Raw genomic sequence first — 144179 nt, 5'->3', positions numbered from 1 at the left:
ACCCAGATACAGAGGTCACAATTGGGAATGGCCCCAGTGGAAACCCAAGGACAGGACGTCTACAACAAACAGATAAAAGGGTGCCCATTGGCTAGGCCCCTCTCCAATATAGGTTCTGAATTAACTTTCACATTTGCTGAGATGCACCAATTAGCTAACTTAATACTGGAGTTCAAATTATACTTATACCAGAGAATCTCACTAAATTTAAACAAGGCAGCCGTTCTAACCTTAGCACTAAACATAAACTACAGGAGAAACAGGTGTGCCTCACCTTAGCCATCAGATCTATTGCTTGGCCCGAATTCCCCAGAGTCAAAACACCCATTGCCCTAAAATATCCTGCAGTGGGCGCGGGCATTCGCACCTGATGAGTAATGAAGTTGTCTCTGGCACTTAATAATCAGCCTGACAAATGGGACCCAGTAGACCTCCCTCTTCCCCTTCATTTAAAATATTAATATGACCTCATACAAATTAAACACAGCTTCCAAGGATTAAAATCCATTATGTGACTCATTTAGAGAAAGGGTGATTATCCATGCTGTTTCTTCATTTAACAACCAGCTCCTAACCCTAGAAAGAATAAATGGTCCCTCACAGGGGATTACCTCAGTCTGAATGCTGCAGTCTCACCCATTAAGAGCCCATCTCCAATATTATTCAAATCACCATCCAACTCAACCATCCACTAGGATATACTTTGTTATTATAGATTTGGCTAATGTGTTCTGTTCAGGGGCTACCTCGACAGCTTCTTCCCTTTCAGAGGGGAGCCATTCACCTTCACGGGGCTCCCCAGGGGGCAGCCTCACCGCTCTGTGGCCACACTCAGTTTTTGTAGGCGAGATCTGAACCACATCCAATGTTCTTTTCCAGGAACATAGGCATGATACAACGCTGATGACACTCTCCTCCTCCAAGGAGGATCATTTGACACACTCACTTGTGACATACAAATACTGATGAAGGAACTCACAACAAAGGCAATAGGCCATTTTCCCACATGTAGTACAGGGCCCACCATCTGAAATTCATGTGGTCAGGGGAGGGTCACTTCATCCCTGACACTATGAAGAAACAGCTATTGATTCTCCAACACGCTCAACATTCAAACAAGCCCAATATCTTTTGTGCCTTTCTGAAAAGTAACCTATTCCTCATTTCCAGATTTTTCCTAAGCCCACATAGACTGTTATTCACAAATCAGCCCACCTTGGATGGGGAAGACTACAGCAAAAGGCTCTAGAATTTGTGCAAATAGCATCACCACAGGCACTGCTCCTAATGCCCAACCCCCACCCCTCACCCCCCAGAGACTCCTTCACTGTGGAGGCTGTCTCTTGACTTTCAAAGCCTCTGGACCTCCCGCGATGGCCATAAGTTGTCCATGGCTTGTGATGCATGCCCTCCCCAGCCTCACACCGTACACCATTAGGATGGCTGCGTACGGAGCTTTTCTGAAAACAGAGGCTCTCACAGGTCCTGAGCCTGGGACCCTCCATACACAGCTGCCCGTTATGCCTCGGGTCATGGAAGCAGTACACCCCAAGCTCAGCACGACCACTGAGGTCTTCTTGCTAAAACGGAAATGACACCTATGGGATAGAGCCAAATCTGGGCCTTCTGGTGAATCCCATTGCCATGGCCCCCCCTGTCCTCAGTCCCTCGCCGTATGCCATGGTGCTGAGTGAGGCCACCCCTCAGCCGCCTGGGGAGCCCCTTGAGATCAACTGAATAAACAGCAAAAGGACTTCATACACCTTAGATACCATCACAACGTTACACATGATAGAGATCAACGGAAAGCTGCTGCTTTTCATACCTCACGTACTTCATACATGATCCTTGATAAAGGACAAGACTCAGACCGGTGTAGTTGGCCAAAGTTCAGGCAGATACCTTAGCAGTGGATGCCCTGGTCAGCAACTGGTCTCACATGTTTTTACAGACTCTAGAACCACTTCCAGTGGTTCTGACCAATGGTCTGACCAATGGCAGTAACAACAATTCTGCATTCAAGGTCACCTCCCTCTGGGGTCAAGAACTCTGGGAATTTGCCTCACAGATACTCAAAATGTAAATCAAGGTCACACATATTTCTCCACATACCAAAACCACAGTTTACGAGGCCTCATCAAAGCATTTCTTATCACCTTTGGAATTCTAAACGTCATTGGTACTTACGAAGACACCCATTTCACTTCTCAGAACACACAATGCTGGGCCTTTTTTAAAAACAGCTTTAAGATATAATTCACATGCCATACATTCTCCCATTTGAGGTATACATGTCAATGGCTTTTTGTATATTCATACATTTGTGTAACCAACACCACAGTCAAATTTAGGGCATTTTTATCCCTCCAAAAATAAATTTTGTATACCTTAGTTATCACCCTTCTCTCTCCGCATCTACCACCCTAGTCCTAGGCAACCACTGATCTACATTCTGTCTCTGTAGGTTAGTCTATTCTGGATACTTATAAACACAGTCATACACTATGAGGTCCTTGGTGTCCTTTTTCTTTCACTTCATGTGTTTTCAAGGTTCATCCATGTCATACGTATCAGCGTTTCATTCCTTTTGTGGCTGAGTAATATTTCACTGTATGGATATATCACGTTTTGTTTATCTTGTCATCAGTGGATGGACATTTGAGTTGTTTCTACTTTTTGGCTATTATGAATGATGCTGCTGTGAACATTAATGTACAAGTCTTCGTGTGGATATGTTTTCATTTCTCTTGGGCATGTACTTAGGAATGGAATTGCTGGGTTGTGTGGTAACTGTATGTTTGAAGAATTGCCAGACTGTTTTCCAAAGTAGCTGCACTATTTTGTGTTCCCACCAGCAGCGTATGAAGGTTCTGATTGCTATACATCTTCACCCATACTTGTTATTGTCTGTCTTTTTTATTACAGCCATTTCTGTGCATGTGAAGTGCTATCTCACTGTGGTTTGATTTGCATTTTCCTAAGGGCTAATGTTGTCGTACATCTTTGCATGTGCGTATGGGCCATTTGTGTATCTTTGGTTAAATGTCTATTCAATTCTTTGCCCTTTTTATTTATCTAATTGTGGTAAAATTTACATAACATGAAATTTACCATTTTAAGCATTTTTAAAGGTGCAGTTCATTGGAATTAAGTATATTCATGATGTTGTACAACCATCACCACTATTTATTTTTAGAACTTTTTCATCATCCCAAATGGAAACTGTGCATCCATTAAGCAATAACTCCTCACTTCCCTCCCATCAGCCCCTGGTAATTTCTAATCTATTCACTGTTCCCTAGAAATTTATGTATTTTAGATATTTTATACAAATGTCATACATTCCTACAATATTGAAATTATGCAATATTATCCTTTTATGTTTGGTCTATTTCACTTAACATAATGTTTTCAAGGTTTATCCATGTTGTAACATGTATCATCAGTGCTTCATTCCTTTTTGTGGCTGAATAATATTCCAATGTATAGATATACCACATTTTGTTTATCCACTGGTCAGCTGATGAACACTTGGGCTGCTTCCACCTTTCAACTATTATGAATAATGCTTATATTAATATTGATATAAAATTACCTGATCGTGTACCTGTTTTTAAGCCTTCTCACTCCATTGGTAGGGTCTATTTTTTAACTGGGTTATTTGTCTGTTGTTAATAGTCCTTTATGTATTCTAACACAAGTCCTTTATATGATTTGCAAAGTTCTGCTCCCGTTGTATGGGTTGTCTTTTCACTTTCTTCCAGGGTCCTTTGAGATAGACATTTTTATTTTATGATGAATACTAGGCTCTTGAACAAGACCTTCAACAGAACTTTCACCTCCCTTGTACTCACACAGAAGGCCTCACAGAACACTATAATGGCTTCACTAAACAAGTTCAAATTCAATCACATGAAACGTGGCACACTGCAGTCATCAAACATCAGGGGTGAGTGGTAATAAAGATTCCTACTCTTCTTTTGATGTTTCGTGGCTGACAACTCTCAAGTCCCATTCCTCCCTGTTTCACCACTTGCCCCACATGTGGACAAGCCAGTAAAGAAGCCCAGATGCTCCCCTCCCTTGCTGCTGGCAGGAAGTTTGATGCGTGCAAGCTACAGCCTCACTTTCAATCACAGACAAAGCCAAGGTAGTCACCACTCCCAGTTCTCTCAAGCCATTTGGTTCTGCTTAGAAACCTGCCCTGCCCTCTCTCGTTGTATGAAGGATAACCCTTTTCACACCTTCTTGATGGGCGTAGCATCATCAGTCTCAACATAAGAACAAAATTGGGGGTGGGCAGGGGGGTGGGGGAGCCCATCCTACATTTGTGGGGTAATCACAACAACATACATCCCCTAAAAGTTGTGACATTCGCCTATATCACCCCAACGCTGATATCGAATCTAAGAAAATGGACAGCAAGCGGTGGCAGTCATCTAGTCTGTACACAAATACCCCCACTCATCCCCAAACATCCTCTCATCTGCATCATGTTTTTAAATCAGAACCCAATTATTGTTTGTATTCAGTTTCTGTGTCCTTAGTCTCCTTAGTCTCTCTAGCACCACCCAATAGAATAGCCTCAAGCCACAAGTGACTACTGAGAACTTGAAATGTGCTTAGTCCAAAGTGTAAAATGCACAATGTCGAAGACTTGGGACAAAAAGAGAGAGAGAATGTAATATATCTCATGAATAAATTTTATATCAGTTACCTGTAAAATTGATAATATTTTGGATATATCAGTTCAGAAGGCAGAATAGTGTCCCCCAAAGATGTCCATGCCCCATTCTCTGGAACTTTACATGGTACAAGAGACCTTGCAAGTGTGATTAAGGTGAAGGATCTGGAGATGGGGACGTTATCCTAGATTATCCAAGTGGGTCCAATTCAATCACATAAGTCCTTACAGGCAAAGAACCTTTCCCAACCGAATCAGGGAGGTTCGACATGAGTAATGATGGCTTCAAGATAAGGGTCCACAAGCTAAGCAGTGCAGCACCTTCTAGCAGCTGAGAATGGCCCACAGTTTATAGCCAGCCAGAAGAACAAAACTAAAACTAAGTCCTTTAGCAATAGGTACTAAATTCTGAAAAAAAAAAATGAGCAAGAAATGAATTCTCCCCTACAACCTCCTGCTGACACCTTAATTTTAGTCCAATGCCACTTGTACTCAGCTTCTGACCTATAGAACTGTAAGACAGTAAATTTGTGTTGTTTTAAGATATTGAATGTGTTACAACAGCAGGAGAAAATTATTGTGTTAGGTTGTATACTAAGTTACTGTTAATTAATACTAATACATTGGTAATAACTAATTATTAAAATTAATTTTATGGGCTTCTGTTTACTTTTTTAGTGTGACTACATAAAAACTTAAAATTATATGTGTGACTCACATTTGTAGTTCAAGTTTATGTCTACTGGGCAGTGCTAATCACACATACACACACCCCACCTTTATTTTAGCCTTGATGCTGACTTTTTGAAGACACCAGTCTAGTTGTCATGCATAGTGTCCCCATTTCAAAATGGTCAGACTGCTTCATCTCAATGTCATTTAACTTATTTCTCTACCCACTAGAGTACCTGTAATCTGAACATTCAGTCAAAGGTGTAATTAGATTTGGATTAAACATTTTTTGACAAAAGCACTTCAGAGGCAGTACTGTGACCTCAAACTGCATCATATCAAGGGGCTCATAGTGTCCCATTATCTGACTTCATTGACAGTAAATTTGATCAATAGTTAAGGTGATATTGGGGGGTCAAACTATGTTCCTCAGAAAGATGTGTTGAAATCCTAACCCCAGCTCCTATAAATGTGACTTTATTTGGAAATGTTTCTACAGATGTAATCAAGGTAAGATAAGGCCATACTGGATTAGGGTGGGCCCTACTCCAATGATTGGTATCCTCATCAGAGGGTCATTTGGACACAAAGATGGAGAGAACACCACACAATGACTGAGGCGTAAGCTGGAGTCATGTGTCTATAAGGCAAGGAACACCAAGGATTGCTGGCAAACAGCCAGAAGCTAGACACCTCGATTCCAGAGGTTCAGCCTCCAGAATTCTAAGAGAACAAATTTCTGTTGTTTCAAGCCATTCAGTTTGTGGTAACTTGTTAGTCAACCCTAGGAAATAAATATAGGTGGTAACCACCAGATATTTCTAATGTACATGTATGCTTGTTGCATAGCAATGAAACAAGTAATGGGGCATTACTTTGGTATCACACGAATTCTCTGTTCCCCTCTGGATCTGCCACCTAAGAGTGCAGAAAGCAAGGAATTGCTCAAAGACCATGGGGTCATGTTGACAGGGTAAAGGGACTAGCTTGAAGGGCTTTCCACTGACCTACTTTAGAACATTTTGAGTATTAAAAAGAATAACTAAAATTGATGATAAAACATTCTTATTTAAAAATCCATGAGTACATAGTGATACTCAAAAAAAATAGAAAGTAGGAAGAAGTAGCAAATAACAATCATTCAACCCTCAATAAAATATTGGGTTGGCCAAAAAGTTCATTTGGTAGGCATGGCTCTAGTAACACTTAGTTGTCTTTAAATTCCTTCAGAACAATTTTGTTAGATTGTATTGTGACAGCTGTCATAACAGCATGCATTTTTTAAAAACTTCTCAAAACTGGTGAATTTTTGTGTAGCCATTTTAGTATTGAAGGTAGAAGAAAATATGCATCATTTTGGGCATATTATGCTTTATTATTTCAAGAAAGGTAAACATGCAACTGAAACGCAAAAAAAAAAGATTTGTGCAGTGTGTGGAGTAGGTGCTGTGATTGATCAAATGTGTCAAAAGTGGTTTGCGAAGTTTTGTGCTGGAGATTTCTCTCTGGATGATGCTCCTTGGTTGGATAGACCGGTTGAAGTTGACAGCAATTAAGTCAAGATATTAACTGATAACAATCAATGTTATACCACATAGGAGACAGCCAACATACTCAAAACATCTAAATCAATCAATTTATTGGTGAAAATGAAAAATGTCTTTTATTAAATGGACTTTTTGGCCAACCCAATGATAGAATAAGGATTATCAATAGATATTCAAACCATGTGAAAGTTTGTTAGGGAACAGGCCCTCAGCTGAGTTTGAACATTTTAACCTGCTTTTTGGGTTCTTTCCTTCTCTGCAATGTGGAGAGCCAATAGTATTTGCTAGATTCCAGAGCCTTCTCTGCTGTTTCTTTCTCTTTCTTCGGCATCCAAGGGTTAGTTCCTCTAACATAACACTCCAGAGTGATGGTCTCAAACATTGTTGTTCCCTTGAGGAGCTGTTAAAAATCCTGATGCCCAGCCTACAGCCCAGACCAATTACATCAGAATCTATGCAGATGGGCCTCAGGTGAAAATATTTTCTAAACATTCTCCGGTAGTTCCAGTGTGCAGCAAGGTTTGGGAATAACCTCTCTGGCTTCGGTCTCGTGAGGTCCTCTTGGTAAGATACATAAAGCCAGAAAGTGAGCAAACCAACCATGCCCATCATCACTTCTGAAAGCACAAACATCTACAATTGGATTTTATCTATTACTGTCCTGCCAAGCTTCCTTTAAGGGCATCATGTCTTCCCTGGACGCTTCCTTTAAAGGCCCACTCTACACATGTCTCAATGCTATTCCTTTAAGCTGCATGTCTTACCTCCTTCTCCATCTGCCATAGCTGTATCACCTTGGAACCCACCCAAAATGCTCTTTTTAATATGGCTTCTTTCACTCAGAATAAATATTCTGAGATTCACCCATGCTGTTGCAGTATCAGTAATTTATTCTCTTATACTCCTGAGCAGCATTTCATTTTATGCCACAATTTGCTGGTCCACCTGTCGGTTGAACAGCCTTTGAGTTGTTCACAATTTGTGACTATTACAAATAGAGCTGCTATAAGCTTTCATGGACAGGTCTTTGTATGAACCTTTTATTTCTTTTGGGTAAATACCTAGGAATGAAATGTCTTGGCCATATGGTAGGTGTGTGTTTAACTTTTTAAGGAACTGACAAATGCTTTTCAAAGTAGTTTTACCATTCTCATTCCCAACCACACTGTATGAGGTTTGATCTTTACTATCAACGAGACTTGTTTTGGTCTTCCTTTTAATTTCAGCCATTCTAATAGGTGTGTGGTGAGATTTCATTGTGGTTTAGTTTGCAGTTTCCTTATGACTAATGAGACTGAATGTTGAACATCTTTTTGTGTTTATTTGCTATCTGCATTTCTTCTTTGGTGAAGTATCCGTTCAAATCTTTTCCCCATGTTTTTGGAAAAAACAAATAGTCTCAGAGGAACCCCATTTGGGAATCACCAAAGTTCTTACCAGATCCACAAGGGGGAAAAGAGAATCAATGTACCTACCGAGATCTTTCCTCTGGCTGCCATTCCAGGGAGGAATTTCAGGGCAGAGATGAGACCCAACTCGGGGCTTGTGTGGGAAGGCAGGATGCTAGGGGAGGAGAGGCCCCAGGAACGTGTCTACTGCTCCCTTGCCTTCACTTCTGCTGTGGGGAAGACCTCTGTGAGCCCCTGCCCCACTAGGAAGAGGTGTGGTTTCAATAGTATTCTAGTGTGAGCCATCAGACTCACCTAGTGGAAGGAGGCAGGGCTTCACGTAGTATTCACCTATTGGCTACAGGCTGCTGGGGGTGGAGCCCATAGCTTATCAATCACAGCCTTTGGGCTGTGCGTAACTCTCCAAAGAAGACAGGCAACCGGGAGTGAGCCAGCGAGCCAGTCCCCGACAGGAAGCACGCACAGCAGTCCTGGGTGGTAAAGGGAGCTGGGCGAGGCACCATCAGTGTCCACTTCAGTCCCCTGTCCAGTTTACTCCTGTCCCCTTCCAGCCTCTCTCCTGCTCTTTCCAGGGTAGGAACCAGATGGCCTATCTTCATGTGAATCCAGACATTAGGAGAGGGTTTTCACAAGGACAAAGTCTGTGCCATTCTCATGTGTGCTGAGGCCCGACCTCCTGCAAACTGGGATCCTCTGGTCGTCTCCTCCTTTCCAGGCCCAGGAGAAGCACTCTTGCACATTTGCCTCATCTCCTATTTCCTGCCTGACTACCGAGGGATTGGGTCATGCTGTTAGCTTTTAACCTATTTCTTTTCCTCTAGAAGACCAGGCTTTGCACAAAAAAAAAAAAAAAAAGCAAAGGTCTCATCCTCACCATTTTATCACTTAAATCACTTAAAAGGGGGTTGTGACTTTTAACTAAAAGAAAACTTATTACAGCAGAAATAGTACATGTCAGCTAAGATACCCACACAGCCCTGGTGGCTCTGAGAGTCCGCTAAGTACTCTATCTGTTAAGAGCAATTGAGTGTCCAGCATCTGAATCCCTCGCCTACAATAACCAAAGTAGGTAGAAAAAAATACCATTTACAATTGTTCAAAATAAATGAGATATTTATACAGGGTCCAGCACAAATAACACCCCTTTTTTATTACAAAATCATAAGCATGTAATTCTGTAAGAGAATATCACACTCAGGCACACTATATGACATTTTAGGTGAAATGTTCAAATTAAAACTATAAATCTTCACTCCCACATTATTACCTTATAAACCACACTCAAGCAGGCCTTACTTCTGCTGGACCCTGTATATAAATTTAACAAAACATGCATAGGACTGATATGCTAAAACTACAAAATACCAGTTAAAGGAAAAAAAATCAAAGAAAATCTAAATCTAAATCTATGTGAAGAGACATAATGTGTTCATAATGTGTTGAAAAGCTCACTAAAGCAGAGAAATCAATTCTCTCCAAATTGATATACAAGTTTAATACAATTCCTATTAAAATATCAGCAAGATTTTTGTATAAACAAGATTGTTTTTCAATCTATATGAAGAAAACTAATAATTTTGAAAAAACAATGATGTGGAAAGAATTAATTCTTGACACTGAGGCCTACTATACAGCTACGGCAATCGAGATGGTGTTATTGGTGGAGAGACAGACCACAGACCAATGGAACAGAACAGAGAACCTAGAAATCAGCTGACACAGGCACAGCCAACCAATCTTCAACAAAGGCACAGTGGCATTCAATGAGGAAGGGTAGTCTTTTCAACAAACAGTGCTAGAGGCATTGGTATCCATGGGCAAATCTATGAACCTCACAACTTACACAAAAAGTAACTCAAATGGGTCACAGATTGAAACACAGAACTATAAAACATTTAGAGGGGAAAATCATTAGGACCTGGGGCTGATGACCTAAGAGTGCTTAGACATAACACCCAAATGATGATCCATAAAAATCAATAAATTGGACTTCATCAAAATGAAAAGCTTTTGCTCAGCAGGGACACTGTGAAAAGGCTGAGAACGCAGGCTACACACACTGGGAGGAAACCTTTGCAGGTCACACGTGGCTGACAGAGGATGCATATCAGAATGCAAAAAGAACTCCCAAATCTCAACAGTTAAAAAAATCCAATTAGAAAACAGGCACAAGACAGGAAGAGACACTTTATCAAAGAGGATATAAAATGGTAAATAAGCATGTGGAAAGATGCTCAAAACCTTAAGCTTTCAGGGAAATGCAAATTAAGACCATGATGAGACACCACTACACGCTGATTAAAACAGCTAACATAAAAAACAGTGACAATACCAACTACTCGAGAGGATGCGGAGAACCTAGATCACTCATAGGTTGCAGGTGGAAATGTAAAATGGAAGAGCCACTCTGGAAAATAGTTTGGCAGTTTCTTTAAAAAGGAAATATACTTTCCATGCAACCCAGCGATTGCACTCCCAGGCATTTGTACCAGAGCTTTGCAGAGTACGCCATCAATTGTTCATGGCAGCTTCATTTATTGAATATAATAGCAAAGACTGGACACAACCAAATATCCTACAAGTGAATGATTAAACAAATATGGTACCTTCACACCATGAATTACAACTTTAAAAAAAGTGAAACTGTGATACCTGCAACAACCTGGATGAATCTCGGGAGCATGATTTTGAGTGGGAAAAAAATTGCAAATCTCATACTGTATGCTTCCACTTATGTAACATTCTCAAAGTGACAAAAATATAACAGCAGAGGACACATTAGTGGTTGCCGGGGTTAAGGATGGTGTAGAGAGAAGTAGGTGTAACTACAAAGGAGTAGCAGGACAGAGATCTTTGTGGTGATGAAATAGTTCTGTATCTTTTTTTAAGATTTTATTAATTTATTTTTAGAGAACGGGGAAGGGAGGGAGAAAGAGAGGTAGAGAAACATCAGTGTGTGAGAGAAACATCAATTGGTTGCCTCCTGCTCACACCCCATCCAGGCACTGAACCCACAACCCAGGCATGTGCCCTGACCAGGAATTGACCCAGAGACCTTTCACTTTGTGGGATTATGGCCAACCAACTGAGCCACACTGGTCAGGGTGGAATAGTTCTGTATCTTGACAGGGTGGTGGTTACACAAATGTACACTAGTGATAAAATAACAGAACTATACATACATCATACCAATGCCAACTTCCCAGTTTTGACACTATGCTATAGTTAAATGAGATGTAACCATTGGGGGGGAACCAAATGAGGGGTACAGGTTATACAGATCTCCTCATGTTATCTTTTCAACTGTGCATATACAATCATTTCAAAATAAAATGGGGTTTTTGAAAATTTATATATGAGAGTTCACAGTGGTGAGCCCCCGGGTGAGACAGGGTTGGGTCTGATGTCCTGGAATGGGAAAGGGCTGAGCATGTATTTTTGGTATATGGGGAGAGCAGGAGAGAAACCAAAACAGACATATTAGTTTCAGCTGTGGCTTATGACACTTTTCCCTGTTGGTGGCAGGAAGTGGCAGTGAGGATGCAAAGACCTGGAAGCTGAAGGCTCCGAGGACTGCTTACACTGTAATTTCTGGACCCTAGCAGGTCACCCACCCCACCATGGGGTCGCTCTTTGTCCAGGACACAGCCAGCCCCTCAGTGCCATCACTCACCAGAAAATAAATGATCTGTGCTGGCCCCAGGCAAGCGTCTGAACCAACTTCTCCTGTGACCAGTGGGGAACTAAGGCTTAGACGGGGCAGCAACCTTCCCAGTGTCACACAGGTACATTATTGCTCAGGGTAGGAACGCAAATATGTAACTCTGACTTCTCAGTAGAGATTGAAGGAGTTAGGGATGCAGGGGTCGGTATGAGAGTGGAAAGAGAGGGTGCTGGGAGACCAGTTAAAGGCCATTAAAATAGTCACGATGTCAGACAAGAAGACAGGACTTAGCGATAGATTGCGTGGGAGTGTGTGAGAGTGAGGGAGGAGGGAGGCGTCCTGGCTGTCCGCAGCCCTCTGGCATGTGCGCTAGTTGGGCGGAGCCACAATTTTCCAGCAATGTGGAGTGGAATTCAGAATATTTGCAAGAACCAGATTTGGAGGACTGTGAGTTTCATCTCAGGTCTGTTCAGCTTGAGGTACCTGGGAGGCACCCGGGGGCGTTGTCTGGGAGACGCTGGGCGACTTCAGTCTGGTGCTCCAGGAAGAGGTCTGCATTGGTCATGGAAGAATAACCTTAGAACCAGGCAAGCACGTTAAAAAAAAAAAAAGTCAAATTTGATCTAGCATGAAAAAATAGCCTAATCAAGGTAGAAGAGAAATACAAAGGGAAGACTGGTTTACAAAATCCCAGATTAGATGATCAGTTAGAGAGAGGCATCCAAAGAACTAGGTGGGGGGGGGGGCAGCCTTCAGGTCCTCTCCACTTGGACCTCCCCATAGGGCTGCTCAGGCGTCCTTCTGACATGGCAGCCAGCTTCCTTCCCCCAGAGCAAGTGAACCAAGAGAGTGAGGCAGAAGCTAGGATGCCTTTTATGACCTAGCCTTGGAAGACAAGTAGCAGATTGACATTTCTGTAATATCCTACTGATTACTTGGCCAGCTCTGTCCAGTGGTGGGGAGACCACCTGAGGGCATGACTCTGGGAGCTGAGGATCATTGGGGGCCAGCTTGGAGGCTGGTGACCACTGTGGTTAATGCCTCCTCTGTTCTACACAGAGCAACACACACATACACCTGTGGCACCTTGAGATTCTAGTGCATCGATCCCTGAGTATCCCTGGGGGGATCTGCGTGGGGGCTTTGGTTGCGGTGGAGCTGTAACAGCAGCAGTGACATCAGAAGACTGCAGTGGTTAGCAAGAGGCTGTGCAGAGGAGCGAAGGCCTGGCTAAAGTGTACGGGTTGCTGAGAGAACATGACCTTGCCCCAGGGGCCAGCCTGGCTGTGCAGTGTGGCTTAGTTCAGGCTAGTTAGATCTAGTGGGAGGGACCAAAAGGGTTATCTGGCCTCCATTTTTAGATACCCTGTAACAAAGGCCCAGGACCCTCGAGGCAGCCTCTTGGGTGGTTTGCCACATTCAAGCAAAGAGTGGTGTAAAAGCACTTTGATGAAGAGGCGTCTCTGATCTCAAAGGCTTCTATTTTCTTCATCCTGGAGTCTCCCTGGCAGGGAAGGGAGTGTATAAGGGGGTCTCCTCTGTGCCACAAAGCCAGGGCAGTGTCAGTCTCCAAATCACAGTCCCATAAAATCCCTCCTGTTTTCCAGGTTAGGGAGCAGTACTCACCCTTCCCTGGTTAAGGACCTTTATTATCCTACCATGTGCTTTAGGTACAGATCACTCCAGCTGAGTTGCAAGGAGTTCTGAGTGCTGGGCTGGGCCCTAGGCTGAGTGTATTATCAGGTCCTCAGACCCCAGTCCTCCTCCTACCCCATCAGCTCAACGTCCAGGCTGGGAGCCTTGTGGGAGATGGGCCATGTCTCCCTCTGCATCTCTATGGCTGTGCCAGCCAGGAGATAGAGGCAGGAGAGCAAGACACAGCCTGCAGTCCTTTAGGGCAGCCCGTGCTTCTGTTATTGAATTTTGGAACCTCAATACATGGATTTTGAACAAATACAGAAGCTTAGGACCTCACAAACAGAGGATCCCTCCTTTTTTTATCACCAAAGTCCACATAGTTAGGGGTATGGTGGAGAGGTGAGATGGTGTGGGAAAGAAAGGCATCAGCCCTTTAAAGAGGACACCAGTGTTTGGAGAGCAGTGTAAATCAGTGCGCAAGTGGCTGTGCGGAAGCAGACTTGGGACCCGGGGCAGTAGACTAGGATGGACCAAAGGCTTTTGGTGTCAGTTTGTCCAGCCTTGAATCATGGTTCCCTGCTGGGGGCTGGGTGCTGGGTGCAGGAAGAGGCATTACAGCTCCAGAATTTCTGTAAAGGAGGCCCTGGGGTGCGGGACGCAATGTAGCCGAGAAGGTGGGAGGCTGCTGAGAGTCGCTGCACTAAGCTGGTAATGACACATTTTTAGTTAATTGTTTATTAGACGGTGGCTTTGACTCTCAGTTTTCTACCTCTGGCCTGTTAATGGGGAAGCAGGAATCGGTGTTACTTTAATACTCTCGTCAGTCAGGACTAGCTTTCCAGGTGAGTGAGCCATCGTGGGCACAATCTTGCAGCTCCATCAGGCCCTCCTCTTGGCCAGCCACCACGGTGACTGTGGCTTTATGAAACACCTCCGGCCAGAACCATTCAGCTAAGCTACTCCTGGGTCCTTGACCCCAGAAACTGGAAAGAGAATAAACATTTATTGTTCCCGTAAGCTGCCAAGTTTTTTGGTGTAATTTAGTACACAATAGTAAATAACTAACACAATATGTTTTCATTTTTCTCGGGTAAATACCTAGGAGTAGAATTGCTGGGTCATATGATGAGTGTATGCTTTACTTCATTAGAAGCTGCCAGACAGATTTCCTGCCCCCACCACAGGCCGGTTGTGGTTTTTTCCCTTAGACCCGCCTCACAAAAGATAAATTACAATGCCTTTGATTATAAGACATGGCAGGACCCCAGTTGCACCAAACTGCCACGTATTCCTTCCTCCCCAGGCCCCTCTTCTTTGTGAACTACCCAACAGGCCATTGCCAGGATGGGGGTAAATCTCTGGTCCCTCCACCGGGTGGGGAACTTCCTCTCCACTGATTACTTACATGGCCTTGGAAACCATCCTGCAGTTCAGAATTGACAAACCTCATTCCCACATATGCCCAGACTTCCTCCGAGCCTCATCAGCCCACGGACACAAATGGGATTGCATTAATAGAAAAAACCACACATGTCTTGAGCTTTCACCCCCATCCACAGACCACAGGTGCTTCAGAGCTCATAACTTGCCCAGCTATTACTGGAAGTCACATGATGGTAGTGCAGGCCCCTCCTAGAAAGCCAAGACCTTAGGAGCCACTTGGGGGCAGCACCTCACCACCGCCCCTGCCAGAGTGCCCTGAAGACCAGCCTCGTGTTCCGTCCTCAATCCCTTCCATTCCTCCCCTGCGCTCCAGAACTTGTCAACCCCGTACTACTAGGTCTGAGTATCATGCAGGAATGGGGGGAGAAGCCTTGTAGTAGATTCTGCAGGTGCCCTGTTTAGATCCCCCTTCCCAAGCCAGTGCGCCCATCCACCATCTGCTGCACAGGCCACCTCTTGCTCCTGAGAATTGCCCTTGGCTGCTGGGTGACCCCGAGAGGTTACACTCCCCCACTGCCTCCTAACATCTGATTGACACAGGGGGACAAAAGCCTGCCCTGCTTACCTCAGGTGGGGATAACTCTCAGGTCCAATCACACCCCAGACCTCCCTGTGGGATCAGGATGAGGCTGGAGTCTGGCTGAGACGAAGCATCTTCCCCTGCCCTGCCCAGCTTTCCTCCCCTTTCATGCTGCTCTGACAGCACACCCACAATAAACCATTTGTTCAGGAATCCCCGTGTTAGCCCTTGCCGATGTGGCTCAGTTGCTTGGAGAGTCACCCCACACATCAAAAGTTTGGGGATTTGATTCCTGGTCAGGGCACACACCAAGGTTTCACGTTCAATCCCGTCAGAGTGCATATTTAAGAAGCTGCCAGATTTCCTGCCTACACCACAGGCCAGTTGTGATTGTTTTTTCCTAAGACCAATGAAGGTTTCTCTCTCATATCAATGTTTCTCTCTCTCCCCCCTCTCTAAAATCTATAAACCTATTTTTTAATTTTTTTAAAAGATCCCCATTTTAGCCTCATACTCTAGGGAGGAAAAAAGAACACATCTCCCAACTTCCATGACACAATCTTACTTAAGCCCCAGAACCTCACAAAGACCTCATGATATCAGCGCCTGCATCTGCCTGTAGCCTCTCTCTGCTAGCTTCAGGAGCAGTCCGTGGGCCAAGTGGGAGTACAGCTCCCACAGCACTCTGCTCCACTCTACTCCTCCTCCTCCCACGCCCTGCCTCCCCCAGGAGCCCTTCTCCCCCATGTGCAGATCATTTCATCAAAGCTGTCTTCCTGCTAGATCCCACCTACTAGGTTGTCCACTGTGGATGGTATATTCATTTGACCTTCAAAACTGTCCTGTTCCATTGCTATTATTAACGCTCCTATTTTGCTGGTGAGGAAGCCAGAAACGATTTACTGCAAAGCTAATGAAGCTTAAGCTCAATTGCCTGGGCCCTTTCCAAAGTCCTGCAATTTTGTAATCATAGTTTTGTATTCTTCTACTTAAAGGAAGCTCCCAAAGTACATCAGCTTCAGATCCCACAAAACTCTGACTGTGGAGAAACAGTCTTTCTGAATGGTGAGGCCACTTGCCCCAGGACACAAACCTGATGAGAAACAAAAGCAGAGCTTGACCCAGGGTTGCTGCCTCCCAAGCGCTTTTCTGTTCTCCGTCCTGCATTGCATCTCTGGGTTCCCCCAGGCATGCAGAGATGGTCTCCGGGACTCAGCCCTTGGACTCCCTTAACCCCCAGCATGTGGCCTTCTGGCTGCCAACTGCCCCTTCTCTGTTCTGACACATTATTGTGGCAGGCTGCCAGGCCAGAGTGTGCTTGAGCAGAGCTATATTTAAATGTTAGGGTGGACGAGGGTCTGCAAGGATGCCATCAATGAATACAAACGCCCACAGGGCCTTCTTATAACCTGAAATAGGCTCTGTGTTCGCCTGTGTCCTCTCCATCAGCTAAGGTAGCAGGCTGATAGGGTACCTGGGGGGCACCACAGAATTCGGACTGTGTATCAGTTAGCTTTTGTCATATAACAAACCACTCCAAAATGTAATGGCCTAAAACAAGAGCTATTTATTTAACTCACAGTTCTGTGGGTCAGCAATTTGGGATGGGCTCTGCTGGGAGTTTAATCTTGGCTGGGATCCCTGTACGTATGCAGTCAGCTGCCAGGGTGGGTGGTAACAGGCATCAGCTGACATGCATCATGTCTGTTCCACATGGTCTCTCATCCTGCATTGGCCAGCACAAGATCGTTCACAAACGGCTGGGAAAAATTCCAAGAAAGTGAGTGGAATTAAGCAAGGTCTCTTGAGGTCTAGGCTCAGGACTCACATACTACTATTCTCACCACATTCCAGGGCCCAGAGCAGGTGATAGGCCAGTTATATGGTTAATTTTTGTGTCAACTTGGCTGGGCCACAGTTCATGGATAGATGGTTAGTTGAGTGTTGGATGTTTCTGTAAAGGTGTTTTTGAAAGATTAAAATTTAAATCATTGGGACTTCGGGCCAAGATGGAGGCATAGGTAGACAGTGTGCCTTCTCGCACAACCAAGATAGGGACAACAACAATTTAGAAACAGAGTAACAACCAGAACTGACAGAAAATTGAACTATATGGAAGTCAGACAACCAAGGAGTTAAAATAGACACATCCATCCAGACTGGTAGGAGGGGAGGAATCAGGCAGCAGGGCACCTGTCACGGTGCAGAGAGCGTTGGGACCTGGCATGTAAGGCATCTGGGGTGCACAAAACTGTAGTGAGCGGACCCTGGGCGCGCAAGTAGCATGTGGCAGACCCTGGCTAAGGGGTGGCAACCGGCAGGCCCAGCGAGATGGCGATTGTGAAACAAAGCACTGAGCGCAACCCAGGATCCCAGTACTGGGAAATAGAGCCTTGGGGCACTGATTAAAAACACCTGTGGGGGTTGAGGCACAGGGAGAGACTCCCAGCCTCACAGGAGAGGTCGTTGGAAAGTCCCACAGGGTGCACAAGCCCACCTACATGGGAATTGGCACCAGAGGGGCCCAGTTTGCTCGGGGGAAGCAGCGGAAGGGACTGAGGTCCGAGGAGAGTGGAGCAAGCATCATTGTTCCCTCTTGCACTCCACCTCCATATACAGCATCACAACCCAGCGCCTAGGGTGCCCCACCTTGCCCCTCATACGTAACAGGTGCAACCAGACCAAAGGAAAAAAAAAAGATGGCTCAAACAGAAGAACAAATGAAAGCTCCAGAATCAGTACTTTTAAGTGACCAAGAGATAGCCAGCCTATCAGATGCACAGTTCAAAGCACTGGAGATCAGGATGCTCACAGAATTGGTTGATTTTGGTTGCAAATTAGATGAAAAAATGAAGGCTACACTAAGTGAAATGAAGAAAAATGCACAGGGAACCAATAGTGATGGAATGAAAGCTGGGTCTCACATCAATGGAATGGACCAGAAGGAAGAAAAAAAATACACAATCAGAAAAGAATGAAGAAATAAGAATTCAAAAAAATGAGGAAAGGCTTAGGAACCTCCAGGACATCTTTAAATGTTCCAACATCCCAATTATAGGAGTACCAGAAGGGGAAAAGGAAGAGCAACAAATGAAAAACTTATTTGAACAAATAATAAAGGAGAACTCCCCCATTCTGGCAAGGGAAATAGACTTCCAGGAAGTCCAGGAAGCTCAGAGAGTCCCAAAGAAGTTGGACCCAAGAAGGAACACACCAAGACACATCATAATTACATTAGCCAAGGTAAAAATGAAGGAGAGAATCCTAGAAGCAGCAAGAGATAAGGGGACAGTAACTTACAAAGGAATTCCCATCAGACTGTCAGCTGATTTCTCAAAAGAGACCTTACAGGCAAGAAGGGGATGGAAAGAAGTATTCCAAGTCATGAAAGGCAAGGACCTACATCCCAGATGGCTCTATCCAGCAGAGCTTCCATTTAGAATGGAAGGGCAGATAAAGTGCTTCTCAGATAAAGTCAAGTTAAAGGAGTTCATAATCACCAGGCCCTTAATATATGAAGTGTTAAAGGGACTTATCTAAGAAAAAGAAGATAAAAAACATGTACAGTAAAATGACAGCACACGTCACAATTATGAACAACCACACCTAAAACTAAAACAAAAACAAGCTAAGCAAACAACTAGAACAGGAACAGAACCACAGAAATGGAGATCACATGGAGGGTTAGCAACAGGGGAGTGGGAGGAGGAGAGAGGGGGAAAAGGTACAGAGAATAAGTAGCATAGATGGTAAGTAGAAAATAGACAGGGGAAGGATAAGAATAGTATGGGAAATGTAGAAGCTAAAGAACTTATGACACATGGACATGAACTAAAGGGGGGAATGTGGGCGGGAGAGGGTGTGCAGGGTGGAGGGGAATGAAGGAGGGAAATGGGACAACTGTAATAGCATAATCAATAAAATATATTTTAAAAATTAAATCATTAGACTTTGAGTAAAGCAGATTGCTCTCCATAATATGGGTGGAACTCATCCAATCAGCTGACTGACTTAATAAGACAAATACTGGCTTCCCTGACTCTCCTAACAGGCCTCCTCCCTGAGCAAGAAGACTGCCTTTAAGTTATACTACAACTCTTCCTTGAGTCTCCAGCCTTCCAACCTCCCCCCATCAGGTTTTGGACTCACCAAATCTCCACAGTAACATAAGCCAATTCCTTAAAATCTCTTTTTATGGATGGATGGATGGATGGATAGATGGATGGGTGGATGGATGATAGATAGATAGATAGATAGATAGATAGATAGATAGATAGATAGATAGACAGACAGACAGACAGATACTCTCTCTGTATATAGACATATATACATATTTTTTTTCTCTTTCCTGTTGATTCTGTTTCTCTGGAGAGTATTGACTAATTTTGAGAACCAACCCAAATGGAAGTGTTGAGGAATAGGCTCCTGATGAGAGGAACTACAAAGTCACATTGCGGAAGACAAGGCACAGAGAGGGAAATGTTACAGGCGTCTGTGCCAATGATCTATCAAGGGCAGGGTTTAGGAATGGGATGGGATTTCATGGTTCTGCAGGGCCAATAAGGTGGAGTTTCTAGTCACACCCACTCCCTGTTGGGTATCAGAGACTTCAGAAACAAAAGTATTTCTAAGTCTCCCTGAGCAGGGAAGAACTCCACTCCAGGATTTGGGAGTATGTCTCCCTCCTTAGACTAGGGGCTTTCTGAGGACCGTACTGCTTCTGCCATTCAACTCAGGACTCAATGCAGAATGGAGAGTTCAGATGGAAGACTGCTGTCCCCCTCCTCCTGTTGGATACAATAGGTCTGAGAGCAGCCAATAGACTGATTTGCCCATATGTTCCCCAAGGTAGCTGGCTGAGATAAGTGCTCCCCCAAAGAACAAACAACTGAGTGTTTGGCTCATGCTCAGTTCTGAACACAGAGTCTTCAGTGCTGAGGTTTGGGCTCTCTACTCCCAGCTACACAAAGGGTCCCCAGTCCCAAGTAATCAAGACAAGGGGCAGGGGCCTCAGACCTGCCCAGCCCACTTCACTGTCCCCTTGAGTGCCCCACATGCTGATCTGTTTTGTTCTATTTCTGCCTCTGCCTGTCCAGTTGGCCACCTCTCAACTCCTGGCCCCATGCTGCCTCCTGCTTACCCTCCTCTCTAGACTCTGCAAGCTCCATGTAGTCACTTGGTAAGGAAGCCAAGCCTTGCCACACATGTATGTCCTCCAGGTTTCCCCTCCCCCCCAGACATGGATCTGGGCTCTGAGTAGACTCAGGAAGTGGGGAGTGCTTGGAGGAGAGAATGCAGTAGGCAGGTCAGTGGGGCAACTAGATTTAGCCTATGAAACTGTAAGGACAGAGCCTCTTCTGCCCAGAAGATCCATAGCAGCATGAGCTGACTAAAAAGTAGTGGAAGGCACTGAATCTATAAGCTCTGAGCTCCAGCCCCTGCTGTGTGATATGGGACTGTCACTTTGCTTCTCAGTTTCCCCATCTGTTGATAAGATGATAACCATGCTTATAGCATGTTCTGCCGGCACCCACCTCATCTCGTTGGGCCCTTACCATTACAGGAATTTTCAGCTGCCTTCACACTGTAAGTCTGCACATCTGCACCTGAGACCTTTCTTTCCTGAGCTACAAAAAGCCATGTAGCAGACTGCAAGTGCCAGGAAATTAATATCCCTTGGAGAAGCACTTTATCTGTAACTCACAGGTTAAGCTCTGGGGCGTGCGTCCTACTGCGAAGTCCAGAGCTCCCCAGGAGGACTAAGTTCCAGTTGCCCACAATGGTAATTGTCTCCCAAATGCGCCCTGTGTTGGGCTGCTTCCCTGCCCTATCTGACTTTCATACTCCCTCTGAGTGCAATGAACTACTTGCACTGGAATCCTTGTCTCTGCTTCTGAGGGAACCCAAATAAGACACCTTCCCAGCCCTGTCTGTGCCACAATTAGCTTGTGATGACAGGGCTGCCCCAGGTGTCTGGGCCCAGGACTAGATGAGGAGGGACTTCTCAGCCCTCATCTGTTCTCTGGACCCAGAGGTCAGAGGGAGGTAGTGGATGTTGGTGGGACATCCTCTACTGTCCTGGAATGGCAGCCATAGCCTGTAACTGAGAACAGATGCTCAGTACTCACATTCTACAATGAGCAACCAGTGAGTCACCAACAGCTGGGCACCCCGACTCCTGGCTGTGTAACCTGCTTCTCCACCAGTCTACCTAAAGGGCGGGGTGGGGGTGGGGCAGGAGGGCTCCTCTGATTGGATGACAGAATCCTCTCACTTCCTCAAGGAAGCGAGGGGGAGGTTCCAAGCTAATCAGTGGAATATTCAGTGTGTCAGTTTGCATGTCCCGCCCTACCCAGCCCAGGCTATCTGTTCAGACCAGCCTTTCCATCCTGTATCCACATCAGTCCACTGCCCATCTATAGCTCATCCCTCTCTCTACCATTTCAATCCCCATTTGGGTCCCCAGTAGCATCTTCAGCAGCCTCCTTTCTGGCCTCTCTGTCTCCTCTCTCAGCCTCCTGTCCACTCCAACCCATCCTTCTAAAAGCGGATCTTTCTATAACAGGCCAGCCAACTACTGTGGGCCAAAGGCTGCCCATGGCCTGTTTTTGTGCCGCCTGTAAGCTAAGAATGGTTTTTACTTTTTTACACTTTGTTTTTAAACAAAACAAAGAAAACCATGTGACAAAGACTTGTGCCAAGTCCTGTTTTAAAGCATAAATTCCATCCTGCTTACGGGAGTGGCCTCCCTGCCAGCCTCATTCCACATACTCACCTCTTCACACCCCGTGCCTGCTGTCTGTGCCTGAAACACCCACCCATCCCTCTCATATACCTGGTCAAGTGCATACACTTCAGGTCTCATTCTAAATACCCCTTTGGCTGGGCCTTGGCCTGTTGGCCTCAGACCATGCTCGACTTCCCCTGCTCAGCTCTATACGATGGGCTGGTCCCTGCAGGCTCCTGAATAGGTTGCATCACAGCTGGGTTTGGCCAATGGGTAGGAGGCAGAAGGGCAAAAAGAAAAAAGATTCCAGGGTATTTCTTTCCAGTGTCTCTGACCACAGCTGGTCTTGTGCATGGTTTGGACTTCTAGTAAGTATACCCACCATAGTTCCAGCTCCTACTGGGTGACCCAAGCCCCAGTAACACCACCTCCTCCTTCCTTCTCTTCCCCTGAGTGGAAACAGCTCCCCACTATTGTTAGTCTCTGGGCCACCCCTGGTTGACTTCTCAGCCCTTCCATTACCTGTGTGACCAATGCCTGCACTTAATTACCTTTATTGAAACCCTGGTTTCTGTTCATGGTAGGACTCTGACCAGACACCTAGGTGAGCTCAGTAGCTATAATTGCTCAAATAGCACCCTTCACTCAGTCGCTTCAACAAGCAGTTTTTTGGCTGCTGATGGTATTGGCCAGGGGTCAGAAAACCATGGCCTGCTGGCCAAACCCCTCCCACTGCCTAGTTTGTAAACAAGTCATTCCTGGAACACAGCCACACCCATTCATTTACCTATTGTCCACGGCTGCTTTCAGAGTCAGACTTAAATAGCTCCAACAGAGACCGTGTGTTCCGCAGAGCCAAAATATTTACCATCTGGTCCTTCACAGGAAAAGTTTGCCAACCTCTTTTCTAGGTAGGTCCTTGCTACTCAAAATAAAATCCCAGGACCAGCTGCCCACTTCACTTGGGAGCTTGTTGCAGCTGCAGAACCTCACACCCTATCGCAGGCCCACTGAATCTGAATCTGCCTTTTAGCTGAGTCCTCGGGTTGATGCCCAAGCACACTGAAGTTTGAGAGGCACTGTCTTAAGAACTCACCGGCATATCACTCTTCATACTCACCAGGAATTACTAATTATGGTTTGTGTTTCTTCCTAGAAGGAAGTATAGAGATTATTTGTTTGTTGTTTTCCTCTGGATCCCTGGCACCTGACAAGGTGGCAGGCAAGAGATGATGGATGATGCTGACAAATAAATAGTTGAATAGAATCCTGGAAGCTAAGGGAGGAGTTTCTCAAAAAGAGCAGTTAACCATTTTTTTTCATCTCAAATTGGCATTGGGAGAATAGGGAAATAGGTCCTCTCTCACATTGTACAACCTCTGTGGGGAGGTCACTTTGACAATATTCATCAAAACTACAAATGCATGTAGGCTTTGACCCTGCGCTTCCACTCGCAGGCCTTTCTCCTTCAGAGACTTACACCTGCAGGCAGTGATAAGATACTAAGGTATTAATTGCACCACTGTCCTCAAGAGCAAGAGATTGGGCATAATCAAGCGTCCCTCAACAAGGGATTTGCTCAGTGAGTTACGGTACATAATGAAACTGTGCAACTTTCAAAGAGAAAGAAGGAACTGGAATGATGGCCAAGGTATGTTGTTAAGTGAAAAAAAAAATACATATCAGATAACATCCAAAACAGGGCAAGGAGGAAGAAGAGAATACCTATATACTTGTTTGTATAGCCATAAAATATCTCTGGGAGGTCATACACAAAAACCAACACTGGTCAGCCATAGGAAGGGATCGCTGGGTTGTGGGGACAAAAATAGGAGATTTTTCACTGTCTACCCTCAGGTACTTTTTGAATTAAAACAAAACAAAACAAAGGAACACAGGAAAACCTGCAGAAAGAAATAGAGAAGTGTCAGAATGTATAGACATGTTTTAGACGTCTGGGCTAGATAGAGCACTGCTACTCAAAATGTGGTCTATAGCCCTGGTTGGTGTAGCTCAGTGGATTGAGCACAGGCTGTGATACCAAAGGGTCACCAGTTCGATTCCCAGTCAGGGTACATGCCTGAGTTGCAGGCCAGGTCCCCAGTGGGGGCCATGTGAGAGGCAATCACACATTGATGTTTCTCTCTCTTTCTCCCTCCTTTCCCCTCTCTCTAAAAATAAATAAATAAAATTATTAAAACAAAATGTGGTCCACAGACAGGCAGCATAGGCATCACCTGAGAGCTAGTGAGAAACACAGGATCCCAGGCCCCACCTCAGATGGACTGAGTCAGAATCTGCATTTTAACAAGAGCCCTAGGGAATTCAAGCACACAGTATACTTTGATGCATGCTGGTCCAGGCAACCAGAGAACTGGCTCCTAGCAGCACCACCTGGTTTCCACAGTCTGCTACTGATAAAACAGCTGCCTTTCCCCCGTAATTGGGACTCCCTCCTGGTGAGACACCAGGACCCAGGCTGTTCCCATTACGGGGGAGGTTTTTCGGCAGCTCCTCCCAGGCCCTGGCTGGCCACGAGCCCAGTGCCCTGGCGGGTCCCCAGCCAAGGAGACAGCTCACTTCCTCCTCCTGGAGCCGCTGGGACTGCTCAGAACGGAAACATTTGAGAGTTCTCCACTGCCCCAGTTATAAGCTCTTTCCAACACGAATAAAGATGCATCTGTCTGCTTCGGGTTTATTCATAACTGGTATTTACTTATTCATCCACCAGTGCCTCTGGGTACCTGGTACACTGACCTAGTGGTGGAGGGAAGGTAGGGAAGGGAAAGCATCAGGCAGACCCCATTGGAGAAGGAGGGAGGAGGAAAAGCCAGGAGTTTGGCTGCTGCCTCTGCATCCTTGATCCACCTGGAACAGCTCCAGGCCACATCTGGAAGCAGTGACGCCACTGGACTTTTTAGAGCAGCAGGGAGGGGAGATGGGCGGAGGGAGCAGTGCTGACTTCAGTCCAGACCACCCAGGATTTTGCAGTTGAAGGACTAAGCAGGGAGACTCACTTCTCCCACCATACTGCCCGCCTCTCCAACTCACAACTCTCTGAGCCCATCACAGCAAGTGCAGAGCAGCCATGAGTGAATGCCCCACACTGTGGCTCTCCTGAGCCTTTCCCCCACCCCACGCTGGCCAAGCCCTCTCCTTTCTGGATCCTTCTGCTCCTCCTACCTCTTAAACAGCATCCCCTTACCTCCAAAGAGAATCCTGAGTCCTCTTCATCCCTCTTCATGCTCCTTGCTAGATTTCTCCTAGCCACCATCCCTAAGAGCTAAGGTCTCTTAAATTAAACACAAAACCAAGCCATAAAACCACTAATAAGTGTTCAGCCCAAAAGAGTTCACAAAATGCATCTACATATTGTGCCTCAGTTTGTCATCTAGCAGCCCTGCAAGGTTAGAATCCCCACCCCTACTCTATTGAGGAGGACACCCCATTTAGGAAATGTTCAGGGGCTTGACAAGACCTCCCAGCCTATGGGAGGCAGAGGCCTGGGGCTCAAAGCTGCCATCTCCCAAGGCCTCAAGGCCCTTCCAGTGCAGGGCTCCAAATCAGACAGCTCCTTCTGCAGTAACCACCTATTGACATCCTAGCTCTGTGAATAGTTATGTCCCTTGCCTGGCTCCAAATTCAGAGATGTGTTTCCTCTCCATTGCCTCTATTGTCCCCAGTCCCAGGTCTATCCATGTTAGAGTCTGGACAAAATACCTTATCCCTCTCTGCCCAGTCACTGCTGTGATTCTTCCATACTAATCTCCCTATCCTCGGGGCCCTACTCTTACTATTCCATGTTCCACCAACTGCCCTCAAATTGTCTGTAGTAGTTTAATTGCAAACCTGACCACAATTATTCCTCTTTCTGTATCCACACTCTTTGAAATGTGACTTCCTATCTCCTCTCATCAAGAGGTGGAATCTAACTCCCCACCCCTTGAATCGGAGCTAACCTCACAAATTGCTTTGGCCAACAGAATACAGTAGAAGTGACAAAATGCCAATTCTGAGCCTAGGTTTCAAGAGGCCATGTGTACATGTATTTCCACTTCTTTTGGAAATCTGTCCATCCACCATGTGAGCAAGCCCAGGCTAGTCTTCTGAGGGATGAGAAACCATGTGGCCTAGGCACCTGCATTGGCCCAGCCAGTAGCCAGCCACATGCCAACTCTGCAAAGGCCATCCTGAATCAACCAGCCTCCAGCCAACCCATCACTGTCTGAAGATGCATGAGGGAACCACCATAATCAGTGAAGCCAGCCCAGACCAAAAGAACCACCCAGCCAACCTCTAGATTAGTGAGAAATAGTAAAAAATTGTGGTGTTAAGTCACTAAATTCTGAGGTGCTTTGTCACACAATGAAAGTGAACTGACTCTCTGGGACTTCTCAGACCAAACTCCTCATCCCAAGTGTTCAATGCCTTCTTTGAAGTTACCACTCCAGCTTCGTTTACGACAGATTCTCCAAATCCTGGTCTCCTTGTTGTCCTCTGATATTTCATGCTGTTTCTATCCTTGGGCCTCTGCTTATACAGTCTTCCTTCCCACCCTTGTCCCATCCTCCCACCCTAAATGCCATTTCACCCTCCTTTGTCCATCTCTTCAAATTATGTCTTCCCTTTAATACCTCACTCTGGAGTCTTCCATGGTAATGTGTCTTGTTGTTCCAACACCTTTGGCATTTTTAGTCTCAAACTTTGCTGTAATTTGATGTGCTGGCCAAAGAAGCACTGACCCGTATCTTTATCCTGCCTTGTTTTACAACGCATTGGTGCATATGATTCATTATCAACCAGGAAGTGCAAAAAATTTGACCTCGTATGTCTACACAGATCAATCAGTAGAAGGTGCCTGGAGAGCATCTGGGATCTGCTGAAAAGACTGACATGATTGATTAGTAATGTCTGCCACTGGTATAGGCAAAGAGATTCCAGCGTATCTGTCAGGATTGGCCATTCCACCTCAGGTACAGGGATTCTTGAAATTTTTGTCTGCTGAACCCTATAGGCCCTTCTTTCCCAGCCACCTCACCTAAGGATATGTTTTACAGAGAGGAAGGGAGAGAGAGACAAAAACATTCCCATGAGAGAAACATCAGTTGGTTGCCTTTCTCATGTACTTGATCCAGGTGTAACCCAAAACCTAGGTATGTGCCCTGACCAGGAATCAAACTCATGATCTTTTGATGTATAGGATGACATTCCAACTAACTGAGTCACTGAGCCAAGGCTAGACCTTTTCTAAAAATACATTTTTAAATGCATAAAATACCATGTATTGCCATGTATAATGCATACCCATGTTTTTAGCCCAAACTTCCAGGAAAAAAATCTTTTGTTTCAGTTTTTTAATTCAATTATTTATTTGTTTGTTTGTTTATATTTAGATACTTTTTTTGTATTATAAAGGAACTTTAGCATTTATTTTTTAACACATTATGGTACAAGAAATTCTTTGTAACAAATAATTACAAAACACAAGAACAGATACAAGGTGTTTCAGGCACTACCCATGTAATGTGCATCCTAATTTTTTCCTCAAAAATTTGGAGAAAAAAATGAGCATTATACATGGCAAAAAACAGTATCCCTGGCCAGGTGGCTCAGTTGGTTAGAGCAACATCCGGAAATGCCAAGGTTGTGGAGAATTGACCAATGCATGCAAAAATTAGTGGCACAACAAATTGATATTTTCCTCTCTCTCCCCCTTCGTCTCTAAAATCAATCAATAAAAATAAATGCATAAAATAAAATACATCAGATTACCAAGGACACCAATTATATTGAAATGCTGTTATGAAAATATTCTTGACAGAAAAATATTAACATTTTATTTTGAACAAATAAAGATACACACAGTTATATTATTATTGTTTCAGTTCAGAGTTTGAGCAGTGACTGTCGCTAAGTTTTTGGCATGACACTCGCTTGTTGTCTGTTCACGACATGGCACAATTTGCAGGGTACCAGTATTCCCAATCTTGCTCCAGTTACTTTCATTTAACTAGGGTAGAAATATACACAGAACTATATCCAAAACTGTCAAAACTCATCAAAGAGTATGGCAATAGCTATTAAGTTATATCTGTTTTCTTTGATTTAGATATCCCTGCTTTTGGGACTCTATCCCAATATTTTTTTAATGTAATAAAACATGTGCTTCTTTCTCGATATACTGCATGACAAGGCCTAGCAGAGAGGAGCTTAGTAACAACAGTAATTTTGAAGTACGTGTGATCTTGCCAAATATTTATAACTGTAATGTGATATGAAAATATTTGTGGCTTTTATTAGGAACAAAGACTCAGCTGTGTAATTTGTTGCTATGTACATAATTGAGGGAAATGTTTGATTTAATTTAGAGCAAATATATAGATGTAATTTCTTCCAACTATGTGTCATGGACCCTTGCATTGTATCCACAAGGTCTTAAATTAAGAACCCTTGGTCTTAATACACATATGAGGGAGGACCCCCCCCCCAAAAAAAAAAACAGAATTATCATCTGGAGGGCGTGTTCAGAATTATCACCTAGGTGAGTGTTCTAGGATCCCATCTGTATCAGTGCACCAGCTGGCGCTGTTACGAGGGGCTACATTCAGCTTCAGTGGATTTTTTTTGTAAGACTCTTTCAACGCATTTCCCCATTTCATGATGGGTGATTTACAAGCACACCTGCCCACACCTTGCTGAGCGTTCAGCAGTTTTTGACTAAAAAAACAGCATGACTCCCATGCCCCACCCTCCCTATTCACTTGATCTTGCCTGAGCAACATTTTTTTGGTTGTTTCCCCGGATGAAAAAAGTCCTTAAAGGGAAACATTTTGCTGATATAGAAAAGGTAACACAAAAAAACAGCAGAAGCACTAAAAAGCATCAAAATCAATGCGTTCAAAAACAGTTTTGAGCAGCGGAAAAAACGTCTCGATAGCTGCTTTGCATAGAAGGGAGAGTACTTTGAAGGTGACTGAAGTTTAAACATGTAAGAATAAATACACAGTTTTTTATAAATAAACTCTGGGTTTTGGGGGGCCCTCTTCATAAAAGGCAGGGGCTGCTATCGAATTGGTTCATATCCCTGAGAGGTACCCAGGCTAGACCCACCGTGGGTGACCAGCAATGGCATGCAGGCACCTGACCGCTGTTACCATGCAGGACCTGCAGGGGCCTGATGTCCCGCAGAGACCAGTGCCGTCCAGATTCCATTACACCTTTTCTGCTCCACCTTCCTGTCCTCCTCAGTCTCCTTTCCCTCACAGGAACAAGGCCTTGGGCACCTACTAGGAGCCCATTTCCTTCACTCCAGGTCCAGAGGATCCCTCCACACCCCTTCCCCTTTGCCTACTAGAACACTTTACCTTCCTTGCTGTCTTGCTTGGGTCTCTCTGACCAGCCCCAGTGGACCAATATGGCGGAGCCCCTTTTCACTTGGCTCCCTTCCAGGCTTACCCTGGGCCTTGGCCATCCCCTCACCCTACACTCTGGGGAGGGGGTGCCAGGTTGGCCATAGCCCTTACCCTGACAGAGGCCTCAGAAACTCAAACCCAGGTTTTCTATTATCTAGGTGTGGAATTCAGCCCAATTGTTGCAGCGTCTCTGTGGAGTGGAGACCTTTCTTTATTTTTTTAAAAGATTTTATTTACTTTTAGAGAGAGGAAGTGGGAGGGAGAAAGAGAGAGAGAGAAACATCAATGTGTGGTTGTCTCTCGCATGCCCCGCCCCCACTGGGGACCTGGCCCACAACCCAGGCATGTGCCCTGACTGGGAATCAAACCAGAAATTCTTTGGTTTGTAGGCCGGCACTCAATCCACTGAGCCACACCAGCCATGACAACACTCTTCTCTTCATCGTAAAGACGAGTATGTTGGACAGTCTTTGGACACTACCTCAAAAATATTTGGCCAAACCTCTTTCTCCAGCCAGTGCTGAGCTGAGCTGTTGTGGGAAGCCTTCAACCTGACCTGGAGCTTCTCCAATACAGCCTGGTGGGACACCCCTCCCCGCAAGGGAGCCTGCCTGGTCCTCATGCAAGAGCAGCCCATGCAAGAGTCTGTGGGGTTTCCCTTGACTGACAGGGGATAAGAACCTTTGTATCTTAGCTAAGTGGCACTACCCCACTCCAGCCCATGCTGTCCTTCAGTAACAGTGGAAAATTGTAACCCACCCCACCATTCTTTTGACATTCTTTCTGTAAGTGCTAACTCTGACTAATATGTAGCTTGTCTATGAATAGCATGTTTGTATAAGAAACCTAGGAACTAACTTCAAAAGATACAGACCCGGGCTTTCAAGCATCCCAGCTCTGGGAGATTTGCTGACCTTCAACCGTGGAGCCAGAATGACATGAAGCCAAGATGACGTGAAGCCAGGATGTACACCAGACCATCACTTGCCTTATCGGCATGGACTGCGCTGGTCTGCACGCAGAGAACTTTTCAAATTCCTCCCCTGATACTTTCGTTCCGTTCCCCTCTCCCTCCTTATAAAAACTGCTTCTCTACTGAGAGGTGGATGGGCTTTGTGAGATGAGACCCGCATCTTCCAGGAGATGGACTTTGAGACGTGAGTGCCCCGTCTTCCAGATGGCCAGCATCTGCAAATAAACTACTTTCCTTTACATCAGCACCTGCCCCTCGAGTACTGACTTTTGCAGCAGCAGGCAGCCAGACCTACATTTCGTTTATACCCAAACTCCACCTACCCTCCCAGACCCAGTTCTGTCTCACCATTTTCCAAGGCCTCTTCCAATGCCCAAGGCTGCACTGGGCTCACATAGGCTGTGAGACTGGGGACTTGAGCCAAAGTGAGCTAAATCTCCCAAGGGGTAGAGAGAGAGCCCCGGGGATGCTCTTCACAGTCTCTTCAAGAATCCAACACCTATTAACCAATGTCTCCCCTAAAAATTTAATTTAATAAATAAATAAATCCAACTCCTAACTAGTGAGCTCAAGACAGAAGACATCAGAATTGATTCTCCCTCTTAGGTATGCTGTAGGCCCCTCTGTGTCTCTTCCTTGGTGTCCATGACATGACCCCTGCTATTCTGGCACTGGGGACACGAGCGCAAACTAACAAAGCTCCTGCCCTCATGGAACTAACATGCTGATAGGGAAGACAGACGCAGCCAACAAACATGTCAACCAGTAAATAGGCTGTGTCAGATGAGGACAAGTCCTAGTAAAGTCCATGAGCCTGAAGGAAAGTGGAGGAAGCCATGTGGATCTCCAGCAGAAGAGTGTTCCATTCATCCTTGGCTTATTAAAGGAACAAGTAGAGTGTGACCAAAGAGGAGAAACAGGAGGGGAATAATAGGAGAGAAGTAACAGGGGAAGATCACGTAAGTCTTCATAGATATTGAGAGGACTGCGGCTTTGGCTTAGAGTGAGGTGGGAGCCTTGGGAGGGTTTCAAGCGGACAGAACACAGTCTCACTTAGCCTCAGAATGGTTACCCTGGCTGGTGCGGTGAAAATCCTGGGGGCGGGGCTGAAAGTGGGGAAGAGGAACTAGAGTGGAAGCAGAGGAGAGGATACTGCAGAGATCCAGGTGGCAGGCGATGGTGGTCCAGACCAGCTGGTAGCCATGGAGGAAATAGGTGTATTTTAAAAGCACGTAGGAGGGGGTTGCTGATGGTTTAGTTGAGGGATGTGACCAAAGGGAGGAGTCAAGTTTTCTGGCCCAAGTAACTAGTCCAGAAACACGATGAGAAGGGGAAGGCTTCAGAAGGAGAAGGTTTAAGGATATAGACGAGGTGTTCTGTCTTGAATATAAATTGTAACTTCATGGAGGAAACTCAGTTCATCTATTTTTCTAGCCAAAGTCTGTGGCTAACTTGGCAGGGAAGTTTTCCAGTGGGGCAAGACAGCAAATCAAAACTCTGGGAACGTCACAGTCCTAATATTTGTTTAAGGTGGTTTAATAATTGTTCTTCTCCTCTAGGACTTTGAGAGAATTAGCTATTCTAATCTTTACCACAGAAGACTTGTACATGAATGTTCATAATTTATTCATAAGAACTGAAAACTAGAGACAAGCCAAATGTCTACCAACAAGGGAATAAGCAAATCTCCATAAGCAAACTATGGTCTATTCATACAATGAAATAATATTCAGCAAGAAAAAGGAACAAACTACTAATACACACAACAACCTGGATGAATCTCAAATGCATTATGCTAAGCAAAGTAACCCTTATACAAAAGAGAACAAAATGTATGATTCTTTTATATGACACTTAAGAACAGAAAGAACTAGGTAACACCAGAACAGTCATTTCCTCTGCGGAGGAGATGGGATTGACCAGAAAGGGCACAAAAGACCAGAACCAAGTTCAGCCTCCGGGGAACACCTCCCAGAGCTGAGTCTGGTGAGGCCACAGAAAACAGAGACAGTGGAGAACATGGCCTCGGTCGAAGACAGTGGTGCCAGCAGCAGCAGTGCCCAGCAGTGCATTCCTCCCATGGTCAGTCCTTATCATCAATCCCATCAGTCACCCTGTAATCTTCTAATAAATCCCTCTTTTGCTTAGGCCTCTCAGAGCCATTTCTGTGGTTGAAACCAAACACCCTGGCTGGTAAATAATGTGTGGAATGAGCCCAGGGCTGAGTGTCAGAGATATCTGGACGGTGTCCTAAGTCACTCTGGTTCATCAAGTCTTGCCATACTGGGTGATCAGACAACCAGAGGGAGTTTGTCCCATGACCAGCCCGGTTCACAACGGAAAGTCATGGGTCAGGAAGAGCCCTCAGAAGGGTAGGGAGAGCTGCTGAGGGCAGCTATGAGCCAAGCCAACCCAGCCAGGGGGTCTAGTTTCAGCTGGGTAGGTGAGGATTATAGTGCACCAGCCTTGCTAGACTTACGAGCAGGGCAGGGAAGTTCGTGGGATTGACCTGAACCCACAAAGCTGGATCCTCACAACCTAGGCTGAGCATTAGGCAGGAGCAGCTTGCAAGGAGTGAGGGGCCAGTTCTCTGTGTAAGGAATGTCTTCTGGGGACAAAGCACATCCGGGGTTTCAGGGAGTCATCACCAGCAGAAGAGACTTCATGAACACAAGGTGTAGAAAGCACCTTAGAGCTCACAGGTGCACACCCACAAGTGCACATGTATGCACACACCACACATATGCCATGCACACACAGATTAGCCCCCTCAAAGAGGAACACAAGAAAAAGATGGGAGAGTGCCAGGGTAGTCCCACTGACAGGGAGTAAGCCAAAGAGAAAGCTGACTGTGGCCACAAGGCAGCTTCTGTGGAAGCCTTGGTTGGGCTGGAGGCTGCTATTATGTTTTGGGCCAGACTGAGTGTCAGGCTGGGGCAAGGGAAGGAGGCTTGACCCCTGGGATTTGGGTATACCAGTTAGCTAGTGCCCTGTAACAGATCCCTCCAAAACTTGGTGGTTGAAGAGAATAAGCATTTATTATTATTCATGAGTCTATGGATCAGCTAGGCAGTCTTGTATTGTCTAGGATCACTCCTGTGTCTACCATCAGTTATGGGTCAAGGAGGTGTCTTTGCTGATCTTGGCTGGGTTGTCTGACACATTCAGGTGTCAGCTAGTGGCTGGTGTAAAATGGTCTCACTACGAAGATCATCTTTGCTCCGTGTGGTCTCTCTTACTCCAGTAGGTTAGTCTGAGCACGTTCACACGGTCATGGCAGCATTCGAGAGAGCAAGCAGAAACAGGCAAGACTTAGAAAATGCTCAACAACTTCGACCACCTCCCATCAGTCAAAGCCAGTCTCAAGCCCAGGCCAGATTCAAAGGGTCAGGAAACAGACTCCACCTTTCAATGGGATGAGCTATGAGATCAGATCAGAAAAGGTGTGGATTCAGGGAGCGGTGGAGGATTAGGGCCATTTTTTTTTTATCGTTCTGCCACCCAAGGCAAAGGTGATCCTGGCACAGGATCTGTCAAACCCCAAGTTTTCAACAAAACCCTCAACTGCTCCCTGGCTGCTTTGAGAACAGTCACCAGCCCTTTTCTCCACAAGGGCCCCTCCCTCACTGGAGTCTAGGCTAGGGAGAAACAAGGGGACAAGCAGCTGGGGGTCCTGGAGGTCAGTCCTTGTCTCTGACGCTGAGTGGGTACTGGAAGCAAAGGTGAGGCAGGAGGAAGGCGAAATGAGCAGGAGGTGTAGGAGGCTGGACACACCCTTCCTGACGTCAAGGACCCACCCACAGAAGACAAGGAACAGGGGACAATTTCAGTACTTCTCACCCCCTCTCCTCCCTCACCAGCTTCTACTGGGCACCTCCTGCTAACATTTTGACTCACATCACCCAGGCCTTCCTCCTGTAGGACCCAGGCTCCAAAACCAAGCCCTCTCAAATTACCCCAACTTCTAGCTCTTCACAGCTCTTTTCCTCCGCTCCCACTCTTTATAGCTGCTGCAGAGAAATGAACCTGACAAAGCCTACCTCTTAGGACCAGAGCAGGTTTGGCCAATGGGTTTCACCTTTCAATGGCAACAGTAATGATACCAACACTTTCCATTTATTGAACACCTACTGTGTGCCAGATCTGAGATTATTCTGGGATTATGTTATGGGCACTAACTAGAGAACTCACTCCCTGGGGAGGGGTTGTAAATCCTTATCTGAAAGAGCCTGGTGATGAATTAGCAAAGTCCGTTATGCTTGTGAGGGAGGGCTTTGACAGCAGGCATGCCCGGGTAGAATCTGCCTTAGTTTCAGCTGCTATAACAACTTATCATAGACAGGATGCTGAACCAACATACATTTACTTCTCATACTTTTGGAGGCTGAGAAGTCCAGGATCCAGGTGCTAGCAGGTCTGGGTCTGTTGAGGACCTAGTTGCTGACTTGCGGATGGCTATCTTTTTGTCATGTCCTCACAAGGTGGACAGCAGAGAGAGAAATCAATTTCTCCTGTGTCTTTTCTTATAAAGTCACCAATCCCATTCATAAGGGCTCCACTTAATGGCCTAATTACCCTCCAAAGACCCCATCACCTAATCCCATCACATAGGGGGTTAGGATTTCATCATATAAACTTTGCAGAGACACAAACAGTTTGTTACATTGTCACTGCGACCTTAGGCAAACAATTTAATCTCTCTGCACCTCGGAGATAATAGTAACACCTGCTTCACAAGGTTGTGAAAATTAATTGAGATCATGCTTACAAAGTAATTACTAGAGTGCCTGGTCTATAGCAAACATGAGATAAGTGTTCCCTGTTTTAATCGTTAGGGTTCCGATCACTCTGTCTAGAACAGGGACTGCACATCTTGTGTCCCGGGGGTGGGGCAGTGAGAGGCTGCTGGCATTGTAAAGAGAAGCCCGCGCTGGGAAAGGTTAGGCTGCCCTGACTTCCCATGAAAAGACTCAGTGTGGGAACCACATGAAGAGCAGAGACTGCTTTTGGCTTTTACTACTTCCAGCTACCAGCATCTGTGATTTTTTTTAACCTGGGAGCTTTCTCTGACCACTTGACCCCAGTCTGTTTATCTGTAACCAGGGAGTTAATAGCCTACCCCAGTAGCCCTCAACTCATGGCTGATGGGAGTTGGCATACAGCCACCCCAGCTCCCTCGCCCCTCAAATGCCATAGCCCAGATGTGTGCTCTGCACTGTCTCCCAGACTTCCTGAGCAGGATGAAGCTCCCGTCAGCCACAGTGGCTGAAATGCACCTTGCATCAGCTTCTTTCTCTTCCCTGTCTCACTTCCTGAAACTCCTGCTGGAGGCCTTGGGACAACTTCACAAGTAAGCTTCTTGCACTTGAGTCCTTGTCTTATGCTGTGCTCCTGTAGACAAGCAGCTTAAGAGCCTACCTCTGATGAGCCAGCCATGCCACACTAGTGGTCATCTGGAAGGGTCACACCAAGCCTGACCTCTGCTCAGGAGCTCAGGCTGCCTGAAAATGATGGAACTTCAGGCCGCTCAATCAGAACGCCAGGTATTCAAGCTAGAGACCTCTTAAAGGCAAATTTTCTCTCCTTTAAATCCCTCTTCACACACTCAGGAACTCCTCCATAATGACTGTCAAAGCCATCGTGACCTGAGGGCAGAGTGACACAAAGGTTCTACCTTGATCGTGCCACCTCTAATCCATTAATAGGAGCTACCTGGAGGCTCTGTCTGGGGCTGGAGTATGCAGATGTAATTTGTGATGTCTACCTTGAGAACTGAATGGGTAAGCAGTGGCCTTATGTCCACCATCCTGGCTCTAGAAGTAAACTAGCTTCTTCGTGGGGAAGCTGGCTGACTTTTCCTTTAACATTCCTACTCCACCAAGGCTCTCTCTGCCTCTTGCTGAGCTACTTCCTTCATGTGACCTGCACCACCCCAGTCAGCAAACCTGTGCACTAACCACGGCCACCCATTTTCTGGATGAGAAAACTGAGGCTCTGAAATATTAAGTGACTTTCTCAGTGACCAGAGGTTTTCCATCAGGTCTCTCTGACACTGAAGTCCCCACACTATGCCCGTTCATAGAGAAGGCAGTAGTCAAGGTTTCTAACCCAAGAGAACAGCCCAACATGCCTCTTTTTGTTAAGAGAGGCCCTCTGTCTCTCATCCTCTGGACTCTCCAGTTGAATGGAGTGGAGGCGCACTGGGGCCCAGTGAGATGCCCTGCCCCCACCCCCAGCCACTCTCAGCCATTCCTCTGCCAGGCTTTGGCTCCACCTTCTCCGGTCCAGACTCTCGCATCTGCACCTGGGAATGCTGGTTCTCACTATCCTCCAGCAGCTGTGTCTCAGAGAGGGCTGGAGGCTCCCTGGAAAAGCCAAGGCAAAATTCGAACTGCAGCAGGCATGACGGGGACCCTTCCAAACCTCCAAGTTATGGAAAAATCCAGCAGAGGCCTTCCCAGGGTGGTGATTCAGCACTCCCACAGGCGGGGGCCTCTGAATGGGGCTTCGGAACATAGTCTAGGCCTGGAGCCTGCTGACCAGGCGGCCTGCCCATGGGTTTGGCTCATGCTCTCTCCCAAGGAGCAGCTCAGGACTTTAAATACATTCCTGTTGCAGCACATCTGGCCTCCTGCTTTGAAAGCCAGCGACTCTCTGCTCTGAGAAGCCTGGGGAATAGGACTCTCAGACCCATGGTCTTTCTACCCACAAGCACAAACTTTAATTTGCCCCTCCCTGTCCCTGTGGAGATACCTAACAGGACAGCTTGTTGCTGGTGCCTGGTTTTGTGGATTGAGACAGAAGCAAGGGGCGCACAAGCAAGGGAGAGAGTAACAAAGCCATCAAGCTATGGATGATGCAGGGGTCATCGGGCTGACCTGGAAGTCAGCTAGACCTGGCTTTGAATTCCTCACTAACCAGTGTCTTCGATCCCATTCTCTAGAATCAGAGATGGGGATCCCTGCGCACATGATTTACCAAGAAAATTATCTCCTGAGAAGGGAGGGAGGGAAGCAGGACAGGGCAGTGGAAGATGCTCTCCAAGGATGCGGTCTCAGTGAAATCTAACCTCAGCCTCACCCCACATGGAGCTCTGGGGGTGAACAGTCCAGAGTTGATCTCCCTTGAGGTAAGCAGGCCAGGCTCTTATCCCCTTGCACCCATCAGTCCTTGTCCACCCCTGGAGAATCGGGGGGAGGGCGGGGAAGAGGGGGGAAGTAAGTTCCCAGCAGGTGCTGGACAAGGGCATCAGCTTTTAACCACCACACTGGCAGCACCTGGGGAAAGAGACCAGGGTAGGCCACCAACATCAGCTATTATACTGGGCAAGATTCAGTTGATTCCTCTGTAAAACAAGCATAGTACTTACCACACTGGCATGTGAGGAAGTGAGCAAAAGGCCCCCAACACAAGGTAAGTCCTCAGTGATGGGAAGCTACCATTCCTGCTGCTTGTTGAAGTTATTTTAGTGAAGAAGTTAATTTTGTGTGTCAACTTGGCTGGACCACGGGTGCCCAGACATTTGGTCAAACATTATTCTGGGTATTGCTGCAAGGGTGTTTTTGAATGAGAGTGCATTCAAATTAGCAGACTTTGAGTAAAGCAGATTGTTCTCTATACTGTGGGTGGGCTCATTTAATCATCTGAAGTCCTGACGAAAGAACCTGACCTTCCCCAAGCAAGAGGAAATTCTGCAGGAAAATGGCCTTTGGACTTGAACTGTAACATAAGCTCTTCCTTGAGTCTCCAGCCTGGTGGCTCACTTTGCAGATTTTGTACTTATCAGTCTCTATAATTATGTGAGTCAATTCCTTAAAATACAATAAATAAATTTCAATTTCTCTTTCTCTTTCTGTCTCTCTGTCTGTCTCTACCTCTCCCTCTCTCTCTCCCTCTCTCTCTCTCTCCCCGACAAATACAGATAGAAAGGAGAGCGGGAGGTGGGAGGACCAGGGCTCAATGCCCCAGAGACATGTCTTTATCACCACCCAATCACATTCTCAAGAATTTTGTGACCCTCCTGAATTCTTAGGAATCAAGATAGAAGTCACTATCCCAGACTTCCTGGCACCCACTGTATCAGCTCCCCAAGCAACTCTCAGGCAGGCTCTAGGCATCTCCCACCAGCCCTGCCTCCAGCTTCTCCCTACCTCACCCCTGCCCTAGAGACATGAGGGAGGGGTGAGTCCTCAGCAAAGGGAGAGGTAGATCCAAATGGAGCAGCACTTTCCAGAGTTCACTGTTCCCACCTGCTCCTGGTGATCTCACCAGAATGCTGAGGCCCAGGGTTTTCTCAAGGGGGCAGGAGGGGATGTGAGGAGCCCCAAATATCCTCTCCAATTAGCTGAGTCTCCGTAATGTTCCCTCCTTTCTCCCTGCAATGAGGACTGGCAAATGCATTATTGTGCCCTGCCCCTGGCCTCTACAGAAAAGTGAGCACCTTAGACAGGGGGCAATGGTGACCTCCAAATAGGAAGACACACCCTTGGAGAGAGCATGGTCCTGTTGACACCTCGATTTCAGACTTCTAGTTTCCAGGATGATGAGAATAACTTCTGCTGTTTTAAGCCACACAATTTCATTATGACTGTCCTAAGAAACAGCTGCAGGAGCTCACTGGGTACTGCCCAATGGTTCACAAAAACACCAACCACTGAATTTCTGAGGGAAACCCAAGGATTAGATTCTGGAAACTGGTGGACATGCCACCTCCAGGATCTGTGAGGGCTGCTGGCTGCACTTCCTCAGGCCAGTCCTCCACCTTGAAACCATCATCATTGCCTTAATGTGAAGGAAGTGAAAGCTCAGGGAAGGTCAGTTACTTGCCCAAGGTCACACAGCTGGCAAAGGGTGGAGGGAAGACTTGAACTCAGACTGACTCTAAAGCAAAGGTTTTTGTGACACTTGAGCCCTAAAGAGCAGCTCCACTGGGCACTGCACAGGCAGGTTCCTCCTCAGAGCTCCAGCCCTGCTGACTCACCTCCTGACACTTCCCGCCATGAGTCAGAGCAGCTGAAGACTTTATGAGCCCTCTAATGGGCTAATACCTGACGACCTGGTTATACAAAAAGCCACATGTGAAACTCTGGCCCTCATAATCACATAATTTATAAGGAAGTGAGTCTACCTTCTCCCAAAGCCTTTGGCTGCCTGCCCTTCATGAAGACTCAAGGGAGCTTTTCAGGACAAAGCAGGGAGCAAAGTGGAGCTCCCTCTGGCCCTGTCCCACTCTGTCGCCAGAACCTCCTCTGTTCCAGTCTGCCTTTCCATCTGGGCCTCCACATGCTCCTCCTTGCAATGGGGACCCAAGGAGAAGGGAGGCTGGAGAGACAGGAGGAGGCAACTGGGGGAAGAAAAAGAGAGATGGGGTGGCCAAATGAAGAGATAGACAGATAAACTGAAGGGGATGGGGCCTTTCAGCTCCTGCTATTCAGAAGCTAGGGATCAGACAAAATCCACCAGATGAAATAAGAGTCTGTTGCCTCTGTCCTGGAATGCCAGACCCAGACAGCAAGGCTGGGTCCAGCGAGGGACAATGGCCGCTGCACCAGTTCACAAGACAGCTGTCCAACCCCATTGCTTCCTCCAGCTTTCTGGGTGAGGGCTCCTTGGTTTTCTCTGATGGTCCTGACCTCTGTCTCTTTCAATGTTTCTCGCCTCCTTCCCCATGCACCTTAGTTCTGAAGCTAGAAGTCCGTACTCAAGCTGTCAGAGGGCCATGCTCTCTCCAAAGGTGTCTTCCTGTGGGGTAACCACTGTCCCCCCCTCTAAGGTGCTAACTTTCCTGTAGAGGCTGGGGACAGAGAACAGGAATGTGCTATTTGTCAGTCTAATGACTGCGGAAGGCCCCAAAGGGTGGAAAGAAAAGACAGAAGCAAGAGAAGGAAGCCACAGTCACGTTCTCCTCCAGCCATGGTCCTCCCAAGTTCCAGGACAAAGGGAAACAGGGGAGAGGGTTTATCAGAAAGGAGCTGGGGAACAGAAAGGGAGGAGAAAAAGAGAGAAGGGCTCCAGGAGGAGAAGAGTGGGGAATACATGCTTTGAAGCTTCTCCCCTGGCCAGGTGGGCTGGCAGTGAGAGCTACACATGCCTCCCTCAGCAGGTGACAAGAATTCTGAAAACCCCACATTACCCTCTGCCGAGAAAAGTCTTTTCTGCCTCATCCACTCACCCACTCGCTCCTTCATATCCCTAGCTTTCTTTTTCTAGCACACCTTATTCCCTGACTCCATTCACTCCCCTCATTTGCCCACTATTTGTAGCTCCAGGGCACAGAACTTTGCCCAATGCCTGGCAGCAACTCAGTGTTTATTACATGAATTTGTGGATGAATCTCATTTGATACACACAGAAGAATTTTAACAGTGGACAAAAGTCTTTACAGAAGTTGCAAATGTATAATTCTTCCCCGACCTGCTACCAAACCCTGTGCTTACACTCATCACACACAGGCATTTCCAAGTATGAAACCATGGCCCCATTTCTCATAACAAACCTAGTTTCTCTTTCTTTTTCCCCTCCCCGGTCTCAGCGCACTGCCTCCTCCTCTCTTCCTGTGATCCTGGACACCATGAGAAAGCTCCACCCACCCTGTAGTTGGCCTGGATCTCCAGGCCACTCTCCCTTCTTCTATTTTTATCTCATGTGCGCATTCTTGGCAGCCTTTAAGAATTCTCTCTGTAAAATCCATGGGCTCCACCCTCACCCTGCCTTTCTGCAGCCCCACTTCAAACAGGGCTGCTTCCTCAGACGTGGACCCACCCTACCTGTCTCCTCGCTGTTCCTCTTGTTCCTTCCAGGGCCCTGTCATTGTTACCCTCATCTCACTTCCTTCACTGTCCCCCAGACACACGCACTCACTCACATACAGGCACACATGAATACGCACATGTGTACACACAAACACATATACTATGCATACACATGTTATCTATAACATGCATTTTATATTTATATTTCCACTGAAACGTGTCTTCGTCCGTGTATTTTTTCATTCTACAGCGTAGGCCCTTTTGCCACCTTCCCCTTCTCGCACAGTGCTGGCTTAGTCTAGGCAGATGTTGCCAAATCACAGCCCCTTTATTCTGGACCCTTAACTGTGGGCACTGTGGTAAGTAGAATAACAGCCCCCCAAGAAATCCACATCCTAATCCTCAGAACCTGTGAATATGTTAGCTTATATGGCACAAGGTGATGTGATGAACTTAAAGTAAGTTGTGATGAAATTAAAGTAAGGCTTTTGAGTTAAAGAGATTATCCTGGATTATCCAGGTTGGTCTGATGTGATCACAAGGGTCCTTATAAAGGAAAGAGGGAGGCAGGAGGGTCAGAAATTATTTAATGATGAAAACAGAGGAGAGAGAGAGAGAGAGAAATGCAAAGGTGTTATACTGCTGACTTTGAAGATGGAGAAAGAGGCCATGAGCCAAGGAATGCAAGAAGCCTCAAGAAGTTGAAAAAGTCAAGGAAGCAGGTCCTCTCCCAGATAGAGCCTCCAGAAGGAACATAGAGCTATCCAACCCCTAGATTTTAGCACAGTGAAACCCATTTTGGACTTCTGACCTCCAAAACTGTAAGGTAACACATTTGTGTGGTTTTAAGTGTGTTTGTTACAGCAGCGAAAAGAAAATACTACAGGCATCAATCTGTGCAACTCAAGTAGTCATGCAGCACTTGCCTGAGTAGCTGCTCCTGGCAACCCTGTTTGGTGCAGCCCATGCATAATGCTTTTGATGGTTGCAGTCTGTCTGTGACTGAAGAATAACAGTGCCATAGTTTAGGTTCCCCCCACCATCCCCAGAAGCAGACTCTGAAATTGGATACAAGTAATTTAACTAGAGGTGATGCCAGGGAACACTGTGAGGAGAGTGGAAAAGTGAGACAAGGAAGGGAAGCCAACCAATAAAAGTCCATTGAAGTTACCAATGCAGGCAACTAGGGCTCAGTCCCTCAAAGGAAGTCTGAGAGCCAACATAGAGCATGCCACAGTGATACCCCTGTCCTCCCCTCCCCCAGGGGAAAGGGAGGTGGAGTTTTATATACCTACTCCCATCAGTCATCGGTCAAGGGCTGCCTGGAGGTGGTGAGAGCACGTTCCAGTTTCTGGCCAGCACAAACAAAATCACTTGCATGCTTTAGAGAAAGCCCTCAGGCAAAAAAGATGTGCATTGTAGCCATAAAACACACTGAAGTAGTGAATCCCAAGCAGCAAGGTAGGTGTCTATCCAGTCAGCAGTGTGTCCCCCGCCTCAACAAGGAAGCACTCCCATGTATGTGGCCCCTATGCCTCCCCTGACTAGAATGTAAAGAGTATAGGCTATGGATTCTAATCCATACAGCTCTGTAGGATTCTTAGACTGTCTCTCAATTTGGAGTTGTCTGGGGTTCTCCATGATCAGATTGATATGAGAAGCAATATTGTGCCCTGCTCAGTGCATCACATCAGGGTGTACACAGTGTCAGCAGAGTTACTACTAGTGATCTTAACCTTGAGCTCTTGGTTAAGGTGGTGTCTACCAGGTTTCTCCACTTTTATAGTTTTCCTTTATAATTAATACTTATGCTGGGGAGATATTTTGAGATTTTGTTTCTCATCAGAGTTTCACTCATTGATTGTAGTAACCATCAGTGCCTCTTGCCTTCAACTGTTATTACTGTAGGGTTTGCCTAATGGTGATTTTCTATTTTCTTCATTTTTAGACCCAGTTTTAAGTTCTTTGCTTTTCAGTTTCTTCATCTGTAAATGGGGACAATAACTTTTCCTGCTAGAGAAAAAGAGCTGTGTTATATAAGGATCAAACCACTCATCCACCAGGAAAGCACAAGAATCCTAAATGTGTACACACCAAGGAGTGTTAAAATATATGAGGCAAAAACTAATAGAGTGGAAAGAAGAAATAGACAAATCCACAATTACAAATGGAGGCTTCCCATTTGCAGCAAATTATAAAACTAGTAGAGAACCAACAAGGATGTAGAACTGAACAACACCATCAACCAAAAGGACATAATTGGTATATAAAAAATACTGTCCCCACAATAGCAGAACACACTTTTTTTCCCCCTAAGAACTCATGGAATGTTCACCATGATAAACCATATTTTGGGCCATGAAACAAACCATATTCTGGGCCATGAAACAAATTTCAACTAATTTAAAATAATTGACACAGAAAACAGTATGGTGATTACAAGAAGAAAAGCAGGGGGAGGTAAAAGAGGGTACAGCAGGAAATAAATGGTAACAAAAAGAGACTTCGGAGGGTGAACACACAATACAATATACAGGTGATATATTATAGAATTGTACACTTAAACCCTACAAATTTTATTAACCAATGCCACCCAATAAATTCAATAAAAATTTTAAAAAATAATTGAAATCATACATAAAAGTATGTTCTCTGACCATAATGGGATAGGATTAGAAATTAATAATGAAAAGACAACATGAAAATCTCTAAAATGTAAAAGCTAAACAAACATCTCAATAATCCATCATCAAATAGGTCTCAAGGAAAACTTTTAAACTATGGTGACCTAAATTAAAATACAACATATCAGACTCTAAGATGGCGTCGGAGTAGGAAGGAGCAGATTCGGCTTCCCTCTGCACAGGGGAGAAAATCCTGGCCGATCTACAGAGTAGAGGAGCAAGCAATCAACATACTTCAGCATATGTGAAAATAGGGGACCAAGGATTGTGGTGGAACCGAAAAATCAGACCCTGAGAGGAGTGCTGCAACACGGTAAGGGTCCCAGGCAGGGCCGACAGCCCCAGGCCCAGTGCCCACTGCTGGGTTTGCCACAGAGTCCTTGGGAGAGAGCCGGGACGACTGCTCCCTCCCAAGCCAAACAAGATCTGAGAGGCACTGGGAGGAACCCAGTTGCTAGCAAACACACTAGGGCTGTGAGCACCCTCGGAGGCTGTAGACACCCTCGGGGTTGGGTCTCGAAGTGGGCCCTGATTCCCACAGTCACTGGTCTGGCTGGAGAGCTGGGCTGCAGGAGAAGCCAGGCCATTGTGTAGAGCAGCAGGCTTGAATAGGAGGAATTTCTCAAGAGGAAGGAGTGAAAAGACAGACACTGTTTGGGGACTTCTCCTAAAGCGATCAATCACTCCAGCCTCCCTGCCACCCAGCCAAGGGCTCATGGGCTAGGGGAGAACATCCCCGCACCCCAGTCCACAGCAGTAACCCTGGGGAAAGGCCTGATTCCCACACCCAGGGTGCAGGGCTGAGGAGCCACGATAGCTTCCCAGACAGTGCATGGCTGACCAAGGAAGAAAAGCCATACGAATCACCCCTCAGCCTGCCACTGCCAGCAAGAGCAGAAAAACCGGTTTGGCAATTTGAAACCAAGAGACTTTTTAATTTTATTCTATTTTTTTAAACAATTCTTAATTTTTTAATTTTTATTATTTTTATTCTCTTTTCATTTCTTTTTCCTCTCTTTCCTGCTTTCTTGTTTTATTCCTTCCTCCTTTCTTTCCTCCAATTTTATCTCTTCTTCCTTCCTTCATCTGCCTTTTTTATTTTTATTTTTTTAAATATTTACAAGTGAGACAAAATCCTGGATCTGTGAAAAGACCAAAGTTGAACCCAAAGAAGGGTCATCACAACAGCTGAGACAGTGAGACAAATTTTACTCTGCTATTACAGAGAACCTGAAAGTTATTGCATATTTGTATTATTATTTTTCCAGTATTTTTACATTTTTAATAGTATTTTTGTATCCCTCTTCTTTTTGTATAGTCTGCTTTGCTAGGCTGGTTATATTGTATGACCTGACAGCTTTCCCCTGATATCTCTTTCATAGTGTATTACTAATATACTGTCCCTTAACTCACCTGTGTCACATGAGCACACTACTCAAGGTTCTGTACTCCCTATTCTTGTTACCTCAATCTCATAGATTCTGTCATATGATTGTTGCCCTAATATTATTGTAAATAATTGCTGTTCCATGCAATTGTAATTACTTCACAACACCCCTCCCAGATCTTACCCATTTCAAAGTTTCCTGAACTCTATTACTATAATGGTTAACTATAGTCTCTCACACACTACACCTATTTACTATCCTTTACTCTCACCTTACCTCAGAATCTGACCTCCCACAACGTCATTGCTTTATAGATCCAACACACAATCCTTCCTTCCCCAACAAGTCTTATCTTCTTTCCATCCTTTCTAAAAATCAGCTAGCTGGGTGGAAGATCACAGTTAACACTATACATACTCAAAGGATCTCCTATCTCTTCTCTACTGGATGCTACTGTAAATATCATAGAATACTCTCTTGCTGTCTTAAACCATTTTGCCTTCCCCCTCCAACTGATCACAAAAAAGAGTAGGTGGAAGCAGTGAACACCAGGATACCCACTGGAAGAGGAACCCCAACAACAAAGGAACCACTAACAGATAACAACAGAAGAAGGTGAAGGAGGGAGTGGTAGCCACACAAACCTCAATCCAACACCTATCTGGAAATACAACTAAACAGTAGAGACAGTACCCAATACAAACAACTGAACAAGAGCAAGAGAGAATCCTTAAAACCTTACACACACAGAAGAACCAGCTTCAACACAACCTGCCCTCACCAGCACAACAAAATACAAGAGGTGGTAGACAGAGTGACCCTCATTTAACCAGCTGGTGGGAAGGAACCACCAAAGAAAGACCCAACAACAATCAAAACCCAAAGGCAAACACAAAGCTAACTTAAATGACAGCCCAAGACCAATGAGCTCGGGAGATCAAGGAAACTGCACCACTGAAACTCACTGCTATTCTACTACAGAAGTTCACACCACAAACCCAGGGAGCCAGAACAGATCAATTTAAGAAGCAGAGGCTAACAAGAAGAGTCTCACAAACAATGGGAAGACAAAGAAACAATCCCCAAATGAAAGGAAAGGAGGAAGCCTCAGAAAGAATGCTAAATGAAATACAGGCAACTCAACTATCAGATATTGAGTTCAAAGCAATGATTGTCAGGAAGCTCAATGAGCTCACAATGAGCTATCGGAAACTACAGGGAAGCTACAATGAACTGACTGAAAACTACATCAACATGAAAAAGGAAATAGAAACTATCAACAAGGGCCAAGAGGAAATGAAGAATACAATTTCTGAACTGAAGAACACAGTAGAAGGAATGAAAAGCAGGATCAATGAAGCAGAAAATCAGTTCAGCAAGCTAGAGGACAAAGTAGAAGAAAACACTCAGAAAGAGCAAGAAAAGGAAAAGAGGCTCAGAAAGAATAAAGAGGGATTAAGAGAAATGCAAGACAATATGAAACATAATAATATTCGTATAATAGGGATACCAGAAGGAGAAGAAGAAGAGCAAGGAATAGAACACCTATTTGAAAAAGTAATGATGTAAAACTTCCCTAATTTGATGAGAGAAAAAGCCACACAAATCCAGGAAACACAGAGAGTTACAATCAAGAGGAACCCAAGAGGGTCACTTCAAGACATATCATAATTAAAATGGCAAAATACCAAGACAAAGAGAGAATCTTAAAAGCAGCAAGGGAGAAACAGGAAGTAACATACAAGGGAGGCCCGATAAGGCTAGCAGATGATTTCTCAATGGAAACACTCCAAGCCAGAAGAGATTGGCAAGAAATATTCCAAGTAATGAGAACCAGAGGTCTGTAACCAAGGCTACTTTACCCAGCAAGGCTCTCAATCAAGATAGAAGGCCAAATAAGAAGCTTTCCAGACAAAAAAAAGTCTAAAAGAATATACCTCCACCAAACCAGTGCTACAAGAGATGCTAAAGGGCCTGCTTTAAGGAAAAAAAGGAAAAGAGAGAGAGAGAGAGGAACACAGGTATGAAAATGCGAATGAATAAGTACCTATCAGTAATAACCTTAAAAGTAAATGGATTAAAGGCTCCAATCAAAAGACATAGAATAGCTGAATGGATAAGAATGCATGACCCACACATATGTTGCCTACAAGAGACCCACCTCAGGACAAAAGATCTACACAGACTAAAAGTGAACTGGAAACAAATTTTCCAAGCAAATGGACAGGAAAAAAAAAAACTGGGGTAGCAGTACTCATGTCAGACAAAATAGACTTCCAAAAAAGGGCGATAAAAAGAGACCCAAAAGGTCACTTCATAATACTCAAGGGAAGAATACACCAAGAAGACATAAACATTGTAAATATATATGCACCCAACATAGGAGCACCCAAATACATAAAGAAAATCTTAGAGGACATTAAGAAGGATATTGACAGCAACACAATTATAGTAGAGGATTTTAACACCCCACTGTCAAAAATGGACAGATCTTCCAAACAAAATATCAACAAAGATATTGTGGCATTGAACCCTAGAGGAAATGGACTTAACTGACTGATATAGAGCCCTTCATCCCAAAGAAGCTAAATACACATTCTTTTCCAACATACATGGAACATTTTCAAAGATGGACCACATGATAGGACACAAAGCAAGCCTCAACAAATTTAAGAAAATTGAAATTATACCAAGCATTTTCTCTGACCACAAGGGACTGAAACTAGAAACCAACCCCAAGGAAAGAAACCCGGAACACTCAAAATCATGGAGACTGAATAGCATGCTATTAAACCATGAATGGGTCAAAAATGAAATAAGGGAAGAAATCAAAAAGTTTCTGGAAACAAATGAAAATGAGCTCACAACAATCCAAAGTTTAAGGGACACAGCCAAGACAGTCCTGAGAGGGAAGTTCATAGCGATACAGGCCTACCTAAAAAGATAGAAACATTTCAAACAAACAACCTAACCCTACGTCTACAAGAACTCAAGGAAACACAACAAAAACAGCCCAGAGCAAGCAGAAGGAAGGAAATAACCAAGATCAGAGCAGAATTAAATGACATAGAGACCAAAAGCACAATTCTAAGGATCAGTGCATCCAGGAGCTGGTTCTTTGAAAAGATAAACAAAATTGACAAGCCTTTAAGCAGGCTCATCAAGAAAAAAAGAGAAAGGATCCAAATAAACACAATCAGAAATGAAAGAGGAGAGATTACAATTGATACCACAGAAATACAAAGGACTGTAAGAAATTACTATGAAGAACTGTATGCCAAGAAATTTGAAAACCTAGGTTAAATGGACAAATTTCTAGAAAAATATAATCTTCCAAAACTCAATAAAAAAGAAGCAGCAAGCCTGAACAGACTAATAAGAGCAGATGAAATTGAAGCAGTAATCAAAAAACTCCTGACACACAAAAGTCCAGGTCCAGATGGTTTCACAGGAGAATTCTACAAAGCATTTAAGGAAGAGCTAACCCCTATCCTTCACAGACTATTCCAAAAAATCCAGAATGATGGAAGACTCCAAAACTCTTTTTATGAAGCCAGCATCATCCTAATCCCAAAACCAGATAAAGACACAACAAAGAAAGAAAACTTCAGGCCAATATCACTGATGAACATAGACGCTAAAATCCTCAACAAAATATTGGCAAACTGCATCCAACAACACATTAAAAAGATCATACACCACGACCAAGTGGGATTCGTCCCAGGGATGCAAGGATGGTTCAATATTCACAAATTAGTAAATGTAATACATCATATAAACAAAAGCAAGGACAAAAATCACATGATCATATCAATAGATGCAGAAAAAGCATTTGATAAGCTACAGAACCCATTTTTGATAAAAACACTCAGCAAAGTGGGAATAGAGGGAGCATTTCTCAACATAATAAAGGCCATATATGAGAGACCTACAGCCAACATCATACTCAATGGGCAAAAACTAAAATCTTTTCCACTAAGATCAGGAACAAGACAAGGTTGTCCATTTTCACCACTTCTATTCAAGATAGTATTGGAAGTTTTAGCCACAGCAATCAGACAAGAAAAGGAAATAAAAGGCATCCAAATCGGAAAGGAGGAAAGGATGTACACTATGTACATCATAGTGTACATAGAAAATTCTATAGACTCTGATAAAAAACTGCTTGACATAATAAACGAATTTGGCAAAACTGCGGGATACAAAGTCAATATCCAGAAATCAAAGGCATTTTTGTATACCAACAATGAAACAGCAGAAATGGAAATCAGGAAAAAAACACCCATTTGACATAGCAAAAAGAAAAATAAAATACCTAGGAATAAATCTAACCAAGGAAGTAAAAGACCTGTATAAAGAAAACTACACAACACTGAAGAAAGAAATTAAGGAAGACACAAACAAATGGAAACATATACCATGTTCATGGATTGGAAGAATTAACATCATCAAAATGTCCATACTACACAAAGCAATTTACAAATTCAATGCAATACCTATTAAAGTGCCAATGGCATATTTCACAGACATAGAACAAACACTTCAAAAAATTATATGGAACCATAAATGACCCCGAATAGCTGCTGCAATTTTGAGAAAGAAAAGCAAAGTAGGAGGGATCACAATACCTGATACCAAACTGTATTACAAGGCCACTGTAATCAAAACAGCCTGGTACTGGTATAAAAACAATTACATGGACCAATGGAACAGAACAGAGAGCCCAGAAATAAGCCCAAGTCTCTACGGTCAATTAATATTTGACAAAGAGGGCAGCAACATAAAATAGAGTAAAAACAGTCTCTTCAACAAATGGTGTTGGGAAAACTGGACAGCTATGTGCAAAAAAATGAAACTCGAGCACCAACTTACACCATACACAAAAATAAATTCAAGGTGGATAAAAGTCTTAAATATAAGCCATGTCACCATTAAAGACCTAGAGGAAAACATAGGCAGGAAAATCTCAGATATTTCACACAGCAACATTTTTACTGATACATCCCCCAGAGCAAGGGACATAAAGGAAAGAATAACAAATGGGATCTCATTAAAATAAAAAGCTTCTGCACAGCTAAAGAAAACAGTATTAAAATAAAAAGAAACTGACTGTATGGGAAAACATATTTGCCAATGATACCTCAGACAAGGGTTGAATCTCCAAAATATATAAAGAACTTACATGACTCCACTCTAAGAAGACAAGCAACCCAATTAAAAAATGGGCAAAGGACTTGAACAGACACTTCTCCAAGGAGGACATACAGAGGATCCAGAGACACATGAAAAAAATGCTCAATATCGCTAGCTATCAGAGAGATGCAAATTAAAACCACAATGAGATACCACTTCACACCAGTCAGAATGGCCATCATAAACAAAGCAACAAACAACAAGTGTTGGAGAGGTTGTGGTGAAAAGGGGACCCTAGTACACTGTTGGTGGAATTGCAGACTGGTACAACAACTCTGGAAAACTTTATCGAATTTTCTCAGAAAACTAAAAATGGATCTGCCTTTTGACCCAGCAATTCCACTGCTAGGATTATATCCTAAGAACCCTAAAACACCAATCCAAAAGAACCTATGCACCCCAATGTTCATAGCAGCACAATTTACAATAGCCAAGTGTTGGAAGCAACCAAGATGCCCATCAGTAAATGAATGGATCAAAAAACTATGGTACATTTACACAATGGAATTTTATGCAGCAGAAAGAAAGAAGGAGCTCCTACCCTTTGCAACAGCATAAATGCAACTGGAAAGTATTATGCTAAGCGAAATAAGCCTGGCAGTGAAAGACAAATACCATATGATATCACCTTTAACAGGAACCTAAACAACAAAACAAAGAAACAAGCAAAATATAACCAAAGACACTGGAATAGAGGACAGACTGACAGTTAGGATGGGAAAGGAGAGGGAATTTCAGGGGAATTTCAGGGGAAAAGGGGAAGGATGTACAGGAACGAGTATAAAGGACACATGAATAAAAAGGGGCAGGTGGAAATGGGAAGGAGGAGGGGAGGGGTGGGTGGGTGGGTTGGGATGGGAGTAAAAGATAGAAAATTGTACTGCAACAACAATTTAAATAAAATTTTTAAAAAATGCAACATATCAAAATTGGTGAAATCAAACAAAGAGTGCTGAAAGGAAAATTTAAAGTACTAAATGCTTACATTAGGAGAGAGAAAAAACCTCCAATCAATAATCTAAGCTCATAATTCAAGAAACTAAGAAAAAATGACAGCTAAATAAGCCCAAATCAAGCTGAAGAAATGGAGTAATAAAAATAAGAGCAACAATCAAATAAACTGAAAACAAGGGGACAAGAGAGAAAAATCACTGAAACAAGAAGTTAGTTCTTTGAAAAACTTAATAAAGTTTATAAACTTTTAGCAAGACTGATGAAGATAAGAAGGGAAAAGACAAATATAACCAATATCAGGAATAAAATAGGATATCACTTTATTCCTAAAGCCATTAAAAGGACAGTAAGTGACTACTAGGAAAGCTTTATGCTCAGAAATTTGACAAATTCAAAGAAATGGACCAATTTCAACCTGCCAAACTACCAAATTTCAATGAAGATGAAACATAATCTGAGTAATCCTATAACCATTAAAGATATTGAAACTATAACATAAAACTCCAGGGGGAAAAAATCTCCAAGGCCAGATGGGAATTCTAACAAACACTTGAAGAAGAATTAGCCCCAAATTTTATATAATCTCTTTCAGAAAATAGAAGTGGGACATTTTCCAATTCATTTTATGAGGTCAATATTACCCCAATGCCAAAACCAGACAGACTATATTCAATACAAGAAAGAAAGCAATAAAGGGAAAGTTATATGATAAATAAATTTGGAGATGTAATGTACAACATGGTGACTATAGTTAACAGTACTATATTGTATATCTGCAAAGTTGCTGAGAGAGTAGAATTTTAAAAATTCACCCATACAAAAATTGTAACTATGTGAGGTGATAGATGTATTATAACCTTATTGTGGTCATTACTTTGCAATCTATATATGTGCAAAATTACTGTTTTACACCTTAAACTTATAAATTCTTATATGTCAATTTTATCTCAATAAAACTGGAACAGAATAAAATAAAATAAAATAAAATATACATGGAAAGGCCCAGACCCTAGAATTGATAAAACAAATATGTAGAAGAAGAAGAAGAAAAAGGTAAGAGGAATCAGTCTACCCAATTTAGAGAGTTATTGTATAGCTATAGTAATCAAGACTTTGTGGCACTGGCAAAAGGATAGACACATAAATCAGTGAAACAGAACAGAGAACCCAGAAATAGATCCATCCACACAAATATGCCCAACTGATATTTTACAAAAGTGCAAAAGCAACCCAATGAAAGAAGGATGGATTTTTCAACAAACAGGGCTGGAACAATCAGGTATCCAAAGGCCAAAACAAAACTTCAACCTAAATATTATACTTTAAATAAAAACTCATTCAAAATGAGTCATGAATTTAGAGTTCCAGCCAAGATGGAGGCATAGGTAGAAACCCTTCACTTCCTCGGACAACCAAAAGTAGGGTAACAACCAATCTAAAATCAATAAACAACCAGAAGTGCCAGAAAATCAAACTGCAAGAAACTCCAACAACCAAGGAATTAAAGAAACAGTCAACTAGACCAACCAGACCAGTAAGACGGGAGAATGGAAAGAACTTGTAGCAAGGCAGTGGACCCTGCGGGCAGGGCGGGTTGAAAGGACCCAAGGTGAAGCTTCAGGCCCTGCGGGCAGGGCTGGCTGAATGAGAAACAGACTCAGAGCTGACTGTGGACTATGGGAGCAGGGGGGTGGGTTTCAGTGGTGGGAGAAACTCCCAGTCTCACACAAGGGTTCATTGGAAAGTGGGGCTAGAGCTGAGCAGGTGAGCTGCATTGTTCCCTCTCTGACCCCTCCCCCACAGACAGCTCCCAGCTCGACAAAGAGGGTTGCCCTGCCCTGGTGAGTACCTAAGGCCCCTCCCCCTTAGAACTTAACAGATGTGCCGAGACAAAGAAATAAGGCCCAAATGAAAGAACAGAGAAAAACTCCAGAAAGAGAGCTAAGCAATGAGGAGATAGACAACCTCTCTAATGGAGAGTTCAAAGCCCTGGGAATCAAAATGCTCACAGAACTGATTGAGCTTGGTCACAAAATGAAAGGACAAATGAAGGCTACCCAAAGTGGAACAAAGCAAAATATTCAGGGAACCAACAGTGACAAGGAGGAAACCAGGACTCAAATCAAGGATTTAAACCAGAAGGAAGAAATAAACATTCAACCAGACAGAATGAAGAAACAAGAATTAAAAATAAAAAAAAATGAGGAGAGGCTTAAGAACCTCTAGGACATCTTTAAACATTCCAACATCTGAATCATAGGAGTATCAAAAGGAGAAGAACAACAGCAAGAAATTGAAAACTTATTTGAAAACATAATGAAGGAGAACTTTCCCAATCTGGCAAAGGAAATAGACTTCTAGGAAGTCCAGGAAGCCCAGAGGGTCCCAAAAAAGTTGGACCCAAGGAAGCACACACCAAGGCACATCATAATTACATAAGCCAGGATTAAAGATAGGGAGAGACTCTTAAAAGCAGCAAGAGAAAAGGAGACAGTTACCTACAAAATAGTGCCCATAAGACTATCAGCTGATTTCTCAAAAGAACTTTACAAGCAAGAAAGGTCTGGAAAGATGTATTCAAAGTCATGAAAGGCAAGGACCTACATCCAAGATTACTCTATCCAGAAAGGTTATCATTTAGAATGGAAGGGCAGATAAAGTGTTTCCCAGATAAAGTCAAGTTAAAGGAGTTCATCACCACCAAGCCTTTATTATATGAAATGTTAAAGGAACTTATCTAAGAAATTGAAGAAGATCAAAAACTACGAACAGTAAAATGACAACAAACTCACAACTATCAGCAAATGAACCTAAAAAAAAAAAAGAAAGAAAAACAACGAAAACAAAAACTAAGCAAACAACTAGAACAGGAACAGAATCAGAGAAATGGACATCACATGGAGGGTTCAGTGGCAAGGGAGAGGAGAGGAATGGGGGGAAAAGGTACAGGGAATAAGAAGCATAATTGGTAAGCATGAAATAGATGGGAAGAGGTCAAAAGTGATATAGGAAACAGAGAATTCAAAGAACTTACGTGTACAGCCCATGGATATGAACGAAGGTGGGACAATGCTGGAGGTTTAGGGGGTGCAGGGTGAAGAGGAGGTAAGGGGGAAAATTGGGAAAACTGTAATAGCATAATCAATAAAATATACTTTTTTAAAAAACCAAAATGAGTCATGGACTTCCATGTAAAAACGTAAAATTTTGGGAAAAAACTTAAGAGAAAATCTTCAGGATCTAAGACTAGGTAAAGAGTTCTTAAACTCGACACCAAAAAACACAATCCATAAAATTTTTTTTTTTGACAAATTGGACTTCATCAAAATTAAAAACTTTTGCCCTGGGAAAGGCCACTTAAGAGGATGAAAAAAAAGCCATAGTTAATATACAGGAGAGTTTGCAAAGAAAAGAATCTGTGAAAAGAGTCTTTGAAAGAGTCTATGAAAAGAAAAAGATTGGAAACAAAATTTTTAAACCACATATCCAACAGGAGACTTGTACCTAGAATATATACAAAGAACTCTCAAAATTCAACAGTAAAAAACAATATTCAAGAAAAATGGGCAGAAGATCTGACCAAGCATTTCACCAAAGAGGATATACAGAAGACATACAACTACATGAAAAAAAGTTCAACATCATTATCCATTAGAAATATACAAAGTAAAACTATAATGAGATATCACTACACACCTACCAGAATAGCTAAAATTAAGTGTGACAACACCAAATACTGGCAAGAATACAGAGTATCCAGATTACTCACATACCCTTGGCGGGAATGTAAAATGGTACAGCCACTATAGGAAGCAGTTTGTCAGTTTCTTATAAAACTAAACATGAAGTTCCATGTGGCTCAGCAGTTATACTCCTGGGCACTATATTTTCCCAGGTAAATATATCCCAGGGAAATTATATTTTTCACAAAAGCCTGTACACAAATGTTCATCACTATTGTATTGTTTTGACTATGCATAATAGTGAAAACTGGAAACAATCCAGATGTCCTTCAATGTGTGAATGGTTAAATAAACTGTGGGGCCTCCATACCACGGAATACTACTCAGTGATAAAAAGGAACAAACTATTGATACACTGAACAGCTTGGATGAATCTCCAGGGGATTATGCTGTGTAAATAAAACAAATCCTCAAAGGCTACATACTGTATTATTAATTTTATATATCATTATTGAAATGACAAAGTTATGTAAGTGGAGAATCTATTAGTAGTTGCCAGGAATTAGGGACAGGCAACATGGGGGAGGGGAGCTGGGATGGGTGTGATGATGAAAAAAGCAGCCCAAGGGATCCTTGTGGTGATCAGACTCTCCTGTATGTTAACTATGGTGGTGATTACATGAATCTACTTATGTGATAAATTACACAAAACTTAATATACACACATGCCTGTAAAACTGGAGAAAACTGAGTGAGATTGGTATATGGTATGAATGTCAATTTCCCAGCTCGGATATCGTACTACAGTTATACAAGGTGTTATTGGGGGAAACTGGGTGGAGGATACAGGATCTTTGTGTACTATTACAATTTCATATAAATCTAGAATTATTTCACAATTAAAAGCTAATTTTAAAGAAAGACCACTAGAAAAAAAAGCTAGAAGAATGTAGATGCAGACAATATAACATGTTTGAGAGAATACCTTTGATTGAGAGCAAGCATTCACTCACACCTACACGAGAATAAATCCCCAAACTGGGTAGTGAGGAGAGCTGCATGATGCTGGATGTCTGAGAAAAGAAGAAGCTCTACATCTTGCCTTCTTCCCCCATATCTGTGTGGGAACCCCAAATGCAGAAAGAATCCTCAGTAGGGCTCAGGGTGGCCATGAGACCACCCAACAGAGATGGCTGTGGGCACATGGGAAGTTGAGCCAGCCCTGTCAGGGTTTCTAAAATCCAGCAAAGTATGGAAGTAATATAATGAGTTGTGTACATCTGTGAATAGCCTAGAAAATCTGGTGTGTTATAGATAATCTACCATGTCCCCTTGGCCCGTCACAAAATCTTAGAATACCCTGTGAATCAATAGGGTCACAAGAGTTGGCTGAGAGACACTCAGCCCCCAAGGAATCACTCAGTCAAGGATGAGAGTTGTGCTAGCAAGGACTCAAAACTGATCACCAAAAACAAGGTCAAAAGAGCACATCTATAATGCTGAGGCAGACAGTGATGATGCAGACCAGATGCCATCTGCCAATGCTTTGGAATTCTGAATGCCTCCCAGAAACTCAGCTGACAATGGACTGACATCAATGCAATGAAGTTCACAATAAAAATTATATTGGCTTCCTTCCCTTCCCTGTCTCACTTCTTCATTCACCTAACTGGTGTTTCCTGGGATCATCTCCCACGTCAACTACTGGCATTTGAATTATCTCAGAATCTGCTTTGGGCAACAACTGAAAACAAGATCAGTGGTAATTGCTGGCCAGTGTCTCAATCCAAATGCATTGTGTTAAATGAAATAAGCCAGACTCAAAAGGCTTCCTACAGTATGATTCCATTTATATGACATTGTAGAAAAAGTAGAACTACTAGGATAAAAAATAGATCACTGGTTGCCTGGGCTTAGGGGTTTCACTACAAAGGAGTAGCATGAGAGCATTTTTTAGGGAAATGGAACTGTTCCGTAGCATGATTGTGGAGGTAGTTACATGACTCTATACAATTTTCAAAACTCATAGAACTATATATCATAAATTTCACAGAGGCACTGATAGCCTTAAAGACCCATGGACCCACTGTGTCCATCCTTGATGTTTACAGAGGATGATCCTGAGGTTCAGGGAGGGAAAGAGACTCTCCTAGGTCCTGCAGCTAGTTCAAGACAAAGCCAGGAGTGGATGCCAAGCCTCAACAGTATTAGGCTAGTGCTCTTTCCAACAATAAGTAGGATCTCTGTCATTTAGCCAATTTACCTCAAAGTCTGTGATATAAGAAAAAGTTGTTATAAAGATGGCACAATGGTGGTGACCATCTTGGTGATGACAGGCCTTAATATATATGTGTCTTGAGAGTCTCTGCTCCACTCCTCCTAGGTTCACCCTATATCAGCTTCATGGAGAGTCCCACACCTCTGCCTATGTTGGATCCCCTGCTTCCTGCATCCTGTGTCCTTCTCTTTGGTTTTCTCCCTCAGCTTGGTGAAGTATTTTCTTCAGTTACTTCCTAGAAAAGGAAGTAGGAGATTGTGCATATCTGAAATTGTTTTATTCTACTTGTCTCTTGATTGATAATGTGGGTGGGAATAGAATTCTAGGTTGGAAACAATTCTCCTTTAAAATTTTGAAGCTATTACTCTAGTATTATACCTTCCAGTGTTGCTTGAACAGTTTTATCAAAGAGAAGTATGAAGCCATTTTGATTCTTGAGACTTGGTATAAAACTGTTTTTTTTCCTTACTCAACTTGTGGAATCTTCTTGTCTCAGGGGTTCTGAAATTTCACAAGAACATACCTTGATTGGGCCTATTTTTACCCATTGAACTAGGCACATTGTGGACCCTTTCAATGTGGAAACTTGTTTATTCAGTTTGAGAAATTTTTCTTGAATTATCTCATGGATGATTTGCTCTCCTCCTTCTGGAATGCCTGTTATTCAGATGTTAAACCATCTGGACTAGTCCTCCTACATTCCTCTTTTCTTTCCTATTTTTTTCATTGCCTTGTCTTTTGGGCCTATTTTTTGGGAGATAACCCAGGCTTTATTTCCCAAGCCATCTGAGTTTTTAATTTCTGCAATCATGCTTGTTTTTATATTTTAAAAGTTTATTCCTATATTCTGTCTTCTAAAATAGCCTCTTATTCTTTTTCATAGGTAGAGTATCATCTCTTATCCTTGAGAATAAGTCTTGGTTTCTTCCAAGTTGCTTTATTCTGTTTCTTTTGATTCTTAGTTGGCGTGTTTATTTTATTTTATTCTTATTTTTATTTATTCTCTGTCTTCCATGCTAGCAGTTTTCCTCAGATGTGTGGTAATTTGTAGTAGATTTTATTGCTACCCTGCCATGACCCTCAGCAGCTGTGAGTGTTGGTTGTTAATGAATCAGAGTTGCCCCTTTCCTCTAGAACAGTGATTTTCAGCCTTTTACATCTCATGGCACACAAACTAATGATTAAAATTCTGCAGCACGCCAAAAAATATGTTGCATCTTTTGCCAGTCTGACAAAAGATAGGTATAATTTTGATTGACTTACAAAAATAGTAATTAGCTGTCATTTTTTCTTTTTTCTTTTTTTAAATATATTTTATTGATTATGCTATTACAGTTGTCCCATTTCCCCCTTCACTCCCCTCCACCCTGTACACCCTCTCCCACCGACATTCCCCCCTTTAGTTCATGTCCATGTGTCATAGTTACAAGTTCTTTAGCTTCTACATTTCTCATACTATTCTTACCCTCCCCCTGTCTATTTTCTACCTACAATCTATGCTACTTATTCTCTATACCTTTTCCCCCTCTCTCCTCCTCCCACTCCCCTGTTGCTAACCCTCCATGTGATCTCCATTTCTGTGGTTCTGTTCCTGTTCTAGTTGTTTGCTTAGTTTCTTTTGGTTTTGCTTTAGGTGTGGTTGTTAATAACTGTGAGTTTGCTGTCATTTTACTGTACATGTTTTTTATCTTCTTTTTCTTAGATAAGTCCCTTTAACACTTCATATATTAAGGGCCTGGTGATTATGAACTCCTTTAACTTGACTTTATCTGAGAAGCACTTTATCTGCCCTTCCATTCTAAATGGAAGCTCTGCTGGATAGAGCCATCTGGGATGTAGGTCCTTGCCTTTCATGACTTGGAATACTTCTTTCCATCCCCTTCTTGCCTGTAAGGTCTCTTTTGAGAAATCAGCTGACAGTCTGATGGGAACTCCTTTGTAGGTTACTGTCCCCTTATCTCTTGCTGCTTCTAGGATTCTCTCCTTCATTTTTACCTTGGCTAATGTAATAATGATGTGCCTTGGTGTGTTCCTCCTTGGTTCCAACTTCTTTGGGACTCTCTGAGCTTCCTGGACTTCCTGGAAGTCTATTTCCCTTACCAGATTGGGGAAGTTCTCCTTTATTATTTGTTCAAATAAGTTTCCCACTTGTTGCTCTTCCTCTTCTCCTTCTGGTACTCCTATAATTGGGATGTTGGAACATTTAAAGATGTCCTGGAGGTTCCTAAGCTTCTCTTCATTTTTTTGAATTCTTATTTCTCCATTCTTTCCTGTTTGGTTGTTTCTTTCTTCCTTCTGGTCCACTCTATCGATGTGAGACCCAGCTTTCATTCCATTACTATTGGTTCCCTGTGCATTTTTCTTCATTTCACTTAGTGTAGCCTTCATTTTTTCATCTAATTTGCAACCAAAATCAACCAATTCTGTGAGCATCTTGATCACCAGTGATTTGAACTGTGCATCTGATAGGTTGGCTATCTCTCAGTCGCTTAAAAGTACTTGTTGTGGGGCTTTCATTTGTTCTTTTGTTTGAGCCATCTTTTTTTTTCACCAGGGTGTTCACCAGGGTGGGGCACCTCAGTTGCTGGATTGTGACGTTGTATGTGGGGGCGGGGTCGAGAAGGAACAATGGCGGTTGCTACGGTCTGCACGGGACCTCAGTCCCTTCCGCTGCTTCCCCCGAGCAAACTGGGCCCCTCTGGTGCCAATTCCCATGTAGGTGGGCTTGTTCACGCCGTGGGACTTTCCAAGGACCTCTCCTGTGAGGCTGGGTGTCTCTCCAAGCGCCTCAACTCCCACAGGTATTCTTAATCAGTGTCCTGAGGCTCTATTTCCCAGCACTGTGATCTTGGGTTGCGCGCATTGCCTTGCTTTACAGTCGCCACCTCACTGGGTCTGCCTGTTGCTAGTTGCCACCCGGCTAGCTGCCGGGGTCTGCCAGCTGCCGCTTGTGCACTCAGGGACCACCCACTGTGGTCTTGCGTGCCCCGGATGCCTTTCGTGCCCAGTCCCAACTCTCTTTGCTCTCCACGCCATGACCCACTCCTGGCTGCTCGTCTCTGTCCCTCCTACCAGTCTGGATGAATGGGCCTATTTCAACTTCTTGGTTGTCCAACTTCCATTCAGGTCAATTTTCTGTCAGTTCTGGATGTTATTTTGTTTCTAAATGTTGTTGTTACAATCTTGGTTGTGTGTGGAGGTATAGTGTGTCCCCCTATGCCTCCATCTTAGCCGGAAGTCCCTATCTTTTTTTTTTTTAAGCTAATTTGAAAAATGGCTTGAGATTCTTTTGGGGTTTCTTTTTTTTTAAGATTTTATTTATTTATTTTTAGAGAGGGAAGGAGGGGAGAGAGAGAGAGAGAGAGAGAGAGAGACATCAATGTGTGGTTGCTGGGGGCCATGGCTTGCAACCCAGGCATGTGCCCTGACTGGGAATCAAACCTGAGATGCTTTGGTTCATAGCCCGCACTCAATCCACTGAGCTATGCCAGCCAGGACTACCTGTCATTTTTTGATCCAACATGACTTTTTTAAAAAATCAGGTGCCTATACTCTTTTTAAAAATCAGATTACTAGTCACATGCAACCTTATTGTGCAACGTGACCAATAAGATACAACTCTATTATATGACCTATACATTTATGGTTCAAGACAGGGCATTCACACTGGAGGGCTACTGTTGTGCTGGATGTTGTCATTTTTTGTTTGTTTGTTTGTTTGAAAATTTAAGGAAAAAGAGGTCAGTACCCTGACTAAATAGTCAGGTATTGCATGTTTTAAAAATTCTTGTGGCATACTGGTTGAAAATCACTGCTCTAGAGAATTGACTTCAGCCAGGAGCTGCCTTGTCTAGGGGGTTATGGGCACCTCCCTGGCAGGCCACAGACAATGATTAATTAATATGTGTATACGCACATTAAAAAGCCCTCTTGCATCAAGGTGAGATCAGTTCTGTGATGCAGTTCACACTCCAGGGTTCTGTGTGGGATAACACTGAGGCTAGACTCTAGCTAAGACCTCACCCTTGTTCTTAGCTCCTTTCACTGCAGCTGCCAGAGAAGCCAGATGTCAGGGAGGTAGTCTTTTCCTGAGAGACCACTCTCAATTATTCACATGCACCAGAATTGCCACATCAGCCTCTGTTTATAGGGAACCTAAGACATCATCTTTAACTGACTGCTCTTTTTTAAAAATATATTTTGCTGATTATGCTATTACAGTTGTACCATTCCCCCCCTCCTTTATTCCCCTCTGTCCTGTACACCCCCTCCCACCTGCATTCCCCACCTTTAGTTCATGTCCATGGGTCATACTTATAAGTTCTTTGGCTTCTACATTTCCTATAAAATTCTTAACCTCCCCTATTTTCTACCTACAATTTATGCTACCTACAATTTATGCTAATTTATGGTACCTTTATGGTACCCTTCCCCCCTCCCTCCCCCTCCTACTCCCTCACTGATAACCCTTTATGTGATCTCCATTTCTGTGATTCTGTTTCTGATCTAGTTATTTACTTAGTTTGTTCTTGTTTGGGGTTTTTTTTTTTTTAGGTTCAGTTGTTAATAACTGAATTTGCTGTCATTTTACTGTTCATATTTTTTATCTTCTTCTTCTTAGATAAGTCCCTTTAACATTTCATATAATAAGAGCTTGGTGATGATGAACTCCTTTAACTTGAACTTATCTGGGAAGCACTTTATCTGCCCTTCCATTCTATTGCATTTGTCTTCTTCAATTTCAACTTACTGGGTTTCTCAATCTTGGCCATATCAGATTTATCAGACATGGTTGCTGAGGAAACTGAGGGAGACGCACAAATGAGAGAAGAGTCCAATCTGCTCAGTGACCGCCACCAAATACCCTTCTGTTCTAAATGATAGCTTTGCTGGATAGACTAATCTTGCATGTAGGCCCTTGCCTTTCATGACTTTGAATACTTCTTTCCAAACCCTTCTTGCTTGCAAGGTTTCTTTTAAGAAATCAGCTGACAGTCTAGTGGGCACTCCTTTGTAGGTAACTGTCTCCTTTTCTCTTGCTGCTTTTAAGATTCTCTCTTTATCTTTAATCTAGGGTAATGTAATTATGATGTGCCTTGGTGCGTGCTTCCTTATGTCTAGCTTCTTTGGGACTCTCTGAGCTTCCTGGACTTCCTGGAAGTCTATTTCCTTTGCCAGATTGGGGAAGTTTTCTTTCATTATTTGTGCAAATAAGTTTTCAATTTCTTGCTGTTGTTCTTCTCCTTCTGGCACCCCTATGATTCAGATGTTGGGATATTTAAAGATGTCCTGGAGGTTCCTACGCCTCTCCTCATTTTTTTTGAATTCTTGTTTCTTCATTCTGTCTGGTTGAATGTTTATTTCTTCCTTCTGGTTTAAATCCTTGATTTGAGTTCCAGTTTACTTCCCATCACTGTTGGTTTCTTGTACATTTTCCTTTATTTCAAGCATAGGCTTCATTTTTTCCCTTTAATTTGTGACCATATTCAACCAATTCCATGATGGTCCTGAATACCAGTGTTTTGAACTGTGTATCTGGTAAGTTGGCTATCTCTTTGTCGCTTAGTTGTGTTTTTCTGAAGCTTTGGTCTGTTCTTTCATTTGGGCCATTTTTTTTTTTTTGCCTTGGCATGCCTGTTATATAGTAAGGGGCAGAGCCTTAGGCAGTCACCAGAGTGGGGCAACCCACGTCACTGTGTTGTGATGATGTATGTGGGGAAGAGGTCTGAGTGAGAACAGTGCTATTTGTTCTGCTCTCTACCAGTTTTCAGTCACTTCCCCCTGCTACCCACAATCAAATTGGGCCTTTCTGGTGCTGACTCCTGGGTGGGTGGGTTTATGTATGTCCTAGGACCCTGTGGGTCTCTCCAACAACTCACTGGGAGTGAGGCTGGAAGTTTCTCCTGCTGCTGAAACCCCCATAGGTTTTTATAGTCAGAGGCTTTGAGGCTTTATTTCCCCGCACTGGAACTGTGGGTTGTGCAGTCTATCTCGCTCCCTAGTTGTTCCTCCTGGTTTATCTGTACACAAATGTGGGACCACCCAGTCCACAACCCACCATCTCACTGGTTCCACCAGCCACTGCCTTGCCTGCCCCAGTCCTCCAGCCACCGCCTTGCTGTGAGTCCTCTCCACCTTGGCTGCCTGTCTCTGCCCCTTCTACCACTTTGACTGAATATTTCTTCTTTAACTCCTTGGTTGTTGGACTTCCACACAGTTCTATTTTTCTGTCATTTCTGGTTGGTTTTTGTTTTTAAATTTGTTGTTGTCTTTCTTTTGGTTGGGCAAGGAGGTACAGTGTCCTACCTACGCTTCCATCTTGGCCAGAAGTCCTAGATGTCTGTTCTTGATTAAGAGTAAAGTTTATTGAAAGCCCTGAGTTTGTGAGTCAGACTTTTCAACTCAGAGATTTACTGTAGGGAGATATGGGTGTGGTCATTTATTGGAAAAATCAGTGCCAATATTCTCAGTTCTTTCCTTTAGGGCTGGTCAGAGTACCAGAGAAGAGGGGTGGAGTGTGGCTGCCCGTGATTTGGAAAGTGAGCAGAAAAGAAAGTTGAGGATCTCAGCCTGCAGTGAACAAATATTCACTTAATGCCCCTTTTCTTCACATGAAACTTTAGTCCTCAGCTGTGCCTGGTGTCCTCAGCCCAGAGACCCTCTGTTTTACCCCCTCCAAACTATATCTCCAGCCTTCTGCCTGGTGGGAGAGGGACCCAGCAGCATGAAGGGTGTGAGAGAAGGGCTAGAACTTTAACCACTTCCCAGTCACCTTTCACCCAGTTCTCCTGATTTTGGCTTGCTCTGTTCCAGAGGTATCTAAGACTGCCAATTCCTCTTTTTAAAAAAAAAATTAGTATTTTACCATGAAAGTAAGTCTGTTCTTAGCTTTCTCTGCATTTCAACCTTCTTGGGACTGCTAAATCAATTACCATTCATCCATCTGTTTTTCAGCTTCCAAAATTCTTCTTGCTATTGTCTCTTCTGTTCTCTCTGTCCTCATAAGTTGTGTCTTTTTAAAAATCTCTTTATAGTAGTTCTAACAGGTTTCAGGAGAGAGCAAAAGGAGATGTGTAGATTCAATTCCCCATCTTAACCTGGGAGGGGAAACCTCTGGTCCTGTCAAGAAGATATTTCCTCCTAGCATTCCCCTCTGTGAGCCCCTTTGGAGTACAGGCCAGTGAGAAATTCAGGTAAAGGAGCCAGAGGCCTGTGATGGAACCTGTGTTTCCCAGTGGAGGATACTCTCCCCTATAGGTTTCAAGCTTCTTTCCCTAATCTTGGCTTTTTCCCGCCTCTGAGGGTATAAAGGGCTGAGTACAGATTATGATCAAGTAGGTTGGAAGGGCAAAAAGCCAAGATAAACCATGGAAGCCTGCCTAGAGGAAGTGCTGCCATATTGGGAGAAGCAAAAGATACTTGGTCTCATCTTTCTAATGAGTTCATCCCTTCTAGAACTCTGTGAGGCCAGAAGTCATTCCAAAAAGACTGCTTTTTTGCTCTTTCCCTCTTTATTGTCCCTTGCTTTAGGATAAAGTGATGGTGGCAGAGAGCTATTTGGGTAGATGGGATAGGTTGAAAAGAGGGAAGAAATAAACCACTACAGTTCCTTTTTCCTGAAATGTTTGTGGGCAAAGATATTATCCTACTTCACTTCCTCCTTCAAGCTCAGACCTAATTACCCAGAAAAGAGAAAAGGTAGTGACACAATTGGGTGGGAGAACTTAGGAGGGTCAGGAATTTTGGTGATGATAGTGGTTCAGGCTGTATAACCAACAGCAGGAGGAGCTGAACAAGGCAGCTCACCTTGCTGCACAGATGTAACTTGAAAGTTTCCCAATGGTCATCTATAAGCAACTGGAAGTCAGTGAATAAATACCCCAGCCTTCTTCATCATCACCTAGGAGGAAAGTGTGAGGGTGTTCCCACAAAGTTTCTCAGGAGGTTCCCAAAAGGGTGGAGCCCCAGATGCCCATGGCAGTAACTCACCCATTAACACACCTTAGTATTGGCTTCTCTCCCTTCCATATTTACTTTCCTATTTCTTGACTCCTGTTTCCTGGGATAACCTCCCAAATAAAATACCTAGATCTCAGCTCTTGTCATTAGGGTCTGCTTTAGGAGAATTCACACTAAAACAGGTGTCCTCCAATTCAAAAGTAAGAGCAGACTGCACCACCCCTGGGAAACTGCACTTTCACTTCCTCTGTCTGCGGCTGTTCTCAGCTACAATGTGCTCACATGGGAGGGATCCTGAGCACATTTATATTCTCAGGAGCTCTGAGTTCTGTTTGGGTCATTGGGCCTGTGTGTGCCAAGAAAGGCAACGTGGATTGTTGGTGGCTTGGAAAACAGAATGCTTGGCTACTGCCTCAGACAGAAAACATAGCTCAGCTCAAAGCTACCATGCACATAGGAACCTATACTTCCTCCCCCACTCACATTGTTTCACAGTCATGCATTGAGAAGCAATTTCATCACTCCAAGGATAGGGTCATACCTCATCAGCATGGGCTGTGAGGAGAGGAGAGCCATTGGGATGATTCTAGAAGAAGGAGGCCCAGCAGGAGATTTTTTGAAATCTTGGATGAAAGGAACATAGGACCATACCTCAGTCTCCTACAGAAATGTGAGACTCATCTGCTGACCCAGTCCAAGCGGTCAAAGCATTGAACGGCCAACCCTTGAAGGGATTATTCAGACCTCTAGATTAATTAAGCAGTCAAATACTGGCCAATACAAGGAATGTTTTCTGGGATAGTGCCCACCATTCAACAGACAGATAGGCTGTACCAGGTGGGGAGGACAGGCAGAGGAGTTGGGCTATAGACACCATTGGAGTTCTAGGTGCTGTTTAAAAGACATTTTTGCCTTTATCAGTCAGGCAATCGTTAAAAAAAAAACTTGTATTGAACACTATCCAAGATGACTAAAACCATTATCTGCTCCTACTACCATTACCATCAGAAAACTGCCATTACAAAATTAGTCATAGACATTTTATTGAAAATTAGATGTCATCTCTTTTCCAGAAGGTAGAAGAGTCTTAAAGGACTTCTGACCATGTGGGTAGGGGCAGAGTTTTCTGAGAAATGGGCTGGGGATGATGAAAATGCTTTAAAGAAGTGTAGTACCGGGAGAAGATGGGAGAAAACTGGGGGGAGGGGAGATAGAAAGAGGGACATCCTCTGAAGTCTTAAACTATGAAGTCTTTCCCTCCATCCATCCCCCATCATTTGGAACAAGGGAGTATGTTAGCTGAGAAAACACTACTTCAAGTCCTGGATGCCTGCTGTTTTGGGGTACCCACCTAAACTGCCTAGGCCTTCCTTAATATACACACATTACACATCCCATGTGCATTTTGCCTAAAGAAAGCTGGGGTGGTTGGGAGTGGTGAGGTGGGGAGTAGAAGCTTCTGTATCACTAAGCAGATAGGATCATGGACTAGCAAATGAATCTCCAGCTAGAGATACCAGGAGACCAAAACCTCTGACTTCTACCCCAAGAGGCATAAGGAACAATCCACTACTGAGAAGAGAAAGGCAGGATCCTGTGGAAACTGTGAGGCCCGGTTCCTCCTGTCAAGCCTCAAGGGGAGACTTTCTCCTTGACCCAAAGGGTAGTTGGGCTAGCTGATGCCTCAATAAACTTTTCATAAGATGGGTCTCCCTAAAAATAGCAACTGAGCACATCTCTACTCCTTACATCCTTACATTCTCTTTCCATCTCTCTTTTTCCCCTGTCTGCCCTAATTGTCACAAGGATAAAAGACATGAAGCCAGAGTCACCCCACCCTCTACCCTATAGCCTGTTTGGATTAACAAATTTCTAACCAAGCTTTGTAAACAAACAAAACATGTTTCCAAACACCAGTCAGGGGAAGGAAGCCACAAGGAGTGAGGAGAAAGAAATGGGAGCTCAGCATTTCTCCCCTCTGTGGAGCCCACCAGGGAACAACACCTATCCCAACAATCATTGCATGACTACTGTGCACCAGTCATCTACCTGCTGGGTCTCAAGGAAACATTGCTGCTACTGTTTAAGGGCTCACATTCTGGTCACAATGGAAAATATGTAAATGAGTAGGAACCCTAAGTATGCCCGGTGCTGAGAGGAAAGTGGGTACAGGTAAGGACTCCAGAAGAAAGTCTGTCAACAAGGAGGAAATAGGAAGGAAGACTTCATAAAATAAAAATAAGGTGTCTTTTGAGTGTTCCTAGATAAGTGTTGCTTTCATAATAAAGACAACAGCAAGGACACAGACTCTAAGGGTGAACACCATGGTGCTGCTCTGGGAATGGCTGGAAAATCAAAGTGACAAGTAGGGCAGGAAAAGAGAAAAGGACAGAAACATGGAAACGTGCATATCATATAAGTTGATTTGCATAAGCATGGATTGAAATTTCAGCAATAGCTCTGAAGAGAGGAAACCTAATTTAGACAGACTGAGAGGTATCAGCAACTTAGAGCTGAAAAGGTTCCCCTGCTCCCCGAGAGAGCTAGGAGTGAAGGGAGAAGGGGGAAAAAGATCCCAAGGTTCTTGGCTTGAGTGGCAGGGGGGATAGGCATTGACAGGAAGCTTTAGGGGAAGAAGGGTCTCCTGCACCCTTCCTTTTGCCATACTCTGCCTAGCACAAGCCTTCATCCATGTCTCACTTTAGGAACTGTGACAATTCGGTAACTTCTTGAGATGTTCATTGATTTTGTCTTCACTCCCCCCTTCCTTTGGAGGTTTATGGTTTGCCAAAGCAGGAGCTTGCTAGCAGGCAATTTCCATGACTTTTGCTTCCCAACTTTAAGCCACTGAACTGTTTATGGTTTGTGTGAGGGGACCTGGAAGGTAGGAGAAAAAAGAAGAACCTCAGAGGGGGACATGGGGACTAAGGGAAAGGGGGGTAATCATTTCTATAAGCCTTGAGCTGAGGTGCCCACACATTTAGCTGGGGAGCCTCAGAAAGAATGGCTCTGAGGCCTGCAGCAGGCTCCCAACACCACCAAAGATTTCTTCAGCCGAGGAATGGCAGAGCCAAGGATCTGGAGACCAGAGGTTGTCTCCGCCTAAGATACCACCTGAGTGACCTCCCTAGATCCTTGGAGTTGCATTAAACAGGTCCTAGGTCTTGGAATTACAGAAGGGCTGAGCTCTGTACCCTAACCAAGGTCAGTGTCTTGCCTGACCTGTGGAATGGGAGCTGGGTGATGAGGGGGCTAGGTTAATGCAAATAAACAAAGGACACACTTCCCTCTACTATCTGGGCAGATTCTGGGTCTCATCTGTCACTGAGGTGCCAGCACTCAGCTGGGTGGACCTGTTGCAGGAGAGACAAATGGAGGAAGGGAGCAAGGGGCAGGTACCTCCATCAAACTAATGGGCACTCCTGTGTCCCCGGGTACTGGCAGACTGGGTGCTAAGGAAGGAGACGTTGTTCCAAGGTTTCACTCTTAAAAATGTTTACAGGACATGTGAAAGTACTAAGGATTAAGCGAGGGGGTCTACTCGCCGCAGCACCACTCAAGAGACTTCGCCGGCGGGAGGGGCGGGACTAGAACCCAGGGAGCACAGCGCCTGCGCACTGAAGACCCTGAAGGACAGCGTCCACAGCGAGATGGGCGGGGGATGCCAGGGCATCCGGGTCCCTCACCCCGCCCCACTGCATGAATGAGAGGCGCGGCGCCTGCCCCTCCCCCGCCGGGCCCGCCCCTTGCCCCTAGCCTAGGAGCGCAGTCTGTAGCCGCCACCTCAGCCGCACACGCACTTCGTCCCAGCAGACGCTCGCAGCCCACAGCCAGCTGCCTGGAGCTGACGGTCCCGCAAGGCTGCCGCCGCCGCTGCCGCCGCCGCCGCCAGCGCTACCGAGTGAGTGAACAACGAGCGAGGGCCGGAACGCAGAGGCCCGTGGCCCCCAGGCTCGGGCTTAGGGGACCTGGTAGGTCCGGGTTAGGGATGCCGAGGAGACCGCGGGCCAGCACCAGCGTCCCACACACTCACTCCGGGCTCCCCCTGCGGGGGGCGGGGAGGAGTGGGACCGCAGCCCCAGGCCTGGAGAGACGCGGAGGAGGGCTCGCCGGGGGCCCGAGGGTGCAGGGGCTGGCGCCGGGAAGTCGCGAAGTCGCAGGAGGGAAGGTTCACAACGCCTTGCACGCCCCTCTTGCGGGTGCCGGGCGCCTGGCTCCGGGCGTGGGAGGCGGCTGGGATGTGTGGGAAGGCGAGGACAGCGAAGACCGCTGCCTCGGTGTTGGCATTGGGAAGGCGCCTTGGGGGGCGCGGCGTGGCAGTGTTTTCCTGATCCCCATCTGTTCCTCCCTTTCTTTGTGGCGTTTGTCTCATGCCCGTTTGTCACTGTATGGTGGCTGTGGTCTAGGGTGCGATCTCTCGCCTGGGCTTACTCATTAATTAAAGTCAGGTGGTGGCCTCCAGCCTGTGGGTGGGGGGCGCGTGTGCGTCCACAGGCCAGAGAATTGAGGACCTTCCTTTGTTTCCAGAGACCTGGTGGGGTGTGTGTGTGTGTCTCCTATGAAATGAATCAGATCATTAAAAAAGGGTCTGAGGAAAAAAAGACATTATCAACAGACATTCACCCAATTCTGTCTCTGATGTTCTTTCAAACACCATTTCAAACAAACATTTTTTGGTTGTTTCTTACTGTAAAAATCAGTGGGTTTCGTTAATTGAAAATGTATGTCTGTGTTCCCATGTATCTGTACATCTGCACTTTGTTTTTTGGGTTTAGTTAATAGTAAAATACTGCTGTGTATGTACATGGGAATACTTCAGTACATATAGGACACTGTTTTCTGGGTTTAGCTCTTACAATATATGCCTATACTCGTGTACACGTCTATGGAAATACTCCGGTATATATCCAGGACACTTTTCCCAGCTGCTCAGTACAGGCAGATTTTGTTTCTTCCTGCCCCTGTGTTAATAAGAAGGTGGTCCAGCAGGTTCTGTCCACCTCCTCCCCACCCCCCCCCCACCCAATGCTTTGGCACAGGGTTTTATTGCATATTACCCTGGCATGTGCCCTTGCTTTGATCTGAATTTTCCTGTGTTCTGTTGTCTGGTTGTGCAGCCCAGCTCAGTGGCTCCACTTACAGGACTACTGGAAAACAGAACACCTTTTATCGTAATCCTCATCCCCAGAGAGAAAAGGAAACTCTGCAGGTTCCCACAGACTCACTTGCTCGGTGAGACTGACTGCCTGACTTTGCTGTCTTCCTAAAGTTAAGACCAAGAGGACAAGTTGGTGTAGTCCAGTTAAAAAGAAACAGTTGTAATAGCACCAACTATTCCTTGCTATTTCTTCTGGACCCTTTTCTCTTTCTAAATCAGATTGTATAAGCTTTAGAAGATAGCTTATTGCATTACTAGTTTTATAATTTTTTTATTTTTTACCCCTATAATTTCGCAGAGTGATGGGAAATTAGCTGAAGTTGGTTATAAGAAACGCACCTCGAAAATATTTTAGTTACAATCTTTCTATTTAAAATACTGATGGTAAAAAAAATTAAGAGGGCTTATTGGATGATATGAGTAATTGAATTGGTTCAGTGTTAAGATTCTCTTTAAGATTCTTTTTAGTCATGTGTATTTTAATTCCTAGTAGTTTTCATTGCAAAATAATATCTAAACTAAGCAATCTTCCAGTGTTGTTTATGTATATTCCCTTTATTAAAAACATTTGCTTTTAATTTGAAGGGGAATTTTCCATCAGTTGTCTTGGGATCCATCATTCTTGGTAAAAAAAAAAATTCTTACCTTATGTTGGCATGGTCAAATTTTTTTTGCAAAAGTTAAAATTAGTAAAAGTTGACTTTTCAATTTGGGGAAGTTTGGGTTTTATGATGTAGAATATAAATAAATTTTAATATCAATGAATTTCACTAAAAATAAGTTGACTTTAAAAACAAGAGCGTCATTAACTTCCTTAACTAGTATCACTAATGTTGAAGCAACCCCAATAATTGTATAAACTGCCCACATCTGGTTAGTTTTTTAGGAATCTCCTTAAAATAAACCATAAGGGGAAGTCTTAGATAAACAAAGTAGTATAACCGGAATTATTGCTGAAATAGGCTTGCATAGTACCACTGTGGAACATTAATTTTGCAAGAGTGACTTCGCTATTGTTTGAATCAACAAAGGAATCTGAAAACATCCTGGCCTTGTTCAGCACTCTGTTAACCAAAATCTTTACCAACCTATAGCATGGCATTTCCTGTAGCATGACGATTAAAGAAAAAATTCAAAAGTAATTTCTAGATCATCAAAATAAATTACGTTAAATGTTGTTTTAGTAGTAAATATATTAATTAGAAATACTAATATTGTTATGTTAGTGATGGTGACAGCAGGTATGGTAACAGTTACCCAAAACTGGGATATATTATCCCCCCAGCAATAGCTGATGATAAAAAGTAGAATATTTTTTTGATTGAGCATTTTCTATCAATGATTGTTTTCATTATTATAATGTATTATCTTAAACTATATGAAATTGCCATTTTTTAGGTTGGGGAGTAGTAAAAAAATCAACAGTTTCATACGGTTCAGTCACTTTCAACTTTTAGCAGTTCCTTCTGTTATTTACCTTTATTTCATTTTTAATATTTAAACTCTTATTTCCTGATTTTTCACCTTTGGATATTTGGATACTACCTACAGACTTCTATTTTGGAAGTCAAGGACTTAGCTATCCCATACAGCCATCCTTCTGTTCTCTGCGCATACATAAACTTTACAGTTCCCAGTTAATCCATTTTCAGTATTTATGTGACTATGACAATGTACCTGTTATTCACAGATGAGCTATGTAAGGTCTTAATATTACATTTTGTTTCTTTTTTTTAATATTTTTAAATTTATTTTTAGAGAGGGAAGGGAGGGAGGGAGAGAGAGAGAAACATCAATGTGCAGTTGCTGGGGGTTATGGCCTGCAACTCATGCATGTACCCTGGCTGGGAATCAAACTTGCGACACTTTGGTTCGCAGCCCGCGCTCAATCCACTGAGCTACACCAGCCAGGGCTTACATTTTGTTTCTTATACAACCCTTGTTTCTCCTGAATTAAATATTCACCTCTTTTCTTTGTTTTTCATTTGCTTAGTTTTCTTTGTACCAGTCACCAATTCATCCTCAAATTCTATGACAGAACTAATAATCTTTCAATGTTTTCAAATAATTTGTTTCATCTCTTTTTTCTAGCTGTCATCTAGGACTTCCCTGTTATCATCTTGTGAATTCCCTTTGCCTTCTTCCTTTGTTAAATCCTTTTTTTCCCTGGATCCTGTGTCTCCCTCACTCATTCTTTAGTAGCTCCCTGAGAAAGGGCTCATACAAACTGTGAAACTCCTTCCTAAATTCAGAAGTTGTATGTCTTGAAATGTCATTTTACCCTCACACTTGAGTAGTGGTTTAACTGGATATTGAATTCTAGATTGAAAATTAGTGTCCCTCTTTTGAAAGCATTGTTCCATTAGCTTCCAGAATTGCTCTTTAGAAGTCTACTGCCATCTTAATTCCCACATCCTTTTTCCTCCCACCCTAGAAAAAGGTTTGGATAAACCTTTTGTTTATTTCTGGTGTTCCTAACCTTTCATGATGCTTCATGAAACATCTTTTTTTGTGTGCTTATGGGGCAGATAATATTTTCTCTAAGTGACTATTTGGTATGTATGTCCACGCAGATCCACACACCCTATCTCACTCAAAATGCTATTTTTTATGGTGTTGACATGCTTCTCTCAAGAGGTGGGGTCTTTGTTTTCTCTCCTTGAACCTGTGAAGACATGAATGCTCCCCAGAATGTTGGGTCATAAGGCAAAATTGTGACTTAGGAGCACAGCTGAAAGATCAAAAGCATGTATCTCAGGGGGCAGGCATTTTTTATTTTTTACTTTTAAATGAGATCATCACTGGAAATGTCAGTTGGCCTCAGAAAAAATGTCTTCAAGCAGTGAAATGCAATCACCTTAGGAATCTACCCAAAGGCTACCAGGTGCATTTTTCAAAATCCACCGTAAGAAGCGACAGAACTATTCATGACCAATAAAGAAACACTCTTTAAGCTTCATGATTAAATAATGTTGTGATTAAATATGACAAATATAGTATTTGCAAGCTTTTCTGTGATGAGAAGATGGAGACAAATGAAACTATGTAGACCACAGCTTGAATGAACATTGTCAGTGATTTTCTGTTTTTCTTATAGATACATATTTTGTTTAATATTTTTTACCCATGAATTTTTTCCTGTTTACAGCTGCCTTATCCCTCATCTAGCTTTTCCATGAGTGCACATGAGTGACTGAATATTACTGGAGAACTTAAGAGTCATGATTAAAAATCTGAAGTGAGCTCTCAGCACTGCCCAGGAAAAAGCTGTGAGATTCCTAATAAGATCTTTTTGCCTATAACTATTTAGTGATTTCTCCCCATTCTTTTTGCTTATGAGTGGCCTACGCCTTGCCGTACTGATAAGCAGGCTTTATGCTTCATTGAGAGTTTAGGAGTTACCACATAGGTACCCCTCTTCTTCCCCTCACTAAATCTAAAAATTTACTTTCCTTAGGACTCATGTTTTCTGTTATTTTCCTATCAAAAGCCGACTCCTCTCCCACCATATTCCTCCCTCATACCTACTCTAGGATTTGACTCTTGCATTTGTACCCTCTCTCGAATTAGCAGTTCTCCTTGGTACCATCCCTGTCAACATACACACGTTCTTATATTGCCCATCTTTGAAAACAGAAGAAAAAATTACTTTTTCCAGACCTCTCATCCATCCCCTTCTCTTTACCTTCATGCTTATATGTCTCAAAAGAGAAGTCTGTATTTCCTCCCTACCTCCTGTGTAATACATAACACTGTCTGAAAATCTCTTTTTGACTGGTATTTTCACTCTCACCCCCACTGGAAGGTCAGCTTCAGGAAGTCAAGGACCTCATCTGTCCTGTTTACCACTGTGTCCCCTAGGACAGCAACTGGCACAATTGCTGTACCTACAATACAATAAATTAATAGAAATTGAGTACCCACTCAATTATATTGGCAAAAAAAGGTCACAACTGACATTTTCCTTAACCTGGTAGAGTGAATAGTTCTTGCTTTTTAAAAATTTCTAACAAAAATCAATTTTTATTTATTTTTTAAATTATTCACTTTTTGCTATACTTGAAAAATTATGACTCTATTAATACTTGAATTTTTCCCTACATTACATTTTATTCTTTCATAAATATAATTTAACATTGACAGTCATGCACCTGGATTCTGAGTCAGACTGCTTGGTGTTAAATTGTAGCTCTTTCACTTTTGCCATGTGACCTTGGCAGATTTCCTAACTTCTCTGTTTCCTCATCTGCAAGGTGGAAATAAGAGTAATATTGACCTCATGTTTTTTATGTGGGTCAAAGGAGATAACATGTAAAACGTTAAACTCAGTATTTGGCATGGGGTGAATGTAATGAAAAATAATTATAGTTATTTGTATAGTCTCCAATTTCTAGTATTTGATCTGACTTAGTCACTGTAGTATTTTTGTCCAGAGTACTTATAGCTCCTAGAGTAGGTTGGCTATAAATGTGACTCAGCTGTTTTTATTTTGTGTGTTTTTTTTCTGATTCCTTGCCTCTCTATTTCCCAGATTATCCCATGTGGTAGATTGGGAAAATGATCTACAGTTGACACAGGAGCACCCTATAGCACTTCCCAGCAGTTTGGTCATTTGATTAATCATTTTGATGACTCGATAAAATATTATTTCAAGTCCAGTCCTGTTCTTTATTTGGCCTGCCCAGGAGTGAGGTTTCTTCTTCATGTTATTCCACATTAAGTTTTCTTGTTTCTGGAAATGGAACTTTTAATTCATCCAGTACATTAGCAACAGATTTTTTTTAGTAGCTATAAGACACCGTTGTTTTCCCTTACTAGCTAACTGGGAAGATAAATATGTACAGCAATACAAAGCCCATTCTGAGGGCCACGTGAGGAATAAAGACAGGCTCCGTAGAAGTTCAGAGTAGGGAGATGCATGTCCTGCCAGCCTTAAGGGATTCTGACAGATTTCCTGCATGTTAAATTCTGTTTTAGCCTATTCCCATATTATTTTGTCTTGATTTTTATTTTGAAAGTTTGCTTAATAATCACAGCAGTAGTTTATTTAGATTTTAAGGCTGATCATACACAAACTAAAATTTAGAGCAGTTTTTCATTTTAGAAATTTTTCCTTAAAGTAATTAACTTAGTAGTTACTCTGCCTCTTTCTTTTCTTGTCTAGGTAGGCAGCGTGGACTCCTCCAATTATCTGGGCATTTCTGACATCAGAGTGTAGTGTTGGGTAAATTTAGGGTTCAAAAGATGCCAGATGGTTTGAAAGGAATTGTGAGCACTCCAACTAGTGCACTTCATTGAAAGCCAGCTGGCTGAGCCTTGTCTGCTCTGGAGGTAGGAACCAGACACTTTGTTCCGAGCCAGCTGGCCCAGGAGTAGCTGGCCAGTGGACTTATTTTGGTTGGCCATTCCTGGGAAAGCCATCCTGGGCCGCCCATCTGCCATAAGGACTGTCTGATACCAGAGAGTTGCTCTGTGCTTCCATGATGCTCTAGGGAATTGGAGCAAGCCTGAGTGGCAAGGAAAGGAAGCCATTTTTTGGATAGCATTACAAGTAAACCTCACGTTGAGTTGTGACCTTTCTCTGTAACAAGTGTAATACAACTTAAGTTTTTATGGATTCAGTGTTGTTGGATGTATTGTATTAGAGTTGCTTATAGCTAAAGTATCTAGAGTGAATTTTTTTTTATTTTGTTTTTATTTTAATACTCAACCAAGGATATGACTTTTTGAGAGAGAGAGAGACATCAATCCATTGCCTCCTGTGTGCTCCCTGACCAAGGATGGTACTTGCAACCTAGGGTATGTGCCCTGACTGGGGATAGAACCCAAAATTTTTTGGTGTACAGACGACTCTCCAACTGAGTCACCCAGCCAGAGCAATATAGTAAATGTTTTCATATTGTAAATAACTTCCATTTGATCTGCTTTTAAAGTTCCTGCTTTCATTTATTGACTTTTCTATATTTTATTAATTATACTACTATAGTTGTCCTGATTTTTCCCCCTTTGCCCTCCACCCAGCAACCCCCACTGCCTCAGGCAATCCCCCCACCGTTGTTCATGTCCAGGGGTTATGTGTGTAAGTTTTTTGGCTGCTCCATTTCCTACACTGTACTTTACATCCCCATGGCTATTCTGTACCTACCTATTTGTACTTCTTAATCTCCTCACCTCTTCACCCATTCTCCCATATACCCCTCTCATCTGGCAACCATCAAATGCTCTCTGTGTCCATGATTCTGTCTCTGTTCTTCTTGTTTGCTTAGTTTGTTTTTTTAGATTCAATTGTTGATAGATATATATTTTTGCCATTTTGTTATTCATAGTTTTGAATAACAAAACTTCTTTTTCTTAAATAAGTCCCTTTAATATTTAATATAATAATGTCTTAGTGATGATGAACTCCTTTAGTTTTTTCTTGTCTGGGAAGCTCTTTATCTGCCCTTCATTTCTAAATGATATCTTTGCTGAGTAGAACAGTCTTATCTGGAGGTCCCCACTTTTCATGACTTTGAATATTTCTTGCCAATCCTCTCTAGGCTGCAAAGTTTCTTTTGAGAAATCAGCTGACAGTCTTATGGAAACTCCTCTGTAGGTAACTAACTTCTTTTCTCTTGCTGCTTTTAAGATTCTTTATCTTTAACCTTTGGCCTTTCTATTATGATGTGTCTTGGAGTGGGCCTCTGTGCATCCATCTTGTTTGGGACTTTCTGTGCTTCTGGACTTGCATATCTATTTCCTTCACCAAATTAGGGAAGCTTTCTTTCATTTTTTCATATAGATTTCCAGTTTCTTGTTCTTTTCTCCTTGTGGCACCCCTATGATGCAAATGTTGGAATTCTTGAAGTTATCCCAAAGGCTGCTTATAGTATCTTCATTTTTTGGATTCTTTATTCTTCTTAATGTTCTGTGTGGTTGTTTTTTGTTTCCTTATGTTCCAAATCATTCATTTGATTCTCAGCTTCATCTCCTCTACTGTTGTTTCCCTGTAAACTGTTCTTTATTTCAATTTGTGAATCGTTCATTTCTGATGCTTTTTTATGCTGCTGAGGGCTTCACTAGTACCCCGAGCATCCTTATAACCAGTGTTTTGAACTTTGCATCTTCTAGATTGCTTATCTCCATTTTTTAGCTCTTTTTCTGGAGTTTTGATCTGTGCTTTCATTTGGGCCATGTTTTTTTCTCTCCTTGTTTGGCAGCCTCCCTGTGTTTGTTTCTACATATTAAGTAACGCTGCTTTGACTCTATGTCTTGGTTGTGTTGCTTAGTGTAGTAGGTGTCCTGTAAGATCCAGTGGCACAGCCTCCCCTATCACCCAAGCTGGGTACTCAAAGTGCACACTTCATGAGGAATGAGTACATCCTCGTCTTGTAGTTGAGCCTTGGTTGCTGTTAGCAGATGAATGGGAGGGATTTATCCAGGCCAGTCAGCTGCAACAATTAGGAGTGACCACTTTAACCACCAACCTCCATCCTCTGTGGAGGATCAGCTGTGCAGGGGGAGGGTGGTAGTGTTCTGACATGGTCTGTAGCTATCCACTGGGTGTGCTGGACCTGAGGTTTCCCAGGTTGTGCAGGCCAAGGTCAGCCCCTCCTGTGTTTTCTCCTGGATCACCCTGCCTGAGCTATAAAGCAATCCAAGATGGCTGATACTTTTGCTGGGCTTGGAGATTCCCAGTGAAGCCAAGCTGTGAATCAAGGCTGGCTGCTACCGCTGCTGGACCTGGGGCTCACTGAGGCCTGTTGTTACTTGTTTGAGAGGATTTAGGAAGTTGTGCAGTATGAGACAAGCCCAGCCGTTCCTATGGAAAAGCAGCTTGGGCAGGGCAGTCTCTGGGGATCTCCAAGGTGAGTCAGTGTTAGCCAGGTTGATACAGACTCAGAGGTGTCACCAGCTTACTAACTCAGTGGCTGTATGGATCTGAGGGTTTAGAAAAGGGACAATGTCCTCTGCTCATCTTGATGCCAGACACTTCCATTTCTTCCACTATACAACTGGTGCCTTTCAAGCTGCTACCCTGGTGCTGGAGCTCAGAGGGAGTGAGTCTGAATAGGTAAGTCCATGTGGGGTTCTTTAAAAGGAATTGCTTGGGGCTCCAGAAGTTTCTTTCACCAACTCAATCCCCGCTGGTTTTTATAGTCAGAAGTTGTGGGGACTTATCCTCCTGGCACTGGAACCCTGAGCTTGGGGGCCTGATATGGGTCTGAGACACCTCGCTCTCACGATATGCCTCCCAAATTTTTATCCACAACTTGTGGGTGTGGGGCCAGCTCATTCCTTGTTTGCACCCCTCCTACTAGACTGAATGGATGTGGATTCTTTAATTCTGTAGTTGTCAGACTTCCATTCAACTTGATTTCTGATGGTTCTGAGTGATGGTTGTTGTATATTTTAGTCGTAATTTTGATATCATTGTGCAAAGAGGCAACCCATGTCTGCCTATGCCACCATCTTGACTAAAGGTTTTGACTTTTCTTAAAGTGAGGTTTGCCTATTCTTTTCCTTGTCTTCTTCCAAAGTTTTGGTCATTTATAATTATTTTCATCTGTCATAGTGCTTTCTCCTGTATAAACCGGCTTCTTCTGTAGGAGGTTAATTATGTGTATTGTCTTAAAATCTGTGTCTCATATCCTGGCCAGGTGGTTCGGCTGGTTGGAGCATTGTCCCATACACCAAAAGGTTGTGGGCTCATTTCCTGGTCAGGGCACACACCTAGCTTGTGGGTTATTCTCTGGTTGGGGCATGTACAGAAGGCAGCTGATTGTTGTTTCTCTCTGTCTCCCCTCCTTTTTCTCTCAAATCAATAAGTATATCCTTGGGTGAAGATAAAAAAAAAATCTGTGTCTCTTTTTGTCTGTTATTTATGTTTTCCTAACTAAACAGATGCTTGTATCAGATATAGTTCTTCCTTTACTGAACTTAGCGTCATAGTACTTCAACTGAGAACAAGGGAAGTGCAAGTATGGCACCACAGATATGAGCATTCAGTTCATTTGATGACAGTGTTTATTGAACTCTCAAATTAATAACTTCACAACAGTCTATCAGTATGCTTTATGTTAACTTTAAGGGTTTTTTTTTTCAAATTCGGAGATTGGTGCTGCATTACTTAGGTTTATTAAGTTTATCTAAGCAAACCAAAAAATTATGAACTAACCTGTATCTCCTTATTGTTCTTACCCAACTCTGAGTATGAAAAGCTATGCTCAGTGCTGTAAATTTGAAATAGAAGCTAGGTATCATGTCCAAATAGACTTTTCATTGCAAACTGAAAGAAAAAGTTTGGCAGATAATGAAACACTAAAGTATGAGGTGGTGTAATAATTTATGGGAAATGGGTGAGAAGGGAAGTCAAAGATGTAGGCTATCATTCTTTTCCTTTAGAACAAAAGAAATTGCAAAACTTTTTCAAAAGTGTGTTGGGTATCTCATGCTTGGCTATAATTAAATAAATGTTTTTGCTTAAACTTAATGTCCCTGAAAACAAGCCTGAAGAAATTTTGTGGTACTAAGAAAGAATTTTGTTTTTAGATCTTGGACCACAATATCAATCGCTAGGGGCAATAGTATACCTAGAAGATCATCTTTCACCTTAGCTAAGCTATATCAAAAACCTGTTAGGCCAGTAGCTTTACATGCATTGCTTATTTACTCCTTACAGCAGCTACCCTCAAAGGGTTGTTTATGGATGATAAAGCAGAAGATCAAAGAAGTAACCTGTTTAGCCCTGCCCGTTGTGGCTCAGTAGGTTGGGTGTTGTCCTACAAAGCTAAGGGTCGCTTGTTCGATTCCCGGTCAGAGCACATGGCTGGGTTGCAGATTCGGTCCCAGGGCAGGGCCCATGCAAGGAGTGAGGGTAGAGGCAACTGATCAGTGTTTCTCTCCGTCTCTTTCTTCCTCCCTTCCCCTCTCTCAGATAGATAGATAGAAAGATAGATAGATAGGTAGGTAGGTAGGTAGGTAGGTAGATAGATAGATAGATAGATAGAAAGAAAAATAAAAGAAGTAACCCGTTCAAGTTCTCAAGGTCAGGGGCTAGGTTTAGAACCTAAGCCTTCGCCCTTTAACCAACCACATAGCACAGTTGATGATGTGAACTTTCACAAAAATACATCTCTTTACTATTTAGATACAATCCTGCACTGGCACTTTTGGAAGACAGTTGATAAAGGAAATTCAGAAACCTTTGCAGAAAATAGCTGGAGAATAATGGGACATTTGGGGAGCATCTATATTTGATGTTCTTGAAGTAATTAATCATTGCAGAATTGCAGCAAGATGAAGTAAATAAAAATGACTTGTTAGAATGGGACGAAGGAGCTCTGTAGTTTCCTAAGGTTGCCAAAACAAATTACCACAAAAATTGGTGGCCTAAGACAATAGAAATTTATTCTCCCATAGTTCTGGAGGCCAGAAGTCTGAAATCAAAGTGTGAGCAGGGCTACTTACTACACTTCCTCCAAAGACTAGGAAAGAATCCCTCCTTCATTCTTCCAGCTTTTGGTGGTTCTACATGTTCCTTGGCTTGTGGCTACATAACTCCATCTCTGCTTCTGTCTTCACACAGCCTTCTCCTCTTTATCGCTCTAATAAAGACACTGCCATTGGATTTAGAGTGCACATGGATAACCCAAAATGATTTCCTCTCCAGGTCTTTAATTTAATTACATTTACAAAGACCCTTTTTCCAAATAAAGTCACATTCACAGGTTCCTGGGATTAAGACGTGAACATATCTTTTGGTGGGAGCGGGGCGGGGCGGGGGGGGGGGTCACTCTTCAATCCACTACAGATAGTAACAACTTCCTTGGTGTTAATTTTCATTTTGACTGCTGTATCACACAGGATCCCAGATTAGACGAGTATTTAGTAGGCCACAATACAAAATGGGGAACAGTACTGGAAGAATAGAAGGACTGAAGACTGAAGTTCAGAGGAAGGTTAGGAGAATCAAGGAATGTTTCATGGAGGCTGTATTGCTCATGAGAGATCAGGAAGGATAGATAGACTTTTATCAGATGGTTGGGGTAGCCTGCAGTATGCAGGCAGTGGTCGTAGCAAAGATAGGGAGCCAACTTCATTTGACTAAAGTATGGTACTTAGAGAAATAGTGGAGAATATGGTAGAATAGCCCAAGTCAATGGGAAGGCCTTTAGTGTTGATGAATTTGTACTTTGTTTAGAGTTGCTTACCCATTACAACACTGCATTACAAGGGTTTCTAATGGGTCTTTAGAGCTATGATGAAACCTTTTGAAAAATATGTAGATTTTTTAACTATAGAAAGATTTTCAGGTTAAGAACCACTGCTCTATTAGAAATAAAATGTTGCTTACTGCTTTAAAGATGTTTGTGGAAGATTACTGATTTTCTGTTTGGTTTACTTTAAACTACTTAGAATATAATTTGAAGATGGAGCTCCAAAGAGCCTTAGTCAATACTGTCTATGAAATATGTTATAAATTTTGCACACTAAAAGTTAAAATACTCTTTCAGGAGGGATATGAAGTAGGTCCTGGGTTCTTGAAAAGCTAATCTAATGATCACACAAAAAGAAAACAGCGACTCCCAGTCAGATGACAGTGTAGGCAGACATGGCTCACCTCTTTGCACAATGACATCAAAATTACAACTAAAATATAGAACAACCATCACTCAGAACCATCAAAAACCAAGTTGAATGGAAGTCTGACAATGATAGAATTAAAGAAACCACATCCATCCAGACTGATAGGAGGGGCACAGACGCAGAACAGGCTGGTCCCACACCCTTAGTTTCTTTCTGTACAACTTGTGTTTCATTTCATTCTCCTTCTATCTCAGCATTTATTCTGTGCTCTTTTTCCTGCATACTCTTACAAGACCCTTCATTAATTAATGATGACTGTAAATTAAATAGAAACCAATAGTTAAATACTAATAGCAGACTATTTATGATTAACAGTACATGTATGACAGTCTGGGATGGGGGGCAGCGGGGAATATAAGTTATCAAATTCGAATCCCTCACCACCTTCAACTTCTCATAAAGATCTGATGGAGTGATTTAAATTGAAAATAGAGACTTTATATCATTTCCTAAAAATGGAGAAAAAGTCTTTATGGGGCCAACATAGAATAATTACTGGGAATATGGCAGAGTAAAAACAGACCAACCAAAATAACAAACATCTGAAATTTAAAAAGTGTTTTAGAGTATGAACTTTAATTATGTTAGCAAAGAGAGCACTTCAGACTTGATTTTAAAATTTTGGTGACACCAACAAAGAGAAAAGCTGTGCACAAATCCAGAGAAAACAATGGGAATAGAGGAAGCAAAAAAAGAAAAGCCAAGCTGCAGAAGATGGAATTGTCAATAATGGGGCTGAAAAGGATAAAAGGTGCAAATACTATTAAAAGAACTAGGTACAGTAAAAAAAACCCAAAACCTTGAAACACTGTGATAAAAACTATAAATTTCCATCTTGTAAAGGGAAAATGGCATCAAAATAATGGGGTGGTCAGTAAAATTGAGGCTAGATGAAGATATCCACATTAAAATACAGATGGAATAGACAAATAAGTTACACCAAATTCTATAGCTCTAGTTAATCTCCTTTAAATAAAGTGGGAGAGGGGTGAGAGTTGCAAGTGGAAAGATGCCTCAGTAAATGAAAAATTGAAGATGTTATTGTAGAGAAAAATAGAGCTTTGCTTACAGATTGAGAATTTGTGGATTACTTTTTTTTTCACCCCCAGATTTGGCACTTAAAGACATACCTACTCATCAGTTTTATAATACTGGAAAGAAGGAAAAACTATCCTCTGGAGAATAAAAGACAAGAATGACCTCAGACTTCACAACTGAGATTATAGAGAAAAGATGCATTTAGAGAAATATTTACCAAATACCAGTCAATTTATCTTGCCTGCCTCTCTGCCTTCTGAAGATAAAAGATTTTGAACTCTGATATCTTAGAATGATTTCAAATAGCCAAGTACCAGGGAAGATTATAAAAGACTTGGAACGCAGAGGAAACTTCTGAAATACAAGTGGTAGAAACTGGAGCACTTGGAAGGAAGAGAGGTAATGAAATTGTCCAGGAGTGGTAACTGAAGTATTGGGGCACACAACTTCTCAGTGCGGGATTTATACCTGAGGGGCTGCATTCTGCAGTCGGAGCCTCTTACGAGAATAGAAACACAACCTTAGCTTACTTAACTCAGTGATAACCAGGGCCTAGGAAAATCTTGCAAAACCAAATCTTGCAGGACTTCCAATTTATAGATTTGGCATGAGAAATAGAACTTTCAAGTGAACTTGAACCTTGATTAAATATGAGTAACATTTTTTGCACTCTTTCCCGTAGGTAAGTTGTGGGGAAAACAGAATTAAAATCATTGTATAACCTTGGTGGATTTAGAGTTAGAATAAAGAAATGTAAGTGGTTTTAAGAAGCATTTCTCTGCTAACCTTGCAGTATATTTCCCTGGTATAGGGCTTTCTGGTGGACCTATAATGTCTAAGTGTTTGACGTTCACTAGCAGACTCTGGGTATGGCAGGAAACGTATGCTTAATTCTCTATATGTAACCGGTGCTTCTATACAGACAGATAGGTACTAACATCATCTCCTTTTAAATCACTTAATACCATTGTCTCTACCAGCTTTTTGTACAGATGTAGGCAAATATTGGTCAAATACATCACTTCAAGTTTCTTTTAAATTCAAAAATTCAAAAGATATAAGAGGATATAGGTACGGACATAGATATGACCCTGTCCTCCCCAGGGTTGTTCTCTCAGCAAAAGCGGCTCACATTATCAACTTCTTAGATAACCTTTTAGGGACAGGTTATCTATATTCAAGCAAATTTCTGTATTCTTCAGTAGCGACATCTATCAAATCCAACTAGTAAGAGATGTGTTGGCAGTGTTACCAGTGACATGAGGCAGGGCAGTCAGCTCTGGGCTGAGCTGCAGAGGCTTCACATCTAACGCTGATTGTTAATACTGACTTGGAACCTGCCATCTAGTTCTCTCAGGTTCAGGTAACTACAGGGTAGCACTAACCTAAGGTTAGTGGGGCCGGGTACTGGCCAGTCCAGTTAGGCCACTCACTGGCTTATCAGCTGAACTTCAGTCAGAGTTCTGAGAGAATGAGCTCTCCTACAGTTAGTTCCTATACTCTAGCTGAACAAAACAAGGATGCATCCTGGTTTGCTTGTATTTTTAGTTTGGTCCTGAGACTGTTGTGATTATGTTAGAAAGCAGAAAGATTGTGTCTCCTAAAGCACAGTCTTTGGGCACAGTCCCATTTGGCCGGGGTCTGGAGAGACAACCTGCCAGTTTACTCTTGTATTGTCAGAAAAAAGAGCTAGAGATCAGCTAGTCCAAAACAAAAGTCATATTTGGTGGTAGTATTTTTAATAATTATTTTAGGTGATAATGTAAGTAAAACACCCATGTAGAAAGTAACTTCAGTCTCCTTGGTGTATGTTTTGCAGCTAGTTTTTCTTGGAGTGCTCACTGCTTAGAGCTCAGTGTTCCGTGAATACTTTATTAAGATTTATTTGTATGCAGGCAATTGGTTCTTTCTGCCCTAAAAAGTTTTTCCAAGTTTGGCTCCAAAATAAATACAGACTGCCCTTGACTTGCAGTGCGGTTACATCCCAATACATCCACTGTAAGTTGAAAATATCATAAGTTGAAAATATTGTAAGTTGAAAATGCAGTTAATACACTGAACTTACCAAACATCACAGCTACCCTACCATACCCTACCTCAAACCTCCTCAGAACACTTACAGTAGCCGACAGTTGGGCGATTATCTTGAGTTTCATCTCAGGAGTAGTTGCCTTCCTCTTACCAGAAGCAGGAGACACAGATGGGCATTTTGCAGACATGATGGGATGCAGAAACAAAAAACACATCCCCAAAACGCTGGCAACACAGCACACTGTAGAATATCAGTTGTTTATCCTGGTGATGCTGGCTGACTGGGAGCTGCAGTTCGCTGCCGCCACCCAGCATCACAAATATCACTAGCCTGGGAAAAGATCAGAACCCCAAGTACACTTCCTACTGAATGTATATCGCTTTTACACCATCATAAAGTGGAACTGTCACAAATTGGGGACCATCTGTGTATAAAAAGCAGTAGGTTTTCTCTTTTCTGGGAATAAACAGCTTAGAAAATATAATGGGAAAAAAGATCCTATTTATAATAGGAACAAAATATAATAGCTGGGAATAAACTAAAGAAAAGTGTAAAACCTCTATGAATAAGCTATAAAAGCTACTGAGAGGCATAAAATAAAACTTGAAGAAATGAAAAGTTATATGCCTGATGTAAAGACCCATTCTCCCTAAAGTAAGCTATAAATATAATACACTATTGGCTAACTTCTCAACAGGATTTTTTAAACATTGCTTATCTCAAAAAAGAAATAACCTTGAAACTATTAAAAAGGGCACTGGCTGGTGTGGCTCAGTGGATTAAGTGCTGGCCTGCAAACCAAAAAGTCGCCAGTTTGATCCCAGTCAGGGTACCTGCCTGGGTTGGCAGACCTGGTCCCTGCCTGGGGGGCATGTGAGAGGCAACCAACTGATAGATGTTTCTCTCGCACATCACTGTTTCTCTTCCTCTCTTTCTCCCCCTCCCCCTCTCTCTAAAAATAAATTTTAAAAATATTTTTTTAAAAGATAAAATATTAAGCTCTGTCTGGTGTGGCTCAGTGGTTGAGTGCCAGCCTGTGAATCAAAGGGTCACCAGTTCAATTCCCAAGCAAGGCATGTACCTGGGTTGCGGGCCAGGTCCCCAGTAGGGAGCATGCAAGAGGCAACCACACATTGGTGTTTCTCTCCCTTGCCTTCTCTTTTGTCCTCCCTTTCCTTCTCTAAAAAATAAATAAAATCTTTTTCAAAAAGTAAAATAGTTCATATCTTTAAAATAAATAAAATATTTAAAAGGAAGAATAATGATGAACATATTACACTATTGTATATGAAATATTTTTATTCTAAAGTTACATTAAAACAAAACATTGACTGCTGATGCAAGGCATCATAGACAGGAAAAAGGGAACAGACTGCAAAATCCAGAAGCAGACCCATGTGTAAAAAGTGATCTGAAAAAGTAGAATTTTAAGGCAGTAGAGGAAGAACTTTATAAATGCTATTAGAACAAGTGACTAATCATTTAGAAAACAATTTTAGGTCTTGTTTCCATGCCATAGAGTCAGTTAAATCTAAATATTTAAATTAACATACCTAACCATGTAAATAGTAAGAGAATACAAGTGCGTATTTCTATAATCTGGTGTGGGGAAATCAAAGACAGAAACTACAAAGCAGAGTCACAGACTCAGTGCCAGCAGGGCAATGGCCAGGCAAGACGTTGACTTATTCTAGTACACAGGGTAGAAAAGAAAATCACACAGTCCATTTTTTTAATTTTGATTTTGATTTTAAATTTTTATTTATTGATTTTAGAGAGAGAGACAGAGGAAGGGAGGGAGGGAGAGAGAGAGAGAGAAACATCGATTTGTTGTTTCACTTATTTATGCATTCATTGGTTGCTCCTTGTATTGGCTCTGCCCAGGAATCAAGCCTGCAACCTTGGCATATCAGGATGATGTTCTAACCAACTGAGATACCCAGCCAGGGCCTTATTTTTATTTATTTATTTTTTTTGTAGAGGTAGAACTATTTATCTTCTTTGAGAAAAGCAACAATAAGTGACCACCAACATTTGTCTCAGAGTTACAGAGTGATAGGGAATGGTGGAAATTGTGACATATGAAAGCATGCTGACCTCATCCCAGGTGTGCCCCTCCTCTCCTCCCAATTGTGCAAAACCATGGCAGCTTGGAGGCCCCAAAGCCACTCAAAGCAGTTGTTGCCATCCATGCAAGAATGAAGCCACAAGAGTTACAGATCATCTGAGCTCCTCCCATGTAAAGCTGAAAATTGCAAATTTTATGTTAAATCTCCCAAGTTTAAATTGTTACCTCAATTTTGAAAACGCCTGAAACAAAACATTCACAAAGCCAAATTCAGCCCATAGGTCTCAGAGTTTATGAACTATAGCTGTATAGTTTAGCTTTTGGTTTCAGGTTTACACTTACCACTTTAAATGAGTTGAGATGCTTTCCTCCCTCCTTCCCTCCCCCACCAAATACAATTCTCTGGATAGCAGAGGAGTTAACTGTAGAAATTTAGATTGACTTCCACATCTATTGCATCAAGGTCTGGGGCCTGTATGTGAAGACTGTTTTGTATTTTCAGGGTTTTTTCTTGAGTCAGTTTTGGTTATTTATATTCCTCTAAAAATCATACATTTAATCTAGGTTTAAATAAATTATCTTATAGTTTTTATTTTAATCATAGCATATCAATAGTTTTTATCTCTTTCTCATTTCTTAGTATTTTCTTGATTAGTTGATTTCAGTTCCCCTCTGGATTTTTTGTTTGTTTTAATTTATCTGTTTTTGTTTGGCTTTGTTAATTCCTACTTCTAGTTTATTTTGTTTGATTTGTTCTTTTTCTAGCTTTTACAGTGAATTTTTTGTTCACTGTTTTTATAATTCTTTTTATTCTTTTTAAATTGATAATACAAGTATTGAAGATTATGAGTTTTTCTCTTAGTGCAATGCTTTTTTTCCCCCCAATGTCATTAATTTATAAATAGTCTGTGGCTTGCTTTGACTACCTCTTGGACCCAAGTCATTTCAAAGATTATGTTTTGAATTTCCAAGTAGTTAGTATTTTTTTGCTTATCAGGGCAGAAGAAAACAACTGAAATCTGCCTAACAGCCTTATCCTTGTTTATTTGCTTTTCCCTGGTAACCTTCCATAACTGACTCTCCTCACCCCTAACATCTCCTTTGTCTTCACCTGAGGATGGTATTTAGGATGGTGGCTTCAGACATTGTGGCAGGTTACTCAGTTTCCTGGGTCTCTCCCATGTATACACAAGATATACATGTTATTAAACTTTTGTTTGTTTTTCTCATGTCAGTCTACCTTTTATCATAGGAGGGTGTCCACCAAGATTCCAAAAGGGTAGAGGGAAAATTATTTTTCCTCCCCTACAGAGCAATAGGCTATATCTATATCATATAACTTAGGTGTGTAGTTGGCTGTACATACCATCTAGGTTTATGTACATGTATGTACTCTATAATGTTTGCACAAGGACAAAGTCCAAAACTCATGATGCACTTCTCAGGCTCTATCCCAGTTATTAAGCAGTTCCTGACTATATTGTGATAACCACTAAGAAAAGAACTACAATACTATACTTTAAAAAGCAACATTACCTCTGCTGGGCATTTATTCCAGTGGAATGAAAACCTACCCTGTTCATACTACCCTGTACCAGAATGTTCATAGCAGCTTTTTTATAATAGCCCCAAACTGGAAACAAACCAGATGTCCTTCATCAGATGAATAAAGTATGGTACATAAACCACCATGGGATACTACTCAGCAATATAAAGGGACAAATTATTGATACACGGAACAGCCTGGATGAATCTCTAGAGAATCATGCAAGTGAAAAAAGCTAACTCCAAAGTTACATACTTTATGATTGCACTGATATATCATTTTTGAAGTAACATTTAGGCATGGAGAGCAGACTGGTCATTGCTGGAAGAGCTTAGGTACCAAAGGTAAAGGGCGGAAGTATGTGTGGTTACAAAAGGGTATCACTAGGGATCTTTGTGATATTGTAACTGTTCAGTATCTTGTCTGTGGTGGTAGTCACATGCATACGCACTCATACACAAACGAGTGCAAATGAAACTGGATAAATCTGAGTAAGGTTCATTATGTCAGTGTCTGTCCTCTGTGATATGTTATAGTGATAAATATAACTAATCTATAATTGTGATTTTATATGGTAAAATGTTACCATTGTGGGAAACTTGGCAAAGTATATAAGCAATCTCTATTATTTCTTTTTTTAAATACTAATAAATGTGTGTACCAAAAGTGACTACTAATGAATACTGAATAAAAATGTGTACCACGTGATTCAATTTTTTAAACTTTATATGCATAAAAGCTACATTATAAATACAAAGCTATGAATTATTAGAGTGATAACAATTCTGTTCATACAAAGAAACTTAACAGTTTGAAAATGTGAATACATAAGGTGCTTGTTTTTGGTCCTTCTGGAAAAAAGAGCTAAGGTTGGGGAGTTTTTTACATTCCTCCAAGCACAAAAATAGAATATAAGATGATAACTGTAACATTCTTAGTGTTTACCCTTGTAATGCTTTAAATGTCACCAGTCGTAATAGCAATGAACTCCTCTTGATTTATTTCACTATCACCATCTTTATCATTCTTCTGTCGTCAGTGTTTTCACCCAATTCTCTAGCAACACATCACAAATTCCTCAAGCTTATTTTACCTGAAGCAGCATCACCAAATATTTAAATGCCTTCAGTATTTCTTCATATGAATCTCTTTCCAATACCCAGTCTGTCACAACTTCATTAAAATCTTCAAAGATAATTTTCCCGGTGGCTGCTCTGTCAAAATCTTTAAGAATCTTCACAAAAGTAGTCGCAGGGATGTAAAGAACCGCATAGAGAATATAACAGTAAAATTGTGATAACTACATCTGGTGTCCGGTGAGTACTAGAAATATCAGGAGGAGCACTTTGTAAAGTATATGATTGTCTAATCACTATGCTGTACACCTGAAACTAGTACAAAATAATACTGAATATCAACAGGAATTGAGAAATAAAATTTAAAAAAATACCTTCAGTACATCAGCTTTCTTTACATCGAACCCTGGTGCTCTCACTGTCACCTTTGAGTCATGACAATGTATTATCTTTGTCAAATAGTTCAAAAGCATCCTTAATTTATTATTCTGTTTTTCAGAGAGCTCTCTTTTTTTCCTCCTGTTTTGTCGACTACAAGTTCATTTCTCAGAGCTAAACTCACCTTCTCTCAGGACAGAGACGTTTCTCTTGAGAACTCTAACCCCCTACCCAAGGCAGCATGACTTTCACAAGCGGTTCAACAGACACCATCGACCCTCTCTATTGTTTCTTACAACTGCCTATGAATCTGCAATTACCTCAGTAAAATATAAGTTAAGAAAAAATGTTTACAATCAAAAAAGGAATTAAAATCATACACTAAAAAGTACCCAGTTAATGTAAAAAAAAGTCAGAAAGGAACAAGAGAAATATAGAAAAGAAATAGCAAAATGACATGTAATCCAACCATAGCAATAATAATGTTGAATAGATTACTCCAGTTAAAAGGCAGCCATTAACTGACTGGATTTTAACAAAAAGCAAGGTCCAACTATATACTGTCTATACTTTAGACAGCTGTATACTGCATATACTTCAGATTCAAAGACACAATAGAAAAAGATATATCTTGCAAAGAATATGCATAAGAGAGCTAGAGTGGCTATGCCAATATCAGACAAAATAGACTTTAAAACAAAAAATATGTATTACTAGAGACAAAGAAAGACATTTATAATAAAATAGTCAATTCATCAGGAAAATGTTACAACTGTAGATATATACCAACCTAATAGCTGAACCCCAAAATATATGAAGCAAAACCTGACAGAATTAAAAGAGTAAATTGATAATTCAACAATAATAGTTGAAAACGTCTATATCTCTCAGTAATGTGTAGAACAACTATACCAGAAATCACCAAGGATACATACAAGTTAAACAACACTATCAAGCAACTTGACCTAACTGGCATTTATGGAACACTCTACCTAATGACAGCAGAATACACCTTCTTCAGCACACCTGGAACATTTCCCAAGATAAACTATGTATGCTGGGCCAGGGCGTTATAAAAAGTTTCTTAAAGGGCTCTATAGTAAATATTTTTGATCTGTTGCCTATAACTGTCTCTGTCACAGCTATTCAACTCTGCAATTTTAACTCAAAAGCAGCCATAGAAAGCACATTAACAACAAGTGGGCATGGCTGTGTTCCAGTGAATTTTATTTACAGAAACAAGCGAGCTGTGTGTAGTTTGCCAATCCCTGTGCTAGGTCATAACACAAGTCTCAATAAATTTAAAAGAATTGCAACCTAACTTGATGGAATTAAATTAGATATCACCAAAAGGAAATTTGGGAAATCCATAAATATTTGGAAATTTGCTACTACTTAAGTAGTCCACAGGTTAAGGAAGAAATACAAGGAAAATTAGAAAACATTCTGACTGGATGGAAATGAAAATACAACAAACAAAAATAATGGCATGACTGCCCAATGCAATCTGCAGATTCAGTACAATCCCAATCACAATTCCAATGATCTTTTTGTAGAAATAGAAAAGCTAGTCCTCAAGTTCTTATGGATTTGCCAGAGGCCCCAAATAGCCAAAACAATTTGGGCAGTGGCCAGGGGTGGGACAGAGTTGGAAGATTTCATTCTTTCCAATTTCTAAACTGACTATAAGGCTAAAGTAATAAAAACTGTGGTACTGGCATAAAGATAGACATATGGACCAATGGAGTAGATTTGAGAGGCCAGAAACAAACCCTAGACATTTGTGATCAATTATCAGTAAGAGTGCAAAGACCATTGAATGGGGAAAGAATCATCCAGAAAATGGTGCTGGACAACTAGAGATTCACATGCAAAAGAATAAAGCTGGACCTTTCCATTATATCCTATACAAAAATTAATTGAAAATGCACCAATTACCTAAATATAAGAGCAAAAACTCTTAGAAGAAAACATAGAGGTGAATCTATCAAAAGCATGAGCCACAAAAAAAAGAGAGAAATTAGACTTTACCAAAATTTCAGTTTTTTGTGCATCAAAGGACATCAAGAAAGTAAAAAAGGCAAACTACAAAGTGGGAGAAAATATTTGTAAATCATATATTTAATAAGGGCTTAATATCCAGAATACATAAAGAACTTTTACAACTTAAAAAAAAGTTCATCTTTAAAATAGGCATAGTATTTAAATAGCCATTTCTGCAAGGATACAAAAATGAAACAAGCACATGAAAGAATGCTCCACATCATTAGCCATTGGAGAAATGCAAATTAAAATCACAGTGAAATGGCACTTCACACCCATGAGGATGGGTATTTAAAAAATAAAAAGCACAGAAATAAACAAGTGTTAGTGAGGATATGAAAAAATCTGAATCCTCTTACATTGCTGGTAGGAATGTAAATACGGTATATAGCCACTGTGGAAAACAGTTTGGTGATTCCTCAAAAAGTTAAATATAGAATTATCATCTGACCCAGCAATCCACTTTTAGGAATATACCCAAAAGAAAACAATTAAAAACAGATGCTCAAGCAAATCCTTGAACACAAATGTTCGTAGTAGCATTATTCATGACAGCAAAACAGTGGAAAAGAACCCAAATGTTCATCGAGGGATGAATGGGTAAACAAATCCTGAGATATACATACCATAGAATATTATTCAGCCACAAAAAGAAATTAAGTACTGATGTATACTACTACAACATGAATTTGAGCCTCAGAAACATTATGCTAAGTGAAAGAAGCCAGATAAAAGTCATATACCTGGTTGAGTAACTCAGTTGGTTAGAGCATCATCCCAATACACTAAGGCTGCAGGTTCAGTCCCCAGTCAGGGCACACACAAGAATCAACCAATAAATGCATAAATAAGTGGAAAAATAAATGTTTCTCTCTCTTCTTCCTCTTGCCCTCTAAAGCAATTAAGTCATATATAGTATGATCCCATATATATGAAATATCCAGAGTAAGTAAATCCATAGAAACAGAAAGAAGTAATTTGGTGATTCCTGGGTCTGCAGAGAGGGAAGTCATAGGGAGTAACTGCTTCATGGTACAGGGTTTTATTAAATTTAGAGTGATTAGATGTTTTGGATTTAGATAGAGGTGATGGTTGCACAATATTGTGAATGCACTAAATGCCTCTAAATTGCTTACTTTAAAATGGTTCATTGTATGTTATATGAATTTCACCTGGTTTTAGAGCATATTCTCTTAAGAAATTGTGATGAACCTAAATTTTATAAATTATATTCAAAAGTACTACTTTTGTAATAATCATTTGCTACTTGACTTAAGAAATTTACTTAGTAAGTTATGTTTATTGAATTGTTGCTTAGAAAATTAGATTATTGATGCTTACAAAAAGAATAATGGGACATAGTTAAAGCAGAGATTAGAGAGAAATTTATGGCTATCAGTATCTGTATTAGAAAAGTGTACAGAATCTCAAATCAATAACCTACACTTCCACTACAAAGAAGCTAGAAAAAGAAGAGCAAAGTAAACCCAAAGAAAGCAGAAGGCAGGATATGATAACACTTATTAAATCACGGGTTCTCTTTAGAACCAAATTCTCAGGTACCCTGTCCCTTTTGTATCTTGGTGAGAAATCCTGCTGCCGATAAAATATTCATCTTCAGTTACTTTTCTTTAAAAATAAAAAAAAAACTGATTAGTTTGGAATTTAAGACTAGAAATTTCAGGAACTATTAATTAGACAAAGGGCGAGAAGATTTTCATGTAACTGAAGTCAGAAATGCCAAGTAAGATCCAGCAGTACATGTATGTTCTTTCTCCTCTTCACTCCAACAAAGAACAGTTACTAAATACCTTTTACATTTGTAATACTTAAAGGCAAAAAGTGCTTATTACTAGGATGATAAATAGTCTCCCTTTTAAAAGATTATCTTATTTTTTTAAGATTTTATTTATTTATTTTTAGAGAGGGAAGGGAGGGAAAGAGAGAGAGAGAGAAACATCAATGTGCGGTTGCTGGGGGTCATGGCCTGCAACCCAGGCATGTACCCTGACTGGGAATCGAACCTGCGACACTTTGGTTCAAAGATTATCTTATTTTAAAGGGTTATTGATACTCATGCCAAAGAGACATTATGATGAAAATATCATAAAACTAATGTATCACTAACCAGGATTAATATTTTGGAATAATACACCATCTACTTAGACTGTTGAGCCAACATATCATTCATAACTAAGCAATTTAGTGAAAGAAAGAAAGAACAGTCGTAAAATGTATTCTGCATCAGAGTATCCTCTGACAGCCCCCACCTCTCTAGTATGGGTTGTAAGGCCCTGCCAAGAAGGGACAACTCAGAGGGAGTTATCAGCAGTCAGCTCCCAAGAGCACTGAAGATGTCCCTTCCCTGTGATGACAGCACTACCTCTAATACTCTGCATGTCTGTCTCTGTTCAGAATTCCCCAAGAGTTCCTTGCTGATGCCACCCAGTGCAAGGGCCCGTGCAGGGGCAGCGTGCTCACACTAGTAGCTCACTCCCAGCTGGCCTGGAGCGATGGCTGCCTTGGGCAAAGATAAGCTTCCAGGTTCTGCGTCTGGGCCGCCACTTGACACAAAACCCGGCATTGTGTGCGGAGGAGCTCCCCGAGAAAGGAGCACTGGGTTAGCAGAATCCTTTCCAGAGACTTATCTTTGTCAGGGCTTCTTTTGTGTTATTTACTACTTGTTTCTAATGTCTTCCCTCTCCACAGCCCCCACTGCAATGCACACACACGCGCACATTGAAGCCTTACATGAGATGAGAAAATTGAGGCATAAATGGGCCAAGTATTGATGTCTAGCTTGTGACATTCTGGGAACAACACCCAGAATTGCTGAGTGCAAACTTGTTGCTTTTTCCACCACACCAGTTTCTGTCTCTTTGACCATTTCTCCATTATTAGTCCTCTCAGTATGGATGTTTAGATCTCTTATCTCCTAAACTGAAAGTTATTTTACCAAACCTAATTTGACTGGTGAAGGATATTTCTAAGGGATTGAGAGTATTTCTAAGGGATTGAAAAGGGTTACTGGACCCAGTTCCAACGTGGGGTGGAGGAATGCCCCCCACCAACAGCTCTTGGACCCTAGCCGGATGTCCAACAATTTAACTAAATTCTGACACTATCTGCCCAGAGATAGCCAAAGTCCACAGGTTAATGGTTCATCCTACAAGACTTTATCAAGACTGCACACACATGCGTACACTTCAGACACCAGCCTCAAGCCTGTTCTCTTACCTGTGCTTCTGACCAACCGGTAGAGGTTGGAGGCTCCAATGACCCCCTCCAGCTCATACTGCCAAGCGCAAGTCCAGATTGTTAACTATACTTCTGATGAACTGGCTGTCAGTCAGGCATTCCCACAACACCCTCCTTGGTTGCAATTAGTTTGCTAGAATGGCTCCCAGAACTCAAAGAAACATTTACTCATTAGTTCATTGGTTTATTACAAAAAGTTATAACTCAGGAACAGCCAATAGAAGAGATGCATAGGACAAGGCTTGTTTGAAGGCACTTGGAGCTTCCAGGCCCCCTCCAGGCACAGCACTCTCCCAGCACCTCCATGTGCTCACTGGCCTGGAAGCTCTCCAGAAAAGGACCAGTGAGCTGTCCTGGGTTTTTATGCCCCCATCCTTATATCGTTTCCAGAACTTGTCACTTTAACATAACAAGAGATGCCCTTTTCACTCCCAAGAAACTGTAAGGGTTTCTAGAGCTATCAGCCAGAAATTGTGGACAAGAATCATTATATAAGCCCTGGCTGGCATAGCTCAGTGGATTGAGCGCGGGCTGGGAACCAAAGTGTCCCAGGTTCGATTCCCAGCCAGGGTACATGCCTGAGTTACAGGCCATAACCCCCAGCAACCGCACATTGATGTTCCCCTCTCTCTCTATCTCCCTCCCTCCCCTCTCTAAAAATAAATAAATAAAATTTAAAAAAAAAAAAAGAATCATTATATATACACACACACATACGTAATTTATATCCTGCTTAATTTTTCCCACAAATCTTCATATTTCCCTTGACATTAATATTTATGGACAATTCCAGATATAAACAATTCATAAGTTTTAAATTGAGTGCTGTTCTGCATAGTGTGAGGAAATGTCTCACCATCCATACCTGGACATGAACCCCCCCTTTGTCCAGCATATCCACAGTGTACCTGTAGAACAACAAAATCTTTTGAGAGAAAGGGAAAGACCACATTCACATAACTTTTATTACAGTGTATTGTTATAATTCTATTTTATATTCGTTATTAATCTCTCACTGTGCCTTATTTATAAATTAAACTTTATCATAGTTATGTACATACAGGAAAAAGACATAGTATATATAGGGTTTGTTACTCTATGGGAATCTACTGAGGGTCTTAGAATGTATTCCCCAGGGATAAGAGGGGACTACTGTAATATACAAAGATGATGCTATCTTGGTTCTTAGTCTTTATAACCTAATTTTTTTGTATTCTTTTCTCCCCCACAGTTCATCCATGAGCTCAGATTTCCCGCATTACAACTTCAGGATGCCTAACATTGGATTCCAGAACCTGCCTCTCAACATATATATCGTGGTTTTTGGCACTGCTATATTTGTCTTCATCCTAAGTTTGCTCTTCTGTTGCTACTTGATTAGGTAATCAATTTTCATTCTGTGTTACTTTAGAGTATGTTAAACAATCAATAATAAATTAACTTTCTGTCCTTAGGTTAAAATTTTTCATAAGTATTGTAGGGGAGAGAGAAAGTGTCCTTAGCCCTTCTAGGTTCTTTCAGCTAGTCTAATAGTCAAACTGACATGGGACAGATTAACAAGAGAAAAATAACCAAATTTAATTACATATATACCGTATTTTCTGGACTATAAGATGCACTCCACCCCACCCCACCCCAAATTTGAGAGGAATAATGGTTGTTAATGCTGCTATTGAGTTCTGTTCATGCTTACATTGGTGAAATAATATGTTATTTATGTTATTAAATATTGTACCACATTTTTTGCTTCAAAATTTTTTCTCTATTTTTCTCTAAAACCTAGGTGTGTCTTATGGTGTGTAAATATGGTATATTCAGCCATTAAAAGGAGTGAATAACTGATAACCTGCTACAGTTAGGATAAGCCTTGAAAACATTGATTAAATAAAAAGCCAGGCACAAAAGGTCACATATTGTAGAATTTCTTTTATATATGTATTTTATATGCTATCCATAATAAGCAAATCCACAGAGATAGAGCAGATTATAAGTTACCAGGAGATGGAGAAGAGGGGACTTGGGAATGACTGCTTAGTGAGACTACATGTTTTTGGGGGGTGATGAAAGTTTTGAAACTAGAGAGAGCTGGTGGTTGCACAACATTATGACCACACTAAACACCACTGAATTATACAATTTAAAATGTTTGATTGTAAGTTCTGAGGATGAAAATAAAGGAATATTAAAATTTTTATTAAAGGATTAAAAACCTCAAAACAAGCCCTGGCTAGTGTGGCTCAGTGGACTGAGCACCACACTATGATCCAAAGAGTCACCAGTTCTATTCCCAGTCAGGGCACATGACTGGGTTATGGGCCAGGTCCCTGGTAAGGGAGCACTGGAGAGGCGACCACACATTGATGTTTCTCTCTCTCTCTTTTTCCCCTCCCTTCCCCTCTCTAAAATAAATAAAATCTTTAAAAAATAAAATAACAGAAATTTTTTAAAAAATAAAGTAAAAGCCTGAAATAGAAAATATTAATAAATATATAGTAAGAAATTGAATGTGTTATTAAAGCATTCCCACAAAGAGACTATAAGCCAAGTAACCTTACCAGTGAATTCTTTCAAACATTTAAGAAAAAGTACCATCCTTAAATGACTCTTCCAGAGAACAGAATACTTCTCAACTAATATAATGAAGCCAGCATAATTTTATTAAAATAATATCATACCTCACAAGGACATTACAAGAAAGGAAATTATAGACTTGGGTCTCTCATAAACAAAATATTGGTCAAATTCAGGTATGTACAAAAAAGGTAGTACATTAAAACCAAGTGGGCTTTATTCCAGGGATCGAGGTATCAATACAGTATACCACATTAACAGTAAAAAGGGGAGAGGGGAAGCATTTGGGACTTCTGGTCAAGATAGAGTGGTAGGTGGATATGCATCATCTCCTTGTACAACCCTAGAGTTACAAATAGATCTCAAAACAAGTAATATATGGGAAGATAAATCCCTGTAACTTCTGGTTGTAAAAACCAGCAGGGATTGGGAAGGCAGAAGAAACTGCTGGATTTTCAGGAGACTCAGCTGAAAGGACCTGCACAGACTTAGAACGTATGCAAACCCACCCACCCTGGGATTCACCACCAGGACAATAGCTGGAAGGGTGCCAGTCGCATACAGGAAGTGAGTGAAGTGACTGGAAATGGGACAAGTGCCAGGAAAACCTCCAGAAGCCAGGCAGCAGTATTGTCCCTCCCAGAGCCTTCTACCCATGCAGGCACAAAATGGTGAAGTTTTAGACAGAGGGGAAAGGAAAGAGAAAGAGAGGGAGAGAAACCAATGTGTGGTTGCCCCTCAGGGGCCCCTACTGGGGACCTGGCCCAAAACCCAGGCATGTGCCCTGACTGGGAATTGAACCGGTGACCCTTTGGTTCGCAAGCCAGTGTTCAATCCACTGAGCCACACAAACCAGGGCAACGTTGTTGGAGTTCTCAATCAATGCAGAACAAAAAGAGGAATAAAATAAATGAAATATAGTATACAAAATAAAATATATAAAGATTATAAAGGCAGAGTTTAACACCTATTTGTAGACAGAATGATTGCATATATTAAAAAATCCAAAAGAGTCTACAGATAAACTATTTAAAATTAATAAGTGAATTTAACAAGTCACTAGATACAAAATGAATGTACAATATCTTCTTTATATAGTACCAACAAAGAATTAGAAAATTTAAAAAATTATCATTCATAGTAGATCAAAAATTACCAAATTCCTAGGAATAAATCTAATGAAAGATGTGTTAAGTGTTCTACCTAGAAATGTATAGACAGAAATTAAGATCTAATAGAGGAATATACTATGTGCATAGGTTGGAGACTGACTCTTGCAAAGATGCCTGTTCTTCCCCAATTGATCTATAAGTTCCACACAATCTCAATCAAAATCCCAACAGATTTTTTTATAGAAATTGACATGGTCATGCAATTTACATAGTTAAGAACAAAGCTTGAGTACTTATACTACCAGACCCCAAGACTTGTTACAGAACTCTAGTACTTAAAACAGAGTGCTAGTCACCTAGCACCCAGATCTTGCTTTCTAGATAACTATTCTCCTGTAAAGTGAATCAAGGTTCTTTGGGAGAAGTGGTTAATTCCACAACTGGGGCATGGAAAATACAAGATGAGCCTGGAACATCTGTCAGTGTCAGTAAGCAAGGGAAAGAAAGAGGGCATGTTGACTGAAAGAAGCCAACACAAAAAAGTATATACCAAATGATCCATTTATGTGAAGCTCAAAAGTAAGCATCATTAATCTACATTTAGAATTAATCTACATTAATCTACAATGATATAAAATCAGGACAGTGGCTGCCTCTTAGGGGTGGATGTTGATTAGGAGGAGTCATTTAAGGGATACTGGAAATACATATCTTGATCTTGATGATAGTTACACTGGTGTGTGTGTGTGTGTGTGTGTGTGTGTGTGTTTATAAAATTCTTAAGATTTTTGTACATTATTAGATATTTTTAAATTAAGAAAAATATTAAATATTGAAACAGTGGACTGTCAATGATATAAAACTTGTTATATTTGAAATATTAATATTGCATTGTTAATTTGCTTCTAGGCTAAGACATCAAGCACACAAAGAATTTTATGCTTACAAACAGGTAAGAAATTTACCTCAGATTGGCTTTGATGGTGTTTTTTACCCCCCAAAAATAACAACTTATATTTCCACTCATTTTAAACTAGGACTTGTGTTCATTTTAGCATTTCATTTGCCAGTTGGCAGTATAAAATAAATCAATTTTAAGTACTCTTTCTTATTTGAATTTACAGAAAGTTCAGATGATATAGTAATATAATTTCTTCCTATAAAAGAAAGTTTATTTAGAAGTCACAGAGGGTCTTTAATTTTGCTGATGTGATGTTACAGAACTGTGGGGAGGGGCTCCACCTGCAGAGCACCCCTGTCCACCATGGGTGAGAATAAGTCTACCAAGACATGTCTGCTCTGCTTGGGGAGGAAAGGTGGCTGATCTCTCAGAGGAGAAGGTCCTTGAACCTGTTCCTCAATGGCCTTTTATTGGGTTTAATTCGAGTAGGAATATAGGGCATTTATATAATGCTCATCATTGTCAGGCAGTAATGATCAAGGAATAGAAAATATTCAAAGAACTCTGAGGTCTTATTCTGAGTCAGAGTCAGATAGATAGAGGGAAACAAACTCATTTTATGCTTGGACCCTTATCAGTTAAATTGAGGGAATTCTTAGCAAAACAGATTTCACAGGATTTTATGCATTCTTTCCTAGGCCTGTTCACCCCAGGAAATCACCCATTCCAGCACAGGGCCACACCTGCCTTCCGCATTGTTTCAGACTTAAGTCAGACAGGGGAAGTGAGGCAGCCAAGAGATTAGGTGACTTTTTACAGATGGAATGAGGACTCGGGCCCTTGTAAAGCTGAGGGGTGGGGGCCATCAGCCCTTTTCTATGGTCTCCTAATTCCTTCTCTGGTGGCCCCTTCACGACTGTGCCTGTCTTAGGCCGTCCCTCCCTGGAGGAATCTTACCCATCATTGGCTAACCAGTCATCCACCTGGGGCCAAGCAGTGTGAAGTAAAAGTGGGCAGAGGCAGTGCCCCTGCCGGGAGGATAAACTTTGTCTCTTTAGTGGCTTATGGTCCCAAGGTCTTTTTTACTTGTGGGGCTTATAACTTCTGAAACCAGGCAGGGCGGTCCCCAACACAGAACCATTTCACCATTTTAGGATTACATTTCTTTTTTTTGTCCATCTTTTGTCCATGTCTCTTTGAAATCTGAGCTCTTGGCCAGTTCCTTAGATGTTCATACTGATGTCCTAGGTAACACCCTTCGCCATAGGTCTCGTGTGAGATTCATACACAGAGTGGAATGTTTTAGTTTTCTAAATGAATGAATCTTTTTGTGTCAGTGCTGTCATGATTTTAACAACCCACAAGGTATTTGAAAAACTAACTAGAAAATAAAATTGGCCTTGGTGGTCATTTAAAAGGTAAAATTGACTGATGAAACTAATAAAGTCACAAGACATACAGTAAAAAATCGTCTTTAAAAAATACTGAATTTGAAATTTAATATACCCCTGCATAGCAAAATAGTAGATTTTGGTTGTGATTTTTGAAAATATGATGTACTGTCAAAATTATTTTAGGTTTAGGAATGTAAAATACTCAAAGTAGAAATTTTCTCCAAATTTCACTTGCCTGTTTTTTCACTTGAAATGATATACATAAGTTTATTCTCAGAAATTTTCTATTTAAATAGTAATTCACCCTCTTATCACCTGGTATTCTTTCTAACGGATAGTCCCTACAAAGTCAAGTCAGGGACAGCACCTGGAGGAGTATTAAGTCTATCTACATAATTCCAGAGAGAGCCACAGCTTTCTGAGGATAGTAACATATAATAATGGGCAAAACTTCTAAATTTAAGATTGATCTTACTTTTTAATCTTTTATAAATGATTAATAGTCCCTGGCTTGGTGGCTCCATTGGTTGGCGCGTCATTCTGTACACACACACACACACACACACACACAGTCCACAGGTCAGATCCCAGGCAGGGCACATACCTAGGTTGGTTCAGTCCCTGGTTGGGGAGTACACAGGAAACAACTGATCGGTATTTCTGTCACATCAGTGTTTTTCTCTCTCCCTCTCTCCCTTCCTCTCTCTCTCAGATCAGTGAACATGTCTTCAAGTGAGGATTTTTTTTTTTTAAAGATTTTATTTATTTATTTTTAGGGAGGGAAGGGAAGGAGAGGGAGAGAGAGAGACAGAGAGAGAAACATCAATGTGCGGTTGCTGGGAGTTATGGCCTGCAACCCAGGAACGTACCCTGGCTGGGAATCGAACCTGGGACACTTTGGTTCCCAGCCCACGCTCAATCCACTGAGCTATGCCAGCCAGGGCTCAAGTGAGGATTTTTTAAAAAAACAATAAATTACTAGTCAGTCAGTCACAACAGCCAGTGCCGTGTTGTACTGAACTGTAAGGAGTCTGCCTCATTTATCTCCTCCCATGTTAGCACTTCGTCCAGATGATGCTCATGTGTGAATGCCTTTTCCCAGAATTTAGTCTGTTGTCAAAGAGATTTTTAAATTGCTTTCCAGAAGAATTTTGTATCATTGCTCAAGTTCAGAGAACATCGATAAATTGTTCTGTCTCAAACTGTAAATGAGAGCCCTCTCCAATATTGAATATAAGGGGAAATGAGCTATATGCAAAAAGAAAAGTATTTGTAAATATAATGAAAAATTTTTTACAGATTTATTTTTTTTCCTGCTTTTACTTTTATTAGTATTTCTTTTATACTGAATTTACTCCTGGGCCATAAGCTTTTGTTTCTTCAGTTTCCTCTGGGATATCTTTTTCTTCTGTGCAACTTCCTCCTCTTCTGGTCTGGGAACAACCTGCTCTTTCTTCAGTGAGGATCAATCATCTCCGTGTGGCGGGGAGAGCTGTGTAGGGATTAATCCTCCCATGGGTTCTGAACGTTCTGCGCCGCATCTTGGGAGCTTTGTTCACCTGGATGTGCTCAATGACCAGAGATTCCACATCTAAACCCTTAAGTTCAGCATTACTCTCTGCGTTTTTAAGCACATGCAGCAAAAACTCAGCACTCTTTTTGGGCCACTGACCCTGTGTGCAGCGCCACTGTTTGCCTGGGCGCACCTACTGACTCCACCATCGATGGAATGGTGACACTGCTTCTTTTAAAGTGACATCTTACAGACACTTGGTGGCTTTTCGAATATGCATACCCTTGATGGCCTGGGCAGTTTCCTGAGTGTTCTTAAAGTGAACACAAAGATTTGAACCTCTTGATTTGCATGATTTTGTGGAGTTATCCAGGTCAAGTGAATAGCGAACCATCTTCAGAGGTCACTTCTGGTTGCATTCAGAAGAGTTAAATTACAGATTTAAATGGGCATAAGAACATGCTTTTTGTCTTCTTACAGGTTATATTAAAAGAGAAAGTAAAAGAATTGAATTTACATGAGGTAAGTTGCCTTACGAGTGTTTTAGTCTTGAGCTGTTTTATAGTAGAGTGGTATGCTGTGGTATGCTTAAACATCTTTATTTTCAAAAGTTGAACAATTAGATTTTGATCAGCTTAATAGAATATTTGAGGATGAGGTCACATAAAAATCAATTGTGTGAAGACTTTAGGAGAGCAACATAACTCATATTTTTCATAGGGATGGCGCCCACGTAAGATTGCGTAGAGGCAGGGACGCTGCCGGCTGTCAGTGCCGTATGAGGAGATAGGTAGATGTGAGTTTTTCTACGCAAGGTGAATTTGCAGTAATTGCACTCTAGAAAATGTTCCCAGTAGTCCCTTCTTACCATTGTCACAAAAAAAGACAGTGATTATTTCTTGGGAGTAGGAGTTTGGGGAGGTGAGACAGACGGGTGGAATAGGGAAGACCATACAAGGGGAGGTATATCCTCGGGATTACCTCATGTTGAGGTTGCAGGGTTGCAGGTTCATAGGTGTTCCCTGTGTGATGCTTTGTAACTTAAATACAAACTCGTGTGTGTATCCTGATATACCTTAAGACACACAGTCTGTAGAATTCTTTTTCATTTTATTTCTTGTGTTGTTTCTAACTACAGATGTTCAGAATTTTTAATTTTAGGGCCCTTTGTCTTCCTATCTTTCTGAGTTTTTGAGTTGGTGTTTAAAGCAAGGACTTAGAAAGCTGCATGTGTAATATCTATGTTTTATGTGGATTAACTGTGGTGAGCCATATTGCCAGTCTCTTTAAATATAGTTTGTGAAATTATATGAATAATGATAATAATGATTTATATTATTGTTGAACACTTTAATGTCATCTACTGCTCCTTTGCTCTTTCTGCATATTTTTTCATCGGAGTTGATAGGTCACAGCATTTTATACCTAACCTTGCATTAAACTCAAGCATTGATTACTGTTTTATTTTTGAATTTTCCCCAAAGTTAACTTTGGTACATGGCCAAAATTAACATGAAGTTATAGAGGGTGATCCCTTTTCTATTTGGGGTGTCTTTGACGACCATTAACTACAACATTAAATCCTGACATACTCGTACATTTGCAATATTGAATAACCAAATTTGCCAGGAACAGGCGTCTTCCTTATTGGTTTGACCCATCAGTTTAAAATCTTTACCCTGAATAAGTGCACTGTGTTGTGGGATTGTATGTCAGAGTTCGTATCCAGCTGTACCCACCAGCTTCAGTTTCACTGAGTCTGACAAAGCTGCTGATCCACCCTCCCCGTCATTTGAAACTTAACCTTTGCTACACCTTGTGTTTACAGGCCATAGTGTATTTTTCACAATTCATTTGGTTCTTTCCAGCTGCATTTCGTGGTAATGAAACTGTTTTTTGTCAAATTTTTATGTGTGTGTAGCCTAATTACACAGTGATACATAGCTTGGTCCTATATAACCACATGAAATTTCAATATGGATTCTGTTATTAATGAATATAATAGTGAAAAATGAGCAACAAGCTAAATGTCCATCGGTACTGTAACAAATAAAACATGATATGCTGGCAGATTACCCACCAAGAGAGGGAGAGAGGAAAGGAAGAAAACCTGATACACTGATTCATACAATGAGGTACTGTACAGCAGCAAAATTAAGGAACACAGTCTCTGGCACACATCTGGGTGTTCCACGCCGTGGGGCCTAGCCACCTGTCAGAGAGCAGTCCTGGCCCCGTCTGCACATTTTCTCAAGTTTAAATTCAGTGACCCTTGAACAACTTTTTATATGACACAAACAGACACTGACAGGAGGACAGTGCCAAAGTGAGGGGACCTGGGAATTATAAAAGCATGTTAGCAGAGAAAGGAGAGCCCCAGGGCCTGCCCCGGGGTCTGGGCAGTCCCCTTTAGGGGCTGTGCTGCTAAGCAGGCAGAGCCCCCTGTGGAAAGTCTGCCCCTGAGCACAGTACATTACATCCAGCCTATCTAGTGGGAATTAACCTAAGTTCAACTCTTCTAAGGCACTGAAGCAAGTAAAGGAAACTTCCTCTTCCTTTCTGTCTTCTCCCATGTGCCCTCCATCTTTGAAGACGTGACAGGAAAAACAGGACATTCTTCTTCAGAAGACCTTGCCCAGAGAAGCCTGTTTCTTTCACTGAACGAACTGTGGAAGATTGCAGATTCCTTCAGATGGTTGGGCCTCGGGGGGCCTGCACTTTACTTTGTGGCTTGAGAGGGTACTTAGCAGATACTGGGCCTAATCTGTGAATTTATCTTTAGCTCTGTGCCGTGTGCCTAGAAGACTTCAAGCCTCGAGATGAGTTGGGGATTTGTCCGTGTAAGCATGCCTTCCACAGAAAGTGAGTATTGGTTTGGAATCATTTAGGGGGACCTGAGTTGGAGGCACATCAACCTGCTTACTGTTACCTTGAGACCGTGCCAGACGAGCGATGGCTTCGTGATCGGTGTGTAGTGCAGAAAGCACCCTAAGGGTGGGGCAGGTGTGTTTCCATGACATTAGGAGGGACTGGGGTGGAACATGACCACCGTGGCAGGACTTTGGCAGACACCCGGGCAAGCCCATACCTCCTGAGAGCCCAGGCTGTAAACAGCTGTTTAACTGGAACTTTCCAGTGAGAGCTTCCACTCCAAAAACTTATTTTAATGAAAACCATAGTTATTTTAAATCAAGATAAATAAGTCTGAATGTGAATGGCACTGCAGGGCCGTCTCCTGCCCCCTCCCGCAGACATATTCATATTCTCCTTTCTCTTGTATTTTATGCATTTGCATTTCTATTAGAAAATTTTATTTCTTCTGCTTCATACCACCCTCAGTGGTACATGTCAATTATATGTCAACCATGGCACGCTGACTGGCTTCTTACTATGGCCTTTTGGAAGATTGGAGGCGAGGCTCTGGTTCCTCCAGAGGGCGAAGTGTATTCTCCATTGAGAGGTGGAGCTTCTCTGGACCTAACTGTTCTGGGCCATAGATGTGTCAGCATGCCAGGTGTGTGGTATGGGTGCCATGAGCACAGGACTGATGTCTTCTCTCTTGTGATGTCTCATCCTACAGGTGCCTTATTAAGTGGCTGGAGGTTCGGAAAGTGTGTCCACTATGCAACATGCCAGTTCTGCAGCTGGCCCAGTTGCACAGTAAGCAGGACCACGGACCCCCACAGGGACCCCTTCCCGGGGCAGAGAACATTGTGTAAGCTCACCACAAGGATCAAACGGTTGCGGGATCCCATGTCTGCATTGAAGCGGGAGGAACACAAGTGTTCTCTGTGTTGGCTGCTCTACCTGGGGCACCAGCTGCCACTTCCTTTGTCTCATGAAGAACTCTTGGGCCAACTAAGCTGAGAACCCAGACTTCTGGGTCTTGTGACAACCAAAGCACGCTGACACTACCCCACGTCAAGAGAAGTTGAATGAGCCTGCGGGTTTCAAGAAACTTCATGAGTCTCTTGCTGACTCAATTACATGCTGTCTCCCAGACACTTATCTCCATGTAAGGTGAATCTTTCTCAAGCAAGAGGGAAGATAAACACAAATATTAGAGAAGGGAACTGAGAGCAGGTCTTTAAAGCCACCAACCCCCACCCTGTGGACAGATGAGCTTCTATGCAGACTGTGCATGCCTTAGCCGCAGCAAACCTTCCTGGCAGCCCCTGAGCCAAGTAAAACCAGCGGTTACCTCAGCCGAAGCATGACCGGTTGCCTGGTTGGTGAGGCAGTGCCAACGAGGCTTTCCTCTTACGTTCCTTTGATAAGGCCATCTTGAAACCTGCCATTTCTTCTTCTTTTCCCACCCCCACTTCATCAGTGAGGCAGGGCCACACTGCCCATCAGGAGCCTCAGCAGGGGGTGGGTCTCTGAGCCCATGCTGTCTCTGTGTGACCCAGGGTTCTCAGAGTGCTGCCCACACACCCCCATGTGAGGTGTGGCTCCAGCACAGCTGCTGGTCTTGACCCACTGCCTTGGTAGGAGCCACTGGGAGCCCCTCAGACAGCTAAGAATGGCTAGTCCTCCTGGCCCTGTTGCAATAGGATGATTGTGACCCCCTTGCCTCTCCCCTTGTTCCTTCCCTTTGTTCTCTTCCCTCTCTTGCCCTATCTGTTTCTGCTTCAGAGAAAATGCCCGTTATCGACCTAACAATTTAAAGCATCCCAAATAAGATCCCCCTGTTCTTCCTTACACAGGGATCCACTTGAAATTGTAAATAGTATCAGGAAGCTCCTGCAGGGCTGTTTGCTCATTGGTGTGTGCCTCAGTATTCAGACTTGCGAAAGCTGAAAGTGTCTTTATAGGAGAGCAATGCATGCTATTCTTTGGTTCTTTCTGTCCAACTTTTCTAGAAATGACTCAGAGTCCGTTAGGACTCATGAATGTTGTGTAAATTAGCTAAGAACTTTCTAGTTCTTTTCCTCAGTCCTGTTCTCCACCTCCTCCTTTTGGAGGGATGGGCTCCTCCCCAGCAGCTCCCTCTGCTCCCTCAGTGGTGTGAGTGGGGCAGTTGCTCACTAGAAATACCATCTGCATGGCAGAGAGAGAGAATGGAGGAAGCTTTGCAATTCTGTTCGTAGCATGTCTCCAGCAATGTTTTCTGGAATCCAGCCTGTACTGTCCTAGAATGGGGAAGGGAACCTGGTGGCTGGGGTTAAAGGATGAGGAAAATTCCCATTAGCCTAGAAAAGTGCTGGGCAGAATCCAGTTTGGAAAATTACAAATCTAGTTGGCCCGAATTGGCTGTTCCCTGTGTGTGACCTGTCGTATGGTATTCCTATGGCATGCCAACTGGACTGTTTCTTAAACAAAGCAAGGAAAGTGTAAAATATTTTTATATGAAAGCCTTAGCCTGTTTGGCACCCATGAAAAGAACTTTATTTGTACACTCAGATTTTCACCCTGTTTCTGCATTCTGTTTGTAGCACAATAGAGCTGAATGCTGCAAAGCATCCAGTTTACAGTGGAATGTTTTCAGTGACCAGTGTCAGAAGGCTTGCTTCTGGACTAGCCTCATTAGTGACCAATACCCACCATTTTCCATGAAATGGCCATGGGACAAATGTCATCTTGTCTTTACGAGGTTTGAAAAGGAAAGAGAACTTTTCCCCTCAGAGGAGGAATGCTTGTGCTCTGCGCTGCAGTGTTTCGACTCCATTTTTGTAGGATTATAGCCTTTCACTTGCAGCCTTTTCCACAGCAGTGTCAGTACCAAGGAGACAGTGCCTCACCAAGTCCCTGTGTTTGTAGGGTGGCAAGCGAGTTCATTTTATTGTGTCACAGCTAAAAGCAAACTGATGTGGTTGGTGCACACTGGACCAGAGGAGGAAAGCCAGATAGTTTGAAGAAGAGCTCAAGAGTGCTGTGCACTCTCCATTTGGCACCGTTTTGCACCGTGAGGTGCCACCACCATGACCTCAACACTTGTGAATATGGAGGGCTTTTAAAATGCAGCTCTTCCACTAGGATGGGGCTGGACATTGGAGTGCCAACTGCCCACTCTGCTCATAGTTAACCCCTTTCTTGGCTTGGTGTCCTACCACAGCATGGCCGTTCACTTGACAATAGCTCTTGCAACTCTTAGAACACAATCTGAATGCATTTGCCACCCACGTTGGGGTCTTCCTCCAGCACTTACCTGTGCTGCACTGCTACAACTGCATGTGGGGTTATTTACATCCTCCTTACATTCTGATGAAAACCAGTTTTGTGTGACAGACAAGGTTAAATTTCTATGTGGAATCTTTAAGGAGTCAAGGATTTCTTGATACCCTTGGCTCAGGCTCACACCTCAGTGAAACCACTCTGTCCAAATCTGTCCAAGTTGTGGGTGGCCCATTGTTAATCTTTAGACACATGGAGGCTCTGGTCTGCTTTTGGGCCACTGGCTATTGACATGGTGACTTTTTTACTTAGTCTAAACGCACCTTAAGCAGCTCCAAAACTGGATGTTATTTGTGTGCCATGGGTTAGCAGAACAGAGCTCAGCCCCAACTGGTTTCCACTGGTGGCCCAATCGTTATCTAATGTTGCCAGGGGCACAACTGAATGCAGCGGGCTTTAGAAACAGAACAAAACCAGCCCGACTAGATTCCTGGTTTTTGTCTGCCATTTTACTTTGCCACCAGGTGATCTGATTACGCCTGCTCCAGAAGCCGGACAAGACAGAAATGGCCAATGGACAACGGTGGCCCATGGGGAGGTCTGGGCTGAGGGATGCAGGGGACCTCCCACCACGGCCTGATGCCTGTTCTTCACTGGTCTTGACAAGTGAAAAGCTTTCTCCCCAGTGCCAAGCTCTTTGGAGCCTTGATCTCAGGCACTTTGCACAGCCCCACTCCAGTGTGTCATCTCCATGGCCTGAACCTACTCTGCTCAGCTAATGACTATAGTAATTACTTTTTTGAGGGGCTTTCTGGGAATTATGAAGTGCAGAGAGGTATCCCCAGAGCACTGGACAGAAAAAAATGAGTGATTTGAATCATCTATCACTTACCCAAGGTGCCTCCCTACCAGTTAGCTCTCAGCCTGTTTCCTTATCCATCACCCAGGGATTATAATGGTATTTTTACTGGCTCTGCAAGGATTAGCTGTGTCCAGAGCCTGGAAGATGACAAGTCTGCAGGTCATTTGGGGAGGGGGCAGGGAGTCCCAGGTCTGCTGGCTCCCCCCTTCTTCCCCTTCCTGATGTTCCCTAGTCACCTCCACCTGGATCACCCAGTGCTTGGATTTGTTGCTTACTGCCGAATTACTTTTTAAACTTGAGTAAGCAATCCCTTTACATGGTTCATAAATCAGTTTGTCTTCCTTGAATCCCTGACCTCCAGCAAACCGAGCTTCTTACCCCTGGAGAATCATTTTGTTCCTCACATATCATTCCTGAGTTGCTCATTTATGTATATACGAGCAACACTTGTGTATGCGTGTGTAATTTTTCTTTCTCCCTCATGTGATAACCAGAGTATATTCAAGGAGCATTCCTATTCATGTGGGAAGAGCTGTACCGTAAGTCCAAATGTCTGTAAATGATGAGCCCAGAAGTGGTGGGTGATTTTGTAATCACATTCCTTTTGAATAAGCATTTTTGATTGCAGCACACTGGAATGGTTTTCTATACAAAAATCAGTAACTGTAATCCCTCCCTGGCCTTTACCACAAATGTCTGGACAATATGGGAGCACAACCAGTCTCCAGATTTCTGATCTGTGTCAGGCCTCTCATCGGGGTCCAACAGCTTTGCAGCCACCTGGACAGGCCACCCCCACTCCATCTTGGCCAATTCCAAGTGATGCCTGAGTCCAGCAGTGATGTCTGTTAACTCTTGCTTTCTTAGGTGGGCACCCACGTTTTTGAGGCAGCAGTTTGAGCAGCAGCAACTGAAGGCCGCAGCACCTCTTTTGTGGGGCAGATGTCTCAGGTGTTGCGAAGTAGCTGGTCCATCTCAGAATCAATCAGATGTTCAGGTACATGGCTGGGCTTCCTTTCTTTCCCCACTCTATGAACATCCCCCTCAAAAAAAAAAAAAAGCTTCCCGCATTTTTCCTCTTACCAGTAATCATTTCTGTAAAAAGTATCTTGTTCATTTTTGCTCCTGAAGATGAAAATTAAAACTGCTTCCTCTAGGCAGCAGTGGCAGGGAGGACCGTGGACCATGCCTCAGTCCTCACCCATCTCCCACGTGTACTGCCTGCCACCCAGAGCTTCCCCAGCATTCAAAGTGCATTTGGGCCCCTAACCTAAAACTTGAGGTGCAATTGCAAGTGAACCCTTCTGCTCTGGCCCTAGGTTAGTTAGTGTCTTTCACACTAGCTATTATGAATTTGAGTAAGAGACATGTCTAAGTTCACGATGTATAAATTCAGGTGAAATTTGCAGTTGGTAACTAGAAAATGCTGTGTCATGGTTAAGATTATTGCACTTCCATTTGAGATTATCAGGAGAAAAATAGAGGCCTGTTCAATAAACTTCACTTTTCCAGTTCAGTTTTAGAGACCAAATTATTCCAAGATGCCAAGTTTTACTCTACTTTTAGACCAAGCATCAGCTCTCTGCTTACCAGTCCAGTGCTCACTTCCATGGCTGTAGTTGAGGAAAACACCCGGCCTGAGCTGGGTATGTGTACCTAGACAGTGAGCCACCCACTGTCAAAGGACTTATCTGTACTCTGATGAAACTCCTCTGCCAGTACAAGCCTGTGCTTTGGACCAGCTGCACACCATCCCTGTCTACACCTTCCCTCCCAGGTTTCTCTAGGGCCAGGTAGGCAGATGGGGCTCCCTCCTGGTGACACCAGTCTTCCAAGACAGTGTTCCTGAGAACTGTCATCTCTGGGTCTCCTAACAGATCATTGCCATGAAGGATCATTTAGTCTTGTAGTTTAGCCCACTGGGGCTCATTCACTAGATATATAACTCCCTCAAAAAAGGTTTATGAAATGCTGAGCTTCAGGTTTCATAAACGTGTTTGTACACTAAGAGTTCTGCAGCAGAATATTTTTAAACATTCGCAGTTTTTGTAAGGTATATTTTTGTATATTTAATTGCTATTTTAAAGTTTTAATGCATTTTTTGCTAATTACTCGTTTAAAAAATGAAACATGCATGTAATTGACTTAAACAAATGTAAATAAACAGATTTTGAAAAATACTTCATGTTAATCATGTTAGTCAAGTACCCATGTGTGGTCATCCACACCCCTTTTCAGCCTACTGTAGCAAGAGTTGGAAAGTCAAGGTGAGTACTGATCAAATTGAGCTGGTCGCCAGCAAAGGTAATGGTGATGAAGGGGCTTCTGGCCTGTCCCCTCCGTGGTGTGGGGTGGTCAGGGGTGGTAAGTAAAGCACTAAGCCATAGGGAGTGAGAAAGCAGAGAAGCCAAGGCCTCACCTGCCACCCTAGCCTCAGCTTTGCAAATATGGCCACACACAAAACAACTAATTTCCCAAATACAGATACTAGTACTCAGGAGGCCTTAAGAGACAGAACTAGCCCATACCTCGTATCTCTATATCCCAGACCTGCGAGTAACTTGTTAGGGGAAAAAAAAAATCTGTTGGTTCAAGGTCATACTGTGGGCAGCTGCTGTTTCTCCTCACCACCCCTCACTAGGACCCAAAGCTTTGGGGAAATTGTTCCGGTTGAGGCCATGTCTGGGCCACCTTTAATCCTCACTTCAGTTGTCAGGAGAGCTCCTCTCCCCTCAGTGTTCTGAGCAACAGAACCCCTCCAGCCCCCTCTCTGACCTCTTCAGTCTCTTGCAGACCTCCCTTCTCTGAGTTGTTATTCTCACTCTCCCCTGGCATTCACTCAATTCCCCCTACAGCTTGCCCACCTACATGCACATCATTCTCAGCTGTTTTCTACAACTCCAATATCCAGCTATTTGGTATTAATCACAGCTCAAAACCAAGCATCCCCAACAAGCCTCAGTGCCCTTTAGAAAGCCTCCCTCCCCCATACCGATGATCACAGCCCAACAGTCAACCCTCTAACCATTCCTCTCCCCAGCAGACCACCTACTGCTCCCATCTTGGTTCCTTTATCACCTGGACCATGACCACAACACACCGCCTCTGGTGGGGGAGTGTGGGGTGGGACCCTCAAGCAGGCTGGAAAGGACAATTGCTGGGATAAGAGAGCAGTGGTTTAGACTACAGTGGTGGCAATGGTGAGAGTTGAGTTTACATACCTCTTAAGCTGGGTGGGGGGAGGAGTTTCAGAAGAAAGGATGTAGACATTTCTGTGTAGGGATGGCCTTGGAGATAAAAGTAGAGAGAAGGGAAGGCAGTCACTGCCTTAGGACTGGAGCTCAAAGGCAAGTGCTGGCCTGGGCATGCTACCTTGGAAGTTAAGCGTTAAGGTGTGTGCTCATGACTGCTTAGAGAAATGAGGACTGCACCTGGAGCTATTTCAAATTGTCTTCAATTTGAAAATAAGCTGGCAGAGACAGAGGGGCCTGGAAGGAAGAAGGAAAGCCAAGAGAGGTCTACTGCATTAGAACTGAGGAAGATGAGGACATAAAGTGTACACTAAGACTCACTGGTGGACTTATCAGGAACCAATCCATGGAGAGGTAGTGTGAGCTAAGAACCCCCGAAGAGAGGTCAGAGGCAACTTCTCAACAGTGAATGCCAAGTGGGTCCTAGGAGGTGGAAGGCTAATGCAAGGGAGGAGGGGGAACTTGGCCTGTATGACCTCGTGCTAGTTTGCTTTTCTGTTGAATTGTGGAAATGACAAAAACTACATGAGACAACACATGTAAAAAACACTGGCAGAGCCTATAAAGGACAGGCAGGACCCACAACAGAGGCCTGAGAAGAAGGCTGGCTCCTGCTCCCTCCCACTTCTCTGCCTTGATGGGGGGGGGGGGGGGAGTAGGCGTACAGAGGACAGGACTGGTACTTGGTCCCAGCAGGCAGCAAGCACAGGAATGCCTGGGACATGAGGGGCTCAAGAAGTACAACTGTGATACCAGTGAGTGAATGCTGGCACTGTCTTTGCTGGCTGTGGGGACCAAGCGAGGTGCCTGGAAGTGACACAGGACAGAGAACAGGAAGTGCTATAAGGGACAGCAGCAGAGATGGCTAGCATCATTCAAGGGCCACAGTCCCCCCCCCCGCAATGGCCCTCCAGCTCTGGGGCTTGCACCAGGGCAGCAGCACCCACAACCCACAGGTGCCAGGGACTGTGCACACAAGTGGGCGCAACAGGGAGAAAATGGCCATGCCCTAACCAGCCATGGGCACGGGCCTCTGCTGCCCCCACATGGCCAACATGGGAGGAACCTGGATCCCAGGTGCCCAAGAGGTGCCTGAGCTCCTCCTCCCCCAACCACCCAGCCCTGCCCCCTGCTCTCTTCTATCCCTTAGAACTTTCCCACCCGATCCCTCCTTTGCCAGTCTCCTTGCTTGACACCATCACAGAACCTTGTAGTTTCCTTCTAGTTCAAGAGCTGCTTTGGCCCTGGCGGTGTGGTTCAGTTGGCTGGAGCACTGTCCAGTAAACCGAAGATCACAGGTTTGGTTCCCAGTCAGGACACATGCCTAGGTTGCAGGTTCAGACCAGTCCCTGGTCTAGGCAGGTGCAGGAGCCACCCAACCAATGTTTCTCCCAGATGTTTTATCTCTCCCTCCCTTTCCCCCTCTCTAAAATCAGTAAGCATGTCCTTGGGTGGGGATTTTTTTAAAAGCTACTTTATATAGACCCTTAATTGCCTTCAATGTCAATACAGGCACAAATAATATACAAAAACAAGACACAAAATGTTCCATCTCCAAGGAGGTTTTTAAAAATTATTCTGCACAGCAGAAAGAAAAAGTCCAGAGTGTATCAATACTCAATCTCAAAACCTGTCTCCCAAGCAGGAGCCTTTTGAGCAAGACTGCCAGGTAAGTCAGGACTGCACCTGGGGGCTGGCAAGTGCCAAGACCAGGAGTGGGAGAGAGAGGTGGCAAGAACCCCACCCTGCTCCCAGAGTTAATGGGCACCTCAACTCCTTGATTTCTATTAGCCTGAAAGTGAAACCAGATTCTCTCCCCAGTTTCGGGGGAAAGCAGCCCTTTTTGTCTTGTTTTAGTCGTCTAGATTATTCTTTTTGTCCCAGTTTACTCCCATCATGTCAATGATCAGCCAAATACCCAAGGTGACTCTGCCCACTGAAGTCCTGTCTTTCCAAACACACCTGCCTATAGGATTTATGGTATAAAGTGACCTGGAATTGTCTTTCTAAAAGTTGCTTAATTGTCAAAATTGCAGATACAGAATTAACCTACCCAATTCATCTTGCAGAATCTTGAAATAAAACATGTTTTTCAGTATGTTCACACAAAGGCTAAATGCACAACAGAGTTCATGAACAGGTGATGACCTCCAAGGCCATACTGACAAAATTGTGATTAGATTATAATACATGTAACTTGCCTTACATTTAGCATGTTCAATGGCATACAAAACCACAGTCAGGTGAACACAGAATAGCTCTCCCCTGCAGCGCTTCAGCGAGTGACACTAAATTTCAGAAATATACAGCAGGTATTATAGCAAATCCTCACTGTCACAGGCATGGTCCACATTACATATATGTAGTCTTTCCTTACTGGTTACTAGTTTAGACTGAATTATCTTGATGACTTAGAAAAATCCCCTTGTCCTTGCTTGCTTTGATTCAGGTAATAAACAATCACAAAATTAAGTAAGGCTCCTAAAAAACAGTTCACAGATCCCACTGCAGAAGGTTCCAGGAACTCCCCCTCCCCAGGTAACAATCAGGGGATCTTCAACAGCTCAAGGAGTGCTCCAACGGCTCCAAAATAACCCTGAAAAAAAAAAATAATATGAGCAATTTTCTTTAAAATTATTTAAATTACCATAAATGATTACTAGTGTTAAAGCCAACACTGACATTAATTCCTGACACCCATTTCCTAAGTACATTTCTGATCAGCTGTTGGGAAACTGAGGTTGGGAATCTGAAAATACTGTTCTTTATCTGTGGTCCATTGAATCCATGGGTATAAAGCATCAACTGTATTTCTGAAAAAATTTAGCCCTAGCTGGTGTGGCTCAGTGGACTGAGCATCGGCCTACAAACTGAAAAGTTGCTGGGTTTGATTCCCAGTCAGGATACATGCATGAGTTGTGGGCAAGGTCCCCAGATGAGGGCATGCAGGAGGTAACCAGCTGATGTTTCTCTCTCACATATCACATTGATATTTCTCTCCCTCCCTCCCCTCTAAAAATAAATAAAATTAATAATTTCAAGTATACATGGACCTGCACAATTCAAAGTCTCATTAATGTTCAAGGATCAATTGAATTTCAAGACTCAGAGAGCCTAAAATAATCAAAGTTCCATATTTGCAAGAATTAACCCTAGAATCAGAAGCCTAAATACAAACAGACAACAGACAAGTAGACCAGCAACGCCAACCAGAGTAGAAAATCAAGTTGGCAGGCCAAAATATAAAAACAAAATTTTATGAAGGGTTCATATTTTAACTGTGATGACATGAAAATATAAGTAAAAAAAATTAACCTAAGAAATCAATCTCCATGTTCTACCTAGGAAAAAAGTTCAAGAAGAGGTAGAAATTCAGCAGGAGGAAAATTACACTAAAATTTAACATTAAACATGATTTATTTTTATTCTAACATTGAACAGGTAAAAGATCACGACAAACAAGATGTATATAAAAAGTATTAAGAAACAATGGTAACTTGGTACTGATTTACTAATGTAACATTAGAAGTAATAAACAAGTTATATGTCTTGAACTTTAAGCATCTTTATATGGGAAATTTGTATACTTTGGGTTTTAACCACTAACTTAAGCAACTTAAAAACTTACAGCTATTTTAAAGGAAAAAAGCAATCTCTATAGCACTTCAAATCCTACTTCAATTTCTGTCAATTCATAGAAACACCATTATAAGTAAATATACACAGACAGCCCTGGCCAGTGTGGCTCAGTTGGTTGGAGCACCATCCATCCCATAAACCTGAAGGCCCAGGTTCCATTCCCAGTCAGGGCACATTTCCCAGGCTGTGGGTGCAGTCCCCAGTCAGGACATATATGACAGGCAACCAACTAATGTTTTTATCTCACATTAATGTTTCTCTCCTCTTTCTTCTTCCCTCTAAAATCTGTAAGTATGTCGTCAGGTGAGTATAAAAAATATACACACACACACACACACCATTTTGAAAAACGTTTATAACACTATTTAGAACTGCCACACAACCAAGGGGAGGAAAGAGAGAGCACTTTCCAAAATAGGATATCAGGTTGAGTAACTCAATGATTCTTTTCCATCTTGTCATTTCTAGCCTGTCTATGTGTTAAGTTTTTATGATACTGTGTTTCTAGTCCTGGAATGCTTTTTACTGATCTATGTGTTTTCAAAACAATGTATTAAATAACATATGAACTAGGCCAATGCATAAAAAACTGACATAAAAAATGAAATAAGCAGAACCCAGAGTAAGTGCATTTATAAAGTACAATGGGAAAAATATAATGGATGGTTCAAAAAAGAATAAGGCATCAAAAATATGGTTGAATGTTCATCAAGACCTCTTTCTAGAAAATTGCTGAAGCTCACAATAAAATTAACCAAAAATCTTTCTTGCATTAAATCGAGTTTAAGAAATAGCTTTTGAACATTAATGTAATTAGAGCTAAACCCCGTATCATACAATTACAAAACTATGTAAGTGCTGCAGCTCCTTTCACCTCTACTTCAAATTCCAACAGTGTGAACTGCGTACCCTTTATGTAAGTGACATATTGCAGGAAGAAGTCTGCTTACCTCGTGTTCCGAAAAAAGTGCTTTCAACTGTCCCTTGGACCAATAATCCAAAGCATATGCCAAAAGCCGCATGGCGATCGTATTAACTCTCAAGAAATTTCCAACAAATACCACCTGGTTAATATTCTGAGCACATCAAAAGAAGGCAATTAGTTTTCATCTTAATTTCTGTCCTCTTGTAAAAGCTACCCCAAACAGAGACCACATGCCTAGTTTCTAGCAGCAAATTGACTGCTGATCACAAATAAGTACTTATATTTAATCCAATTGATCAAGGGCTGCTTAATTCAATCCCAGAGCAACTCTGGCCCCACTTCAAAGCATGCCAGAAAATACCACAGGAGAAAACAGATTTTCTAGGAAAAACATGTATATTAAGTATGACAAATAGCCCTGGCTGGTGAGACTTGGTGGTTGAGTGCTGGCCCGCGATACCAAAGGGATGCTGGTTTGATTCCCAGTCAAGGGCACATGCCTGGGTTGCAGGCCAGGCCCCCAGCAGGAGGAGCGCAAGAGGCAACCACACACTGATGTTTCTCTCCCACTCTCCCCTCTAACCCTCTCTAAAAAGTAAATAAATAAATCTTTAAAAAATATGACAAATAACCACTATTAAAAAGTTCTATACGAAGTAAAAAGACCCAACTCAAAGAAGGAAAGTAACACAAATAGGCAAATTATATAAGAAGTATCACAGAAAAGAAATTTAACCTCACTAGTGATCCAAAAAAGGTAAAAATTTAGACCCATTAAGTGTTAACGAAACACATAACTGAAATTCCACTATTAGTCAAATTGTGGTAAAACTGACCCATTTGTATATTGCTCAAGATGCTCTAAACTACTGCATCCCTTCTGCAAAGAAAACACCTTGGCAATACCCATCAAGATTAGTAACACGGTCATGTTCTTTACATGAGAAAACTCACTTCTGACTAAGTCCCTTATCAAGAATAAAATCCAACCAAGGAACAGCTTTGGGCTTAAAAATGCTTTACTACAGAGCTATCATTGGCAAGCAACCAAATGCCCAGCTTGACGTGAATGATGTATGACATTAAAATAAATCAAATATGTAGTCATGAAATTTATAGTTACATAAAAAATATAAAATAGAATGTATACCAACTAAAATCTTAAATACATAAACACAGGAAAGGGAACATGCAATAAAGAAAACATAGTTAAAATATTCAAATGAAGAGCTTTTTTTAATTACTTGATGCCGATACCATATCTTTTTAATTAAAAATGACACAATCCTTCTGCACCTCTTAAGGTTTTTTTTTTAAAGTCACATCTCTTATCTGTTTAAAAGAATAATTTTAAACAAAAAATGTATAAATAGGGACAAGCTATAAAGCTGCACCAACTGGACCCCCAAGGGAAGGCCATTCTTGGTTCTTTCATAGCCCTGTACAATGCTGCTTGACCTGAATGCTACAAGGCAGCACTGTAAAGAAGCTGAAAGCACAAAGACAGCTCTGCTGCGGTGGAGGGGGGCAGGGCGGGCACTGCGTGGCCCACTCAGTCTTCTCCCAGCTTCCATGACTTCCTCTGGATTCCTTCCCTGGGATTCTAGAGTTCCACAATGAGCATGGAGTCTAGGTTCAACATTGCTATCCATTATCACCACCCAACAGCCCCCATCATCTGGCACACTGGCTACCTTCCTGCCTTCCTCTACTTTTCCTCTACTTCTAGATAGTAACAGTGTTTATTTTCAGTAAGAAAAAAAATATCAGTTAACATTAATCTAGGAGTGAAGAGTTTTAACTTCGCCAACAAAACAAACTCCACCACATATGACCACAATGAGGCCCAGTTCAGAGAAGACAGATGTTCTATACAAGATGGGGCCCACTTAGGATGTTCTGTATTTTCCTCAGGGCAACTAAAGAAATTCAGGTCCCCTTACTTCATTAAGGGCACACATTCTTGCTATCGAGCCAATGTTGTTGGTGATGGTGATCAAAGTTGCTCTAGCGAGGTCCTCTTTACTGGCAGCCTCTCGCTTCTCCTTGCTCATCATGTTTCCAAAGCTGTGATGGGGTGAGAAAATAAAAAATATATATATATATATATCTTTGATAAACCAAAGGCAACATAGCCCAACAGAACTTGAATGTGGCTTTTACAGTAATGTTCAAATCCTCAAACTTTTCATTACAAAATAACGGAACATCTGCTCAAAGAGAAATGCAGTTCAAAGAGAACCCTCAAGTATTCTGAATGAGCAAATGGGCTTCCACTACATTATATCAAGCTTTGATACCAGATATTCACATATTCAGGTAGGATCTCACCAGATCCACTGCAAGGCACTACTGCTCCTTCTGCAACCAGGGAAAATGTCCGGAAAGTCACCTCTATTAACAAGTCCTCCCCAAGTGCCCAGCTGTTCCACTGAAGGGTCAAATTCACATCTGATAAACTGCTCTATCCTAGCAAAGTGTGACCAGACCACAAACCCAGACCATCATAAACAGATGTGATTAACAATGAGCAAATGCTGCTCATTGAAAATGAAAACACCAAAAGTGAAATCTATGTACAAAGTGCCTAAAATTAGTAAACAAGCCTGTGTATGAATGCCTTTTCTATTATTAAAAACCATGTGCCCCAAAACACACAAAATTTTATCTCCAAACAATTCAAAAATAAAATAAAGAAAACAATTCCACTTATAATCACATCAAAGAGATTAAAATACTTAGAGATATATTTAACAAAAGTATACACTGAAAACTATAAAACACTGGTGAAAAGAAAGCAAAGATCTAAATAAGTAGACATGCCATGCCATGTTCTTGGATGGTAAGACTAGATAGTGTCAAAAGCTGTAATATTCTCTAAAATGATCTACAGACTCGACACAATCCCCATCAAAATCCAAGCTGTCCTTTTTTGCAGATATTGGCAAGCTGATCCAAAAATTCATACAGAAAGTCAAGGAACCCCAACAAGCCAAAACAATCTTAAAAAAGATCAAGTTGGAAGATTCACACTTCTCAGTTTCAAAACTTAATACAAAGCTGCAGTAATCGAAGCAGTGTGGTACTGGAATAATGATAATCAATGGGACAGAATTGAGAGTTCAGAAATAAACTCTACATTTATGGTCAACAATTTTCAACAAAGGAGCCAAAAGTCAATGAGGAAAGCAGTCTGTCTATTCAACAAATGGTGCTGAGACAACTGTATACCCACATGCAAAAGAATGAATTTGGACCTCTACCTTGCACCATACACAAAAATTAACTCAAAATGGATCACAGACCTAAATGTTAGAGCTAAAGCTATAAAACTTAAAAGAAAATACAAAAAGTAAATCTTCATGGTCTTAGGATTAGGCAATAATTTCTTATAGGTAACACCAAAAGTAGAGTGATGAAAGAGTAGATAGAAAAGATCTATTTAAATGTAAAACTTCTACTTTGCAAAAGATACCATCAAAGGAGTAAAGACAACCAATAGCATGGAAGAAAATATTTGCAAATTATGCATTTTATAAGGGACTTGTGTCTAGAACATACAAGAATTCTTACAACTCAATAATAAAAGACAAATAATCCAACTAAAAAATGGGCAAAAGACTTGAAAAGACATTCCTCCAAAGAAGCTAGACAAAAAGTCAGTAAGTTCATGAAAAGATGTCCAACATCCTCAGGGAAATGCAAATCAAAACTACAAGGAGATTACTTTACACCTTACTTTACTTTAAAAAGCAGTTCAACCAAAAAAAAAAAAAAAGTGTTAGCAAGGATGTGGAGAAATTTAAACCATTATATATTACAGGTGTGATTGTAAAACGGTACAGCTCCTTTGGAAAATAGTCTGTAGTTCCTCAAAAGATTGAACACAGAGCTGCCACATGATCCAGCAATTCTCGTCCTAGGTATATACCTAAGAACATTCAAAACAAACGTCCACACAAAGACCTGTACATGAACGTTCCTAGCAGCACTATTCATAACAACCAAAAAGCTGAAACAACCCAGATGTTCATCAACTGATAAATGGATAAATAAAATGTTATATATCCATACAATGGAATATTATCCATCCATAAAAAGGAACAAATACTAGGCCCTCGCTGGCTAACTCAGCTGGTTAGGGTGTCATCCCAACATACTAAAGTTGCAGGTTTGATCCCCAGTCAGGGCACATACAAGAAATAATCAATGAATGCATAAATAAGTGGAACAACAAAGCTATGTTTCCCTCTTTCTCTCTCCCAAATTAATAAATAAAAATTTTAAAACAAAAAAAAGGAACAAAACACTGACATGCTACAATATGAATGAACCTTCAAAACATTAAGCTAAACAAAAATCACATATCATATGATTCCATTTATATGCAAGTGTCCAGAATAGGCAAAGCTATAGACAGAAAATAGATTAGTGTTTATCAGGGACTAGGCAGTGAAGAAACGAGAAGTGACAGCTAATGAACTGTTGGGAACCACCCTGCCTGGTTTCAGAAGCTGTAACACCCCCATGGCTAAGGCTGAGTGAGCAACCTTCAGACAGTAAGCCACTAAGGAGACAAATCGTATCTCCCTGGCAGGGGCGCTGCTTCTGCTCCTTTTTCTTCACCCTGCGTGGCCCCCAATGCTTGATCAGTTAACCAATGACGGGTAAGATTCCCCAAGTGGGGAACGACCTAAGACAGGCATGATCACGGGGAGGCCCTCAGGGAACGAGTTGGGGGGCTATAGCAAAAAAGGGTGATGGACCCTCGCCCACTGGCTTTGACATAGCCTGAGTCCTCATTCTGTCTGCAAGAAGTTCCCTAATCTCTTGGATGCTTTACTTCCCCTGCCCGACTTAAGCCAGAAACAATGACAGAGGGCGGTGCAGCCCTGTGCTGGAAAGGGTGGGTTCCCTGGGTGATCAGGCCTGAGAAAGAATACATAAAATCCTGTGAAACCTGCTTCACTAAGAATGCTCTCAATTAACTGATAAAGGTCAGAGCAGGAAATGAGTTGTTTCCCAAAATTTTGTAGCCCTTTAGCTAACAGACCCTGACTCAGAATAGGCCCTCAGAGTTCTTTGTATGCTATCCATTGTTTGATCCTTACTGCCCGACGATGATTAATGAACTTTACCTGTATTCCTGTGCAAATCAAAAACCAATAAAAACCCGTCAAGGCAAGGATGGGGCGCTCTCCTCTTGAGAGAGTAGCCATGCCGTCCCTTTTACTCCACAGGACTCGGCAGTCCGTGTGAATTTATCTCGTATCTCATCCATAATGCCGCAGACACTGCGGGCCGGTGTCTGAGTTAATGAATACAATGTTTCTTTCTGGGATGTTAAAATTATTCTAAAATTGGATTATGGTGATGACTGCACAATTCTGTAAATATACTAGAAATCACTTAATTGGGCACATAAAACAGGTGACTTTATAGTGTATGTAAAGCTATTTAGAAGGAAAAAATTATACCCAATATTTTTATTTTATTTCTGTATTTCTTAGAACACACATGCCCCCTTACCTTGAAGCCACAGCCCAGCCTGGCAGTCCAAACCTCTCATAGTCCCCTCCATAAATGTCTCGTACTAGTTTGTCTACTTTGGTGCTATCTCCACGAGATGCCATTTCAAGAGCTTCTTCAAAAGTGGTACAGCCAGTAAGCAAGCAGCAGAGACCAAAAAAAGTTCCTCCTCCAAGACTAAAATTAAAAACAAACAACACAATATTGTAACTTTTTCTTAAATAATAGGAAGGTAATATTTATAAACCCAAAACCCTATTCACATACCAATCCACTCTTGTCCCCACCCAATCATGCAGATGTCACCAGTAAAAGTCTGAAGCCCTGACTGGTGTGGCTCAGTGGGCTGGGTGTGTGTCATCCTGCAAACGAAAGGTCACTGGTACGATTCCCGGTCAGGGCACATGCCTGGGCTGTGGTGCAGCTGGGGACATACAACAGGCAACCAATCGATGTTTCTCTCGCACACTGATGTTTCTCTCCCTTCCCCTCTCTACAAATAAATAAAATCTTAAAAAATAAAGAAACAAGTCCATGAAAATAACAGCCACCTAATATGCCCTTAAAGATAAACATTCATGTGTGCGAACAAGCAACATGGCAAAACACAGGAACCACCTCTCCACCCATGTCTCCAGTTCAGTCTGGGCAACTCCTGAATTTGAGAAACCCCAAGTGTAAATCAGCCTGCCACACCTAGGACCATGCTGGTGCCTCCTCCCTTTCTCTCTCCAAGGGCAGGCCCCGAGTCATCCCCATACAAGAATTTGTCACTCTGGTTCATCAACCCCTACCCCACAGCATCTCTTCCAAGAATTTGTTTTTCTAAAAAACAATTACTCTTTTCATTCAACTCACACCTATTAAAAAGCTTGTTTGTTTATCCCAATTCCCAGCTCCTTATTTTTCTTTAAGTGGTCTTTGATCCTTAAAGTGTATTCCTTTCTCATCTGCCATCTAATTTTCCCTTTTCGGACTACTCGCCCCCCAATCATTTTTCTGTTGTTCATTATCTCAACTTCTAGATCTTACATCATCCTCAGACCATGTGAGCACGTGCACACGCGCGTGTGTTTATATACACGTATAACACCTAGGCAACTTTCAAAGCTAGAACGTTGCCTTTTCTTGCCTTCTCCTCATAGATGCTACCCAGCTTTGGTTACTTTATGACATAGGCACACCCTACACTGCCTGAGGGCAGGGACTATGGGATCAGTGAGTCTGCTGATGAGAGTTTATGAAACTATGGTAATGAAACCTAGAGCAATACAGATTAAAGGAAAGTAGATCATGAAATCAGAATTTTCAAAGCAAAACATTTGTTTGCATAATCCCAGAAAAAGTTTTATTTTTCACATAATTTTAATAGATTCTTAAAGGTATTTATATGTGCCCTTGCTGGCATGGCTCAGTGGATTGAGTACTGCCAGCCTATGAACCAAAGGGTCGCCAGTTCGATTCCCAGTTTAGGGCACGTGCCTGGGTTGCAGGCCAGGTCCCCAGTGGGGGTCGCTCGAGAGGCAACCACACACTGATGTTTCTCTCTCCCTTTTTCTCCCTCCCTTCCCCTCTAAAAATAAACAAAATCTTTAAAAATGTATATTTACATGCAATACCTATATGATATCAAGAATACAAAAGACCTACCTGGTACCAGTGACCCGCTTGTAATTATCTTTGGAATATACTGCTAAGATGCTAACCCCAGAGCCAATGTTCACCAGAAGCAGAGGATATGGATTTTTCAAATCAAATGGTAACTTCTGACAATTTTCAGAATCAGCAGGGTTTTCAAAGTAATAGCACTGTGACCGTCCATTGAATCCAACTGAGTCAATGTATAAAATTCCTTTTATTAGGCAATCTAGTTCATCAAGCTTGCAAAGCTGAAGATCACCTATCTGTAATAAAACAAAATGTTTTAGACTTTTTAACAAGCCAACAGATATCAAAATTCCATTTAATAAGACATCCCATCTACATTAAACAAACCATAAAAGCACTCAAGGATGTGTATTATTTGTGCATGCTTTACAGAACAAATCTGTAGACAACAAACAGGATGAACTGATAAGGCAGACCCCTGCTCCCACAGCCCCAAATGCACTCCACCTACAAACCACGGCAGCAGCTGGAGAGAATGTGCCAGGCAACCCCGCAGAAAACAAGACGCCTGCTCACAGGCACGAAGCAGGAGCACAGCTGAAGTCACATCCCTACCAAAAGCAAGGCTCCAAGAAATCTAAGTGACACGAGCATCTGTGACACAGGCAGGAGCCACAAAGACTGACATCTGCCTTCCAAAAGACCATCTTCAAGGCTATGAAGCAGTAACAAAGTAGGCCACACTTTATTATTAATAACGTAAAGCCGAAAGGTTGCAAGTGGGCAACCAGAAGGTACGATTTTTCACTAAACAAGTTACAGCCTCTGGAGGACAGGGAGATTTCTTCAGAATTTAAAACATCATTATCAACTTAACTTCATCTAAAGAATCGAAAAGTGATTAATTATTATTTATATTATGGAACGCTGTACAGAAATTAAGAATGAAGAGGATCTTCATTCGATAAAAAGTTGAAGTGGGAAGAATTTCAAGACATGTTAGTCAACAAAAGCTGAAACATTTTACAATGATTCAATGTGCCTATTTGTAAACCATGTTTATATGTCTGTGCCATACACGGCCATGCACAGAAAAAAAAAAGATACATAAACTTTTAACAGTGGTAAAGTAACACTGGAGATGATATAAACTTCAATGTTTTACTCTATGAACTTGTAACCCATTTGAACGTTTACAAGCATATATACTCAAAATATACGACAAAGGTAAAGATGCCTCAACCCCTAAAAGCACCTATTTCTGTTGACAACCCAGGTCAGCCCTCAAGTTCTCCCCCATTAAATCAACGCCCATTTGTTTGATTACATTTACATGCAATTTATTCTGATCCAGGGTGGAGATGGAAGTTAATAGGTAACTTCGTCTTAATCCTTAATTAATCCCTAATTAAGATTAAGTTACTCCTCTGACCAAACCCAAGCCCTTTGTTTACCACTGTCATTTCATCTGCCACAGCCCTCCCTGCCAAAACAAATTTAAATACCAATCCTGACACCTGAATCTCAAGTGCTAGTGTTTTCATTTCTTAGGCAAATCATTTTATACTGGTGCCTTACTGGAATCCAAGTAGTTTTCTGCCACTGTATGTCAAACCAGCATCTCCTTTTGTCCTTCCCATAATTCATGTTATCCTGAAGTGCAGCCCTGCTATGCTGTTATTGCCCCTTACAAAACCCAGCCTCACTGACAGTTAGATGATAAAATGCATAAGTCATTTCACTAACTCCCAGTAGTCTATGTTAAGTCTTACACCAACGTGCAAAAATCATTGTGTGAGGAAATGATTCAAATTTAAAAAAATAACTCAATATTTTAAAAATTGTTTCAGAGATTGAGCTTTGACTTTCTGTCAAGATGGAGGCACACTGTGTTTGCCTCTTCCCACAACCACATCAAAATTACACCTAAACTACAGAAGAAAATCACCATCTTTCAGAACCACCTGAAATCAGGCTGACTGCAAGTCCTATAACTAGAGAATTAAAGAAGCCACATCAAGGCTGGTAGGAGGGACAGAGACACAGAATGAATGGGCTGGTCCCACATCCATGTGTGGTGGATAAAAACTGGGAATGATATCTTGGCTGCAGAGGCCCCCCCCGAGGAGCAAGGACACCCAGCCCCACACCAGCTGCCCCCACCCCAAATCCCAAGGTTCCAGTGCCAAGAAGGGAAGTCCCCATAACCTCTGGCTGTAAAAACCAGTAAGGATTGAGGCTGAGGGAGGTAGAAGACTTCTGGAATCCCAGGCAGTTCCTTTTAAAGGGCCAACACATGAATTTACTCCGACTCATTTCCTCTGAGCTCGAGCATTGGGGCAGCAGCTTGAAAGGCACCAGAGACATACAGAGAGGAAATCAATTGTTCCACATCAGGGTGAGAGCTGGGGAGAGAAGGGATGGAGGACAGGTGGAGCTTTCTTCCAGACAGAAAGTGCTGGCAGAGCCCATTATTCCTTTTCTGAGCTACCCCCGACCCAGAAAGGGAAGGTGGGCACCATATTGGAAGTTTCCACCAACCTGGCTCTCACTGCATTGTCCCTGGCCCCCTCATGATTCCCCAAGGCCCCACATCACCAACTTCTGGCCCACCCATGCTGATTCTAGTGGCTTTTCCATACAAATGGCCTACCTTGGCTCATGCTTCCGATTTTCCTAAAAACTCTCAAATAAACAGCATCTTGCCCCATACTTCTCACTAAGTGGCCCTAGGCCAGACACTATCTATCAGCAGGCCAGAAAGGACTGGAAATATTCAAAGTGATGAAAAAGCAAGGACCTACAACCAAGATCAGTCTACCCAGCAAAGCTATCATTTAGAATCAAAGAACAGATAAAGAGCTTCTCAGACAAGAAAAAGCTAAAAGAGTTCGTCACCACCACACCAGTATTATATGAAATGTTAAAGGGTCTTCTTTAAGGGGGGGGGAAAAAAAAAAAAAGAGGCCAAAATGGAGGCATAGGTAGACCCACCATACCTCCACGCACAACCAGCATTGGAACAATTATTTAGAGGCAGAATAACATCCAAAACTGACAGAAAATTGATCTGAATGGAAGTCAGACAGCCAAGAAGTTGAAATAGACCCGTTCATACAGACCGGTACAAGGGGCTGAGACGAGCAGCCAGGCATGGGTTGAGGCATGGAGAGCAGAGAGAATTGGGTGAGTAGGCATCCGGGGGCACATAAGGCATCTGGGGAGCTCAAGATCACAGCGAGTGGACCCTGAGTGTGCAGGCAGCAGCTGGCAGACCCAGTGAGGCAGCAATTGTAGAGCAAGGCAGTGCACACAACCCAGGATCCCAGAGAAGGGACTGGGGTCCCACGGAGAACAGGGCAACCACCATTGTTCCCTCTCAACCCTGCCCCCACATACAATGTCACAACCCAGCGCTTGGGGTGCCCCGCCCTGGTGAACACCTAAGGCTCCGCCCCTTACTGTAACAAGCAAGACCAGACCAAAAAGAGAGAGAGAGATGGCTCAAACAGAAGAACAAATCAAAGCCCCAGAACTCATCCTTTTAAGCAACCAAGAGATAGCCAACCTATCAAATGCACAGTTCAAAACACTGGTGATCAGGAAGCTCACAGAATTGGTTGATTTTGGTCACAAATTAGATGAACAAATGCAGGCTACGATAAAAGAAATGAAGGAAAATGCACAGGGAACCAATAGTGATGGGAAGGAAATGGATTCAAAACAACAGAGTGACCAGAAGGAAACAACCAAACAGGAAAGAATGGAGAAATAAGAATTCAAAAAAAAAAAACTGAGAAGCTTAGGAGCCTCCAGGACATCTTTAAACGTTCCAACATCTGAATTATAGGGGTACCAGAAGAAGAGGAAGAGCAACAAGTGGAAAACTTTTTTGAACAAATAATAAAGGAGAACATCCCCATTCTGGCAAAGTAAACAGACTTCTAGGAAGTCCAGGAAGCTCAGAGAGTCCCAATGAAGTTGGACCCAAGAAGGAACACACCAAGGCACATCATAATTACATTAGCCAAGATAAAAATGAAGGAGAGAATCCTAGAAGCAGCAAGAGATAAGGGGACAGTAACTTACAAAGGAGTTCCCATCAGACTGTCAGCCGATTTCTCTAAAGAGACCTTACAGGCAAGAAGGGGCTGGAAAGAAGTATTCCAAGTCATGAAAGGCAAGGACCTATATCCCAGATTGCTCTATCCAGCAAAGCTTTCATTTACAATGGAAGAGCAGATAAAGTGCTTCTCAGATAAGGTCAAGTTAAAGGAGTTCATCATCACCAGGCCCTTATTTTATGAAATATTAAAGGGACTTATCTAAGAAAAGAAGATAAAAAAAAACATGTACAGTAAAATGACAGCAAACTCACAATTATTAACAACCACACCTAAAGCAAAACCAAAACAAACTAAGCAAACAACTAGAACAGGAACAGATCCACAGAAATGGAGATCACATGAAGGGTTAGCAACAGGGGAGTGGGAGGAGGAGAGAGGGGGAAAAGGTACAGAGAATAAGTAGCATAGATTGTAGGTAGAAAATAGACAGGGGGAGGGTAAGAATAGTATGGGAAATGTAGAAGCTAAAGAACTTGTAACTATGACACATAGACATGAACTAAAGGGGGGGAATGTGGGTAGGAGAGGGTGTACAGGGTGGAAGGCAGTGAAGGGGGGAAATGAGACAACTGTAATAGCATAATCAATAAAATATATTAAAAAAACAAACAAGATTGAAAATATGAACTAAAATGGCAATAAATACATAGCTATCAACAATTGACTATAAAAAACAAACCAAGCAAAACAGAAACAGACTCAGAGATGCAGAGAACATTTTGATGGTTGCAAGATAGGAAGGGGCTTGGGGGGTGAGTAAAAAAGGTGAAGAAATTATGCACAAATTGGCTATTATAGAATAGCCATGGGGATATAAAGCACAGTATAGAGAATATAGTCAATAATATTCTAATAACTATGTATGGTGCCAGACAGGTGCAAGATTTATCAGGATGATCACTAAGTAAGTTACATAATGTCTAATCACTGGACTAATATAGTAAGTTATATCAACTATAGTTGAAAAACTAAAAAATAATTTAAAACAGAACTTAAAAACCTATTTCACTGTGGTTTATTAAATATTAGTCACTCCTAATACACAAACAGGATTTAATAGGCATTTCATTTCCAGTTTTCAAAGATGGTACTGGTGCATACAAATGAGAAGCCCCAACAGCCTAAAAAGCCATCATCCCTAAGATCTAAAATCCACTTTGCACCCTCCCTGAATTTACCACACAACTCTGAACCTACAGTAACAGCCTGAATGGTTTTCAAATATGTTCCAAAGGGCATCTCCGCAGGGTCCTGAAAATAGAGGGTTTCTCCTTTACCTATCAGTCATGGTCCAGAGTCCACTATGATCCTTCCACAAGGAGAACTTTCTCTCTTTCTGCTACCTTCCCCTACTCACAGGTGAAAAGAAACCACTGAAAAGCAACAACCAAGGAAAATATAAAGAATATAAAACCACATTTAAAAATTATTTTTCAAAAAATGCCACCCTGGCTGGCGTAGCTCAGTGGATCGAGCGCGGGCTGTGAACCAAAGCATCGCAGGTTCGATTCCCAGTCAGGGCACATGCCTGGGTTGCAGGCCACAGCCCCCAGCAACCGCACATTGATGTTTCTCTCACTCTTTCTCCTTCCCTTACCTCTCTAAAAATAAATAAAATCTTTAAAAAAATATTTTTCAAAATTCTATTCTATATTATGATTGTGGTCAGTTATGAGAGAAAGTCATGAGATAAAGGACAAAGAAAGGGAACAAGGTCATAAATCATACAGTGACACAGGGTGAAAGGAAGACATGTAGAATGACACAAAGGCAGAATCTCTGGAATAATATTCTAATTGGTGGCATTAAAAACATGGCCAGTGACGGTATTTTAAATCTGAGGGTCAGAGTCTTGGCCAATACATGTATCAATTTTCCTACCTACCCCCATATCCACCTTCAGGTCCTAGCCTCAAGGTCCTCCACACAGTGCCCATTCCCAAACACGATCTAGAGACTCCTGTGAATTAGTGTGCTGCACAGAACACATCAGAAGGCATTAGGGGAGAGGTGGGTCTGCTGTCAACCATCTCTAACTAGTTTAGAGACCTGAAGTTCCTTAGGGGTTTTTTTGGTCTTATTTTTTTTTTTTTTTTGAAGTACACTTGCCAAGAAACAACTGAAGGGGACAAGAAACACTATGAGGTAGAGGAGATTGGAACAATATTATGACATGAAATGACATTAATTTTATTATTTTTCAATCTTATTGTTCCATATTTAATGATGATGTTCCTCATGGTTGTTTATTCTGCTTTATCACAGCTTCATTATTTTTTCATACTAAAAGAACAAAATGCTCTTTTTAGTTCTGATTCTCATCAATCCATCTGAACTGGGCAAACAAAAAGTAAACAATACCCCAATCTCTAGATGGCTAACTCCTATCACTAATTTATATTTAATCTTAATTTGACTCAAGAATATTTAAGTTCCATTAGAGATGGAAATGGTTCCACCACTTGCTACTGGTTATTACTTTTAATAGATTATCATAAATTGTATATAAGCTAAAAAAATGCATACTGTGAGAAAATCCTGCTCAAATTTGTACGCTCCACCTCCAGTGGCACAAAAGACAGTGTGGAGACTTGAGAAGTTTTTATCTCTGCCCATTTGAATAAAAGCAGGCATGTCATGAGTGGGAAAGCGTATAAAGTGCAGATTGCCTTTGCGTCCACACAGAGTCAGGTCCTTCAGTTCCAGGTGCACGTCCCGAATCCCCGTGGACCCATAAGCCACATTGGAGGTCAGGTACTTCCGAATGCTTTTAAGACTTTCCACTTCTTCTTCCTCTTCTTCAGCAGTGATGTCTTTGGGCTCAAAATAAACCAGCTTGACTAGGGTTCCACCAATATCCAAGCCAAACCATGGAAAAACTAAATGGGGGAGAAAAAAAAAAGTCAAAACAGCTTTTTCATGAAAACTAAATTTACACTTACTAGATCAGAAACTTATTCCATACCCTAAAGTTTCCTAGGACTACATAAACAAACAGACCTGGGGAAAAGAAATGTAACTGTCTGATTTGGAAGTGGATCTTTTTAAAAAAAATTACAAAGACCAAGAAGAAAATTTTCAGAATATTGAGGCAACCCAACACTCCTATACAACACACATGCCCAAACTACACTATGAAATTTTTAAAAACAACAAAATGACTACCTATGAACCTTCTGGGAAAAAAAACTAAAATGAAAACCTTCACCCTTCCCCTTGGCTTACAGAAGAAATCTTGGAAGCTCTCAGAACTCTGGTTTAGTACTCAAACTAGGGGTAAAGGAAAACTCTCCATCCCATGTAATATAATACAAGCGCCAGTGTTCAATTTCTCTCAAAACCCAATGTCCTAAAAAAGAGGTTTCAATGGGACAGATGTTTCGGTTATTATCTGTAACCAATAAGATCGTTCCCAAGGGAATGGCTTCAGGAGGTTGGATCAAGAGGGGCTGCATAGACATACATGCCTTCCCTTCTCACTCTAAATCCCAGAAATGACTAAAGGTAATACATTTATTGATATACTATTTTCTAAAATAATTCTGGAAACAAGAAGTGATACTATCAGCAGAACTAGGCTGAGAGAGGCAGTAACTGTCCTGAAACTTCAAAAGAGGAATACTCTAATAATTGGGGAGTAGCTATGAGGGTGGGTAGAGAATGAGGTGTTCCATCCAAACTACAGATGGCATGACTGCCATGGGGAAACAGGAGCTCTGGTGCAATCATGGACAGGCCAGTCACTTCCCTCTACTGAAACCCACGCCCCACCTCCCTTCCTCCAGCCAACAGAGGCAAAGATTTCAAAGAGCACAGGCACTTGAGCCCACGATTCAGGATGGCACCCAAGCAGCAGTTACTAACCAGAAGAAATGTGTCCAGCTCTGGCCATATATCCCATGTCTCCCCTACAATACAAACTGACAGACCAGTAAACAGACACTGCATCCATGGACAGGAAAACAGCAATCCTCAAACCAGAGATCATCACAAATCAGAATCACAAGGGAAATCCACACCACAAAAACAAGAAGCTAAACACATGAAGAAAGAGTTGCAAGGGCAAAGACTTAACAATCACTAATATCTCAGAAGTAAAATGAGATTTCATCCACGAAAAATGAATAAGCTACCATTTAAAAAATGAGAAATTAACATCTGTGAGCTGTATCCACATTTGGGGGGGGGGTTCAAAACCAAATAAAAGAGGACAAACTACTATACACTTAACATAGATGACTCTCAAAAGCAGACTTACACAGAAGGCTACATGCTATATGATTCTATTTCTATGAAACTAGAAAATACAAACTATTCCTGCATCTGAGAGAAAGCAGATCACAGGCTGAAGAAGAGGAGGAAGGACGGCACAGGGAGCAAGAGAAATCTTTCCATGGTAACCCAAATCATGATTGTTGGGGTGGGGGTCAGGGGGAGCACCATAGGTATACATATCTGTTGAAATGCATGGAACTATACACTTGCAACGAAAGCGGTTTATTTTATGTAGATTATACCGCAATAAAAACACATTTACAAAAAAGGAGAAAAACTGATTTCCAAAATAAAGCTTAACAAGTACATTCAACAAGAAAATAGGCACAGAAAAAAAAATGGAAAACTAAGAAGTTCTCCCAAAATGTCTCTTGAGTATAAAGGAAAGGTAGATATAGAGAATACAGAACCACAGTCCAACATCCATCTTACATGAGTTCTATAGTTTTCCCGGGGGAAACAGGGGATGTAGGAAGGACATTAATCATCAGGTTAAAAGATCCACTAAGTGTTAAACAGAATCAATTAGCGAGAAAGGAAGACTTGGACATACCGTATTGAAATTTCAGGAAATCCTAGGAACTTCCAAAGGAAAAAGTAAATTCCTACAAAGATAAACAAGTCACACAAAACAAGTCTCACATAAAATTAAGACCTCATCAACACAGATGGCAGAAGACAATGGTGCAATAACTTCAAAGTGATAAGGAAAAAGACTTTGAAATTCATATCCAGATAAGTCAGCTTTCAAGTGGCAGCACAAAAGACATTTTCACACATAAAAGAGCTCAACATTTACTACTCAAAGAGCTTCTTTGAAGTAATTAGTAAAATGTACTCCAATATATTTTTAAAAGCATCTAAGAAATGAGCTATGAGGAAAAATAGTAAGCAAAAGAAGTAATACATGCTAACTCTTAGAAAAATAATTTGCCCTGGCTGGTGTGGCTCAATGGATTGAGTACAGGTCTGCAAACCCAAAGGTTGCTGGTTGGATTCCTAGTCAGGGCACATGCCTGGGTTGTGGGCCAGGTCCCCAGTTAGTGGCACCAAGACAACTGATCAATTTTTCTCTCCCTCTCTTTCTCCCTCCCTTCCCCTCTCTAAAAATAAATAAAGCCTTAAAAAAAAGAAGTAATCTGAAACTGAAATACTTACATGATTTCAACACAGGAAGTAGAAGAGGGAAGAGAAAGAGAGGGAAGTGAAAGTAAACAGCAGTTCTGTCCTTTTGAGGAAAAGAAGATATGGATTCTCGCTAATTCTGAATAAAGGATAGTCTATATGCATTGAACCATCCAAAAGAAATTAACATATGACCTTCAAATAAGTAGGAAAAAACAAATCAGTTCAAAAACAAAGTAATACACCCTAGCTGGTGTGGCTCAGTGGATTGAGCACTGGCCTGCAAACCAAGGGGTCTCCAGTTCGATTCTCAGTCATACCTGGGTTGCGGGCCAGGTCCCCAGTGGGGGCACACAAGAGGCAACCACACATTGATGTTTCTGTCCCTCTCTTTCTCCCTCCCTTCCTCTCTCTCTAAAAATAAGTAAATAAAATCTTTTTAAAACAGAGAAATAAAAATATGATAAATACAAAGTTAAAAATTATGACTGAATGTGTCAGTAATCACAAGTAGATCAAATGTCTCTTCCAGACTGAAGAGGAAATTTGACTAGATGCTTACTTTAAAATATACATCTAAAACAAGATTATACAGGTAGAATGAAGATAAATAAATGGTAAAACAGCCACAATGGAGTCCCGTAATAAGAAGAGTTGGATGCTTTTCAAAATAAAATAGGCCTCTAGTCAAAAGTCAAAAGTACTCATATCAAAATCTTAAGCACTTCACTGAGACTGATAGAGCAGTTGACTTACAGGTAGGAACCATGGTATTTTCAAAGTGAAACCCATGTTTCAAGACCAGCACTGCATTTAATAGGCATTATACTCACAAGATGAAAGGTGCCCACCCCTCCAAGCAGTGACCTACCAAGAAAATAAGATTCACAACTCTCATCCCTATGTTTACTCCAAATTACGTACATATTCATTGACCAAATTAATGGGTAGAAATCACTGGCACCATTAAAGTAACTTATGAGCTATATTTATATAGTTAAATTTGTGTATGCAAAATAAATGCCTGGACAATGCTACTCCACTGTACCAAGCAAATGTTAAGAGCAAACCAACAAACACAATACAAGGAAACTAAACAAAATTCAAACAAAAAGCATTAGAGGGGGACAGTCCCCAACAGTGAGCTCAGCTGGTTGGGCATCGTCCAGTACACTGAAAGGTCGCCCGTTCGATTCCCAGCCAGGTCACATGCCTAGGCTGCAGTTTCAGTCCCCTGAGGTAGGTATATGCACAAGGTAGCCAGTTTCCCTCTCACATCCATGTTTCTTGCCCTCTCTTTTTCCCTCCCTTCCCCTCTCTCTAAATAAAAAATTAAAAAAATATTAAAAAAGGGTGAAGGGACAAAAAGGAATTGTCATTGCCTAAAATAGTATAATTGAAATGATCCTAACACATGCTTCAAAAAATATTAAACACAAGGAGAAACTCACTAATCTACAAACCAGCGTGAGAATGATACAGGTCTCAGAAATTTGCCCACATAACACACAAAATAAAGATGTACAGACTACGTGACTACCACAGCTAATAGGGTGATCTATTAAAAATAAATATACCTCTATCAAAAAACAAATACACTTTCCTTTTGCCCTGACTGGTGTTGATCAGTGGGTTGAGCCTTGTTCTGCAAACCAAAAAGTTGCCAGTTAGAATCTTGGTCAGGGCACATGCCTGGGTTCTAGACCACAACTGGGGGCATGCGACAGGCAACCGATCAATGTTTCTCTCATTCTTCTTCTCCCTCCTTTCCCCTCTCTAAAAATAAATAAATAAAATGTTTTTTTAAATACACTTTCCTTTCAAATACCAATAAACCCTTCACCAAAGTTAACTGTATTAGCTTTAAGAACCTCCAATCCAAAGAACAAAAACAAACCATATTTACTTTCCACAATACCTCAAAATTAGATAGTAATCCTTCTTTCCCTCTTTCTTCCCCTCTCTAAAATAAATAAAATCTTTTTAAAAAAGATAAAGAAATTAGTCCAACAGACACAAAAAATGCATCCACCTGGAAATTTTTAAAAGACTTTTATTTATTTTTAAAGAGAGGGGAAGGTAAGAAGAGAGGAAGAGAAACATAAATGTGTGGTTGCCTCTCACATGCCCCCTACCAGGCACCTGGCCCACAACCTGGGCATGTGCCCTGACTGGGAATCAAACCAGCGACCCTTTGGTTCTCAGGCCAGCACTCAATCCACCTAGCCACATCAGCCTGGGCCCACCTGGGAATTTTTAGATCCACTATTATTAACTCTTGAGATTAAAGAGGAAATCAAAATAACTTACTTTAAAATTAATAACAATGATATCACTATGTATCAAAAACAATATGATACAACCAAGGTGATACTCAAAGGGAAACTCTAGCCTTAAATGCTTATCAAATGTATTTTAAAAGAAGAAAGTGTGGATAAAAGGGACTATCACATACAATTTGAAATGCTAAAAAAATAATAAAACAGATCAACAGAGCCAAAAATAAACAGAATGAAGTTATTAAAGATAAAAGATGTAAATGAAATTAGAGCCCTGGCTTGTGTTGCTCAGTGGATTCAGTGCTGGCCTGCAAACCAAAGCGTTGACGGTTCAATTCCCAGTCAGAGCACATAAAAGAATCACCCAATAAACGCATAAATGAGTAGAACAAATTTCTCTCTCCCCCTCTCTACCTCCCCCTCCCCTTCATCTCTCTCTCAAATCAATAAATTTTTAAAAAGATATATCTTACTAACAGTTACTCTTAGTCACAAAATAGTTTTTAACTCAGGGACTAGATATTTACAAAATACTGTTATAAAATCAGCAGACTCAATAATAAACTTTACTTTCAGGAAAAATAAACATACAAAACCCAATAGAGACTACTAAAAACTGCTAGATGGCTTTCCCTTTTAGACAGCAAAATTTAAGCCATTGTCTTTTTTTCAAGGTTTTTTGTTTTTTTTTAATTTATCTTTTAGAGAGAAGGGAAAGGGCAACATGATTCAGTTGGCTTGGAACACTGTTGCACAGACCAAAAGGTCAGAGGTTCGATTCCCAGTCAGGGCCGGTAAGGTCACATACCCAGGCTGCTGGTTCAATTCCCCCCAACCCAGTCAGAGTGTGTGTGAAAAGGCGGCCATGGATGTTCCATGTTTGTTCCATCGCATGTACCTTCTCTCTCTACCCCCACACCTTCCTCTCTCTCTAGAAGCAATGAAGAAATGTCCTCAGATGGGGATTAAAAAAAAAAGTTCTCTGAACACATGTCAGATTTATACATTTTATTGTATGTAATTATGTCTCATTAAAATTTTAAAAATTAAAAAAGGTGCACCCTGGCTGGTGTGGCTCAATGGATTAAGTGCTGGCCTGAGAACCAAAGGGTCACTGGTTGATTCCCAGTCAGGGCACATGCCTGGGTTGTGGACCAGGTCCCCAGGTATGAACACACAAGAGGCAACCACATACTGATGTCTGTCTGTCTCTGTCTCTCTCTCCTTCCCCTCTCTAAAAATAAATAAAATCTTTTTTAAAAAAATTAATAGATGCAAGTTCTGAGCCCCCTTGTAAATCTGAGGGGTTTTTCTTTTTAACGCTTGTTTCTATGTGACACCACTACTCTGGATTACATCACATGTACCTTCCACCATTACAAAATGGGCAAAGACAAGAACACTGGGTCTGAATTCAGACACCCAGACCAAAACACAGCTCCATTACTAACTCACTATGTATCCTTGGACAAAGGGACAATTCCGCTGAGCCTGCTTCCTTATCTGGAAACCAGGAATAAGAAATATCAACTTCACAGGATAACTGTGAGACCTAAATAAGATGTTTATAAAATGTTCGGTATCATGTCCAATACCAACAAGTACTGTTACCATCATTAGCATCTTTGTTTCCATCATTTTAAGCCAATCTTTATTTAGTATTTTCTCTCAGTCCTAAAACACATAATAACTCCACCTAGTCTAATTAAAACTTTTAAAGACCTTCTTAGACACACACTTGCCTAGCCTCACCCCTAATGACTATGACGTGTTTAATCTAGCATGAGGACAGTTTTGGGACCCAAAGTGCTCCAGGAAACTTGTGTGGCAGAACATGACTATACCCAGAGCCCAGAAAAATTCCTAAGAAAAACTGAATAGCCCCTTCTAGTTTCAAACGACTACTAGTCTCCTACCTTTAGACTAATGTAATGATGTCAGAACAAGGTTTGCTAACATCAAACAAAAGGTGGTATTACTCCATACCCAATTCTCCCAACAATAAAGACATTTAGTCTTCATTGGATTTTCTCAAGGTTAGACCAAATAAGATTGGTCTAACTTTACTTTGCCTCCTTAACAAGAGGGGCGAGGTGTGTTAGGGGCGCTGACCGCTCCATCCCCTGCAGTCAAAAAATCCGTGTAATCTGCCCTAGATGATGTGGCTCAGTGGGCTGAGCATCAGCCTGCAAACTGAAAGGTTGCCAGTTGACTCCCAGTCAGGGCACATGCCTGGGTTGCAGGCAAGGTCCCCAGTTGGGGACGCGCAAGAGGCCTGATAGATGTTTCTCTCACACATCAATGTTACTCTTCCCTTCTCCCCCACTTCCTCTCTCTCTTAAAAAGAAAAAGTATTTAAAAAAATTTTTTTTATCCATGTAACCTGACTCCCGAAAATCTTAGTTGTATCACAGTATCTAAAAGGAAGTAAAGGACTGCCCCCCAGACACCAAGACATAAGGATGCTCAAGTCCTCTATATAAAATGGCACAGACCAATGCATACAGTTGGCACTCTGCGTCTACAAATAGAAAATGCATGTCTATTGGGGGAAAAAAATCCTCATATAAATGCACCCATGCAATTCAGACTCAGGTTGTGCCAGGGTCAACCGTGTGTATATTCTTGGAGGGTTCAGCCATCTAACATGCTGTTTCTCTAACAGGTACACCTGGCATAGTACAGAAAGAGCAAATGGAAGCATAATACCTTATTTCTTTAGTAAATCTATACCTGAGAGACACCAAACAGTAGACAACAAAAAAATGAATCCTACAACCTGAAAATTTGTCCTAGTTCCTAAAAGAAGTTTCAAAACCACTTTACATGACTTCCCCCTTCACTGGTCTAAATCAGTATTTTTCAGAGTGGTCCTTGAGTCATCTGTAACTGAATGACATGAGGTGCTTCTTAGAACCCTTTCCATATTTTGATTCAAAACAGAAGTGAACCCAGGGAATGCATTTTCTAACTCCCCAGGTCATTTTTATGCTCAAAATTTGCAAGTAGCTAGAAATGTTCACCTCAGGTAAGAAAACCTTGAATGCGAAAGATCATGACTATGTCTGCTCTTAAAGCAATAAAAATTAGCCACTAGAACATGAACAATCTGTAAAGCGCAGGGGCTAAGAGCAGATGCTATAAAGCTACAATTCCTGAGTTTACAGTTCTGTTCACTAGCCATTCGACACTGGGCAAATGAGCCCCCATTTTCTCATCTGTAAAATGGAATACTACTACCTACCTCAGAGTTGTGAGGGCTAATGAATTATTAAAACTCTCAGAGGAGTGCCTGAAAAATTTTTTTAAATATTTTATGTATTTATTTTTAGAGAGAGGGGAAGGAAGGGAGAAAGAAAGGGAGAGAAATTCAATGTGTGGCTGTTTCTCACGCATCCTCTACTGGGGACCTGGCCCACAACCCAGGCATGTGCCCAGATGACCCTTTGGTTCAGAGACCAGTGCTCAATCCACTGAGACACATCAGCCAGGGCTGAAAAAAGGGGGTTTTGGGGGGTCTTTTAAAATTATTTATTTATTTTTAAGATTTTATTTTATTTATTTTTAGAGAGGGAAGGGAGGGAGAAAGAGAGAGAGAGAGAAACATCAATGCAGGGTTGCTGGGGGTCATGGCCTGCAACCCAGGCACGTACCCTGACTGGGAACTGAACCTGCAACACTTTGGTTTGCAGCCCGAGCTCAATCCACTGAGCTACGCCAGCCAGGGCTAAACGTTTTAATTAAAAAAAGGTTTTAGAGTGCCTGACCCATTCAACACTCAAAATACAATAATTATTTCAAATCTTTGTGGTCAATGTCCACAAACAGCTGGCTATATGGCTGCGAATTTTATCTGCTGAGTCTCTGGAATTTGCATCTATATCCAATGATATAGTACAAACCATGTAGGAACTAATGTTTTATACTGCTTAAAAATCAAGTGCACCCCAACCAGTGTGGAGTTGGTTGAGCATTGTCCTGCAAAGCCAAAGGTGTCCAGTTCAATTCCCCCACAGAACACATCCCTGGGTTGCAGTTCAGCGCCCTTGTCCCCAGGGTGTGTATGAGAGGCAACCCATTGATGTTCCTCTCACATGGATGTTTCTCTCCCTCTATTTACCCTTCCCCTCTAAAAGTAATTATGATGCATTTTTTAAAAAATCAAGTTTTCCTCAAATAAAACATAAACCAAGCTCTAAAAATGGTAGGTTGAGAGATGTATTCCAAATAAGTCTCTTTCAAGAGGATAGGAAAAAAACAAAGGAACTGAAAACTCTCCAAACATTTCATAGCAAAATATGACTGCATTTAATCATCCACATCATACACCTTAAAACTAAAGCAAATGGGTGGCTGGACCAAGGTACAAAACAAGGCCATCCAATAAACACTTCACACCCATCCTGCCACTTTCTCTCTCTTAAATGTGCATTTAAAAACAAGTTAATTTCCTAAAGTGGGAATCTGGCTACATCAACAACAAAAAAAGTCTAATCATATGTAAAATGCCACTATATTGTAAGGCTAATATTAGAGTATCAGGACAGTGAATACTTTCAACAGCACCCATGGTGCTAGAAAGACGGCCTGAATTAAAGACCTATAATAGTGAGAAAATACTTGGACAAGATCTAAACACAGGGAAAAAAAACAAAAACCTAATAATAAAATGGAGAAAACGATTCTCTGATAAGAGCGTGTGCAAGTCTCAAGGTGAGATTCAAGAAGACGTCATTTTCCCTGAAAACAAAAAGCCTTAATGCCCAGAACACTCCAGTAATGAATCCTATCAGCAAATAGATGTAAAGGAAAGAGGTGCTATCTGGGTGAGAAACGACCCGAATTCTCATGGGAAGAAAAACCGCCAAAGCTTCGTGCACAAAACATGGAATCTAGTTTCAGGCTTGCAGCAACCTAGGAGTCAGTGAAGCATCTTCCAGTAAGCCCGAAATTTCCAGACCAAAAAAAAGATTTAACGTCTTGGAGAGCAACTCTTTAAAAACCCACACAAGACAGACTAAGGACTTGGGGGGAGGGGAGGCGGTGGAAATGAGTCAAAAGAAACCTTCTCCAGGGTAAAATCATGTGACTCTTGGGCATAGAATGCTTAAAGAGCTAGGAGGGAGAAAGGTTCTTAGGGAAGTGACTGTGAAGACGACAGTGCACGACGGCCGAACCCCAAAGCCATAGTGTCTGTAGGACCCCGGGCCTCCAACCCGCTCTCTGCCCACGCACCAACCTGGGGCCACCGTGAGGGGGCACTGTCCCCTCGCAGGCGCGCGGGAAAAACGGAGACCGGGCCAGAAGGGGGCAGGGCAAGCCGCGAAGGCGCCCCGCCGGGCACTTACGCGGCCGCTTCTTCCTGAGTGTTTCCACGCGCTGGCGGGAGACCGAGGTAGTGCCGCTGTAGGAACCAGGTCGGTCCCGCCTTACTTCCTCAGTCAAGGCCGAGTCTCCGACCGCCGGTGCCGACGCGCTATTCGACCGGCGCCGCAGCGGCTCCTGCCGCCGCCCATCTGGCTCGTCGGACGCCGGGTCCCGGGTCGACGAAGCGGAGGTGGTGGCGGCCCTGCCCTGGCGCTCCATGGGCACACCAAGCAGACCCCCTCCCATCCACAGCAGCCACTGCTGCCTTCCGAACAAGCCACCCAGCGTCCAACTCCTGGTTGCCTCCTCCGCGGCAGTCCAGCAGGAGCAGAGGCGAACCCTCGACCGTCGCCTCTTCCGTTGCGCCAATGTGCAGAAAGCCAATCCCAGCAGACTACGGGAGGCCCGAAGGCCTCATAGCCAATCGACTCCCTGACTTGAGGCAGATTGACTTCACCTCTGTCCAATGAGAGACTCTTAGTTCGGTGGCGGGCGGAGGATGGGGGAGATCCGGGATTGGCGGAGGAGGAAAAGGCTGTGTGGCTAAGGGGGAAGTGATGGCGCCGCCGCCCAAAGGACGTGTGGGTGGAGGGGCTTGTGCCCCCGCCGCCTTTAGCACCCGCCTGCTCGGGTGGACAAGTCGACACTCTGGGGCTCAAGAACTCTCCCGGGACGCCGCCGCGCGCCTCGGAGTCTCGCCACGCTGCTCCGTTCCATCCTCTCCCAGTTCCTTCCTCCAGCCCAGCAGCGCCCCCGCAGCTTCTGTTGGCCGACTGAAGGGCTGGAACTGCGGCTGACTATAGCCTTTGTCCCTCGGCCTGGTTCCTCCGCTGCGGTCTAGGATGCCAACCCTTCCGCGCTATTTTTTACTACCACCCCCTCCCCCAGAACCACCACTGGCGCGTTTGGGTTAATCCCCCTCTATCCGCCTGCGTTGGAGAAATGTTCCTGGTACCAGAAGGGATGAAAAGACTGGGTAGGTCTCCATGACAACTGGATGAAAAAGGTGGGTTATAAATCTTTTGCCACCCTCCTGTGATGAAGGAAGGAGTGTGGGAGACGTGAAGTAAGGTTGGCTCTTTGAAGGAGTCTGACCCCTCTTTCTGAGTGGTGCACTAGGGGACACAGAAGGATTTGGTGGCCTCCTGGGAGCCTGGTGAGGAGAGGCTTTTTTTTTGCTTTTTTTTTTTTTAAGTATCTTATTCCCTTCTCTTTCGGGGCAAGAACATGGTCACCTCCCGCCCTGAGAGCCTAACCTCGCACATCTACCAAAGGGCCGTCCAAGCTCCCAGAGGGTTACCCAAGTCTGTTAATGAACCCGCCCCTCACTACCTTCATGGCAGGCCCTCACTCCGTCAAGTTTAAAGGCACTGTGGGTTTATCTTGCTTGCTAATTATTTCGTTAGAGACTGGGAGACTGTAATGGCCGTTGGGTGATGTCCTTTAGTTTCTTCACCTTTCCTGTAATGACTGCCAGTAGCAGGCTGAGCAAGAAAGATGACCTTGGGGGTGGCTGGAGGTGGTAGAGGGTATGGGGTGGGGGGGATAAATGGTAATAGAAAAAAATAAAATAAAACTTTTTTAAATGAAAAATAAAAACAAATGTAAACAAGGAAGTTTTCTTCTGGAGATAAAAATAAATAAATTACAAATAAAAAGAGAAAGATGAACTTCTGTCTTGCTTGTTGATTAGAATTACCATGCTCACTGCAAACTTGCTCCCCTCACTGTAGGAATAACTCTGGAACCCCAATTTTCCAACTCTGGAAATCCCAGCTCCTTC

The 144179-nt window shown here is 42.3% G+C and overlaps 2 protein-coding genes and 2 pseudogenes across 6 annotated transcripts; 1 reads left to right on the top strand and 3 right to left on the bottom strand.

The window, feature by feature from the left end:
• Positions 1-69362: 69362 nt before the first annotated feature.
• On the top strand, positions 69363-115346 carry RNF24 (ring finger protein 24). 3 transcript variants are annotated; one of them, XM_045832606.1, is made up of 6 exons: positions 69363-69480; positions 97036-97185; positions 100397-100439; positions 103776-103817; positions 106078-106157; positions 106876-115346. In XM_045832606.1, the coding sequence occupies exons 2-6, from the start codon at positions 97043-97045 to the stop codon at positions 107012-107014; spliced, it is 447 nt and encodes a 148-aa protein (XP_045688562.1). In that variant the 5' UTR covers positions 69363-69480; positions 97036-97042; the 3' UTR covers positions 107015-115346. The 3 variants fall into 3 exon arrangements, with proteins under 3 accessions (XP_045688562.1, XP_045688560.1, XP_045688563.1); XM_045832604.1 differs by having other exon boundaries at positions 69370-69550; XM_045832607.1 differs by lacking the exon at positions 69363-69480 and adding an exon at positions 83765-83802.
• LOC123814679 lies at positions 90007-90776 on the bottom strand (annotated as a pseudogene).
• LOC123814671 lies at positions 103134-103689 on the bottom strand (annotated as a pseudogene).
• Positions 115347-115352: 6 nt separating the features above from the next.
• PANK2 (pantothenate kinase 2) lies at positions 115353-142749 on the bottom strand. Of its 3 annotated transcripts, none has more exons than XM_045832601.1 (7): positions 142378-142749; positions 131877-132229; positions 125266-125519; positions 123616-123792; positions 120030-120153; positions 118112-118237; positions 115353-116118 (listed from the first exon to the last, which is right to left on the bottom strand). In XM_045832601.1, exons 1-7 carry the CDS (start codon positions 142640-142642, stop codon positions 116068-116070), a joined length of 1350 nt encoding a protein of 449 aa, XP_045688557.1. In that variant the 5' UTR covers positions 142643-142749; the 3' UTR covers positions 115353-116067. The 3 variants fall into 3 exon arrangements, with proteins under 3 accessions (XP_045688557.1, XP_045688558.1, XP_045688559.1); XM_045832602.1 differs by having other exon boundaries at positions 142269-142378; XM_045832603.1 differs by lacking the exons at positions 125266-125519; positions 131877-132229; positions 142378-142749 and adding an exon at positions 123883-123966.
• Positions 142750-144179: the final 1430 nt, after the last annotated feature.

The sequence above is a fragment of the Phyllostomus hastatus genome, unplaced genomic scaffold, assembly GCF_019186645.2.
Source record: "Phyllostomus hastatus isolate PE091 unplaced genomic scaffold, TTU_PhHast_1.1 phas_contig_17, whole genome shotgun sequence".
NCBI classification, from domain to species: Eukaryota; Metazoa; Chordata; class Mammalia; order Chiroptera; family Phyllostomidae; genus Phyllostomus; species Phyllostomus hastatus.
This window is presented reverse-complemented; position numbering and strand designations above follow the sequence as displayed.

Coding starts and splice junctions, on each gene's coding strand:
- RNF24 (XM_045832606.1), top strand. CDS start 97,043: ATGAGCTCAGATTTCCCGCATTACAACTTCAGGATGCCTAACATTGGA. Junction 100,440..103,775: donor AATTTTATGCTTACAAACAG/GTAAGAAATTTA, acceptor GTCTTCTTACAG/GTTATATTAAAAGAGAAAGT. Junction 103,818..106,077: donor AAGAATTGAATTTACATGAG/GTAAGTTGCCTT, acceptor ATTTATCTTTAG/CTCTGTGCCGTGTGCCTAGA.
- PANK2 (XM_045832601.1), bottom strand. CDS start 142,642: ATGGGAGGGGGTCTGCTTGGTGTGCCCATGGAGCGCCAGGGCAGGGCC. Junction 123,793..125,265: donor AAGCGGGTCACTGGTACCAG/GTAGGTCTTTTG, acceptor TTTTAATTTTAG/TCTTGGAGGAGGAACTTTTT. Junction 120,154..123,615: donor GGCTGGGCTGTGGCTTCAAG/GTAAGGGGGCAT, acceptor ACCCCATCACAG/CTTTGGAAACATGATGAGCA.